The following is a 144,179-nucleotide window of genomic DNA, read 5'->3' as shown; positions in this document are numbered from 1 at the left end:
ACTGAGAAAAGACATTGTCCGTCACGTATAATTTCCACATTCCAGAAGTTCGTCGGAAATGTGTGACTTTTCCAGCTTAAGTTTGTTTTTTTTTAATTTGTCAAAGAGCATTATCAGAGTGCATGGCATTGAACAAGGAGTTACTCAAGCGTGAGTTTGTATGGAAATGTCGCTTAGATTAAAATGGGTTAAGATGGCACAGCAACGGATGTCCCTATTGGCAAAACAAACAGAGCCCACACAAATGAAAACTGCCATAGAATCTGATTAGAAGTGATCTAATTGATCTTTCAATCGAATCTCAATAATCGTAACGGCATCTATTGTATACAAATATACTGTACCTTCGCTAATCAGTCTGTCTCTGATTTCCCAAGCAAATATAGTGGGGTTTTCTTGTTTGTAAAGTTCAATTTTGGAAACCACCTCCGGGGTTGCTACCTTTGGTTTACTGCCTCCAATTGTACCAGGTCGAATCGCTCCCATCTCGTAGTAGCGCCCTGCTGAATAGATGGGAATATTATCAATTTTACATATTTCAAAAACACACAAGATATAAACAACTTCCATGAACTGAGAAAAGATACAATTCGTTACAACCTTCGCCAAATAATGTTATTAAATTTGTACAATGATTTACTCGTTCCAAAATTGCGATGGTTTTTCATTCAATAACATTGGGAAGTTTTCGTGAATTAAAGTAAGACATCGATCAGTAACTGCGCAATCATGTATATCCCACTAAATAAACGCCGATGATATACCTGTGGTAAGTTTTGTAGCCAAGAAAGCAAATATATACCCAGAATTGATTAGTAACAAATTGTAAAAAAAACAAAAAAAAACGTGTTGTTTGCACTAGGAAATCCCAATAGGGACATTCAAGCTGGTGCACACCTTGTTTGTGATGTTAAGCTGTTCCCAGAGCGCCAGTTCAAGTTATTCACACCGGGTAGTTATGAAAGTCTTCTTTATAAACAGTCCAAAATAATTACAAAGAACGGACTCTACTTGTAATTAGTTTCACACTATCCGACAATAGATTTCTCACTTTTAACTCTAAGGTGTGTGTTGTAAAGCCAAGGGCAATACTTGGCCATTCACGTTGACTATTTTGTCAAACATGTCAAATACGGCAAGGGTATTCTCAATAAGGTGTGTAGTTCTCGTGTAATCGTATTGGTTTTTCGCGTCACCTTGGCAAGTGCATTGAGGCGATACAAATCCTGACCACGTGCCTAGCTGGTACAGCAATGGTATCATTGAAAGCGCATTTTCATCCCTCTCATCAGTTCACATGCTCAAATGGAATGGTCATTTTCGATATGGGTAAAAAGGACACAGATTATTAACCTGATTCTGACTAAGTTAACCCTCTCCATTTTATGATTCTTTAATTTACTAGAGATTACACCAAACATTCCAATATACGTCGCGTAACAGTAAAATGAAGGCATGTCACTGTGAAAATGCCCCGGTAGCGAAAAATTAATAATTTATTCAGAATAGTGGAATTAAAATCGTATTGCTTGCATTGTCTCTATAGTTATTTTTTATTGGCTTCCTCTGTACATATTGTGCAACATAAATTTGGCTAATTGCTAGTAAAACATGTTTAGTTTATCTTTATAAATATCGAAGAAACGGGAAATTTGAACTACTGTTTTGAAATTGAACGAACTCGGACTGTGGGCGCGTAGGCCTTTGTCAAGTGGTACTGTACGACTGTATGATAGGTGAATAAACCTGGATATGTTATGTTAGTCGCCATACGGCAACATCGCTAGCGAGAGAAAGAGGAAGGTATACCTATTGTTGATAACTATTAACGCGACTACTTACCTAGCATTTTACTGACACTTCCATGTGATATTAATAACTGCCTGGAAATGTCACAGGGTCTGATACCGCAGTGAGCTAGCTCCACTATTCGATGTCGGAGGGGATCGGGTAATGGGCGCCCGTTAAGGAACATGCCACCGAGTTGGGGGAGTCCGTTCAATCCTGAAATATTAAAATAACATAAGAAAAATATTACAGACTGAAACGCAGGCTTGAAAATTAGGAGGAATACAGAACAACATTGTGAGAATCAGACAACACCAGGCGTATCTTATTTGATAAATAACATCAATATTGGGTAACCGATATTTTCGTTATTCACCCGAGGCTAACTTTATGTCAACTGCTTATGGTGGGTTTGCTTACAACGTGCGATGCCCCGAACACCGAGCTGCGTTCAACATGTGCCCTGGCTTTCAACGGCTATTAAAGGACGCTCCGCAAAAACTAACAAACGCTCATCATATGTGCGTTTGAAAAAGCCTTTGATTGAAACCTAACGAATTAGAAAAGTACTTTCAAGATGCCCAGACAAAGAGAATGAATAAGGTCACCAAACAACTGAGTTGTTTTCATCGGCATACCGTGGGAAGTACGGGGACATCGTATAGTTCTAATGACTCTGTGTTTTCTTAAATGATATTTCCTCATATGAAAAAAACATGGTTATGATTCCAATTATTAAAACTAATGCGTAGATTATCGTTATGACATGCTCGATAAAAACATTTAAATAAGTTGTCCACCATTGTAATCACGGTAGATCGATGTTTGTTTTTGGTCTTATATTAAATGACTTGCCTGGATGAACCGTTGTTGTGTCCATGTTGATTACACAGTTCGGGTCTAACTTCGTTTCACTGAAATGAAAACGAGAAAAAAAAGTTTTAGACATGAAGTTATTATGTGGAATCGATGATACGGTCCATGTGAAGATTGCAAACAATACGCAAGGACTTTAGTTTGTATACCGTGACTTCTAAATACGGGGGTAGATTAACGGTTCGTTGAATCCCAATAATGTGGTGGAAAGGGGAAAACAAACATTGCCGTATGTATCTCAATTGGAAGAGTAGATTACCCCGTCGTCGCACCGGTAGCTTTGCTTCGAGTACCTTGCGACGTGGTGTCGCTCTGGTAGTTTTGCGGCAAGAAACGTGGTCGCACACTGGCACTGGAATTAAAGTTGCAGCGAAAAACGTGTAACGTTCATGACGGTTAGCGCATTCACACTAAAAACGGTCTAGCCATATAATAAGTTAGAACTCGATCGCCAGGTGCTGCAAAGACAAGTTCGCCGACAATACCGACATCACTGACAAGAACGATTTTATCCGAAGATTCAAGTTTAAATATTAAACTACGTACTCACATTGTAAATATTAATGGAAGAAATGTACAAGAGAGTGAGTCGTATTACGGCGTTGAGGTTTTTCATGATAAACAGGTTAACAAATTAGCGTTAACAACAAACAATATAAATAAATTTTAGTACATTTAAGAAAAAATGCCAAAACCACATGCTTGATTAATAGGAACACGTTCCGAGATTAACACATTTTAAAACCGTCTTTGCTCAGTCTCTACCTGAAGTTCTTTAAATGTTTTGTAATTCTCGGTTATACGGAAATAAAGTTATTATGTGCCGAACCAATTGTGTCCTTAGCCCAACACATACGTGTGTAAGTTAAACTGTAAAAGTCAATCTACATTACTGATGTGACGCATTATTTTTAAAAACCTGCAGTATGTGTAAGCCGAGTTGTGCTAAACAACGTATAAATACTCACATGAACACCGGCCAGTCGGGTTGATGAAAGTCGTCGTTAGTCTGTCAATACTTTGGACGAACGGGATGCATATATAGATGGATAATTTATTCAATACCACCTAGAAATTAATTAATCCGTACCCCCTGCCAACCAATTTGAACAGCCCCTTTATGTACTTTTATAATAATACCTAGCAAAACGCTCGGAATATTTGTCTGTCACCGTGTGCTCTGGATCGCTATGCACGCGACACTGTTAAAATGCACGGACCAATCACAAACGCGTCAGTAGAATTGGCTGATGGGCGCAGTCTCCGCTCCAATCGTTTTCCATCAATGAGAGAGGGACCTTTTAACACGAATTCATTGAAGGTCCATTGTGGGTAAAAACTTACTCGCTTACATACTCTTTAATTTTAATGAGTTTTACTTAATTGGTGGTATAATAGATTTGAATACGATAGAAAGGATAGCTGACATCGGTGCTGTGTGTTATGAATATCAACGTCCCAAACCTCGTGCGCTGTTTTTATTGCAAGTGAAGGGATCGACTGGGAAACATTTACAAAAACAATTCCCGTATTAAAACGACCGAATCGCGACGTGGTTAAAGTGGTAAAAACAACAAACATATAGATGAAACTTACAGTTGTTTAGATTGGAACGTATTTTCTTTTCGAATTACACCTATAATCATTGTTCGCATTCTTGATAGTTCACCAAGATCATTCAATTTTTTTAAATCTTCCGATCAGTGTTGATGATATAAATATAAACCATACTTTGTGATGTGGGTCATGACTGGCACGGTGGGATCGTAACTCAGATATTCTGGAGAACGTGCTCTTTACTGCCACTATTATTTTATATTTAACTTTTCCAAAGCATTAATCGTGTTTGTTTCTGACGTGTCAAATATGCATATACATATCATACGTTCCCTCATATGCTAATTCAGGTAAATGTTATAATATCGATAAATTATTTCAACGAACTTAACTATTTTTTTTTATAAAATAAAGCTTCTCTGTGGTGTCGACCACCATCGCTCTTACGGTTGTGCATTACTGGGAAGCTCCCATCTTCCTGGTGTGTGAGAATTCTATTGGATGGAGATCTGGTTCACACGTCTATCACAATTAATTAATTATTTAATTAATTACATCACATTAATTAGTTGATAATGATTGTAGCATTGATTCCCTGTCAACTTTTTCGTTTTCCCATATTCTGAATAAAAACGAAACTTTACCGGCTTACCATGTCACTATGAAGCAAAACTAAGGTGGTATTCAATGAAACGGAAACCAGTCTACCACCGGCAAAGTCCCAATAAGGGCATTATATCACCCAGAAGTGGAAGTTAATTAATTTCACAGACCAGGTCATCCTTTTTCGTTCACCAGTCAAACTGTATGTGTTATTTACGGACCTGTAAGTTTTCTTGATTTTGTTAATCGCCAAAAAACAGACGAGGCGTCAATATTTCTGATCATTACGCGGCTACCATGTAGTAATCTAAAGCCCATCTGCTTTTCTTGAACATGACTTCAATAACTAAGTCATGGTCACTTGACTTCAACGTGTGTGACTGATAAAGAAAGAAAGAACGACTTTACGCTTGAGTTGCGCTGAGCGTCCATGTTTGCGAGCGCTGTGACTGCAGAAGTCAGCGCCGCACAGAAGTGCGATTGACTGGACGGGGGCAATCTCCAAGTAAAGAACACACACCTGTCCCGTGAACGTGCAGTCCACGCGCCTCAGCCAAGATGGCTTTCTAGAAAGGGGTACTAGACCCCCTAAGCGTTACGCTATCAGCGACAGGGGATTGGGTGCGTAGCAACGTGTATTCAAAGTCTATTCACCCAGACTTGCGGAAAGCCTATTTGTTTATACTAACACGGCATATTCGTTAAAGGTCGTCACATTGTGAGTGCACAACTCCCTATTTTTCCGCTCAAATACTGAAAATTGTTTGAAAAGTTTTGAAATTCGTCTGATTTTCTTTCCGGTAGATAAACTACCAATCATACATTAAGATTAAAGTACAACTTTTCTTCCGTTCTTATAAATTCAATATTACAAGCTTGTTAAATTATGGCATTGATGCCATCCTCCCGTTCTATTTAGCGTCTGATTGAAACAGTGACAACCCAAACCACTAGGGTAAGCATGTTTTTAAGGATAGTTAGCCTCGATGTGGCCCACTGCAGTGTCCAAAACCAGAAACCATGACACCATGGTGTCAAAGCACGTTCAAAGTAACAGCACAGTTTTGTGGAAGACTAAATATTCATTTCGAGCCATCAATAATCAAAATGCATGACGTAATCAATCGATCATGGTTCTCATGCACAGTATCATGGATGAGAATATATTGGAGGATATTAACATTAACAAATTAACAGCGGCATTGTCATAATTTCATCACCCTGAGTCAAATTAAACCCAGTTTCTGGTTGAAACAATTATGCGCGTGTAAAATTATGATTCTTATTATTAAACCAGGCCCATAATGATGTGTGTTTCCTCTTTAATTTAGTGAGCAATTCCTTTCCATCAGATAAGTACTCTTGTCCCGGCGTCACGATTGTAGTCTCGCACTGTTCTATTGACTAAACAGTGCTATGGCTAAGATCCTTTTGAACATGGTGGCGACACGCTATAAGATCAATGTTAAGTCTAAATGAACGAAGACTGCCAAGAATACGCCTATCAACGATTAGCCAGTTGGCTTACCAGCTGCCGATATGCCTAGGTGTGGGAACCGGTATTCGTCGTAATGCCGACTCAAACAGTGCCGTGAAACAGATACTCACAAAACCGTCACGTGATCGTTTCAAATCACGAAACAAATCAGTAGGGTGGTTAAAAAAAAATGTCAAATCATAGGAGGTATCACCCTGTCATGGAGGTATCACCATGACAACCAGGTGCCTTCTCAATGTGTAATAACGTAAACTTGAATTGCAATTTAGTCTGTGGATTTTAGGCATACATAGAAATCCACACTGACACCTTAACAGGAGTTATTAGTATGCGTTTAATTTAACGAATGATCATCTCAAAACTGTGTCTCATTACTAATTAGCATAATACGTAATACGTTTGACGCCGATCTGTATTATCGTTAATCTCGTTTCATATTTGCGCTTTAGAAAAGCGACAATTCTTCGTGATTTTGAAATGACGGCAAAGTTGTTGATATTTGGTCAGTTTGATGAATTTATCTAATTGCTATAAAATGGTGTGCATGTCATCTGATACGTCCCTGCTCGACAATGTATAGTGTATAGTAGTTTTTAGTCAAAATATGTTTCCAGAGACAAAAGGAGAATCCTATTCAACAGCAACCGCAAACAAAATATAAAAATCAACTAACAAATAAAAATATATTTCGAAAAGGAGAATTAAAAGAAATTTAACAGAGTCAGAAGTTTCCGAAAATTCGTTATTTTCTTGTATATTTGTTTAAGGTTGGTTGCGGGACAGTAGTCACGTCAGTTGTACGCCGTGAATAGCCGTTCGCACACGCAGTAAAGGGTCTCGATAAAATACACGCCTACAAATGGTCTATTAATGGGTACCGGTTCGTGGAAGTAGGCTTGCTTTCAATTCTAGCACTGCTTACAGTTGAGGTAATCCAATTGCAAACGTCCTATAAACAGCAATCTCTTTATTTGATTTGTTAAGTGGCTATTAAGTAAGCCTTTTCAAATGTGCAGAGATAACAGTAGTGATAGATAGCGATGGCTTCGTTAGTAGTTAACGTCTGAATATCACAGCGTGTCGGCATATACGTGCATCTTATATATATTAACACAATGTATTTCATTTACATATAAGCAATTTGTATTTATTGGAAAAATGCATCACGAAGCAACTATTATTTTTGAATGATGAACTCACTCACTGCAGAGAGTGAGCATAGAAAATCTCACTGCAGAGAGTGAGCATAGAAAATCTCACTGCAGAGAGTGAGCATGGAGGAGTCCCTACAGAGAGTGAGCATAGATGAGTCACTGCAGAGAGTGAGCATAGATGAGTCACTGCAGAGAGTGAGCATGGAGGAGTCACTGCAGAGAGTGAGCATGGAGGAGTCGCTACAGAGAGTGAGCATGGAAGAGTCGCTACAGAGAGTGAGCATGGAAGAGTCACTGCAGAGAGTGAGCAAGGAAGAGTCACTGCAGAGAGTGAGCAAGGAAGAGTCACTACAGAGAGTGAGCATGGAAGAGTCACTGCAGAGAGTGAGAATGGAAGAGTCACTGCAGAGAGTGAGCAAGGAAGAGTCACTGCAGAGAGTGAGCATAGATGAGTCACTGCAGAGAGTGAGCAAGGAAGAGTCACTGCAGAGAGTGAGCATAGAGGAGTCGCTACAGAGAGTGGGCATGGAAGAGTCACTGCAGAGAGTGGGCATGGAAGAGTCACTGCAGAGAGTGAGCATGGAAGAGTCACTACAGAGAGTGAGCATTGAAGAGTCACTGCAGAGAGTGAGCATGGAAGAGTCACTGCAGAGAGTGAGCATGGAAGAGTCACTGCAGAGAGTGAGCATAGATGAGTCACTGCAGAGAGTGAGCATGGAAGAGTCACTGCAGAGAGTGAGCATGGAAGAGTCACTGCAGAGAGTGAGCATGGAAGAGTCTCTGCAGAGAGTGAGCAAGGAAGAGTCTCTGCAGAGAGTGAGCATAGATGAGTCACTGCAGATTGTGAGCATGGAAGAGTCACTGCAGATTGTGAGCATGGAAGAGATACTGCAGATTGTGAGCATGGAAGAGTCACTGCAGATTGTGAGCATGGAAGAGTCACTGCAGAGAGTGAGCATGGAAGAGTCACTGCAGAGAGTGAGCATAGATGAGTCACTGCAGAGAGTGAGCATGGAAGAGTCACTGCAGATTGTGAGCATGGAAGAGTCACTGCAGATTGTGAGCATGGAAGAGTCACTGCAGAGAGTGAGCATAGAAAAGCTCACTGCAGATTGTGAGCATGGGGGACTCATTGCAAAGAGTGAGCATGGAGGACTCACTGCAGAGAGTGAGCATAGAAAAGCTCACTGCAGATTGTGAGCATGAAAGAGTCACTGCAGAGAGTGAGCATAGATGAGTCACTGCAGAGAGTGAGCATAGATGAGTCACTGCAGAGAGTGAGCATGGAAGAGTCACTGCAGAGAGTGAGCATAGATGAGTCACTGCAGAGAGTGAGCATGGAAGAGTCACTGCAGAGAGTGAGCATGGAAGAGTCACTGCAGAGAGTGAGCATAGATGAGTCACTGCAGAGAGTGAGCATGGAAGAGTCACTGCAGATTGTGAGCATGGAAGAGTCACTGCAGATTGTGAGCATAGAAAAGCTCACTGCAGATTGTGAGCATGGAGGACTCATTGCAAAGAGTGAGCATGGAGGACTCACTGCAGAGAGTGAGCATAGAAAAGCTCACTGCTGATTGTGAGCATGGAGGAGTCACTGCAGAGAGTGGACAAAAAGCGCACTGCAGAGAGTGAACATGGAGGACTCATTGCAGAGAGTGAGAATAGAAAAGCTCAGTGCAGAGAGTGAGCATAGAAAAGCGCTCTGCAGAGAGTGAGCATAGAAAAGCTCACTGCAGATTGTGAGCATGGATGACTCATTGCAGAGAGTGAGAATAGACAAGCTCACTGTAGATAGTGAGCATAGAGGAGTCACTGCAGAGAGTGAGCATGGAGGACTCATTGCAGAGAGTGGGCATGAAGGACTCACTGCAGAGAATGAGAATAGAAAAGAACACTGCAGAGAGTGAGCATGAAATAGTTATGACCAACAGTGTATTATTAAGTATCTTGGCACATTAAATTGTAGTTTTGGTTTATTGTGATCATTACATTATTTACAACAAATATTAATACTAATAACGTACTATCAAATTCGCACGTTAGTCATTTTTTGCACGATTGAAACTTCCTAACGCGCAAGCACCACCACTCTCCCTCCGGACTGCCTTGCCACAGAGACCGTAAAACACTCGGAACAATAGTTTTCTGACACTGGCGCTAAAAAGTAGATAATTTATTTTTGGCAATATTTCAAGCATCGTAGTAGCATAATACCACCAGTTACTGAATGCAATTTGTTCACATTTAATCATTTTTTTTCTGCCGAGAGCTCTATATGGAGCAAATGCAGAGGACCAGCACCGATTGTCATCATGTCACTATAGCAAACAATTATGATATATCACTATAAGGATACCTAATAACTTGAATCAATTCTGTTCGTCTCATCGATCAGTAGAACTATAAGTCAATCGGACCTCGTAGCCACATGATTGGTGTTTTCGTCTCGCTCCCAGCAGCATATGTCATTAATGTATAAAAATAGATGGCGTCACGAATTGTTCAACCAACCATAGCTCAGCTCGATATCCGTTGCACGGACGACAAACACGCCATCAGCGCTACATACAAACGCACTGGGCGTGACTCAGCTGCCAGGCTTTGGTAAAAACAATTTGCCTAGAGGCTCCTTTCACACTTCATTTTATTGGAAACATGCTTTATCCTATTAATTCTCCATTACAGTGTAATTAGGAGGAATTTAACGACAGACACTACAAGCTTGAATAACAATGCTGTTCCAATGCATTGAATGACCAGTCCCATAAAACGAATACGCCAAACTTGGAGGGGAATGATTAACCAAACGGGGTTGATAATCTCCATTGTATCACAGCCCCTCTAATAGAAGGACTGAGGTTAAATGCTATATATTAGAGCAGTTATAATTAACTGCGAAAATTGTCATTTGTATAACCGGCAATGTATGGTTCGGGAAATGCTCGTGCGTACTGCGTACCTGTCATACTCAGTTAGGGCAATTTATAGCACAGTGTGATGACAGAAAATCCTAGAGAATGGTATTTCTATTTTCGGTGTTGAGATGATTTGTTTTATCGATAAATTAAATATTGTTTTCTCTGTCTGAAATGTGTCGAATAGTGCTAATTTATTTTCTCTAATCTCTTCTATTTGATTTTTTCTGATTTTTTTTGACGAATAGTATTTCCTCAAATTTGTTTCTGTTTCTGATATGTTCTTCAAAACAGTTAAGACGTTTCGTGAACTGAGTATATAATGGCGGCGTACATAATATAGCACGTGTTAAACAGTGTGTATATACCAGCATAGAATATGCACATGTGTGCGGGTAGAACAGTCGGCATAATAAATGAATCAGTTATGTGAGAACAAATCAAAGCAAAGAAAAGACGCACGGTGTAACTCGGTGTATCGTTAGATTCAACAACCCGACTGCAGTTAATGTGATGTATATATACTGGGATATAGACCCAAATGCAAGTGACGTGATCAGCGACTTCGCGATTGTGAATCAACCACACGTTATTTGGCACAAAAATTCTAGGTTTTGAGTTGTTGTTTTTTTGCGGGGGGGGTCTTGTTTTTTTTTCGTTTTTTTTTGTTGCGTTTTATGAGGTTATGATATTTTGGACTATTAGGTTCTGCCGCTGTCGCTTTTTCTATTGTCTTCCATGAGCGTCCCCACTGTGGTACGATATCCGTAGCTTTTATGTTGTCGCTTATAGAAGGTGTCAATGTCAATCAATCTGACAAGAACAAGATTTAGAGATTGAATGAATTTTTAACAGCATTTTAAAACATCAGGAAATTATGGTCGGGCGTCAGCATAACGAGTCCTAGAACAAGCCGCCGTCACACAATCAGTATGGCGCGGAGTGAAAAGATGAGTGTTCCTGTTCGTCATTGTTGAATTTGAAGTTGATTGTCACTCCTAAAAGAGTGGTGTTCATGAGCGTAATTATATGTAATCATGTTGTCACGTACGGACTGTATGTTATATCACTACATATGACATCCAAGGTCCAACCTTCTACTTGCTGTTGACTTCAATGATCACGTGCGGTTGCCCTAGGGTCGTCAGGGTCCACTGATCACAACACTTGGGTAGGATGTTCAACCCGAGGATTGTCAGGGTATGATTATCATTGTGTGGTTACGGAGTTTAATTCCCAAGATCATCGGATTATATTGATCACAGCGTGGACACGTTGTTCAACCTAGAGTTGTTGGGGGTCTATTGATCGTGGTGTGGGTTTTCGGGGTACATCGAACACAGCGTGGACACGGTGTTCAACCTAGAATTGTTGGGGTCTGTTAGTCGTGGTCGAATCCATGGGGTTATCTGGCCTAGTTCAATTTGAGGATTTTCAGGGCTATTGATCGCGACCGTGACGTTTGTGCGGAGTTCAATCCCGAGAGTTGCTTGGTCTACTGAAAACAGCGCAGGTATTGAGTTCTACTCAACCTCAGGGTTATCAGGGCTATTGATCATGGTGTTTATATGGATCTCAACTTCAGGGTTGCCAGGGTTCATTGAACACGGCGAAGAGTACGGAGTTCTATTCAACCTCAGGGTTATCAGGGCTATTGATCATGGCGTTTATATGGATCTCAACTTCAGGGTTGCCAGGGTTCATTGAACACGGCGAAGAGTACGGAGTTCTATTCAACCTCAGGGTTATCAGGGCTATTGATCATGGTGTTTATATGGATCTCAACTTCAGGGTTGCCAGGGTTCATTGAACACGGCGAAGAGTACGGAGTTCTATTCAACCTCAGGGTTATCAGGGCTATTGATCATGGCGTTTATATGGATCTCAACTTCAGGGTTGCCAGGGTTCATTGAACACGGCGAAGAGTACGGAGTTCTATTCAACCTCAGGGTTATCAGGGCTATTGATCATGGTGTTTATATGGATCTCAACTTCAGGGTTGCCAGGGTTCATTGAACACGGCGAAGAGTACGGAGTTCTATTCAACCTCAGGGTTATCAGGGCTATTGATCATGGTGTTTATATGGATCTCAACTTCAGGGTTGCCAGGGTTCACTGAGCACAGCGCAGGTACGGAATTCAATTCAACCTCAGGGTTATCAGGGCTATTGATCATGGTGTTTATATGGATCTCAACTTCAGGGTTGCCAGGGTTCATTGAACACGGCGAAGAGTACGGAGTTCTATTCAACCTCAGGGTTATCAGGGCTATTGATCATGGTGTTTATATGGATCTCAACTTCAGGGTTGCCAGGGTTCATTGAACACGGCGAAGAGTACGGAGTTCTATTCAACCTCAGGGTTATCAGGGCTATTGATCATGGTGTTTATATGGATCTCAACTTCAGGGTTGCCAGGGTTCACTGAGCACAGCGCAGGTACGGAATTCAATTCAACCTCAGGGTTATCAGGGCTATTGATCATGGTGTTTATATGGATCTCAACTTCAGGGTTGCCAGGGTTCATTGAACACGGCGAAGAGTACGGAGTTCTATTCAACCTCAGGGTTATCAGGGCTATTGATCATGGTGTTTATATGGATCTCAACTTCAGGGTTGCCAGGGTTCATTGAACACGGCGAAGAGTACGGAGTTCTATTCAACCTCAGGGTTATCAGGGCTATTGATCATGGTGTTTATATGGATCTCAACTTCAGGGTTGCCAGGGTTCATTGAACACGGCGAAGAGTACGGAGTTCTATTCAACCTCAGGGTTATCAGGGCTATTGATCATGGTGTTTATATGGATCTCAACTTCAGGGTTGCCAGGGTTCACTGAGCACAGCGCAGGTACGGAATTCAATTCAACCTCAGGGTTATCAGGGCTATTGATCATGGTGTTTATATGGATCTCAACTTCAGGGTTGCCAGGGTTCATTGAACACGGCGAAGAGTACGGAGTTCTATTCAACCTCAGGGTTATCAGGGCTATTGATCATGGTGTTTATATGGATCTCAACTTCAGGGTTGCCAGGGTTCATTGAACACGGCGAAGAGTACGGAGTTCTATTCAACCTCAGGGTTATCAGGGCTATTGATCATGGTGTTTATATGGATCTCAACTTCAGGGTTGCCAGGGTTCACTGAGCACAGCGCAGGTACGGAATTCAATTCAACCTCAGGGTTATCAGGGCTATTGATCATGGTGTTTATATGGATCTCAACTTCAGGGTTGCCAGGGTTCATTGAACACGGCGAAGAGTACGGAGTTCTATTCAACCTCAGGGTTATCAGGGCTATTGATCATGGTGTTTATATGGATCTCAACTTCAGGGTTGCCAGGGTTCATTGAACACGGCGAAGAGTACGGAGTTCTATTCAACCTCAGGGTTATCAGGGCTATTGATCATGGTGTTTATATGGATCTCAACTTCAGGGTTGCCAGGGTTCACTGAGCACAGCGCAGGTACGGAATTCAATTCAACCTCAGGGTTATCAGGGCTATTGATCATGGTGTTTATATGGATCTCAACTTCAGGGTTGCCAGGGTTCATTGAACACAGCGCAGGTACGGAGTTCAATTCAACCTCAGGGTTATCAGGGCTATTGATCATGGTGTTTATATGGATCTCAACTTCAGGGTTGCCAGGGTTCATTGAACACAGCGCAGGTACGGAGTTCTATTCAACCTCAGGGTTATCAGGGCTATTGATCATGGTGTTTGTACGGATCTCAACTTCAGGGTTGCCAGGGTCCACTGAGCACAGCGCAAGTACGGAGTTCAATTCAACCTCAGGGTTATCAGGGCTATTGATCATGGTGTTTGTACGGATCTCAACTTCAGGGTTGCCAGGGTCCACTGAGCACAGCGCAAGTACGGAGTTCAATTCAACCTCAGGGTTATCAGGGCTATTGATCATGGTGTTTATATGGATCTCAACTTCAGGGTTGCCAGAGTTCACTGAGCACAGCGCAGGTACGGAGTTCTATTCACCCTTAGGGTTATCAGGGCTATTGATCATGATGTTTATATGGATCTCAACTCCAGGGTTGCCAGGGTCCACTGAGCACAGCGCAAGTACGGAGTTCAATTCAACCTCAGGGTTATCAGGGCTATTGATCATGGTGTTTGTACGTAGCTCAACTCCAGGGTTGCCAGGGTCCACTGAGCACAGCGCAAGTACGGAGTTCAATTCAACCTCAGGGTTATCAGGACTATTGATCATAGTGTTTGTACGGATCTCAACTTCAGGGTTGCCAGGGTTCACTGAGCACAGCGAAGAGTACGGAGTTAAATTCAACCTCAGGGTTATCAGGGCTATTGATCATGGTGTTTATATGGATCTCAACTTCAGGGTTGCCAGGGTTCACTGAACACAGCGCAAGTACGGAGTTCAATTCAACCTCAGGGTTATCAGGGCTATTGATCATGGTGTTTGTACGGATCTCAACTTCAGGGTTGCCAGGGTTCACTGAGCACAGCGAAGAGTACGGAGTTAAATTCAACCTCAGGGTTATCAGGGCTATTGATCATGGTGTTTATATGGATCTCAACTTCAGGGTTGCCAGGGTTCACTGAACACAGCGCAAGTACGGAGTTCAATTCAACCTCAGGGTTATCAGGGCTATTGATCATGGTGTTTGTATAGAGTTCAACCTAAAGTTTATTAGGGTTCATTGATCACAAGGCAGGTTTCGGCTAGAGACATGTTGCTATTCTGACTGTAGTTTGTAGTAAAAAATGATAAAACAGGGACGATTTGGTAAACATCGTTTTTTCTCATACTGAACTTGTATACGTACTTAATATCGTATACAACTTAAAGATGAGAAAAACGTGTTTTTCTTATATATTTATGATTCAGTGCCTGAACACATGAAAGGAAACACACCCTTCCTGCCTCTGTATTTTTCTCTTAAATCACTTCGTAACTTGCAAACTTACTTTTCATTATGAAGTACTGATACTGACAAACTGAAATGATTCTAGTATAGTAGATAATGATCAAATGACAAATAAATGTGCGACTCTAACGTTGATGGTGCCGTTTAGGCCGGGGGTGTCAGAGACTGGTGCCAACGGTGTCAGTTATCGGGGAGTAAGTAACCGTGTGAATCGACATCCTCTTCCTGGACAGCACACGCAGGGAGGCCGTGCCGGTGATAGCCCTCATGAATAGGAGAAATATAAATAATTCATTGAAAATTATATGTAACGATGAATACGGAACAAGTGCATGAACAGACATTGACGACGTGTTTTTCACATATTTCACCCCTTCTGGGACTTGACGGTAACTCATTCTCGGTCATTGATTCGTGATTTATGGTCAACTTTTAAAATATTTGACAGTTATTTTCCGAGAGATTCATGCGTTTCGTTTCGGGAAAGCATGGTGTCATGTAATTTGACTATTAGCTTTGAATGCTCCGTTGTTTCTGTCGAGTGGAGCTGAAAGTACACCCCGAGGCGACAACCTGCCCGCCGATGTCGTGTTGCCGTTGACGTATTGTCATGATTAAATTGCCTGCTACCGTGAGGAAATTAATTACCGACAAACACGTTTTAAACTGCTTGAAAATATAATTAATACGTTTGCCTCAATGGGCAGGACATTTAAGCCTCAAGCGAATATACTTTAGCAGTAAGAGCAGTGCCTATCTCAGGGTTAAAGTTCATGTTCCTTGATCTCCGCAAGTGTCTAGTTGTGTTTCAGAGTAATTATCTGTCTAGATATGCATCAAACCGCGGTCTATAGAGAAATTGTAAAAAAAAACAACACTATTTTGAACACTGGATTTGAACACTGGCCACGTATATACTGTATATTTATATATTATTTCAATGTGTATATTACGATGTATAGTAAACTGCTCCTCGGTATACCGAACTGCTTCTCTGTATACTGAACTGCTTTTCTGTATACCGAACTTCCCCTAAGTACACCGAACTGCCCACTGTAAACCGAACTGAACCCTCTATATACCGAACTGCCCTGTATACCAAACTGCTTCTTTACATGTCGAACTCTGTCTTTGTACACTGAACTGCCCAGGTATACTCGAACTCCCGCAATCTATATCGAATTGCCCGTGTGTACACGGAACTGTCCCATTAGATACAGAGCTCCAATCTGTGTATAGCGTATAGCGCCCTGAAAATGATGTAGTTATGGCAACCGGTGAATATGAACGCGTTCGAGCACTGTACGTGGTTCAAATTCACGCGGGTTTCAGTGTGTGGCATTTCGGTTTTTGACGAGACATAGTAACTTGGAGCAGTGTTCAAAGTTAAAATACGAAAGTGATTCTAAATATATATCTTACGCACCCACACGTTGTACTCGATTTTAAAGACGTCTTCAACACGGTGTTTAGGACGTCTTCAGGGTAGTCTAGTGCAAACTTGAATAAAGTAGTACACCCGGTTGAGACAGTAATATATTGTTAGGTGGTGTTTTTCCGTAGATGGAGTTTCTTTCATTTTACTATGTATTCTCTTTATCGGAGGGTCGTGATAGCAGTTATGTTTGCGTAAGGCGTCTCAAAAACTCACGCATGATTCATATGTAAGAGAGCAAACACATCATAAATCATTGTCCAATCCTATATTGAAGATAATATTAGGTAATCGTAGTCCTAAATAACTATTAAAAATAGCTAGACGTTTCGAGCAATGGCTCTTTATCGATAGCATAGAAGCAAGTGTGATAACGTACAGGTAGAACATAGGAACGTAAGAACGCGCATGAACTATAAGTTAGAATCACAAAAAATTCCACAATAGAACAAATAACGCGCCTTAGGTAGTGAGCTCAACAAATGAGTTGAACTGTTTGTTAATACCATGGGGTTCTTTAGTTCCAAGGCGGAATATAGTTTCCTCCTCGACACGCCTGAGCTGATTTTCGTCGCCATTGACAACACATACACCAGAAATAGACATATCTGTAATATTATGTCCACTAGAATTAAAATGAAGTGAAACCGGATAATAACGATTTTTCTGTCTAGTTTGCCGTAGATGCTCAGCAAACCGATCACCCAGTCGACGAACTGTAGAACCAATATAAAGTTTCCCGCATCTAATACATGAAATGCAATATACAACATTCATAGTGATACAACTGAACGGATATTTGACCTCAACATCTCCCTTGGGACCAAATATACGATTAGTGTCTGTAATAAAAGGACAAGTATTACACCTAGGACGATTACACGGGACAGAACCATATTTCTCAGGGTCTCCCCTTTCACCCGTATGCACCAATAACCTCCTTAAATTAGTGTCACGGCGCCAGGCAGTAGTAGGCATTAGTGGAAACGTAGAACTTGTCTCCTCACTGGTCTGTAAAATGTGAAAATGTTTGTACATAATGTTTTTAATCCTGACATTTAAAGGATGGTACGTAAGTGCCAAAATTACACGATCCTGATTGTCACGGGAAACCGTAGAACCAATACAATCAGTTCTTGACATTGACACAACCTTGGCCAATGCTTTCCCAGTGACATTACGAGGATAACCCCGTTTTCTGAAATAATCACATAAAATCCTCGCCTGGTTACGGAAATCAGTATCATCGCTGCAAATACGACGTACCCGGAGTAACTGCGAGTAAGGTATGGAGTCCTTCATTCTAGTAGGATGTGATGATTCATACTGTAAATAACAATGTGAATCAGTAGGTTTTGTGTAGATAGATGTAGAAATGCGATCACCATCTACCTTAGTAGAAATATCGAGAAATGGTAGTGTTATTTCTGATATCTCATGTGTGTATTGTATGGCGGGATTAAAGTTCTTCACAAAGTCAATGAACTGTAATAACTCATCCCGACTGCCAGACATGGCACCAAATCCATCATCAATGTACCTGACATAAAATTCAGGTTTAGTGCCTTGAAAGGACGAAAAAATTAACTCCTCTTGATATGACATGAATAAACATGCATAGCTCGGACCAAAACAACTGCCCATAGCCACACCTCGTTTCTGTATATAATGTTTACCATTAAAAGAAAAGCAATTCCCGTTCAAAACTAATTCCGCTAAGCGCACCAACACAAACGTAGGAGGATCCTTAACTGTCCTTTTAACTGTCCTTTTCAGGATTGTCCAATCCTGACATTTAAGTGGTATACGCCGGGCAACTTTCATAATTTCCCCAACAGGCACTGACTTTGAACACATAAAGTGTAATAAATTCAGATATAAAATAAAATAATTACGAACGTGGCGTACATCCACTGGTTACACATGTTGTACGCTATCACCAACTTATTGTCCGTTTTATCTCAGACCACTAACAATATTAATGGTATGAGTTTTGATGTATAAATCGAGATATTGCAGTGACCAGGCAAGCCATATACGGTTAATGATATACCTCGATTAATTCTACGAAAGCAAATTGGATTGTTCCGTGGCGCACCTATCTGACCTTGAAACAACTTCATGGATGAATTAAGAATGATGCACATCACTCACGAAATACACAAAATACACTGTGATAGTGACGTCATTGTAAATATGCGCGCCCAAAATATCGCGTATTTCCTTGTACTTAATCTTCAACAGATACAATGAATTCACGGGTATCCCACAATGCAATGGTACAGTGTTAAACATTACGGATTTTCCATAAAGTGTTGCATGTTTACATAACACAAAATAGCAGTATTAGTACCCTGTTAGAATATATCATTATGGTATCGTATTGGTGAAAATGTAACAATTGAATGGAAACAGAAAATATCATAGTAAATAATATTCACCATGACGTTTATAGATTGCCTGTTTTTATCGTCCATGAATGAAGACAGAATCAAGAAGTCGATTTGTACTCCGTGATGCAGTCCACTAAATATTTTACCTTATAATGAAACAGAACTGGTAAAGTGGAAATAAAAACTCACTGTGGTTCACACCAGCTGTCAAGTTAGACCTGGCGCACAACGCTCCCCACGGCACTGCCATTCAAATAAATATTGCCTGACAATGAGCAACCCGTGTCTCGTGAGCACCTGGTACAAAGCCCAGACGACTAAATTCAACATATACTGGTATATAATTATATAACAATTTGCAAATTACCAAATAATTGGAACGAATGCTATAATAGTAGAACTGTCCGGGGTAATAACACGAGTGTGCGTCGTCGCTCTATACATCTATGCAATATAATGGCAGATCTAATTTGTACTTATTAAATAAATTATTGCTCTTAGAAAGCGAGTCCTCTGTGAGTGCGAACCCTAAGTTTTCATTGTGTATGATATTTTCATTTAAATCTCGATACAGTGACCCAGTTACTATTATTACACCATTCCCACTGACATAATTACGAGCACACACTAGATCATCACTAGATACAATCACCAAGTTTGAATTCAACTCAAACTCCACATTTTCCCGCCAAACAATTTTTCTATGTATTAAACTAAAATTCGTCGATAATTTTGGACAAAACAGATTTGTTATTGCCTGCAGGTCTTGAAGAAAATAGCTTCATGTTTTGTTTAGTCGGAGAATTGTCTAACTAAGCGTACGAGTAACTCAAGTAATTTTGACACCAAGACTTTGTCATACTAGTAGATTGCCAGGCAAACAAGTGACGAATCCAGTGCCTATGTGAAGTCACTTGGTTGTTTTATGCAAATTAGATGGCACTACATAAAATATTGCTGCAGTTTTCGGATATTTTTTTTTACATACTTTTATTATTTGCGTTCTCGACATTCTAGTGCACTAATGACACGTAATGACACGTAATGACACGTAATGACACGCAATGACACGTAATGACATGTAACAGGACAATCCTTTAACATATGTGCCGGGATCAGCTGAAACAGCTAAGTTGGACGAAATTGGCTTTTTGAAACTGTCTGCGGGTTTACTTATAAAATCACTATTTTTTTTCTGGGTTCAAATTTTGCTGATTTACCATTTCAGGCATATTCATTGGGTTTTAAATTCACGGTTTTATCATTTAGATAAATGTGTTCTATGGTAAATTTTACATATTCACTGGGTTTCAATTTAGCGCATTTTCCAGTCAGCAAAATAAGCAAAATTAAAACCCAGTGAATAATTAACCCTTTTACAGTATTTGTTTTTTTTAAGACACATGGCATCAAAAAACAGTCTATTTTCTTATTGAGCCCATATTGAAGACGTTATTGTAATGATATTTTAAATATCTGAACATTACACAAAAAACGTCAAATACTTCGACAAAATCATGACGTTGGTAACAACCAGTGGTGTCTGGTAGCGTGTGGCTAAAGTGATGACCAGTAGATTTGACAGCAATATGAAATAAGAAAATCGCAATAGCAACAGGTGGTTGCAGTTCCCCTGTATGACACTTAAAATGGTCGCCATCTTGGATGACAAGTGGATAAATGAAGATAAATAAAGATGTAGTGTAAATGTACATATAGCTTGTCTACTGAGTGCGACACACTGGAAGCGTGTGAAGCTCACAGTAATGACGTTACGAGGCGGTCTGGCATCAGTTGGTTTTTCCTGTCAGCTTAATTGTATTGAATTTAGCGATAAAGTATAAAAAAAATCGCTGCGTCATAGTTTAGTCCATATCGGTAGCTACTAAAATAAAATATGCAGTTTTTAAAAAAAATAATGCACTTTTTACGACAAAACAGTATATTATTATTTTTAGGTTTACCGCGTCTAACACTCTTTGATTTGGAATTCTCGACATTATGTCATCTTCCGAAACTAATAACGAGTATTTTTGCAATAAAATTGTCAATTTGATACATTTGGGACACAGAGTGATTAATGTGGCGTGGTAATAATAGTTACTTCTGCATGCATTCACCCCAGCAATGTTACTAGTGGATTTTCACGCTTCTATTAAATATGGTCAGAAACGCGTGGTTGGCGTAGATCACACAAAAGACATATCAGTCAGCCTCGTACAATTAATAAATAAATCAATACCGAAAATACTGGATGACAAAACGACAATAAATTGTACAAGCTGTATGGACAGCGATCCTGTATTGTGTATTTGTTTGATTTAAACTCGCTCTGACAAACGAAATGTTCAAGTTATTAAATTTGGCGGGATTTCAAATAACGTGGTGTCAACATGCCGCTAAGATCGGTGTGATTGGCATGTACCATTTCAATTTGATGTAATAAGTTGGGAAAATATATCAGTCAGGACTTCACAATATTTATTAATCGTGGTAGCATTATGTACGTTGTTGTTATTCTGGTTATTTCGTTGGAATCAGACAGTAAATCTGATACATAGAATTTAAAGCATTTGGAGCAGAACTTCCCATGTTGCACTTCGATGCTTACTAGTATTACATTACATATGTGCAATTCATCATGGGGGAGAACGTCTCATTGTATATAATGTGAACAATTCACTAATTTAATGTTATTTTTTTTTAATGTAATAAAAATATATTCAATATATGATTTTTTCAGCCATTTATTTTTTGATTAAACTTTTACAAAAGCTAGAGATAGGCCAGCACCACCTATGCAATAGTAGCTCAAGTCACAGAGCAAAATTTCGAGATACGAAGAAATGATTTCGCTATAGAAACTTGAAAACTGCAAAATTATAATTTTTTATACCATTTTCCATGACATTTCAGACTCTTTTTTTCTTGAAACTTGTCCGGTGACTATATTTTTTATCTCATTTTCAGTAACCTATCAGTCTTCAATTGGGTTCGAACCCCCTTAATCTAATTCACAGCAGAGGTATATAAAGATGATTGCATTCGGAATATGACAATATATATATATATATCAATCTCAACATGCATGGGCGCTTCACTGAAGATCAGATAGTCGTTTAACGAACTAACACACCTCTATATTGTCAGTTGCGTTATATGACATTTATTGACAACTTCGCATTTGATTCCTTGTGTTTTGACTCCCTAACAAACATACAACCTTCACTGTTGAATAATGCTTAATTTCTACTTGGACTTGAACTCCCTTAGAATACACACAGCGCTCGTCTCATGAAACTCTTTCACATGCGCCCAATTTTGTATATCTGAAATCTGTATTATTAAACGTGCACGCGCTATTTAAACTTCTTAGCATGCACACTGTTTGTGCTCCCTATCATACGCACAATACTCACTGTTTGGACTCCTTAGCATACGCACAATATTCACTGCTTGAGCTCCCTAACAAGCAAAACACTGTCTGCTTGAACTTCATGGGATTCACACAAAAATCATTATAACGCACAAGATATTTTTCTGTGTTAAGTCAATCAGTGGTCACGTGGAGTTACGAAAAGTTACACTCCAAAATGAAGAAAAAAAACAGTCAGTTTTCGACATGTTCCCGAAATGGCTTCTAAAACTGTCAACAAAATCGCGTCATGGGTACCACGCTAGATACTATAGGTAAATACTATGCCCGTGGTGGTGTGTTAACAAATAATTCTTAAAACGTGTTCAATATGGGTCCCATGCAACGTACACAACGCCTTGTGTTCAATATGGGTCAAATATAGTGAATGCAAAATACTTTTGTTTGTTATGTTTTATATTGTTTCTTTCAAAAAGAGTTTTTTTTTAATTTTGATAACACTGCCACATTACTGCCCAGTACATTACTAGAATGTGGGAATCTGGGATTCAGTTGTACCGGGTATCTTATCAATTTGTGAAATGTTGCTCACCTCCTAACCGGGAGTTTCGCCCAGGGCTTTGCCTATCGAAGATCATTAAACTTTTTCAAAAGAAAAATTTGTAGCACTAAAAATAATTATTTAAGACGATGGCAGCTCTGATGCTGTCGTATAAAGCGGACTGTTGGTATAAACAGACGGATGCTGTATGAGCAGCCGTTATTTGACCATCGCTAGAAACGAGGACACCAGTTTTCCGCTGATTACGACATTTACAATTGTCCTCAGCGTGCTTTACCGTCGCATGCTGCATTGTTGTGGAAACAGTGACATTATCGCAATAGACACGAACTCGACAACAGTATGTAGCATGTTTGTGGATCGGCAAATGGAACATACAGCACATCGAGTAAAATGAACAGATGTGAGATTACTTCCTTTGTAATCCAACACCTATGAATACACAAACAAGACGAGGAGTCTAAAATGTGACTCGGTCATGAAACAATTTAAACTTCGCTAATATGCCTTCGGACAAAAGATCCAACTGTTGACTATGCATTCGAGAACGACGTCATATTGTCCTGCCTGTTTACGGTACGAACGCCGTGTAGTTAAAAACAGGACAGATCGCCACACTGGAAGAAACAACGCCATCTTCTCAGGGGTACCAACTCTCACGTTCTATGACTGTTGCTATCCTTACGCTCTACGCTCAGTTGTCGTTATTGCCCCCAGCTAATAAAATAATCGATTTTAAACACTAGTAAAACTATTGTTTTTTTTCAATTACTAAACCACAAGCAGCAATGTCTACGATTTTGTCGTAAAACTATTATATAGCAATAGGTAATAACACGCTATAACGATAACTTATAATGTGTTGATTCTGAACAGATTACCCAAAGCGACATAGAGACCGACGTGTCGTATTGTGCTGTTTTATTTATCGACTAAAGTGGTAGGAAATTCGGTTGAAGGAGCACTTCATGTTGAAACAGGAGCCATGTTTCTTTCATTGGATTGTAGTAAGTCAATTTGATATGATAATTGAGAGACTGAATCTTTTTCTCGTTAAAAGACCATTCTGAACACTCGACCCAACGTTTCCCAGGCACGTTTAGCTATCTAAATCAATACCCTATGAAGCCCACGTTATAACGTGTGAAGACTCCCCAAACACGTTTTAATAAGCATAACAATGGCTTTTGAGGAGTGTATCTGATACGCTTTCAACTTGACTTCTTGTCAAAATATTAGGACAACCAAGGGTTTGTGTTATTAATGTACATGGCAGGCTGGCGTGGCTTGGGAACACACGAATAGGGTACCCGCTTAACGAGGCCGACAGACGTCAAATACTGTTCGATGAAATCTCGTATTTCGCCTCATGTTTTTCCACAGACCACGTCTACAAAAATATTAAATATAACATAAATTGTTTCGTTATGATATTTAAAGGTAGTCTGCTTTGGTCGTAATTTTATTTTATCTTTGGTTTCTATTTTGAATGTTATTGGCTTGACAGTTCGTGTTCATTTCAAGTTCCAAATGTACTGAAATTTTAAGGAGATTCATATTAAACTAAGTGCGGCTTAAACAATTTTAAATAACAGTCATGTGCATTCATAATAATAATAGCATTTTCACCAGTGTTTTTTTTGTTTTGTTACAAGCATTCGAGAGAAATAATCACGGTAAGCGCCAACATTGTATTAAACACTGCACGTGGCTATGATGAGAGTTTACAAAGAGAATCCCATCATGCGCTGCTAGTTAGGTGCGGTGGCACTACAAAAACGCTAAGAATAACAATGGCGACCAACGTTAAGTTCAACCAACAAACAGAACTGTAACAAGCATTTTTTTGAAAAGAAAAACAAATTCATTTTGTTACTTTGAAAACTTTCCCAGCTACGATACCGGAGTCCGTTGTGATTGGTAACAATTGTTTATTTTACACAAAGTGACGTAGATCTCAGGGTACTGATTTTGTTACTTTGAAAACATACAATACCACCAGGAAGTGCTGTCCGCGTGTAACAGTTGTTATAATCACGTTATTGCAGGAAGTGACGTCAGTGAATACATTCGGCTTGATGTTGTCTAATGGCCCAAGTTCACATAGACAGAAGCAAATAAACGCGTTGCATGTAGAACACAATGTTATAACAATACCACACTTAATTGTAGTTAATCCTCACGTCCAATATCGTATAAATCGTAATCTCATATAAAGTTGGAATTAGTGGATCACAAACCGTCACTTGCTTTCCGTTATATGTTTCCATAACAACATATTTTTTCACTCACAAAAATGCGATATACCCAGCCCTGTCCGTCACGTCGACGCGATGGCTCCGGGCATGTCATAGGTTCCCATCGTCGTGGGGAGGTAATTAGAATTCAAATTTAATAACAATAGTTTTAAACTTATCTTATTTCATCCTCGTGTAGATCCAACAATTTAACCTAGCTTGATTTACCATGCACTTGATTTTCGCGCACTGTCAATAATGTATTGATTGACATCTATTCAATATATTCCCGTCAACGTCTTGTGTTAATTACGGTGTGTGTGTCGCCCATGCCTGAATTTGACAATAATTTTGCAATATCTGTACCGATATTGAACACTAATGACAGTGACAATAGTCCTGATGATGAGTGGGTCTGAAGTTTAGGTGTGAAAACCGAAATAGAACAATCAAAGCGAAATAGAACTTTGATCTAACAACTACCTTAAGTTTAACGAAAATCGAATATTGGTCAAACTTCTCAGCGCGAGATATTTGGAAACTTTTCAAGTATAATTTATTACTAGAATTAAAACTCGCAACATATGAGAACAAATGGTAACCATGGAGAGGTGTTCGTGTCGTATTAACTTTATTGGGATATTCCTCCAATAGTGACTAGACAAAAAAACTTCAGAATAAATCGTTTATTAAGTAAAACAAATTCAAGTCTCTCTTCAAAGTTTTGTGATGATACGGTGATATTGCAAGTTGACATTTCAACAAAAAAAGAACAAAGCATTTGCTTTCATGTCTAAGTATTCTGCCCATTCCTGTGGAATACTTTATTTTCGCTTAGAATTAATGAAGAAATGATTCAGTGAAAATAAAATCCGGTGAATATACACGACTATTCCCATATTTTTACAATCAACTCATCAAAAATCAGTGAAAAAAAATTCCACACAAAACATCCAATAGGTTTAAAATTAATTCCAGCTAAAATAAAGTATTTCGTTTGCGAAAAAAAAAGAAGCCCGACGTGTTACTAATGTGACGTGAAACAAGTAGAGACATTTTAATCAATCCAATTAAAAAACAATAGGTTAAATTGTTTTGTTAATTGGTGCGAGGTGCCATGATTGTCGTGGGAACACTTCCAATTTTGCCCACTGACTGAGCGTACGTCCGAGCGTAACAATAGTCCTACGTTAATAATAACCGTTAATAAAACAATACTATAATTAGAAGACATTAAATTGTGAGAAATGTTATCATATCTATTACATGGTATTTCTGAAAAGCTAAATGACGTGACAAAGATTTATGTCATGCAATGATCTTAAAATACATGGGAAAGATCGACAAAATAATTTTCAAATTAGTAGTCTAACATTAGTCTGAAACGCGACTTTTCATCCGGGCACTTCTCTTTCGCTTGGTCGTATCATATAATGCCTGGCTATGGCAATGTTGTTTCCTAGCACCGAATTGTCTTTTTAAAAGAAAAACATAATTCCTCAAAATATATTAAATATGTTATATACCCATGCCGCGGTATCGTCAGAAGATCGTCAACTGAGCCTGGCGTGTTTTACGGGGCACCTACAAGCGGTAAAACAATAAATATTATTTAATTTACCGGTACTTATAATTACTATTTTTGAACGGCCATCTTAAGCTCGACCAGAACCTAAAAAAATCAATGTGGTTCTTATCGTTGGCTGATGCCGCTATATTACCCGTCGGGGGTTCGACTGTGGAAGTTTGATATTTTTTCAATCGCGGAAATCTGAAATTTATACTTTTTTAGGTTCGAGTCTGATTCAAGTCTGCCTCCCACATATAGTAAATTAGTCACACTTATTTTATTATCACTCTTGTGCCAGCTGATTGTCATCTGACCTCATCGTCGAAGAATTGTAAACTAGATTCCTAAAATGGAAGATTACGCGCGTAAGCGTCCTCTAATAATAATAAAAAAAAACCTGGCTGCCCCCAGGGTTTGACCGGACACCACACAAAATTCGCTAAATCTGTTCTAAACTTTTTGGATTTCGGCATTTCCATTTATCTTGGAGGAAAAGATGTATAATTAGAAGGTTATTACGAGGATATTGCAAAGTATGCACTCAGATAGTACGCGGTCACATCGACTGACGCGCATACTACTGCTTTACTGTCTTCGTGCAGTATCCTCGTAATAATCTCATATTATTAAAAGATCATTTCTGATTGGCTACTTTACCCTAACATCTAACAGTTTGGCCAATCAAAGAACAGCTTATTTGTTTGTTGACAGTTTTTGTTTTCGATGTATCAAATTCCGTCTCGTATATATGCTTCTAATCAACTGCGGGATTTTGACTCTCTGCTTTCACGCTGGTATTGTACCACGACCATGACGTCACACTATTGTATTGAGCAGTAATACGTATATAATAAGGTACAAGTGGAGTGCATTCGTTCGGATATTGAAATTACGAGTGCAAGATCTGGGCTACAATACGTCAATCACGCCTGGAGCTTGTACTGACCAATCCTGTTCAACTATTATTATAAATGTGTTCACGTGTTTCGGGTTTTGTTTCTATTGTTCACGTAATATTTACATATTAAAACATCACAGGTGGACGTCATACTGCATTTCAATTTGAATATTTATGATAGTAACATTTTGATCGCGAAATGTTCGAATACCAACCATTGACATAGAAGGTATCATTTGGGTACCATATTCATATAACAGATATCATTTGGGGTACCGTGTTAATATAAGAGATCTTATTTAGGGTATCATCTTCAAATGAGCGGTATCAATCTGGTTACCGTGTTCAAAGCGGTATAATTTATAGCATATAAAAAGGAGGTGTGATTTCGGATACCGTGTTGAAACGGGTACCATTTAGGAAACTGTGATCAAAACGGGTATCATTTAGGAAGCAGTGGCAAAAACGGGTATCATTTAGGAAAAAATGATTAAAACGAGTATCATTTAGGAAACATGGTTGAAACTGGTATCATTTAGGAAACAGTGATCAAAACGGGTATCATCGAGGAAACAGTGGTCAAAAGGGTAACATTTAGAAAACAGTTATCAAAACGGGTATCATCTAGGAAACAGTGGTCAAAACGGGTATCATTTAGAAAACAGTTATCAAAACGGGTATCATTTAGGAAACAGTGGTCAAAACGGGTATCATTTAGGAAACAGTGGTCAAAACGGGTATCATTTAGGAAACAGTAATCAAAACGGGTATCATCGAGGAAACAGTGGTCAAAACGGGTATTATCGAGAAAACAGTGATCAAAACGGGTTTCATCTTGGAAACAGTGGTCAAAACGGGTATCATTTAGGAAACAGTGGTCAAAACGGGTATCATTTAGGAAACAGTAATCAAAACGGATTATACCATTTAGGAAACATTGATTAAAACGGGTACCATTTAGAAAACAGGGATAAAAACGGGTACCATTTAGGAAACAGTGATTAAAACGGGTATCATTTAGAAAACAGGGATAAAACTGGTACCATTTAGGAAACAGTGATCAAAACGGGTACCATTTAAAAAACAGGGATAAAAACGGGTACCATTTAGGAAACAGTGATTAAAACGGGTATCATTTAGAAAACAGGGATAAAACTGGTACCATTTAGGAAACAGTGATCAAAACGGGTACCATTTAAAAAACAGGGATAAAAACGGGTACCATTTAGGAAACAGGGATAAAAACGGGTACCATTTAGAAAACAGTGATCAAAACAGATATTCTTTATGGTATGTTTAAAGCGGATATATAAAAAGATATTAGTTGAGTATCGTAATAGAAGAGGGTATCAATGACATCGCAGCAGTTCACATAAATGTGACCCCTGTATATAAATTCGTATGATGGTTTGTTACATATGTTAATACAACGGTTTCCGTCTACATTCCCAATACTTCCGCTTTCATCTATATAGTTCAGTTGTCACATGATCCTTGTCGACCCAAGGAAGCTTGGTGACAAAACATAACAATGAATTTCATTATTCGATTATCCAGAGAACGGTTTGTTGATTTCGATTATATATAGATGGCCGATAAACTTAAAGGAAATTCGAATTTTATTAAATCTCACGACCCGTTGAATCGGCCACGTGCCACTCTCTGAAAGTTGGCGATATGCGTAATCGGGTCACTGGGACAGGTGGTAAAACAGCTTGGCATGAAATCAGAATGATCGTGTTTTAGTTACCAAATATCAGTCAAAGTATTAATACGCCAGTGGCGGCGACTTCTTGCTTCATTCGCAGATGTGTTTTATATATAACGTCCAACTATCTTATTCATGGTACTGTCACATGACAGCAGCGCCAGCCTCCCGCCGAATTAGAAATACTTTGATTAGTATATTTGTATATGTATTTCTCGAAAAGGTGTCCACTGGGTTGCTACGACAATATTTTGTTCCAAAGATTCCTTTTTCATTGCGTTTTATTTAAGTGTCAACAAATTCATAATTTAATGGTACAATCGGTAAATAATATCACTGTGATAAGATTATCGTTTGTGTGTGAGAGAGAGAGAGACTCGTTCGTCAGCAGTACCCTGGAACTGGCGGTGATTTGTTCGTCTGGAGGACCCTGAAACTGGCGGTGATTTGTTCGTCTGGAGGACCCTGGAACTGGCGGTGATTTGTTCGTCTGGAGGACCCTGGAACTGGCGGTGATTCGTTTGCCAGTGTCAGATCGACCCTGGAGTTCGCGGTGATTCGTTCGTCAGCAAGACCCTGGAACTGGCGGTGATTTGTTCGTCATCAGGACCCTGGAGTTGGCGGTGATTTGTTCGTCTGGAGGACCCTGGAGTTGGCGGTGATTTGTTCGTCTGGAGGACCCTGGAGTTGGCGGTGATTCGTTCGTCGGCAAGACCCTGGAACTGGCGGTGATTTGTTCGTCTGGAGGACCCTGGAACTGGCGGTGATTCGTTCGTCAGCAGGACCCTGGAACTGGCGGTGATTTGTTCGTCTGGAGGACCCTGGAGTTGGCGGTGATTCGTTCGTCAGCAGGACCCTGCAGCTACCGGTGATTCGTTTGCCAGTGTCAGATCGACCCTGGAGTTGGTGGTGATTCGTTCGTCAGCAGGACCCTGCAGCTATCGGTGATTCGTTTGCCAGTGTCAGATCGACCCTGGAGTTGGTGGTGATTCGTTTGTCACCAGGACCCTGAAGCTGGCGGCGATTTGTTCGTCATCAGGACCCTGGAGCTACCGGTGCTTCGTTTGTTAGATCGACCCTGGAGTTCGCGGTGATTCGTTCGTCAGCAACTTGAAGACCCTGGAGTTCGCGGTGACTTGTTCATCAGCAAGACCCTGGAGCTGGCGGCCCGGGGGTCCGACTTGCGGAAATACCTGGAACCCATGTCTGTGAAAGGGGTTTTCAAAATGACCCTGAACACGTTTTAAAAGGTCAAAATTTCGTACCCTTTTCACTGTTAGAAAGCTAAAAGATCACGCACCTTGAGAGTGCGCCTGATCTCGCGATATTTGAGCTTTCTAACCCTTCAGTGTAAGCACGGGTTGGTTATATGCCGTGATCGCCCATGATCCTTAAAGTAATAAAAAAGCGATAATCTCATTTAAAAAATAATCACCCTTATCACGTTGGCAGTACCGGAAAAGACACCCTTTTTGTCTATTTTGACTGAAATGGTAACCCTAAACGCGCAACGCGCGTTAACGTGCTTTTCTTTAATAAAAAACACCTTTTTAACGCGTTTTCTTTCACAGACATGCGTACCAGATCATTCTTTAAGTCGGACCCCGGGGCTGGCGGTTGCTCGTCCCACAGTTGGATCCCGGGCGGTCGGTAACTTGTTCAAGTTGAACCCAGGGAAAACTCGTTGGTCAGGGCTATCCATATACTACAGTTCTTTTATTTTATTTTATTCGAAGAGTGTCACTCGTTTGACAGTAGAACAGTCCATTTTTTTCTGGCAGGTGGCAGGTTTATTTGAAACTAAATTTAGGATCCGATTGATTCTGAATCAGTCCGACTCCATGAGGCTTGGTGATTGGCATATTAAAATATACATTTACACCGCGCATGCCAACTAACGAATTTGCACTCAGCGCTTCAAATATGAAAAACAGGTAATTGTTAACCTGGACGGGAAATATCGACGAATAATGTGCCACACTTGTTGGGTGTTATTTGGTTTCACTGGTGTTCTTTTGTGCAATCCTCCACAGCAATTATAAAATACCATTTCAGTGACAGCTCATGTTGCTAAGTACATGGGCGCACACGTTTCCATCACAAAAACAGGCATTTTTATAGACGCCATGACACGTTCCGATTCAAGCTAAATGGGAACTTAATTGTATAATAATTTAGCATATATTTGCTTTAATATTCTGCCTTATTAAAAGCAATTAAACTATTCAACAAATAATGTGCGTCTTTATTGGAAAACACTTTGTAATACCATTCCCCCTTTTCTGATACCGTGGTTTCCACCGCTTGGCGTTTACCAGTTGCTTGTTACGTGTGTACGGCACTGTTTTACGGAGTGTGGTGGGTCATAGACACGACACACGGAATAATTCTGTAACGCGATATTTTGCATGCATCCCCGTCTCGGTGTAGATAAAAATAAACCAATGTATTTTCTGTCGTTAACTTATGGCTATAGTTGTTCAAGTTTACACAGATCTACCCGCATAATTTTGTTCGCATTTTTCAACTTTTAGCAGATATTTCCTTAAATATTTGATCCTAATTAACAATGAATTTATGGCATGACAAATAGGGAAATTCAGATACGAGTTAACACCGTGTTGAACATTATACACAATATATGTTACTGGTATATATAATTTGAACTATAGAGATAACAAAAGATAACAAGACATCTTTGTTTCTCGAATCACATCAGTTTCTAATTTATTTTTATATATAAATCAGCCTTGCCTATGGTGAATACTGTAAAATACATTTAGGTAGATACGTTATATTTGTAAGATCGTTCAAACCTGAGAACGACATTGGATATTCTTGCCATGCAAACTTTCAGCCTGTTTCCCGCTTGTTTTCAAAATATCTGATTTAATTGATATTTTTCATTGATTTTATTTTGGAAGAAGAAACCGCTTTGATGTTTACAATTATTATTATTATGAATTATGGTTTATACAAAATATTTAGCTCCCGTTTTTGTTTCAAGTTCACGTCCATTACGAGTTTCAAAAATTTAAGCGGTATCAAACGTTACGGTCACATATAAGGTGTTTTTTTCTCGTTCCATGAAATTGTAGTAAATCATTGTTTGCATTGAACAATATTGCCGTTGTCGCTTTACATTAACATTCTACTTAACCTTTTTTTTATTCTGATTGTTGTGAATCTCCTCCCTTGGATCTGCAAAGATTTCCGATTGAAACAAAGTATTCGAATATGGCGTTCGTCCCAGAATGGTAAAACGAGACACACGTGACCGGATATCAATACTTCGATATGTCACGTGATCGGATATCAACCCTTCGCTATGTAAAACCCTATGAACTCGTATTTACAACTACGTCTCCGCCAAAATTGTAGAAAAATTCCCAAAGTAGAAGAATATAATTACGTTTTTAACGCATGGGTAATAACAAAACAGCTATGTGAAGATCGAGGTTTATGTAAGTGAGGTCGTTACTGTCTTTCAGAAAGGCTTAATATCTGTAAAAGAAAAGACAAACATAACTGTTGTTCGGAAAGGCGTGTCGTCAAAGTGTCGAGGATTACTTCATTGTTACTGTAAGTACGGCACTGCAAAGTAGGCCGGTGCCGTCCAAACAATACTATAAAAGTTATTATGAAACAGATTTGGGATTGTTTTGATATATTATTACGAAACACAGAACGATGGCATATGTTTAGACACAAAGGATTACTGTTGCTTCGAGTGTTAAGTTATCCCATGGGTAGGATGTCAAATTAAGTGTAAATACAGTTAGACTGTTATTGCATGGGAAAACGTAATTTTAGCGCTGTGTACATGTGCCAACGTCTGGTAATGCTAAGACACACATGCAGTAACGCCATTCACCAGCTGAGCTGACGGTAAGGCTAATTTGTTTAATTTTTTTTTTATTTCGGTTTCAATAATTCGAACAATTTTATCGGAGGATATGCTGTTGCATAATTTACTATTCCATAGTAGACGGAATGGGTTTAATAAATTTGATTATATATTTGTATAACGTGATGTCACGGCTCAGCACAGATCATTACATATCGTCAAACTTGTGTCAACACGGACAGTTCAATCATTAGAAAATCCGGGGCGCCGGCAGAATTGGAAAAAAACACCAAACAAATATATATTAAGGAAAATAATATATTACACACAGAGGAAATAACAAATTACAGCAGTTTCATCAATGAAAAAAATAGCACGAAACCAAGTGAAGAAAAATATTTTGCTTGCATAGTTTCCGCCATCGCCTTTCAGAGTTTCTAATGGCCCATCCCTAAACAAGATTTCCAGTTAAAAAGCACAACAAACCAGCATTTCAACCAATTCAAGATGTCGTTAACCTTTCAAAATACCATTATAGAATGAAAAATGTTATCTGTCATTAAGCTGAGGCTGGCAAGTGGTCTCGGATATTTCATATCGAATAGAGAAGTGTATCATGTATATGTGACCATTAAGACATGTGCTATATGCGGCATATGGGGTAAGAATGCACATGTGCACGTATCTTCAATGCTGCAAGCGATTTAGGCCGATGTGTACTATGATATACATAGATGATGTGGACTTTGCACTCGGTTTACAAAAATTATAACATCTATACACGTGCCAACTCCCGTAACACACACTGTACTCATCTGTCGAAATATAGATAGGGCGTGGGAATTCCGAGACTAATTACATTTCTATTGTAATAATAACGTATATGTATTGTTTTTTTTTTACAATTATTTAACATCATTCACTAATTAAATGTTTGTATCACATAGTAGCAAATAATTGCAACACAATGGCGCTGTATTTCTCACATTTGAAAAGACGGGCGGGGTGGTCAAGGTTACGCCGTGTCCCTCTATGACGTCATTCTACTTCCCCTGTTATCTTAGCTAACATTCTCTGCAATTTCACTTTAAATTAAGTTGAGAATCATGTACAGTACATAGAGTGTTAATTAATCAACGTATACTTGTGAAATTTCGAAATACGTACGGCAAACGATGACATTGATAAATGGTGGCGAAGGTGAACTTACTAGTATCGTCCCAGTGAGACCTATTCAGCAACATGTGCAATGGTTATCACCGTGTAATAGTGGAGAAGCAAACGATCAATGAGATTTTCTATTCGTGCTTGATACATCGAATTAATTGTTTCAGTGTATTTTTATTTTTTTCTCTAATTTTAGTTGTACAACTTCTATTATATTATACGAGCAATTGTCTGAATACGTTGCGTGTTTTCAATTATGCAAGCCGCCGTGAAATACACTGTATATCATGGGTTTCCATGTGTTTTATGTAAGCCCCTGAACGTGAAATAAGCCTAGGGTAAATGCTGATGTCAACTGAAATTTGCGATACAGACACAAGGCGCAATGAGGAATATTAGAAAACTTGAGTATTTTTGGTTCAAAAGATTAGGATCAGAAGAATAATTTCAAGAACTACGCAAACGAAAAAATTATTGTCGCCTGTAGTCGTTCGCCCGTGAACCCAATCGAATTGTGCAAAATCTTGTATTATACACGCCTTCGGCGGTGGATTATTGCTTCCGAGTCAATTTATCGTATGATATTATATCATCACAATTTTATTCTTCCGTTTTGGTATATTATTTGTTCTTATTTGATTGTAAAATATGAGTTGATACCAGTTTATAAAACTAAACGAATCGTAGTAAATTGCTGATCTACGAGTGGTGGGAAACTGCGTAACGTTATCCGTTGCAAGTTCCCCGGCAGGGCTAGCAAGGCTTAGCCAAACCTATCTATTTAGTGTAAAGACCCCGGCGTGCTTGCAACAATAGTACAGGATATTAGGATTGTGATGCTCTCACCAGTCGTATTTTTAGGCAATTATAATTTGGGTTGGCCTTTTCGAATAGTTTAGCGGGTTTTGGAAGAGCATTGGTTGAGCCAGATATATAAGCACTGCCGTTGAACATGCGACTTGATGACGGGGAAACGAAAAGTTTTTAATTATTTACAATGTTAATCTGCAAATGTCATTTATATACGGTATCAGGAAATCACACTTTTTGTAAAATGTTATTTTGATATATTATTTATCACATAGATCCGACTGGTAAATGTCTTCGAATCACATAACATATGATTTAGTTATATTGTCGCTGTTGTTATTTGTGGATGTCTCGGTGAAAGTTTTGCATAACGCTCCTCCTTGACGCCATCGTACATTTAAGTCTGACTGGTACAGACTCGACACTGGGTATCCAGGGTTTAGATTTCTAGGCGATGATATCTAATGTGAAAACTCACTGTGATGTATATGTGACATGCTGTGATGTATATGTGACTCACTGAGGTGTATATGTGACTCACTGAGGTGTATATGTGACTCACTGAGGTGTATATGCGACTCACTGTGGTGTATATGCGACTCACTGAGGTATATATGTGACTCACTGAGGTGTATATGTGACTCAGTTTGATGTATCTGTAACTTATATGTCCGACGATATTTCGAGATTCCAGATTGAAATTCACAGAGGTCACATGATATACACTGATTTATAGATGGTTTGATGCCTTTCAACATTTCTAACATAATTTCAGTTTAGTCTAAGGCATAGAAGTTGTTGCATTTGATGACTTCGGAACAATACAGGAATCGACTTCATTGTTCCTTGATCAGCTGCTCTATCCTCCATTGTCCATTTGATGTACATACTATTACGTACTCGACTCGAAGGGTCAGGTATTCAAGTTGACGAACTTCAAGATTTTTACGAACCATATATTTAAGCAATTTTTGATGAATTTTCACCAAAGATATATTTTCTCTGAAAAGTCCTTTATTGTGTAGAAAGAAAAGAAATCCTCAAAATGGATTACTTTACACGTGCGCGTTTGAGTGATCGATAATATACCAAACATGCAATTTGACAGAGTTTCAGTTTATCCACGAAACACTCTCTATTATTTTCTAATGAATTAACTCGGTGACTGTGAAAGAAACCATACATATTTTATTTTATTTATTTTATTATATTTTATTTTATTTTATTTTATTTTATTTTATTTTATTTTATTTTATTTTATTTTATTTTATTTTATTTTATTTTATTTTATTTTATTTTATTTTATTTTATTTTATTTTATTTTATTTTACGTTGTCTCCATATGATTTCCATTACAAGAGTAAACGACCGTTCATTCATACATTCATCATCATTTCGTGACCACCTTCTTTGGTTAAATGATTTTTAATCAATATTCTTAATCAATAATTTTTTAAATATGTTTTCTGGTGTAATTAGTTAAAGTGGACGTATAATGGTTGCATATTCCCGCCGATAACGTCATTAAGATTCCACCGTTCCATATTTGTGTCAATTATTTTGTCATTTCATTATAACATGTATGTGAATATACATCTCTGAATTATATCATGTGACTTTGAAAATTTTAATATTTCCAACAAAATAATCATCCATATTTGATTCACAGTACATTCTCAAATTCGTTCAACTACACAGTTGTTTCATATATGCCATTTTTTTTGACAGAGGAGTGTCTGACTAATTGCTTTCAAAACATCAAGCAAAGTTCAGTTCAGAATTGTTTTTCCCCAAAAGTTATGTATTTATAAATACTTACACTACTAAGCCCGAGAATATCACAATGTTACAAACCAACCCATTAGCTACAAAACGTTTATTATAACCATACGTAAAAATCGATATCTTATGCCTATTTCGTCAAATATCCATTTAATTTAATTTAATTGCAATTATTAACACAAGTATACATGTAGATCTATTTGTGTGGCTGTTAGATGCTCATGCATACATACTACTCGCCACTGGAGGCACGTCCACCGTGTCTGCTTTATTAAAGTATTCCGTACAATTAATAACCTTTACAATTCATCTTAATTTGAATACGACTAATATATCCTTTCAATTTGTAAAAAAGTCCTCTGTTTACAATACTGTGCAAGTCTGCGTGTTATTGTAATCAAAGCCTGATAAAACGTTTTTTTTTATTAATTTACCTCTGAAATTACAATAGCAATCACTCTCTACCTGTTGGTGCCGATTGGAATATCGCCCCAGGTATCAATCCCAGAATGCATTGCAACAAAGTGCGCAATTGCCTCAGCGTGATACCCAAGTAGATGTTGTCATTGCAATCGGTTATTTCCTCCAACCTTCAGCCACAACACAATATTTATTAATTTTCCAATTAAATCCCGCTGTGTGGCTGCTATTGTATCTTCTCAGTTCACGGTTTTACCAGTAAAATACGTTTGTGTCTTGTAAAGCAAAAATTGCATTCATGTGTGTAAAACCTGCCCGGGTAAAGAAGACGGTGCGCATATTCGTGTTGTGTCCATCGAGAATAGATTACTAAACGCGATTTAATGTATATTCATGACTATTGGGACTCTAGCTACGGAGAATTCCAGTATGTGTAGCAAAACGAGAAAATTAAATTAAAGTAACTTAATATACTGATAAATATCTATGGTGTTTTCTATGTCCGAATGGGTCTAGATAGCATAACATATAATAGTTTCGTTTTGATAAATAATCGTGAACATAATTACGTATTTCAGCAGATGTTGAAAATCAATTAAACTTCAATTAATTTCGTCTGGTTCACCAATATGCAGTTATGTTTTAAATCGTGATTGACTTGTGCATCTTGTGTTATCTCGTGGTCATTACGTGGTTATACGAAGTCATCTCGTGGTCACTGTTTGGCCCAGCCAATGTTACGTCGACGACAACAATTAAAACGCTCGGAAGTTGAAATCGATTGGATGAACGACTTGAGCTCCGCACACGGGTGGGAACGTTCCCAACTATGTATGTTGCATCTGTTCTCTCAACTACTGGATATTTCTAAAGCGGTGTTTTAAGTTGATGCTAGTTTGTTATAACAAATTGAATACGTAGAACACGTTGTCTCTATTCATATCATAGCTGTGGCACCCATTAAGGTAGTTTGCTACCATTAACAAAAATATACAGAAATTGGCGAAATCCTGCAAGAGGGTTGTAGTGTTTCAGATTCTGAAATAAAAATATATGTTCAATGAACTAAGTCTTCTACAAAACGATCTCGAATAGTTTACAATAGGTTTCTATGAAACATTTCATCATATTTCAAAATTGTGTACGGTGACCTGTAAATATGACTCCCATGATAAAATGAGAGAATTATAAATATTAGTGTAAGTTATCCATGGAATAATGTGTTTACATGGAATTCTATGGAAAATGTTCTAAAATGGCCGCTTTTTAGATTATTTTGCATATGTTTTCTTGTAAAAACGTCCTTCTTTCTTCGTGAAAAAGTTAAATATGAATGACGTGCACGTACGTGAATCATAACACAACAATTTATGAATAATTTACTTATTAATTGTTTTCATGTTTTAATGGCAGCTAACTCTCTTAAATAAATGTTGATGTGGTTTAAATGGTTATTAAATATGATCTACACAGAAGCATATTAACTTAGAAAACTGTGACTGTCACGTGGTGGTTCATTTGATGGCAGTGAGATGGTTCATTGGTGGTGACTTTGTATTTAATAGTTTTCTATGAAGTACCCACAGGGTCATGCAATGACTTGAATTTTACAGTTTTTGACATTTTACAAGTCATTTGCGTTCTATTGTCAAAAGTCGCGTTTTCTCGTATAAGTTGAAGACCTATAGTCCCCGGATATCGTAAACACCATGATGTCATTTATTATGCATTGGGTGTTTCTATTACTAAGTCGGTTTATATCCCATTTACAATACAACTTGGACTGTGTCAAATATTTCGCAATTATTAATCCTGGATAACATTAACTTCGTCCACCCTGTGGAGGGAATTTAACCTCGAAATTTGTAAAATTTATGATAACAGAACAAATGATTAGGACATTTTTTGCCAGGAAATTGACCAATTTGTACTGAATTGGTAGTATAAAAACCCTTATACGACGCTGTCTTCATCTCAAATACACCATGTGATCTGTGACTCGGTATTTTGCGTTGGCGACCACCAGCATTATTTTCTACATATATTTACACATTTCGGATATTCGTAATCACAGAGTTGATGCCGGCGTACACTATACATAGTCTGAGGGCGCACTTTTAGTAGCCGAGGCATATTTTTGACGCGAACGATATATTTCAATTTGTAGTTGAGGCGCAAAAACACATATAAGATACCTGAAATTGGATATCTGCGAAATAATGAAGTAAAATGTGATAACAGCGTGAAATTGTGAAAGATAACCCCAACAAGGCCGTGAAACACAAGCTTCTGTCGCTACGTGGTATACACCGATAGAGGGCATGATTTCACATTGGCGACGTTGTCTATGACAACACTTGTCGTGACTCTTGAAATTTTCTCGAAAATTTTATGAACGAAAACGATTTCTTTACAGGAAAGGAAATAGTAAATTGTTTTGCAAAAGTTTAAGACTTTATTTATCTAAATTTAGATGTGAAGCCATTAAAAGGCAATTATTTCATATTTTGAAAATGGAAGTCGCCGTAACATTTTTCGTGTTTGGAAAGAATCGTAAATGTAAGCATGACAAGAATCTTCGAATGGTTACTATTTTTTAGCGTTGCTAATGTATTTATTTAATATAAATAAAGTGTTACAGTAGGACTTTCGTAAGTTCCAAATTCGACATTTATAATAAGTTTCAATCAACATTTTTGAATATTTGTTTATTAAATATTTCGATTGAAGACTTCCGTATCTAACCGTAGACGGTGCACTTACATGTAATCTTGGCCGATATACTCAAACTCATGGAGCACCGCGGAGGGCGCAACTCACTCGACCTCGTCAGGCTAACGAACTTACAGTTAAACGAATGCGAATGTAAACAAGGTTACGTAATCATATTCTCTGTAATGGCATTATTACACTAGTTTCGCCATCAGTAAACGTTTGTATTCCAGCTTGTTACCATGGTTATTCATATAGAAAAGTGCACATGGATTACTCTTACCGAAGAGCGATTTAGGCCAAAAAACAAGCCTTCCAATTTTCAACTATTGCCAGCATTTTCCTACGGCCCGCAATAAAATGTAACGTTGTGAAACACAAGAATATAATGAAATGTTGTTGAGAATTTACACAGCGCCCTCAATACCTCTCCACTACGAATCTGTTGCGATTGGGAGCGAAGAAGTTGGTAGAATTTTGACAAGTAAGTTTTACACAGTAATGATACTAGGTTCAAGGAAAATGAACCCACAATTGACGCAATCAAACACATATATCTTTATTGCTAAACACCATGATGCCTGGCTTCTAACTGCCTTCTCCCAACTCTAGCTAATTGCAGTTACTTAAGGCTCCTTCGGTTTATATCTGATCGTATGTTATATGTTATGCAAGCTATTGTTAGATTACGTGGTTTCTAGGTATCGACTCTCTTGGGTCAATATTCTTTTAAACGCAAGTATACATTATGAACATAATATGTGTTTACTATTTGGTAGGATATGTATAATAATATAATATGAGGTTATTACGAGAATACCTCAGCGTACTGTCTGAGTGCATACTTTGCGTTATCCTCGTAATAACCTTATTATTATACATCTTTTCCTTCCAAGAATACATCATGAGAATGCCGAAATCCCAAAACTTTAGAACATAATCAGCGAACTTCTTTGTGTGGAGTTCTGTCATGAATTTGTTTTCGCGTATCTGTTGACCGACTTAATTAGCTGATTATTAGCGAATTGCTGTGTTATGTCTGTCATCGTTTAGGCCTATTTGAAGTTTTGGACGGAATTTGGCTCAGTGATTTGGAACTAATTACGAGATAACCGTCGCTATTCTGACTACGATTTCTGACAGTTGGTATTCGTAGTTATTAATGTAGTGAACGATTAATCAAAATATATGACGTATTCAGTACTTAGTGTGATTGGCTTTATGATTGAAGGTTACGCCCTAGAGTCTTTTTACTGCTTTGTAATTGGTTAGAGTTTTGAAAATGAATAAAGAGAGTTTGAGTTGGTTTTGGGAAGCACAGCACGATAGAGGCAGTCGAGTCCAGTCCTGGAGAGACTTGGGGCGAGTCTTGACATAGTCTTGGGCTAGTCTTGGGTCAGCCTTGCGATAGTCTTGGGAATCTTTTCCCCAGGGCGCTGTGTCTTATAGAGTGCTCGACTGATCGACTAAGACGAGAGCTGAAACGTATTTCGTTGTGTGTGTCTTATTTGACTGTAAAGTTAAAGTGACTTTCCCGATCCCATACCTCAAGGGGACGCGATATAGAGACGAGACGAGATTCCCCCCCCCCCTGACACGTGTGGAGAACCCTAGAGAAGAAAAATTTACCCCTGATAGTTCGGCCAAACCCTCAGGCTGGTGAAAGCCATGTTTGTTTTTATTATTAGAGGACGCTTACGCGCGTAATCATTCCATATATGAAATTCGCATTTCCTTATATGGTACGGCACGCTATAACTTAGGGTGTTACGGTGACAGATATATAATAATATAATATACGTCGAGTAGGCATTGCAACGTATGTACATGTACGCGATTCTCTATCAATATGGCGAAAAAATCAACGAATTTGTCCGTAGCGGGCGCCCTTTGAGATTGGAATCAAGTGAATAAACTTGTCACTTGGTTTGGTATACAACGGACATCAACGAACACCCACAAACATCAACGAATAGTGTATATTAGGGGTGTTTCTTCAGAAATATTAATTAGCGGGCCGGGTTTTATTGTTTTTAACATAGCTGGTCGCTAGCCTGAGTGCTCAGTTATTTTTATAATCCAACTTTGTTTACTCTAATATCTGTACTTTTATCATATTAGATAATATAAAGTAATCGACAATGTAATTTTTAAACAAAAACAACGCAAATATTAGCATCGCTGACCAAATTAAACTTTAGAGCATATGGGATATTACAAAGCCAGGGAAAAATCAGGTTTCTGTACATCTAATCCAGACGGAATTGTTGACCACAAGAGGGCGCTATACTGAAAGAGTTAAACATTTTTTTTTTCATTTTTGAAATCCTACATGACGAGAATGTACGTGACCGATGACATTTTTTAATGAAATAACTAGTCTACACAACAATAATGGGGCAACACTCAGAATACCGTAGACCATCAGAAAGCGTTCAAAATAACATCTTTCTATTAACTTCAATCCAATATAGCTGCCGAATCTGTCGACCAATCAAAATTTAGATTGTTAGATTAAATCAGAGTTTGTCAGCACACATAATATTCTGCAATATGGCGTTCAGCGATGTTCACACACGGCCTAAAGGAAACATGGCAATGAGAAACGTTCATTCACGCAAACTCGAAGATGACGGCTTTGACCATATAATACATGCCTAATCTCATGAAGAACAGACGCTCAAAATTTTTGTCAATTTGCAGGAAATCCAAGATGACAGCCAAATTAGATATTTTTCTCGTAAGAAGCTTTGGCCATAGGTGCAATAGGTGCCATGGGAGCCATAAGTGCCATGGGTGTCGTGGGAGCCATGTTGCCATTGGTGTAGTGTGTCATAGATGCTACAGGTGCCACACGCTTAATTCCAAGTTGATTGGCAAAGCAATCATGAAAACCAAGGGCGCGAAATTGTTTGTCATTTTCAACGGAAATGCAAAAAGGTTGTCAAATCTTCTGACTGGTCCGATTATTTTTTTTCTGCTGTCTGAAGTATTTCAAGAAAGGAGTGCAGTATAGCAAATTTCAAACGGATCAGCTGACTGTGGCATTAGTATAAAACTACTTGTTTAGCGCAGCACGGTATGAGACGCCATCAACGATGGATTAAGAAAGAACATCATGTAAATCAAGACCAAACAGTGACAACATTTTCTGTACAATAGACCATTTTCCGTTCACTGCGAGAATCACGCGTTATGCGTGAAATCGAACGTAAAAACAGGACAAACAAAGGTCATAGCGTCGTAGTCGCGTCAAACATCGCGTGGGATTCGACAAACGCGAAAGTATTTCGGGGACATTTCCATGCTTAATAATGTGCTGTCCACATTTGATGATAGGCAATTTCGATTAAGTAAGGGTATTCGGAAGCAATATTCCTCTGTCGAAGATCGGCCGGTCAATGTAAGCTACGAAATAAAGTAATTCTAGTTCAAAATCAAATCGTTCGATTTTTGCGGCAGACGTTCGACGCGCGTCTTTCATGCATCTCGCGAGATCTCGCAATTGTACGGAAAATCATCTCTTGTATGAGAAGACTTTCAAATGTGGGTGACCTCCTATTACAGAGTGAGAAAAAACAAATGTCTGAACAAAACACAAGGCAGCGCTCAACGATTTTGTCGAGCCTTTTGGATGTCTTCCAGGAAATCTGGTCAGCAGAGGTAAAATAATAGTACAGCAACATTCTATGAAAAATGTGACAAGAAAAATACTAATAACAGTAATACAGATATATATGACAGTTTCATAGTTGAAATATTTGCCACAGTAGGATGACAGATCCACAGAATGTTAAAATATCTGTCACAGTTTTATAGTATATTAACACATTTGTCGCAGTAGGCTGAGATTTTCACAGTCATTTTTCATATATGTCGCACAATATGGATATTTTTGACGGGTATTTTAATACACGTGTACCATTAATGGGGGGGGGGGGCAAGGGTTATTTTCGTTCAACGTAATTGCAATATTTTTTGTTCGTACTACGTAAATTGAAAAAATAAATTCCGTAATTCTGTAATCACAGGCTAGACGTACAACGTAATCGATCAAACATTTTTTTCGTACACTATAAAAATGTGTCATTTTTCTCGGTACGTACAAGAATTTACATCCAAATAAAAAAATCGTAAAGAATAATCCAAGGAAATTACATTTTAGAAACTGTAAAACGACTAGATGACAAAATTCACTACAAAATTGAATGTCAAGACGTAAAAGGCTCTCTAACCGAATGAAGAGCATTACAAGGGTATTATGCGCATGCGTCTCTACACACGGCGCAGCAATGGTGGAGAATTTGAGCCGGAGAGCTCTTCGGACCATTCAAATGTTTCTTTTTTTAACACTGTAAACTGTAAAAACGTCTTTTTTTCCTTGTAAATTGTAAAACGCCCTTTTTATTTTCCGTAAAACCGTACCAGCTACCCCCCTTGCCTCCCCTCTATATACCCTCACGTGTACATATACACCCTCACGTGTAGCTATATACCCTCACGTGTAGCTATACACCCTCACGTGTAGCTATATACCCTCACGTGTAGCTATATACCATCACATGTAGCTATATACCCTCACGTGTAGCTATATACCCTCACGTGTACCTATATACCCTCACGTGTAGCTATATACTCTCACATGTAGCTATATACAATAACGTGTAGCTATATATCCTCACGTGTAGCTATATACCATCACGTGTAGCAATATACCATCACGTGTACCTATATACCCTCACGTGTAGCTATATACTCTCACGTGTAGTTATATACCCTCACGCGTAGCTATATACCCTCACGTGTATCTATATACTCTCATGTGTAGCTATATACCCGCACGTGTACCTATATACACTCACGTGTAGCTATATACCCTCACGCGTAGCTATATACCCTCACGCGTAGCTATATACCCTCACGTGTATCTATATACTCTCATGTGTAGCTATATACCCTCACGTTTAGCTATATACCCTCACGTGTGGCTATATACACTCACGTGTAGCTATATACTCTCATGTGTAGCTATATACCCTCACGTTTAGCTATATACCCTCACGTGTAGCTATATACCCTCACGTGTAGCTATATACTCTCACGTGTAGTTATATACACTAACGTGTATCTATATACACTCACGTGTATCTATATACACTCACGTGTAGCTATATACCCTCAGGTGTACCTATATACCCTCACGTGTAGCTATATACTCTCACGTGTAGCTATATACCCTCACGTTTAGCTATATACCCTCACGTGTAGCTATATACCCTCACGTGTAGCTATATACTCTCACGTGTAGTTATATACACTCACGTGTATCTATATACACTAACGTGTAGCTATATATCCTCACGTGTAGCTATATACCATCACGTGTAGCTATATACCCTCACGTGTAGCTATATACCCTCACGTGTAGCTATATACACTCACGTGTAGCTATATATCCTCACGTGTATCTATATACACTCACGTGTACCTATATACACTCACGTGTAGCTATATACCCTCACGTGTAGCTATATACCCTCACGTGTATCTATATACACTCACGTGTAGCTATATACTCTCACGTGTAGCTATATACTCTCACGTGTACCTATATACACTCACGTGTAGCTATATACTCTCACGTGTAGCTATATACACTCACGTGTAGCTATATACCCTCACGTGTATCTATATACACTCACGTGTAGCTATATACTCTCATGTGTAGCTATATACACTCACGTGTAGCTATATACTCTCACGTGTACCTATATACACTCACGTGTAGCTATATACTCTCACGTGTACCTATATACCCTCACGTGTAGCTATATACTCTCACGTGTAGTTATATACACTAATGTGTAGCTATATAACCTCACGTGTAGCTATATACATTCACGTGTAGCTATATACCTTCACGCGTAGCTATATACCTACTGGTGTAGCTATATACCCTCACGTGTACCTATATACACTCACGTGTAGCTATATACACTCACGTGTAGCTATATACCCTCACGTGTAGCTATATAACCTCACGTGTAGCAATATATCCTCACGCGTACCTATATACACTCACGTGTATCTATATACACTCACGTGTAGCTATATACCCTCACGTTTAGCTATATACCCTCACGTGTAGCTATATACCCTCACGTGTATCTATATACACTCACGTGTAGCTATATACCCTCACGTTTAGCTATATACCCTCACGTGTAGCTATATACCCTCACGTGTAGCTATATACACTCACGTGTAGCTATACACCCCCACGTGTAGCTATATACCCTCACGTGTAGCTATATACCCTCATGTGTACCTATATACCCTCACGTGTAGCTATATACCCTCACGTGTAGCTATATACACCCACGTGTAGCTATATACCCTCACGTGTATCTATATACACTCACGTGTAGCTATATACTCTCACGTGTAGCTATATACTCTCACGTGTACCTATATACACTCACGTGTAGCTATATACTCTCACATGTATCTATATACCCTCACGTGTAGCTATATACACTCACGTGTAGCTATATACCCTCATGTGTAGCTATATACCCTCACGTGTAGCTATATACACTCACGTGTAGCTATATACACTCACGTGTACCTATATACCCTCACGTGTAGCTATATACCCTCACGTGTAGTTATATACACTCACGTGTACCTATATACCCTCAGGTGTACCTATATACACTCACGTGTAGCTATATACTCTCACGTGTACCTATATACACTCACGTGTAGCTATATACTCTCACGTGTACCTATATACACTCACGTGTAGCTATATACTCTCACGTGTACCTATATACCCTCACGTGTAGCTATATACTCTCACGTGTAGTTATATACACTAATGTGTAGCTATATAACCTCACGTGTAGCTATATACATTCACGTGTAGCTATATACCTTCACGCGTAGCTATATACCTACTGGTGTAGCTATATACCCTCACGTGTACCTATATACACTCACGTGTAGCTATATACACTCACGTGTAGCTATATACCCTCACGTGTAGCTATATAACCTCACGTGTAGCAATATATCCTCACGCGTACCTATATACACTCACGTGTATCTATATACACTCACGTGTAGCTATATACCCTCACGTTTAGCTATATACCCTCACGTGTAGCTATATACCCTCACGTGTATCTATATACACTCACGTGTAGCTATATACCCTCACGTTTAGCTATATACCCTCACGTGTAGCTATATACCCTCACGTGTAGCTATATACACTCACGTGTAGCTATACACCCCCACGTGTAGCTATATACCCTCACGTGTAGCTATATACCCTCACGTGTACCTATATACCCTCACGTGTAGCTATATACCCTCACGTGTAGCTATATACACCCACGTGTAGCTATATACCCTCACGTGTATCTATATACACTCACGTGTAGCTATATACTCTCACGTGTAGCTATATACTCTCACGTGTACCTATATACACTCACGTGTAGCTATATACTCTCACATGTATCTATATACCTTCACGTGTAGCTATATACACTCACTTGTAGCTATATACCCTCATGTGTAGCTATATACCCTCACGTGTAGCTATATACCCTCACGTGTAGTTATATACACTCACGTGTACCTATATACCCTCACGTGTACCTATATACCCTCACGTGTAGTTATATACACTCACGTGTACCTATATACCCTCACGTGTAGCTATATACCCTCACGTGTAGCTATATACACTCACGTGTAGCTATATACCCTCACGTGTATCTATATACACTCACGTGTAGCTATATACCCTCACGTGTACCTATATACCCTCACGTGTAGCTATATACCCTCACGTGTAGCTATATACACCCACGTGTAGCTATATACCCTCACGTGTATCTATATACACTCACGTGTAGCTATATACTCTCACGTGTAGCTATATACTCTCACGTGTACCTATATACACTCACGTGTAGCTATATACTCTCACATGTATCTATATACCCTCACGTGTAGCTATATACACTCACTTGTAGCTATATACCCTCATGTGTAGCTATATACCCTCACGTGTAGCTATATACCCTCACGTGTAGTTATATACACTCACGTGTACCTATATACCCTCACGTGTACCTATATACCCTCACGTGTAGTTATATACACTCACGTGTACCTATATACCCTCACGTGTAGCTATATACCCTCACGTGTAGCTATATACACTCACGTGTAGCTATATACCCTCACGTGTATCTATATACACTCACGTGCAGCTATATACTCTCACGTGTAGCTATATACTCTCACGTGTACCTATATACACTCACGTGTAGCTATATACTCTCACATGTATCTATATACCCTCACGTGTAGCTATATACACTCACGTGTAGCTATATACCCTCATGTGTAGCTATATACCCTCACGTGTAGCTATATACACTCACGTGTAGCTATATACACTCCCGTGTACCTATATACCCTCACGTGTAGCTATATACCCTCACGTGTAGTTATATACACTCACGTGTACCTATATACCCTCACGTGTACCTATATACCCTCACGTGTAGTTATATACACTCACGTGTACCTATATACCCTCACGTGTAGCTATATACCCTCACGTGTACCTATATACCCTCACGTGTAGCTATATACTCTCACGTGTAGCTATATACACTCACGTGTAGCTATATACACTCACATGCTATGTAGTCTTATACGTAGCAATATACCCTTACTGACAGGTGAAAAAACTATCTATTTTTATTTATGTTTACACATCAACACTATTTTCGTTCGGGTAGAGGTTCGGCGAATTTCAGCAATACTACAGATGTAGGCGACAAGGGCATGGTCACGTGCTCATTTGATTGACTCCTCCCGACATGACATTCAACAACTCACTTAATTCCACTTCCTTTATTCAATTGAAGTCACGTGACGACAGTTTCCATGACAATCAATTACAAATGTCGATGTCATTGTTGCGTTTCATCCATGTCGTGTATATAATAACAACTAGCATCATTATAGTCGTTTATTATTCATCACATATTCATAGTATTTTAAATGTGTCCTTTCACGTCGATTTAGAAAAGTGTCAAACAAATGATTTTAGTTACTAAGAAAATACATTTGAAATAGATGTATCTGCATTATAATGCATTCATTGTGGGTTTTTTCTTTCCCACGTGATCTCACCTCGATAGCCACGGCAAAGCATTTAATTATAATGTAAAAGTAATGTTTATGTTGCCTAGCAACAAGTCATGTATATAATGTAGCAACGGCGATACACACTTGTCCACACCGAATCTTGGTTTCCTATACCACAGAGTTCGATATTGCAGATAGCGCTGTGTATGTGATACAAGCAAACAGCTACAATGATGCTGACAAGGCTTGTTCTCGTGGTTGTTCTTTTCACTCAAAGTGGTAAGTAACATGTAAAGTAATGAAATCACTGAACATCCTGGTCTGCCTTTAGGGTATGGATGTACATCGTCCGTTTTCTGTTCATATTTACTGGTAGTTTACAACCACTGCGTTCTTTGCAATGCACTCTCCTCCTACTAGTGATCACCTATATTTTTCATTTCATCATGCCATGAATTTCGCACAGGATGATCTGAGAGCATGAAATACCCTTGCCAAACTCCCAGTTCGCTTGTGACGTAATTTCACGTCATCAATGTATTACTTAATCGCAAACAGATTTAAGTGTTTTTGAGAGGCTATGAATTCGTAGTGGATGTCGTCAACATCTCTGCGTCTAGTAATACAGTAATCGATCTGTTGTCATGACAACAATGAAAAGCATGAGTAATTGAACATATTCGCATCGTCACACATTACATTCTACTCACGAACTCGTATCGCATTTCGATTGTACAATATACGACCAACTACCGCTTCTTTGTCCGCGGTGCCAGTGTGTCTTTCTAAATCCACATCAATTTGCCGATAAGATTAATGACGTCACATTCAGATCACCGATGTAATTAATCGAATCTGGCACACTTCAAAGTGCTTAAAATTTGTCGATAAAAACAATTTAAAGTGAAATGTGCAATTATGTAATGTTATTATCATAGTTAGTTTTCGAGTCTCAGTTGAAGATACAGGTATATCAGTTTGAAGACGTAAATGTTGGTAATAGGCCATGTGTGGGTATTCACTCAGATGCGCGTGCTGTTTAGTATAGTAACGTAACCGAATGTGTGAGTAATTCATATCGCAAAATTACCAGTGAGAGCTTAGAGTGAATATTGGTTTTATAGAAAATGGATTTTAGGGATAATATCAGTGATCCTTATTTTTCTTTTCTTTGTTTTATTTTTTTAACTGCACACAAAACAGATGAAAACGAATCTTATAATCCATCATACGGGTCACATGGATCACGTGACAATTATTCAAATCATTGACACGTCAATCTGCTTCGCTTTACGCAATAGTACCTCTGTCACAGACACCCTTCAATTTTGTGGCCAATCACCTCACTACGCACAGCCATTTTTCCGCGGTTGTTTCTTTTGAAACCAAACTGTAAAAAGTGGGGGGGGGCATATGTGACATCCGAACTATTCATTAATGTCAAACTTCAGTAAAAACGTAAATACGAACCATTTTATCGCGGACTATGTTTTGCAAAGTAATGAGGTAATGTTATAGTAGTGAAATGGCGCACGTGATACACTAAAACTGGGACAAAAAAAACGTTTGAAGAAAGAAACATTGAAGACTAATTTCACTAAAAGGGGTTTCCTTACGTTTCCGTTCATCTTGTATTCTTGTGAATATTTCAATACTATTTCTGGCTTGATCAGGTTCGATTTTCCGCGTCTAGCAGCCATGGAACACACAAGTTCTAGTAAGTTTATAAAGTTAGTCATTTATTGTACAATCTAATGCATTGACATCTAGATAAGGATTGTACTTTTCTGACGCAAGTCATTTAGCTTGTACGACTAACCTACCTGTCTCCAACATCCAATGTTCATACATAATCAATGACTACGGTTTCCTTGACTGACCTAGATAAAGCAATTGTAATAGCTATGAATTTCGCTGAGAGCTCAAATTGACTAATTCGGGCGAGTTATTATGTTTAAAGCGGGAGGGTCGTCACCTGTGCACGCGCGGGAATTGAATCCAAAGCGACGAGAACAACAATGACACGCTACGGCCATCTGACGCATGCGCAGGTGACGACTCTCTCGCTTTAATATTGACAGTGTTACCGTGGTGACATCACGATCAAGACCTCAAACGATTGAACATGTCAACGCTAAGTATATTGAACATGTCATGTTGTGTTGTGTTTCATCATTTCAAATTCCATGACATGCCAAAAAAGTAATAACTATATTATATAACAGCACTTGAAATGATAACCTGTTTACATTTGGATAAAGTCATTTGATGCATTTTTTTTTATAAAAGCAATGTAATATACATCATGGGAATACATTTGGCACAAAAAATTGCATATTTCGCAAAATTAATGAATAACATCGGTCAATATCAATAATAAGATATGATGAATAACGTTTGAATGGGCGTTGTTAAAACACATCATATCTGTGTTATTTTATGTTGTGATGTGACAGAGTTTTGTCTGAGTGCATAAAATCTGAGTGCAATATATTCGTAATAACCCTATTATTATACATATCTCGAACCAACCACTTGGTATAGAAATCTCAGAGTTGGGTAAAACTGTGTTAACTTTCTTGCTGTGAACTTGGTTTTTAAAAGCGTCCTTTCCATATTTGTAGGTTTCATTAAAAGTCAAATTTATTCTTTGATATGATATGATATATTATCACATCTCACTGCTGTTACGCATGCTATGATTGGTTGAGACTCGGTCACATGACATGGAATAAAAATGGATATTACATGGTATATTGCCCGCCAAGTGGATTTTACATGGGTATATCACATGGATGACGTCACTGAAACTACTGCGCAACGATACTGCGCATAACAAATTGTCGTTCGCTGCACTGGTGCTGCTCTGGCCGCTGTTGCTTTCGGGGTTGCTTTCAGGGTTTTGAAGGAACTTTAGCCATCCTAAATAGACAGTGAACGTGCCAGAATGGATATTAAGTAAGATACTCTGTTTTGATGTATAGGGTATTTTTTATATGGAGCGAAAATGTACGGCAAAGCCGCCACTGAAACTTTGCGGCCGGGGTCGCTGTGGCGCGTTCTACGCTGTAAGCATTTCTACGCGTTCCACGCCGATGCTAACCAAAAACACTTTAAAGCTGTGTGGCTTGTGAATAGGTGTGGTACCTCAGTGAGAAAGTAATTTCAGTCATTTCCACGGCACTCTGACATTTTTATCTGTAGAGTGATCAAATAACTTGCGTTTGAGAATTTCTCAATTCATTTCAAAAATGTTATTCTCGATAATTTGAGTGATTCACACTGCTGAAACACGGTTCAAATAAAAAGACTATACATGGCTGAAAATAACATTTACTGAGTGTATTTCGTTGCTTTTCAGCAAACAATGTATGTATGTTATTGAGTAATGTGAAACTTGTTATAATAGATAAAATAAAATATTGCATACTTCAATATAAGTGTTGTTATTTTGTGGGAGAGCGGGTGTGAGTGATGTATGGTATCTGTGATTGTCGTGGTGGATGTCTGTTCGATGTGATAAAATAAATAACACATGGTTATTCGGGCAATATCACGATTTGTTGTCTGCCCTCGGGCTGCTGGTCATGACCATAATATTGATGATGCCCTCGCCTTCGGCTCTGGCATCATCAATATTATGGTCATGACCATCATCCCTTGGGCAGGCAACAAATCGTGATATTATCAGGGGTAAATTCTTCTCCACGGGGTTCTCCACACTTGTCAGGGGGGAAACTCGTCTCGTCTCTATATCTCGTCCCCTTGAGGTGCGGGATCGGGAAAGTCACTTATACTTTACAGTCAAATAAGACACACACAACGAAATACGTTTCAACTCTCGTCTTAGTCGATCTTTTGGAGCACTCTATAAGACACAGCGCCCTGGGGAAAAGTCCCCAAGACTATCGCAAGGCTGACCCAAGACTAGCCCAAGACTGCGTCAAGGGTCGCCCCAAGTCTCTCCAGGACTGCACTCGACTGCGTCTCTCGTGGAGTATTCGCCAAGACCAACTCAAACTCTCTTTATTCATTTTCAAAACTCTAACCAATTACAAAACAGTAAAAAGTACTCTAGGGCGTAACCTTCAATCATAAAGCCAATCACACTAAGTACTGAATACGTCATATCTTTTGATTAATCGTTCACTACATTAATAACTACGAATACCAACTGTCAGAATGAGTAGTCTAAATAGCGGCGGTTATCTCGTAATTAGTTCCAAATCACTGAGCCAAGTTCTGTCCAAAACTTCAAATAGGTCTAAACGATGACAGACATAACACAGCAATTCAGCTAATAATCAGCTAATTAAGTCGGTCAACAGATACGCAAAAACAAATTCATGACAATATTACCCTCACAAGCATGTGTTATTATTTAACTAGTACTTGTGAGGTCGCCCTGTATCTCAAGAATTAAAAATAGTAATATCTGAAGCCACCTGATGGTTTAGTATGAACAATTACAAAAAGTGGCACGAGTAAACAAAAAGTAAACCCACAAATAAAGTATTTTTAAAATATTTTTCTAAGGAAGATTCATAATTTCAATGAAAATGGGTTGTTGACGACTGTCACTATCACTCGTATAAGTGAAGTTGTACTCATTGAACAACCTCAAAAACTACATTTTCTGCATTTTATTACTTCCAAATTAATTTCAGTTTGTTGTCGAGCCCCGGGTTCAATTTCTAAATTCTGGTAACCAAGTATAAATTTACTCGACATTTTACGAAAAATTATCAAAATGATATTCAAGTAATTCTCAAAAAAATAAAAGTGGCCATAAGTCCGAAGTTTATTTTCTTCATTAATTTTGGTGTCACCATTTTATGAAATAAAACTGTACGACGAAACATGCCAAGGCTTTATTTTTGCTATCAGTTGATTGATCTTGAATTTTCCACGATAAGTGAAACAATTCCAAGATAGCAGGAGATTCTAATATGATGTGAAATACTATAATTGGTATTCTTAAAAAAAAAAACATGATTAGGTTTTCTTTAATATTAAAACCCAGTAAGTGTTACTAGTAATTTATTTAAGCAGTTTTGTAGACATGTAGTCATTTAATTTTATATTCCTGTTTTTGTTTTTGTGCCAGGCGACAGTTGTGGACATTGAATGTCACCGTTGTCTCTCCTGACTTTTTTTGTAATGTAAATTGCAAATGCTGACACAGTGCATTTTGCACAGAATGCATATTCATGTTTGGGACTACATGACAGGGCTGTGTGGTCACCACTCCATCAAATGGCAATTTTAATGCGCTATCCTGGCGTCAACCAGGCTCGGTCGAACACAAGCACCTGCGGACCTAACCAAGGTTCCCCCAAAACAAGCAAAGTATTCATTAGAAACATTGTTAGTATTTGGCGTTTTATACAGATATTTACAAACCATTATATTCAAATGAAAAGCTACGCCTGTAATTCTTCAATATTTTTCAATATTTTTTTTTAATAAATCATTATTTTCTGAATAAGGGACGTTATTTACAATGTTGGAGAATAGTTAATGCGGGGGAGTCGACACCTACGCATGCGTTAGGTGGTCATAGCGAGCCTTTGTTTACAAACAAGCGTCTACCCATGAGCCTTTGCGTTCTTAGCGTGTGTTGTTATCATCGCTTGGGGCTCAATTTAAGATAAGCTATTACATACTATAGCACTATATTTGTTATGGTCCAATTTATCAGCAGACTTATAAAGGATCTAAAATACTACTAGAAAGAATACAGTTGAAAAGATGGCTTTGAACAGGTGAATTATTACTAATTTTAACATTTTAATCGTGATTTCATCATCACCAGAAGAGTTTGTTTGTTTGCTTTAATCTACATAAGTACACATTATTAGTTGAATGATTTGATTTATGGACTCAATTATTAGGGCAGTGAAAACAAATTTGGTATACGGCACCTGTCACAGTGTAAGGCCTGCTTATCGCTAATAAGAGGGCACCCACAGAACTCGCACTGGACAGGGGGTTCTTTCACTGCTAGAATGGGGTGGACTAGACAATGGTACTGGAAATGAAATACACATACACCAAAAATATCAAGTTAGAGCTCCTGGCTTTAATACTTCTCAAAATAATTACAAGAAACAAAGCACAGAAAAATACAATGAATAAATTTACTAAAATAGGGGATTGCTCAGGGAATACTAGTAACTCACAGTTCCAGGATACAGAAATGTATGACAGTCAATGGCTTCTGCAACGCAAAAACAAAGAAATACAGGACTCGTGCTTGCAGAGGAACGCTGTTATTCTTGAGGGCACCGCTGAAAGCTGAAGATCGCAGAGCAGTTCACACAAGTCTCACAGAATGATGCTTGTAGCAGCAACACACTGGAAACTAAGTTGAAATGATGGTCAACAACTGTCTGCAGTCTGTCCAATTTATAAGATTCAGTGACACCACCTGGGTTTCCACATGAGCCAATCAGGATGTGATCTTGCTAGCAGCTGTGTCACGTAGGCAACCCAGTAGATCATAAACATCTTTTGTTATTCAAATAACAGCACACCTGGTAGATTCCAATTGTCCTTCCAAAGTTGTAAATATCCTTTGTTTTGTAAATCACAAGCACACCTGGTAGATTCCAACTGTCCTACCAGATTTGAAAACAAGTATGACCTGTCAATCGCCTTTTTGACAGTTATCCCGCGGCAATGCACACCGTTTCTTCCCATGATTCCATCCACACTTCTATTTGCCATACTAAAGGATGCTGACAGGCACAAATAAATTGCATATAAATAATAAAACACGTATGTGGCTTCGACGTTGTTATTTATTTATAATTGTTGTAGTTTTCCCATTGCTATGGTTTCCGGTTAATTTATAATTTATAACAGTTAGAAACTCAAAATAGTGGCTGAAATAAAAACAATGTTCACAACAACACTGAATTTTTGACGTCGCTAGGAAGGATGAATACAATTTCGAAATTGTTCTAGCTTCGTCTAATCAGTTCCGTACACAAACGGCTAATAGATGGCGATACACCAACACTTTAATAGCGAATTACAAAAAACGCATGCGTCAGGTGGCCATAGCGCGTAGCGTGTCATTGTTTATAAACAAGCGCCTACCCATGAGCCTTTGCGCTCTTAGCGTGTGTTGATTTCACTTGGGACTCACTTCCCGCGCGTGTGCAGGTGACAATTCTCCCGCTTTAATATTGTTGTTTAAAACTGCATATTGTCACACTAAATTATGATTAATCGTGAACCGGAAACGTTCTTTGCAGTGTATAGGCAATAGTAATCGCTCAATGAAAAAATACGTATGCTGTGCAGTCATTGTTATGGTGTGAACCGACATTTAACTCATCAAGTGTCAAGAGGTTCCAATAAACATAACGCCGCCAAAACGTACATTCACCTTCTTGTGTTGGCTCTAGTTACCACGTGACCATGCACCCAGCATATCTTCACTACATTCATTGGGTTACCAATGTACAAAGTAGCATTACAGGAGAGTATTATGTCGTCCACTTTAGGACACTATGAAATAAATTACATAAACATTTATTATGCATGAAATCGACAAAACATTAAACAAATATCATTGAAAATATGCTTTCTGACTCTTTCTCGCTTCCTTGGGGCGTCCCTCAAGGATCTTCCAAGGGGTCGTTAGATTTCTTCTTATACACCGAGTCTCTGAGTGATTTACGTATTGTCTCTCAACTTTATATCACACTGAAACCATCCGAGTGTCATATCCATACATAACTATCTTATGCTTAAAGGGCGGCAGTCGTCGCGCCGCGTCCTGTTCGATATGGGACTCATAGCGACGTATACAACGCGTGTAAAATACATTGTTTATTTACATGAAATTCGAACACGCGCTGCCGACGACTACCGCGCTTTAATAAAATGCCAAAACAGAAGTAGTTCATGTGAGCTCTAAATTCCGCAGACATTCAGATCTTCCTTCTAATATTGGCGACACGACATTTCTACGTTCCAGTTGCCAACAATCTGGTCATTATTAACATCAGTATGCAAAACAGCACGTCAAAAACATTTTCAGGTCAGCTAACTTTGGCATTTACAAAATTGAGAACAATCACAAATGTATGTACCAACAATCAACTGAGTACCTAATCCATTCGTTTGTTACATCAAGTTTAGACTATAGCAACTCATAGCTCCACAGATCACTATCATCCCAGCTTGAACCACTACCACGTATCTAAAATTCTGCTACCAGACTTGTTACATGTCACAGTAGTAAACTGGTCAACATATACTTGCGTCAACTTCATCGGTTGCAAATCCATAAACAAATTATATAAAAAATACTCCTGTTAACATCTAAAGCTACAACAACCTTGCCTCTACTTATATTACTGATCTCATTGTCCCATGTACATCGTTTTTCAGTGTGTGTTGTTATCGTGAACGGTCGCTTGGGACTCAATTCCCGCGCGTGCGCAGATGACGACCTTCCCGCTTTAAATACAACTTTCTAAACTGAGGTTCCTGTTCAAGAACTAGATACTATAGAGAGAGGGGGCGCTATCTTCTGCAGTCCAAAACATCCGGTCTATTACTGCTCTACCCATCTTCTGAAAACTCTGAAAACTGAATACACTTTTCTTTCGCTCCTGGTTCGATCTGTAAAACGCTTAGAACCCTTTGGTATATGCACTATATAAGAATAAGGCAAGGAGCTTTAGATGGTCGACCATTTGAATTCGAGGGAGTGGCTGGAAGATTTATTGAAAAATAAATTGCAAGCTAGACACCAAATATAAAAAATGCATGCAATGTGTTACAGGAACAGAATGTTGGCACATTCAAGAAAAAAAACGTAGACTGCCAAAAAAAAAAAAAAAAAAAGCACACATGGCTGTTCATACGGTTGATCCCTTACATTGCACGTTCACTATCCTCGGGGCGGAGCTACTTCACAAGACGTTCCACGTTGCTAAGACGCGCACCACTGTACATGCATTTATATGGGCTCTGTGCGCGCTGCTGTGGAACGCCGGTCGAGCCGGTGAAAATTCGAGAAAACAACACAAACTCAACTTTGAAGTAATCCTGAACAACCAAATTTATATATGTTATACACGTAGGGCTAATCTTGTTACACTGTTCAGGAGAGTCTCAACAACCATCCCAAAGTATCGTTTTCTTCGAGTTGTTGGCCTTTGTTTTCTTGGCGATGGTTGCCAGGCGGTGAAAATGCCCGGATGTCCGCCTCCAATTATAGGAATGGAAAACACAACAACGTATGCTTAGCTAAATGCATTGCCGACTAGCATACGGTATCACGACTACATATTCAACACTTACGTTTTTATTCCGCTATGATAGTGTTGGTTTACGAGATGAAACATAACATGTTTTTCCCCACAAATCCCGTAACACCTCATCAAGTGGCAGAACTTCGTGCAACCTAGGGAGTCCTTTGATGCTTACATTACCAAAAATCTATAAAAGACAACTCACAACACGTTATTTTCAAACAAATAGTTCATCAAAACTACAAATGTTATATTAATAACTATCATAATATTATTTTCAGTTGTATCACTCAGATGTTATCGTTGTCAGGAACAATACACCGATGACGACAACCTGATTGCTGAGGATAATTCTGAATGTTTTGAAGATTATACGTGCGATGATGACGAGTTATATGGCGATGAGGAATATGAGGCATGCGTTACTTACACAGAGTACAGCGGTGAGTACTATATTGTTTTATGCCAGTGTCGTTTGGATCTTCTTCCATATTTAAAGGGCGGTAGTCGTAGCGCCACGCATGCGCGAGATATATGGGTCTCATAACAAATATGGCGATTTTGACTGTTTGACGCAAATCAACGAGTACTAACTGAGACGTCACCAAGCTTTAGTAAGGTATTGTAGGTGATTGGAAGGTATCAATGAGTACTAACTGAGACGTCACCAAGCTTTAGTAAGGTATTTTAGGTGATTGGAAGGTATCAAGGAGTCACTGGCGGTAATTGGTGCGCCTACAAGGTCAAACCTCATACTTGTAATTCCCATTAGAAGAGCGCATTGGATTGTGGGAAAATCAACTTATATGTTTATCAACACAAATGTCGCACACGCGCAGCACGACGACCACTGCTCTTTAAAAAATAGTAGTGTGTTTAATACCAAACTATAAAAAAAACATCATATAATTGGGGGTTTCAGTGTCACGTGGTATTGTATCCGATTACGTCATCAATTACGTCTATTTTTGTTTATCCTTGCTCGTAGCTAGCTGTGTTGTTATTATTACTAAAATAGTGCACGTGATATAGATAACTAAATAGCTAAATGTATTGTTTGAAACAACGTGTTGCAGTCGCGTGTTGCTTTTTGGCAGTCGTGAATTTACTGCGAACGAGGCTACAAGATTCTGACGCAATCTTACAAAATATCACATGCACACCGATTTCTACATATATACAGTAGCGATGCAGAGGTAGGACGAGTGCCACCAACAATCTAGGCAGCCCCTGTCAACCCCACTAGGCCGTCCATGTCACCCGCACAGATTAACATTTACCTGTGCAATTTTCCACATTGTAACCCCATTTACGTTATACTATCAATCACAAAACCCGTCATAGTATAGTAATGTGTGTTATCTGTTATTTCACAGCTTTCACTGGCAGATTGGCGATAAGGAAGGGTTGCTATAGCTATCATTTGAGTGATGCCACCTACGATAGCTGCCAAATGCAAAAAGAACAACTAGCCGTCGAATACCAGTGCGACACCGAGTATGATATTTGGAAGTGTATGACGTGCTGCACCGGTGATTTATGTAATGAAAGTGGCGTTACTATGGTAACACATAGCCTGTCGGGAACTGTCGCTGGTATAATTGTGTCCTTACTGTTATTTGCATAATTATTGTCACGTGATGTTGTTTCCGTGTCATTTTGCAACAGAAGTAATAGCATTTTTTGGAACGAGCACATGATTGGCTGAAAAATAAACATCATTATTTTGCGTTCCATTGTGAATCAAATTTAACAAGATCTGTGCTTGTCACGTAATTGAGAATTGTAGACACACAGTACTATGATTTGGGCTGGATTTTGAGTAGTAAGATTATAATCCCTCCCAAGTTGCCTAGTAGTGTTCATTCACACAGTCAGTTGACATATTTGTCGCAGTAGGCTGACAGTTTTACAGTCAATTGTCATATTTGTCACAATAGTCTGACAGCTTCACATTCTGTTGTCATATTTGTCACAGTAGGCTGACAGTTCCAGTCAGTTGACATATTTGTCACAGTAGGCTGACAATTTCATAGTTAGTTGACATATTTGTTACAGTAGGCTGACAGTTCCAGTCAGTTGACATATTTGTCACAGTAGGCTGACAGTTCCAGTCAGTTGACATATTTGTCACAGTGGGACAACAGTTCCAGTCAGTTGACATATTTGTCACAATAGTCTGACAGTTTCAGTCAGTTGACATATTTGTTACAGTAGGCTGACAGTTCCAGTCAGTGACATGTTTGTCACAGTTGGACAACTGTTTCAGTCAGTTGACATATTTGTCACAATAGTCTGACAGTTCCAGTCAGTTGACATATTTGTCACAGTAGGCTCACAATTTCATAGTTAGTTGACATATTTGTTACAGTAGGCTGACAGTTCCAGTCAGTTGACATATTTGTCACAGTGGGACAACAGTTCCAGTCAGTTGACATATTTGTCACAATAGTCTGACAGTTCCAGTCAGTTGACATATTTGTTACAGTAGGCTGACAGTTCCAGTCAGTGACATGTTTGTCACAGTTGGACAACTGTTTCAGTCAGTTGACATATTTGTCACAATAGTCTGACAGTTCCAGTCAGTTGACATATTTGTTACAGTAGGCTGACAGTTCCAGTCAGTTGACATATTTGTTACAGTAGGCTGACAGTTCCAGTCAGTGACATGTTTGTCACAGTAGGCTGACAGTTCCAGTCAGTGACATGTTTGTCACAATTGGACAACTGTTTCAGTCAGTTGACATATTTGTCACAATAGTCTGACAGTTCCAGTCAGTTGACATATTTGTCACAGTAGGCTCACAATTTCATAGTTAGTTTACATATTTGTTACAGTAGGCTGACAGTTCCAGTCAGTGACATATTTGTCACAGTGGGACAACAGTTCCAGTCAGTTGACATATTTGTCACAATAGTCTGACAGTTCCAGTCAGTTGACATATTTGTTACAGTAGGCTGACAGTTCCAGTCAGTGACATGTTTGTCACAGTTGGACAACTGTTTCAGTCAGTTGACATATTTGTCACAATAGTCTGACAGTTCCAGTCAGTTGACATATTTGTTACAGGAGGCTGACAGTTCCAGTCAGTTGACATATTTGTCACAATAGTCTGACAGCTTCACATTCTGTTGTCATATTTGTCACAGTAGGCTGACAGTTCCAGTCAGTTGACATATTTGTCACAGTAGGCTGACAATTTCATAGTTAGTTGACATATTTGTTACAGTAGGCTGACAGTTCCAGTCAGTTGACATATTTGTCACAGTAGGCTGACAGTTCCAGTCAGTTGACATATTTGTCACAGTGGTACAACAGTTCCAGTCAGTTGACATATTTGTCACAATAGTCTGACAGTTCCAGTCAGTTGACATATTTGTTACAGTAGGCTGACAGTTCCAGTCAGTGACATGTTTGTCACAGTTGGACAACTGTTTCAGTCAGTTGACATATTTGTCACAATAGTCTGACAGTTCCAGTCAGTTGACATATTTGTCACAGTAGGCTCACAATTTCATAGTTAGTTGACATATTTGTTACAGTAGGCTGACAGTTCCAGTCAGTTGACATATTTGTCACAGTGGGACAACAGTTCCAGTCAGTTGACATATTTGTCACAATAGTCTGACAGTTCCAGTCAGTTGACATATTTGTTACAGTAGGCTGACAGTTCCAGTCAGTGACATGTTTGTCACAGTTGGACAACTGTTTCAGTCAGTTGACATATTTGTCACAATAGTCTGACAGTTCCAGTCAGTTGACATATTTGTTACAGTAGGCTGACAGTTCCAGTCAGTTGACATATTTGTTACAGTAGGCTGACAGTTCCAGTCAGTGACATGTTTGTCACAGTAGGCTGACAGTTCCAGTCAGTGACATGTTTGTCACAGTTGGACAACTGTTTCAGTCAGTTGACATATTTGTCACAATAGTCTGACAGTTCCAGTCAGTTGACATATTTGTCACAGTAGGCTCACAATTTCATAGTTAGTTGACATATTTGTTACAGTAGGCTGACAGTTCCAGTCAGTGACATATTTGTCACAGTGGGACAACAGTTCCAGTCAGTTGACATATTTGTCACAATAGTCTGACAGTTCCAGTCAGTTGACATATTTGTTACAGTAGGCTGACAGTTCCAGTCAGTGACATGTTTGTCACAGTTGGACAACTGTTTCAGTCAGTTGACATATTTGTCACAATAGTCTGACAGTTCCAGTCAGTTGACATATTTGTCACAGTAGGCTCACAATTTCATAGTTAGTTGACATATTTGTTACAGTAGGCTGACAGTTCCAGTCAGTGACATATTTGTCACAGTGGGACAACAGTTCCAGTCAGTTGACATATTTGTCACAATAGTCTGACAGTTCCAGTCAGTTGACATATTTGTTACAGTAGGCTGACAGTTCCAGTCAGTGACATGTTTGTCACAGTTGGACAACTGTTTCAGTCAGTTGACATATTTGTCACAATAGTCTGACAGTTCCAGTCAGTTGACATATTTGTTACAGGAGGCTGACAATTCCAGTCAGTTGACATATTTGTCACAATAGTCTGGCAGTTTCACATTCAGTTGACATGTTTATCACAGTAGGCTGACAATTTCATAGTTGACATATGTGTCAATGTAGGCTGACATTTTCACCGGACTTAATTAGCACCGCGTGCCATGAATACAAATGGTGTATTTCAATTCTGAGACTAGGTCCTAGAGAATTAAATTTTTTTCTACGTCACGTGAGCTCAAGAAAGGAACACGTGCAGGCTCCTCTGAACAATTCCGCGCGGAATCTTAACAAATCGTGGCTGAATCAGTGCGGTTTTCAATATTTCGAGAAACAATGGCTAATCCTCCTCTGCACTTGCAACGTAGTTAAGAATGTACTAGACAATAACTGGTGGTTTGAACTTGAATGTTTTGACATGTTTGTCACAGCTTACCGACAATATCATCAAGGAGCCATTGCCGTTAAACTTCAAACGAGAGGCATACATTGATTACCTCAACGCAGTGCCTCCCATGAGCTCAACTAAGAAACACGTACAATCAAGGCCACACGGGTCTCAACGAATGCAAAACTATACACCAAACTGTTCTATCATGGGCGAAATAATTAAATAAAGACACCACTTGTTTTCATTTGTTTGTATGCGTCTCTGTTGTGCTGTGAGCAAACATATTGAATATTGACAAATCGAGAGTTAATATAAGTCCCCAAAAAATTGTTTTGTTGCCCTCAGCGACCGACCGAAAAATATGAAATATCGGGTCGCGTTTTTTTTCCATATACCTCGGCTATTTACGATAACCTTAGTTTTCACGAGTTTAAAAAAATCCGACCGACCGACCCAAATTTTTAATTTTCCGAGTTGTTGTTTTTTTGGCTTAAGTTGATTTATGATTTTATGAAAGATTCCTGATATTTTCTTCCGTTCCACCGATAACTTAACGACCACTCAAAAGATTTCAATGAAACTTAGTCTAAATATGGTGTACACACTATCATGTAGGTAACCCTAAATTCTATACTTGGTCCCCTCTTACTCTTGTCAACCATGCATGTTAATTTAACAGAGACTGCGCCAGGTTACGAAGTTACGAAAACATCGAGTTACAAAAGTGACCACTGTTTAAATATTATCAGTTTAACTTTAACACTCTCAACACTTCCAAGACGACTTTAACACTTTAATTACCACCAGTTTAACTTTAACGCTCTAAACACTTCCATTACGACTTTAACGCTTTAAATACTATCAGTTTAACTTTAACGATCTAAACACTTCCAATACGACTTTAACACTTTAAATACTATCAGTTTAACTTTAACGCTCTAAACACTTCCAATATGACTTTAACGCTTTAAATACTATCAGTTTAACTTTAACGCTCTGAACACTTCCAATATTACTTTAACGCTTTGAATACTATCAGTTTATCTTTAACACTCTAAATAGTGCCAACGACTTTAACGATTTAAAAACTACCGGTTTAACTTTAACGCACTAAACACTCCCAATATGACTTTAACGCTTTAAATACTACCAGTTTAACTTTAACTCTCTGAACACTTCCAATATTACTTTAACGCTTTGAATACTATCAGTTTATCTTTAACACTCTAAATAGTGCCAACGACTTTAACGATTTAAAAACTACCGGTTTAACTTTAACGCACTAAACACTCCCAATATGACTTTAACGCTTTAAATACTATCAGTTTAACTTTAACACTCTAAACACTTCCAATATTACTTTCACGCTTAAAATACTACCAGTTTAACTTTAACGCTCTGAACATTTCCAATGCGACTTTAACGCTCTAAACACTTCCAATATGACTTTAACGCTTTAAATACTATCAGTTTAACTTTAACACTCTAAACACTTCCAATATGACTTTAACGCTTTAAATACTACCAGTTTAACTTTAACGCTCTGAACATTTCCAATATATCTTTAACGTTTTAAATACTACCAGTTTAACTTTAACGCTCTAAACACTTCCAATACGACTTTAACACTTTAATTACCACCAGTTTAACTTTAAAGCTCTAAACACTTCCAATACGACTTTAACACTTTAAATACTACCAGTTTAACTTTAACGCTCTGAACACTTCCAATATTACTATAACGCTTTGAATACTATCAGTTTATCTTTAACACTCTAAACAGTGCCAACGACTTTAACGATTTAAAAACTACCGGTTTAACTTTAACGCACTAAACACTCCCAATATGACTTTCACGCTTAAAATACTACCAGTTTAACTTTAACGCTCTGGACACTTCCAATGCGACTTTAACGCTCTAAACACTTCCAATATGACTTTAACGCTTTAAATACTATCAGTTTAACTTTAACGCTCTGAACATTTCCAATATATCTTTAACGTTTTAAATACTACCAGTTTAACTTTAACGCGCTGAACACTTCCAATGCGACTTTAACGCTTTAAATACTACCAGTTTAACTTTAACGATCTAAACACTTCCAATACGACTTTAACACTTTAAATACTATCAGTTTAACTTTAACGCTCTGAACATTTCCAATGTATCTTTAACGTTTTAAATACTACCAGTTTAACTTTAACGCTCTGAACACTTCCAATGCGACTTTAACGCTTTAAATACTACCAGTTTAACTTTAACGCTCTGAACACTTCCAATGCGACTTTAACGCTTTAAATACTACCAGTTTTTTTAATGCTCTAAACACTTCTAATATTACTTTAACGCTTTGAATATTATCAGTTTATCTTTAACACTCTAAACAGTGCCAACGACTTTAACGATTTAAATATTACCGGTTTAACTTTAACGCACTAAACACTTCCAATATTACTTTAACGATTTAAATACTACCAGTTTAACTTTAACGCTCTGAACACTTCCAATGCGACTTTAACGCTCTAAACACTTCCAATAAGACTTTAACGCTTCTAATACTATAAGTTTAACTTTAACGCTCTAAACACTTCCAATATTACTTTAACGCTTTGAATACTATCAGTTTATCTTTAACACTCTAAACATTGCCAACGACTTTAGCGATTTAAAAACTACCGGTTTAACTTTAACGCTCTAAACACTTCCAATACGACTTTAACACTTTAAGTACTGCCAGTTTAACTTTAACGCTCTAAACACTTCCAATATTACTTTAACACTTTGAATACTATCAGTTTATCTTTAACACTCTAAACATTGGCAACGACTTTAACGATTTAAAAACTACCGGTTTAACTTTAACGCTCTAAACACTTCCAATACGACTTTAACACTTTAATTACCACCAGTTTAACTTTAACGCTCTAAACACTTCTAATACGACTTTAACACTTTAAATACTACCAGTTTAACTTTAACGCTCTAAACACTTCCAATACGACTTTAACACTTTAAATACTGCCAGTTTAACTTTAACGCTCTAAACACTTCTAATACGACTTTAACACTTTAATTACCACCAGTTTAACTTTAACGCTCTAAACACTTCCAATACGACTTTAACACTTTAATTACCACCAGTTTAACTTTAAAGCTCTAAACACTTCCAATACGACTTTAACACTTTAAATACTACCAGTTTAACTTTAACGCTCTGAACACTTCCAATATTACTTTAACGCTTTGAATACTATCAGTTTATCTTTAACACTCTAAACAGTGCCAACGACTTTAACGATTTAAAAACTACCGGTTTAACTTTAACGCACTAAACACTCCCAATATGACTTTCACGCTTAAAATACTACCAGTTTAACTTTAACGCTCTGAACACTTCCAATGCGACTTTAACGCTCTAAACACTTCCAATATGATTTTAACGCTTTAAATACTATCAGTTTAACTTTAACGCTCTGAACATTTCCAATATATCTTTAACGTTTTAAATACTACCAGTTTAACTTTAACGCGCTGAACACTTCCAATGCGACTTTAACGCTTTAAATACTACCAGTTTAACTTTAATGATCTAAACACTTCCAATACGACTTTAACACTTTAAATACTATCAGTTTAACTTTAACGCTCTAAACACTTCCAATATGACTTTAACGCTTTAAATACTATCAGTTTAACTTTAACGCTCTGAACATTTCCAATGTATCTTTAACGTTTTAAATACTACCAGTTTAACTTTAACGCTCTGAACACTTCCAATGCGACTTTAACGCTTTAAATACTACCAGTTTAACTTTAACGCTCTGAACACTTCCAATGCGTCTTTAACGCTTTAAATACTACCAATTTTTTAACGCTCTAAACACTTCTAATATTACTTTAACGCTTTGAGTACTATCAGTTTATCTTTAACACTCTAAACAGTGCCAACGACTTTAACGATTTAAATATTACCGGTTTAACTTTAACGCACTAAACACTTCCAATATTACTTTAACGATTTAAATACTACCAGTTTAACTTTAACGCTCTGAACACTTCCAATGCGACTTTAACGCTTTAAATACTACCAGTTTAACTTTAACGCTCTGAACACTTCCAATATGACTTTAACGCTTTAAATACTACCAGTTTAACTTTAACGATCTAAACACTTCCAATACGACTTTAACGCTTTAAATACTTCCAGTTTAACTTTAACACTCTAAACACTTTCAATACGACTTTAACGCTTTAAACACTACCAGTTTAACTTTAACGCTCTAAACACTTTCCGAACTATATAAGTTCAACTTTTATGAAATCTCCAATACATATATAACATTTGAACACTTTAATAACACTGTCGGTGTTCTATGTGCAATATTTTATACATCAAAGTAAATATTAATAACAATGAGTAGATGTTTTGTTATCAGCATCGATTAATTGATTTATCGTGATTGAATGTCCCATACACATTGTTATCATTAACGTAACAAAGTGAGCCCTCAACGACAGAAAATAGCAATTATTCTTACAATGAACAAATAGTTTAATTACGTCGCTTTGGTATTTGACTCTCTGATTGGGTAATACTTTAACCATGTTTAAATAAACTACCAATAGCATTACGACTTGACAGTCAATCATAGTCACCGTGTGGTACTTAGGCAGGGCTCCACAAAATATCATGATCATTTACAAACGTACGCCATCAATTGAGGGCGCTCGTTCCTTCGACATATGCTTGAAAATCTGAAGGTGCACATGAATAAGCCGTCAATGTGGGTGTCTAGAATGGATCAATCTTTATTCAAATTATCTGAAAAGAGGTCTACAAATCTGAAGATATGAATAAGCCATTTAGAATGGGATCAATCTTTCCTTCAAATTATCTGAAAAGAGGTCTACAAATCTGAAGATATGAATAAGCCGCCAATGGGTGTCTAGAATGGGATCAATCTTTCATTCAAATTATCTGAAAAGAGGTCTACAAATCTGAAGATATGAATAAGCCGCCAATGGGTGTCTAGAATGGGATCAATCTTTCATTCAAATTATCTGAAAAGAGGTCTACAAATCTGAAGATATGAATAAGCCGCCAATGGGTGTCTAGAATGGATCAATCTTTTATTCAAATTATCTGAAAAGAGGTCTACAAATCTGAAGATATGAATAAGCCGCCGATGGGTGTCAAGAATGGGATCAATCTTTCATTCAAATTATCTGAAAAGAGGTCTACAAATCTGAAGATATGAATAAGCCGCCAATGGGTGTCTAGAATGGATCAATCTTTTATTCAAATTATCTGAAAAGAGGTCTACAAATCTGAAGATATGAATAAGCCGCCAATGGGTGTCAAGATTGGGATCAATCTTTCATTCAAATTATCTGAAAAGAGGTCTACAAATCTGAAGATATGAATAAGCCGCCAATGGGTGTCTAGAATGGATCAATCTTTTATTCAAATTATCTGAAAAGAGGTCTACAAATCTGAAGATATGAATAAGCCGCCAATGGGTGTCTAGAATGGATCAATCTTTCATTCAAATTATCTGAAAATAGGTCTACAAATCTGAAGATATGAATAAGCCGCCAATGGGTGTCTCGAATGGGATCAATCTTTCATTCAAATTATCTGAAAAGAGGTCTACAAATCTGAAGATATGAATAAGCCGCCAATGGGTGTCTAGAATAGAATCAATCTTTCATTCAAATTATCTGAAAAAAGGTCTACAAATCTGAAGATATGAATAAGCCGCCAATGGGTGTCTAGAATGGGATCAATCTTTCATTCAAATTATCTGAAAAGAGGTCTACAAATCTGAAGATATGAATAAGCCGCCAATGGGTGTCGAGAATGGGATCAATCTTTCATTCAAATTATCTGAAAAGAGGTCTACAAATCTGAAGATATGAATAAGCCGCCAATGGGTGTCTAGAATGGGATCAATCTTTCCTTCAAATTATCTGAAAAGAGGTCTACAAGTCTGAAGATATGAATAAGCCGCCAATGGGTGTCTAGAATGGGATCAATCTTTCCTTCAAATTATCTGAAAAGAGGTCTACAAATCTGAAGATATGAATAAGCCGCCAATGGGTGTCTAGAATGGGGTCAATCTTTCATTCAAATTATCTGAAAAGAGGTCTACAAATCTGAAGATATGAATAAGCCGCCAATGGGTGTCTAGAATGGGATCAATCTTTCCTTCAAATTATCTGAAAAAAGGTCTACAAATCTGAAGGTGCATATGAATAAGCCGCCAATTGGTGTCTAGAATGGGATCAATCTTTCCTTCAAATTATCTGAAAAGAGGTCTACAAATCTGAAGATATGAATAAGCCGCCAATGGGTGTCTAGAATGGGATCAATCTTTCCTTCAAATTATCTGAAAAGAGGTCTACAAATCTGAAGATATGAATAAGCCGCCAATGGGTGTCTAGAATGGGATCAATCTTTCCTTCAAATTATCTGAAAAGAGGTCTACAAATCTGAAGGTGCATATGAATAAGCCGCCAATGGGTGTCTAGAATGGGATCAATCTTTCCTTCAAATTATCTGAAAAGAGGTCTACAAATCTGAAGATATGAATAAGCCGCCAATGGGTGTCAAGAATGGGATCAATCGTTCCTTCAAATTATCTGAAAAGAGGTCTACAAATCTGAAGATATGAATAAGCCGCCAATGGGTGTCAAGAATGGGATCAATCTTTCCTTCAAATTATCTGAAAAGAGGTCTACAAATCTGAAGGTGCATATGAATAAGCCGCCAATGGGTGTCTAGAATGGGATCAATCTTTCCTTCAAATTATCTGAAAAGAGGTCTACAAATCTGAAGATATGAATAAGCCGCCAATGGGTGTCAAGAATGGGATCAATCTTTCCTTCAAATTATCTGAAAAGAGGTCTACAAATCTGAAGATATGAATAAGCCGCCAATGGGTGTTAAGATTGGGATCAATCTTTCATTCAAATTATCTGAAAAGAGGTCTACAAATCTGAAGATATGAATAAGCCGCCAATGGGTGTCTAGAATGGATCAATCTTTTATTCAAATTATCTGAAAAAAGGTCTACAAATCTGAAGATATGAATAAGCCGCCAATGGGTGTCTAGAATGGATCAATCTTTCATTCAAATTATCTGAAAATAGGTCTACAAATCTGAAGATATGAATAAGCCGCCAATGGGTGTCGAGAATGGGATCAATATTTCATTCAAATTATCTGAAAAGAGGTCTACAAATCTGAAGATATGAATAAGCCGCCAATGGGTGTCTAGAATGGATCAATCTTTTATTCAAATTATCTGAAAAGAGGTCTACAAATCTGAAGATATGAATAAGCCGCCAATGGGTGTCAAGATTGGGATCAATCTTTCATTCAAATTATCTGAAAAGAGGTCTACAAATCTGAAGATATGAATAAGCCGCCAATGGGTGTCTAGAATGGATCAATCTTTTATTCAAATTATCTGAAAAGAGGTCTACAAATCTGAAGATATGAATAAGCCGCCAATGGGTGTCTAGAATGGATCAATCTTTCATTCAAATTATCTGAAAAGAGGTCTACAAATCTGAAGGTGCATATGAATAAGCCGCCAATGGGTGTCAAGAATGGGATCAATCTTTCATTCAAATTATCTGAAAAGAGGTCTACAAATCTGAAGATATGAATAAGCCGCCAATGGGTGTCTCGAATGGGATCAATCTTTCATTCAAATTATCTGAAAAGAGGTCTACAAATCTGAAGATATGAATAAGCCGCCAATGGGTGTCTAGAATAGAATCAATCTTTCATTCAAATTATCTGAAAAAAGGTCTACAAATCTGAAGATATGAATAAGCCGCCAATGGGTGTCTAGAATGGGATCAATCTTTCATTCAAATTATCTGAAAAGAGGTCTACAAATCTGAAGATATGAATAAGCCGCCAATGGGTGTCGAGAATGGGATCAATCTTTCATTCAAATTATCTGAAAAGAGGTCTACAAATCTGAAGATATGAATAAACCGCCAATTGGTGTCTAGAATGGGATCAATCTTTATTCAAATTATCTGAAAAGAGGTCTACAAATCTGAAGATATGAATAAGCCGCCAATGGGTGTCTAGAATGGACCAATCTTTCATTCAAATTATCTGAAAAGAGGTCTACAAATCTGAAGATAAGAATAAGCCGCCAATGGGTGTCTAGAATGGGATCAATCTTTCCTTCAAATTATCTGAAAAGAGGTCTACAAGTCTGAAGATATGAATAAGCCGCCAATGGGTGTCTAGAATGGGATCAATCTTTCCTTCAAATTATCTGAAAAGAGGTCTACAAATCTGAAGATATGAATAAGCCGCCAATGGGTGTCTAGAATGGGGTCAATCTTTCATTCAAATTATCTGAAAAGAGGTCTACAAATCTGAAGATATGAATAAGCCGCCAATGGGTGTCTAGAATGGGATCAATCTTTCTTTCAAATTATCTGAAAAAAGGTCTACAAATCTGAAGGTGCATATGAATAAGCCGCCAATGGGTGTCTAGAATGGGATCAATCTTTCCTTCAAATTATCTGAAAAGAGGTCTACAAATCTGAAGATATGAATAAGCCGCCAATGGGTGTCTAGAATGGGATCAATCTTTCCTTCAAATTATCTGAAAAGAGGTCTACAAATCTGAAGATATGAATAAGCCGCCAATGGGTGTCTAGAATGGGATCAATCTTTCCACCAAATTATCTGAAAAGAGGTCTACAAATCTGAAGGTGCATATGAATAAGCCGCCAATGGGTGTCTAGAATGGGATCAATCTTTCTTTCAAATTATCTGAAAAGAGGTCTACAAATCTGAAGATATGAATAAGCCGCCAATGGGTGTCAAGAATGGGATCAATCGTTCCTTCAAATTATCTGAAAAGAGGTCTACAAATCTGAAGATATGAATAAGCCGCCAATGGGTGTCAAGAATGGGATCAATCTTTCCTTCAAATTATCTGAAAAGAGGTCTACAAATCTGAAGGTGCATATGAATAAGCCGCCAATGGGTGTCTAGAATGGGATCAATCTTTCCTTCAAATTATCTGAAAAGAGGTCTACAAATCTGAAGATATGAATAAGCCGCCAATGGGTGTCTAGAATGGGATCAATCTTTCCTTCAAATTATCTGAAAAGAGGTCTACAAATCTGAAGATATTAATAAGCCGCCAATGGGTGTCAAGATTGGGATCAATCTTTCATTCAAATTATCTGAAAAGAGGTCTACAAATCTGAAGATATGAATAAGCCGCCAATGGGTGTCTAGAATGGATCAATCTTTTATTCAAATTATCTGAAAAGAGGTCTACAAATCTGAAGATATGAATAAGCCGCCAATGGGTGTCTAGAATGGATCAATCTTTCATTCAAATTATCTGAAAATAGGTCTACAAATCTGAAGATATGAATAAGCCGCCAATGGGTGTCTCGAATGGGATCAATCTTTCATTCAAATTATCTGAAAAGAGGTCTACAAATCTGAAGATATGAATAAGCCGCCAATGGGTGTCTAGAATAGAATCAATCTTTCATTCAAATTATCTGAAAAGAGGTCTACAAATCTGAAGATATGAATAAGCCGCCAATGGGTGTCGAGAATGGGATCAATATTTCATTCAAATTATCTGAAAAGAGGTCTACAAATCTGAAGATATGAATAAGCCGCCAATGGGTGTCTAGAATGGGATCAATCTTTATTCAAATTATCTGAAAAGAGGTCTACAAATATGAAGATATGAATAAGCCGCCAATGGGTGTCTAGAATGGACCAATCTTTCATTCAAATTATCTGAAAAGAGGTCTACAAATCTGAAGATAAGAATAAGCCGCCAATGGGTGTCTAGAATGGGATCAATCTTTCCTTCAAATTATCTGAAAAGAGGTCTACAAGTCTGAAGATATGAATAAGCCGCCAATGGGTGTCTAGAATGGGATCAATCTTTCCTTCAAATTATCTGAAAAGAGGTCTACAAATCTGAAGATATGAATAAGCCGCCAATGGGTGTCTAGAATGGGATCAATCTTTCATTCATATTATCTGAAAAGAGGTCTACAAATCTGAAGATATGAATAAGCCGCCAATGGGTGTCTAGAATGGGATCAATCTTTCCTTCAAATTATCTGAAAAGAGGTCTACAAATCTGAAGATATGAATAAGCCGCCAATGGGTGTCAAGAATGGGATCAATCTTTCATTCAAATTATCTGAAAAGAGGTCTACAAATCTGAATATATGAATAAGCCGCCAATGGGTGTCTAGAATGGGATCAATCTTTCATTCAAATTATCTGAAAAGAGGTCTACAAATCTGAAGATATGAATAAGCCGCCAATGGGTGTCTAGAATGGGATCAATCTTTCATTCAAATTATCTGAAAAGAGGTCTACAAATCTGAAGATATGAATAAGCCGCCAATGGGTGTCTAGAATGGGATCAATCTTTCAGTCAAATTATCTGAAAAGGGATCTACAATTTCAACGTTCATTAATCTCGACTGCGGACTCGGGTCACAATTTCATACTTTATGGATCATTCCAATTTTATTTGAAAACATGAACACATACTTTAGTTTGCATTAATTAGGGCTATTGCTATTTGAAATCTACGTAATGTTGGCAATAATATCATCCTTTCGTTGTTTAGTTGTTCGTTATACGATACCCTGATACCCCGCAATTAGGAGTAACTACTAGCACTAATATGATTAGAAATCGCCCAGAAGGATTATCGTTAAAAAGCTTGTGAACGTCAAATATCATCACCTCTTGGGGGGAAACGGCTCACAATACACAAAACCAATGTCAAGGGTTTAAACGTTTTTCGAAATATTTTTATTTGTAGAAAGTTAATTTATTTTCACTTTCATTTTGGCACAGTGTCTTGGAAGCTTTGGGTTTCTATGGATACTGGCAGTACGCTGAGACGTTGACCGTATCATTAGTTAAGAGTGATGAAATATCGATGTATACAGAGTTAAATCAAAGAGCACGTGATTTATATATGCTTTAAATATTCCATGATTCCACATACCTTAGATCTCTCATGGTATCATATACCTTAAATATCCCATGATTCCACATACCTTAGATCTTTCATGATATCACATACCTTAAATATCCCATGATTCCACATACCTTAGATCTCTCATGGTATCACATACCTTAAATATCCCATGATTCCACATACCTTAGATCTCTCATGATATCACATACATTAGATATCCCATGATTCCACATACCTTAGATCTCTCATGATATCACATACATTAGATATCCCATGATTCCACATACCTTAGATCTCTCATGATATCACATACCTTAAATATCCCATGATTCCACATACCTTAGATCTCTCATGATATCACATACCTTAAATATCCCATGATTCCACATACCTTAGATCTCTCATGATATCACATACATTAGATATCCCATGATTCCACATACCTTAGATCTCTCATGATATCACATACCTTAAATATCCCATGATTCCACATACCTTAGATCTCTCATGATATCACATACCTTAAATATCCCATGATTCCACATACCTTAGATCTCTCATGATATCACATACCTTAAATATCCCATGATTCCACATACCTTAGATCTCTCATGATATCAGATACCTAAAATATCCCATGATTCCACATACCTTAGATCTCTCATGATATCACATACATTAGATATCCCATGATGCCATCGTATTAGCCTAATATTTTGAGCCATCGTATTAGCCTAATATTTTGAATTGGACCAAACAAAAATTGAGACATTTGAAATTGAGGGCGCTAATCACTTGTTACTCGAGCAAATCACAGTTTCTCTTTAGAGAGACTGTCACAAAACTTATTCCTTCAGTAAAAATAGCAGTAAAATGTTCATTTGGGAATTTGATCACAAACATTTCTTCTTGCCTGTACCAAATATCCCATTTTGAGGATATAAGAACAGAAAGACAATTAACAACGACTTTTAGTTACGTTTATTTTACGTTTATTTGTTTATTTCACTAGAATGAGCATTTTTACAGAACTATTAAACAAAATGCAATGGTAGTTATTTTGATGTGGACCAAATAGTCCTTATGGACTAGTCCGGTCCATGGCACAGACTGCCAAGTAGAAAATGACAAAGTACTAGTAAAGGAAAGGAAAATTACTATTTACATAACGAAAAGTAATCTATAGGATTTAAATGTAAACATGACGAAAATATTATGTGTAATAATAATATAAATGAACTACTGGTACAACGAATTTATATGCAGAAGAAAAGAAAAAAATGCAGAGAAGTGGGAAGTAATCGAGGAATTTAACAAATATGTAAAAGACAACTTTGTTTGCAAAAATAAAAGATGGAAATTTGGGATTATATTACGTCATTGAGTCGGTCATTTTATTGCCAATATTCAACGTTTATAGCATGTTCGACTTAGCGTGAACTCTGTATGTACAAAATCGATTCCCATGCTAGTATTTTCCCACGCCTGTATTTTTTTTTTTAATTCATACGCAACCAAAGCTCCGTGAAAAAATACAATACGAAATACCTTAAACACTATATGATGCAGTATGTTTGAGTACTAACTGCGCATGCGTGGAACTGTAAATCAATTAAATCTCTAATGATGCGAGTAACGAGGGTGGGAGAATCAGAATTTGATAATTCAATTTTAATATCATCATTAGTGAGGCGTGTGCAAATATTGTGTTAGAGGATACATCGCAGTGGCCACAAGACAAAAGAACAGTCCGTGAGCGCTCAGTATGTCGTTTGAATCATGTTAAATATGGCTGCTTGTTTCGAGATATCTGACGTATTTTAAATCAGATTAGAATACTCTAGACAATGGTTATATGAGAGATACTTATTAGGAATGTATGTCACTGCATGAATAAAACTGACCCTCACTTTGCCACAATTCACAGCGTCAATATGCGTTCATAGCGTTTTTTTCCATATTTTTCAACGCTTTTGGTCGGACCAAATAAAGGAAGCACATGGTGATATGTCATGTGACATATATGACGTATATTTATGTCATGTGACGTATATTTATGATAATAGCGCGCACAATCCCATCTTCGCTAGCCAAGCTCTAAGTTTATTCGGCAAAGCCGCTAAACCGACCTCGACAGAACGACCATCAAATATGCGTATTCTAACAGCGCCCCCAGTAGTAAGTTGCGGCTAATCATTGTCCAATCAGTTTGCGTGTTACAAATCCCTCTTTGGTATTTCATTTTAAACAAAATGGCGGCGCCCATGAATCGTGTTATTTGTGATGATAAAATTGCGAAAGTTTTCGGTGTTGGTGCCTTCAAGCCTCATCAGGTACAGGCAATCGACGCAGTTTTGTGTGGGAACTTGAAGGATGTCTTCATAGCGACAAAAACAGGAAGTGGAATTTTGTTTTATAATTTGGTACGTCCAAGATTATTTATCTATCTATTTATTTACTTACTTATTGACTCTTACACAATATTACTAAATAATACAAAATCTCAAAAATACTAACTAATATAAAATTACTAAATTGACAGCAGGCATTAAGATGTCAAGTAAGATCCTGATTGGGCTGATTGGGCGCCTTGTTTCGAGGCGAGCCCAATCAGATCTCACTGCTTAAGATGCGCAATTAGCCTATGCGATCCCGCACGGTATCGTGTAGAGGCCTATAGGTCGAAGACACGGAACTGTGCGATTCGGACGATGGCACAATCCTTGGAAATTTATTTGTTTACATGGCACAGTTTAAAATTATAGCATTCTACGCTACAAGTGTAATAATGTGGTATCACAGAGATCTTGTGCGCTCATTTGGATTAAAAAAAAACGCTCATGACACTTTTCAGAAGTAATATATTGTATATGATCAATTTCGGTGAAAATGTGTTCCTTAATCGTGGCGGTCATGGCTATAGCCACCTTTCTTACGATAACAATTCAGTCCGAGTCATAAATTAACGATATTTAAGTAGCCTCGGTGTATTAGTTTCTATGTGTGAACAAGGAGAGTAACCTGCCCTCCTTCTGTGAGCAGCGAATAAGCTGAAGCAGTCTGATGTAGATCGAATCGGTGGCTACAAATTCACAGTTGCCCAATACCCGTGAGAATTATTACAGAAAAAGGGAGAAGTTTGGATTGTTTAATCATACCTAATTCAAAACAAATTGTATATATTGCATCGAACTCTTTAATTATCATCCCAACAATGTGTGAACATGTTTATTATTATTAGCTGACTTTTAAGACACAATTCTCGACAAGTATGTGCCAAGTGCCCTTCGTGTTTTGCTACGAGCCACAATACAACACAATAGTATGTATGTTTCTTGTTAAGTCTCATTGTGTCCAACAAAAGAATTGAGCGAGCAATCCGCGGCGTGCCACTGTCCCTTTTATGTACGCCTTATTCTCAATTCACGTTAATTCGTGCCGTATTTACCCACAAACAGATTTTCTCACAAATTGGGACAAAGGACAGTACACGTTTTTTAGTGAACAAAAGCAAACACGACTTTTGCTAGTATTAAGTTTTTCTTTGAGCATGGCACGAGTATTAGGTGATAGTAGCGTTTTGTCAATGCAAAGTAGGGGGCCTGTTCCCAGGCATCCTTCGATATTATTTAGATATATAGATGTAGCATACTGGATCTGTTTTCGGTTAAGTAACTAAGCCTCTTGAAAGGTTCCTCCGAAGTCTGCTCAGATTATTATGTCCAACTATCACTGATATTATTAATCAGATTGAATGTCTATTCCACTCTTGAACTTGAAGGTCGACGAACAATAAAGAAAAAGACTCGATAAACACTCATAATGTATTTAATAGAAATATGTGACAAAATAATATATAGAGGATATCTGACGTCAGATCTAACATTAGAGTGACGTAGTGTTTGATAACGAATAGTTAAAAATTACGTCACGAGATTAATAAATCTGACATCATAGGTTACGAATATTCCTCGTTATCAGATATAGTCTTTTCACTAATATTTCGTTCAAGACTTCTCTGCACAATCACTTTTGAATATTGGGTACATTACTACTTGAGTACCAATTTTCCCGCGTTTTCAGCCATTTTATCGACTACGATTACAAAAATATTCTTGAGCCGGCAAGTGTATACATTTCCAACATTTTAACTGAATTTTAAGGAGTTTTCTTAGCGATGTGTATGGCGTTACGTCACACTGGAATTACGTGCTAGGACCAGCCATATTGTCAATAAAGGGTACGAGGTGTTAACTATTACATGGCTATATCACATGAAAATTTGCATGATACCCGAGATAAATGTGTATTCTAATTACATATTTTAATCAATGTTGTATATATGAGTGTGTTCTAAACCAGCCTTCTGGTTTGGATTTCCGAGTGACGTCATAATTCTTATCGGATCGCTCCCTGTGAAATGTCGCCACCCAGTGTTAACATATGTAATTTCGACTGGTCTGAGAAGCGGCTACAGTTCCAGTTCCTGTTTAAGTTATGTTCTGTTTAACACGCTTTGGTGCCGAATGACTATTGTATACATAATTTTGTTCATATGTGAACGTGGTCGCATGACTGGACATACTAATCCCATATTATTTTGTATTTATATATTTTTTACGAATGCACTGGTTATTTTTCTTCAAAAAAGGATGTATGTAAGTTTCTCGACGCCATATTTTCAACGGGAAATGCAATCGTACTATAATAGTACACCACTGTGTTCGCGGTGTGGGTTGATGTGACGTAGTGCTCTTGTAACATACATTGTCTGTTTACATAAAATTAGATGGCGCGATGAAAGTAACGCTTTAAAAGCATGTGTGTGTTCGAAAAAATGAAGAAACAAGTCATCCAGCATTTGAAATAAATACACCATGTTATGGAAAAAAATATTCAATACTGTTTAAATATTAACAACTTTATGTGTGTACTATAAATCCGAAGTCAATGGCGATTCTTTCATCAATCCTAGGCTAAATATTTGGCTGCCAAAGTAATCGATTTATCTCGTAATAAATGCGTGCTTACACAGTTTTGAGTAGAGGGGCCCTTTTAATGTATATGTATACTGTCACGTTCGAGAATGTAATTTATTTTAATTTCTTTCACATACTACTGAGATATATTTATAGCCCACTAAACAGAACAAACAACCTGCTCCTCTAGCATTGAAGGTTCATTGTGCTGTTTAACCAGACTTGTATGAAAATGATCATTGCAGACCGAGTAGGTGTGACACATATATGGGACGAACTGACGGTTATACTGTGCGAAAACTAGGCTAGTAAAATACAAGACTGTCGTAAAAACGGATGGGGTGTGTGGGATGATTCGACGCTCATACTCGCTTCCTTTTTGAATTGCCACGGGTATAATAACCGGTAACACTGGGCGGTATAGCCTCGTTGCCACCACCACACGTGAGACACATAGCCGAGCGTGTAGATATCCACCACACGCCGTTCTACCCTCTGTCTAGCTCCCCTGCAGTGAGTGGGAAACACTTCTTATAAAGAATTGTCAGACAAAAGAATCTCTACAATGGATCTTATGAAAACTAACAAACGCTGGGAAGGCATTCCAGATATGTTCGTTGTGATCACAAAATTCGGTTATATCACGGAGAGTAACGCGTGTTGTAAGTCCTGCAGCATACAGTTCCGAGGCATGAGAACTTACGAGATCGGTGGTACCGTGGCAGTAATACGAATACGTCGCATGCCGTGCCAATGCTAAGTTAACCTAAAGACGTGTGAGCAAGGGCCAAACGCTTCCAAATTACTCAATAAATACATTTTTATCACAATTGAAAAAATGATGAACTCTCACGGAAACACAGTTATCAGATACAATCAGTGCGCGATCAATGAAAAAATAATAATAATTTTTTCGTGTTGCTATGATGTTTTATTGTTTCTCTGATATGCGAATTTTGTATTTTTCCATCTAAGAACGAAATACACGCGTTAGAGGGCGACATACACAATATGGAAAGTAGACCGTGTCAACGCGATCATGTTGTCGACATCGATGACTGAGAGGCGTCGGATTTCCGACTAACTCTTGGCATAGTCACAACGTGTCTATTCCTGTCTCGTTTTCACGTCACATCCTGAAAACAACGTTGTTTGTGTATGAAACAGACGGAGTTTGAAAACGGCAAAATATTAGTTGGTGAATTTGATAAAATTTTAACGAGAACAAATATTGAATTAAAAATGATTACAGATATGTTGAGAATAAAGTTCAGAATAAAAAAAATAGATCGCAAAAGCGCATTATTATCATCAGGATTGAACGAGAACCGACTACTTTAAGTCACATGTCATAATACACCAAAATAGTATGTATTAATAACATTTGTTGTTATCACATGAGACGTGTGGTAGTTTGTCGTAAGTGGTTTAATGAATACTGAATTTTGAGTATATTTAGAGGGAAACACAAAGTTAACGTTTCCGTCATCTTTAAATTCGATAATATACCGTAACATTGAGGAAATGGTTAGTTGACTTCAACGTCGGGTATTCCGGTGAAATTGAAAAAAAAATCTTTTTAATTGGCGTTTGTGAAGTATTTCACGGGTTTTTTGTTGTTGTTTTTTCACTCTATAGCTCCTGTCATTGTATGAGAGGTGTGTCGATCTCATTTGCATCGCCTAACCATGGCACGCGCCAACGTGTGCATTTCAGCATAAAATGGGCACTATCAACCATGCCAACTAATCGGCGTCGAGGTCCTCATTAGGGTCGTCATTTAAATTGACATAATTAGACGTTCCGTCTTGTGATTGGTTGCTGGCGTCACCACACAATTGCGTTTACTCAATAAAAGGGTGCAAATGGCGCAGTCATATTATAGTCAAGTAGCCTCCCTGAACACAACAACTGCCTTCTACATGCTCGCATTACCCTGTATCTATTTAGTTCAATAGAAACTTCGAACGCGGGTCGACATTTTTGTTGTTGAAAAAACAGTCGTCGTTAACGAAAATATTTGCGGAAAATATCGAAGTCGGTGTACATCGACTGTATTTGGAGCTGATATCGCCTCTGGTGGTGATTTCGGAAAAATTGTCTGATTTGGGTGTCGTCCTCCTGCCGAGTTTCAACTTTACCGCCATAATTGAGGAGTTGATGCAAGAAACTAAGCCATACGTGCCGCATTTGGAGTGTCCCTGTGTTAACAGCCCCCCGTCGTACGACAGAAGCATGTTTCTCACAGCTACAGGTAGGTGAAATTTTGTTATCGTCTGCGTCTGATTTGGCGGCATGATTTCATCCGTTGCTTCATAAACTACGGTTTCTATTTATCTCATATATATCAACGCATCGAGTTAAAATCTGTTCTCAGTATGTTTAAAACATTCATAGTTTTTCGTTATCGTCTGCGATGTTGTGCCGCCACAATTTACTGTATTCATTTTGCCTCATAATTATCAAGTTCCAATCTAAAAATGACATCGAATTAATTTTAAATTTTCATAGCTACGATGAATTATGATTTCCCTTTCTTCTAAACCATATTTTAGTTGTGTGTTTCTCGAGGGGAGAACCACAGGGAGCCCGAGTAAGGATACCTTTCAGTAAAAAATTGGCCAGAATGAAAGCACACGGTTTGTTGGCACACAGCGGCTTCCGCGGAACCATTATTATTAAGAAAAATCGCTTTGAAATGTGACTTCCGCCAACATTGCGAGCGACACAAGTCACTGATCACCCTCAGCAGAGACGAATACGCCCGAAGGCCAGTACCGCTGATAAGAACACGTGGGACAGATGAGGGGTTCGTAGTTACCATGACAATTTAAAAATGTCAAAAAAAATTAGAACTTGAAGAAGACGGCGTTTAAAAAACACCACCAGCATCAATGTTCAGCATCAATGTTACCCCAGTGCCGATAACAGTCAAAACATCGGAAATTAGAAATACATACGATCAGTGTTTACTAGTATTTGCCATTTTTCCCAAAATGTTAGAATATACTCATAGAAAACACACTTTCAAATATAATTTTTTTCACGCAAATGAGTTTTTGTTTGAGTTGTGAGAAGCTAAGCGTTTATTTGTATAGGTAAAAATTGATTTTAAGTAATCTGCGCTTGTCAATGTGTGCCTAGCACCCAAGCTCAGAATACAACAGTCGGTATCCAGATTTCGGCTTTTGAAACTTGTCGCCGAAAACACAATATTGAATATTTTGAATCAGATACCGTGATGGGCAATTGAAACATTGGAAACAGAGACCCAAACTATGTTTTAATTACGAGTTATTGTTTTCACATTATCAGTCTTTTGTTTGTATTTGTTTATCACTGAACTTAACCGCACTTAAAATATGTAGACATGGGCGTGACAAATAAATTATCACTTTCGTAAAGAGTCGAAAAACAAAGACAAAGCTAAATAAATAAAGGCTAACGACACGACAATCAGATCCCTTTCTCCTTCAAGACAGAAACGAAACTTTCTGCACACTGAAATCAATTGACTGATGTAATGTGGTTGTAGTAGTTTTGAAAGCCTGTGGCCCAAAATTACGATGTGATTCAGAAGAAGAAAAAACAGCGAATCGCTCAGCATTGCTGACAATTGCCATAATTGATCTGCCGGAACTCTGTTTTTGTCGAAATAGACACCAGGATACTATTCTTTATTTTGTTTGTTTGTTTGTTTTATACTAAACACAGACAATGTTCAAACCGTGATCATGTCGTGATTTGCTTTTTCATACAATGTGAAAAAAGACAAAGAGCAAAAAGAACTGAAGACAGAATAGACGAGTTATTGCCTCAAAATTGTATACTGTTAGATTTAGTTTGTTTCATGTGGTCTTCAGTTTGTTGCCACCATAAATACCTAATATATAAAAACATTTTATTGCAAACTAAAAACGCTTGGCGTCTGTCGAACGGAAATATCGCTACCTGATAAACTTATATAACCATAAATAATGTTCGAATTCTGCTTTTAAACAAAAACTCGGACTCTATATTCGAGAAAACATCGGCACCATTGTTAACTAGAGTATGCGCAATGTCAGTCAGCAATCTTTTTTTAAATATTGAAAAGAACTACAGTAGAAACTGTTGGGAGGATGCTTTACAATATACTATAATATTATATTATATTTATGGGTTTCCGTTAAATGAAGTCAAATGTCAGGACTGAGCAGACGCTGATGCAGTAATTACGTGAATAATAATACATGTAATAATACATCGTTCTACGATCGTATCGCGTACTAGTATCACCTGGCGCAGATCGCTACTTCTCCATCACGATATCGCCCAGGTTCCTTTCCACAGTTTACTGAATACTAAATTTAAATACTCTTAATAATAATAATATTTTGTTTAATAATTTTAATCAATATACAGTAGTTCGTTTGCCACAACTGCCCGCTGAAATATACAAACCATTGCATCAACTTTTTGTTTTTTGCATTGCAGAGTCTTCGTATAGCGGGTTCATGCGAGAAAGGAGCTGCGCGTGGAATAACCCCCCAACACCTCCCCACAAAGGTACGTTCTTTCATCATATATTTCAGTTCTATTTTGAAAGCTGAGCAAATCACGTTGTATTCCCTGTTTTGCAATGGAGAGCGAAGAATTATGGTACACTTGCTAGTCTGTCTGTAAAACGTATTTTTACTCTGGGTAACAACACGGTTGTTCACTCTGAATCGAGACTGTCGTCATAGTACACGAATATAAAGAGTTTTCACGAAAGATTTCAAATGTATGCTTATTTGGGGAGGCAGGTAAACAGGAATTTTCTCTTCGAAACATGATTCACCGCATTAATTCAAAGTGCACAGCACAATAGAGCTGAGACCGGGGAACGGAACCGACGAATTCAATGGACTTTTATTGTAACATAAATGTATTTAGAATATTCATTTTCAAACAAATGAGGAGAAAGGGTGTTAAAATTGACACGTTGAATTGGGTCGAGAATATATATAGACAGGCAAATGGGGAATCAAATCACCGCACGTCCGTCCGCGTCTCTGTGAATTTGTTGAGCATAGGTTCCATTTACGCTCAGTCCGATTGGCCAAGTATTATAAAAACTATGCAAAACATAGCTTGAAATATAGAAATGTCTGAGTGCAAATAATCACAAAGCAGTTACACCATTAATTTATTAGTATAAATTTATATTTGTAATCGTTTGGAATATTATTTCAGCATAGTTTATATATGTGTATTCACGTGAATTATCTTTTTATCAGCATTAATACTCGGACTTCAGGCTCCGCTTGCAATCGTGTTTGTGCGTGTGTGTGTGTGAGTGAGTAAGTGTGTGTGTGTGTGTGTGTCCTGCGAGATACCCGGTCTGTGGGCAGTCCGATCTCCTTAGAGTAGCGAGTAAGTATATACAGTAAGCATTTATAAAGACTAAAAACCTCCACAATAGCTACGAAACACAAGAGTCGATTTTCAAACCTTTTGCTTCAGTGGAAATCTGTGTGGTTCACAATGATTTCCCTTCGGAAGGGTTCTATTTATAATGTATCACACAATGTACTCGATGTCGCCCTGCATTGAGCTCATGAATCCACCACTCCCAGGCGTGCATCAAGATTCAATCTACGCAGCTCAGCACAAAATATATTTTATTGCTTTTTAATTTCATTTGCTCTTGTGCCCGACGTTTCATATTGAGTCTGTGTAAATGTTTTATAACGTTAATACTGCGTCGGATACGTCCAGGGAATTGATATACGTAGCTTACACAGTGTTCTATTGTCAAAAATAAAGTAGCCTCTGTCTGTGAACAGTATTTTGTGTTTCCCCTCGATGCTTATCACACTTTTAGTGATGTATAATTGAATTTTAAGAAGTTTTTATAGTGATAACCCTAGTTATAACAGCATTAGTCGGGCTACATTATTGAGATTTTAGACTTAGATATCACATTTGGCTGAATCTCTCGCGATTTACGGTGCTACCATGCGAATGGAAGTAATTTTGAAACGAAAACTAAACATCTGCGGTCCACTTTATCATTGCGTTTATACACCCAAATAAAAGAATACAGACTGGTTCACTGTGTGGCGAGCTATTAAATGCATAAAGTGCGTTTGTGGCATTCGCTGTGTCGTTGGTTTTTAATTTCATTTAGGATAATATAATTTTACAGAAAAGTTAAAAATCGTTGCCAAATTTTATAAACAAAATACATTTACATAAAATGAAGCCTTCGAGGAACATGTGTTGAACGTAAAATATTATCTTTTTGTTTTTATTTTTATTTTAGGTTACTCTCCCCCGCTTCCCGCCATGCCGAAACCCGCCGTGGACACGCATGCGCACATGCGACCAGGTAAGCCGAAAACAATAATATTGATTTTTATTTAAAAATAACCTTGCTTGACGTTTTTTGTTGCAAATTGAAGGATGAATTACACTGGAAATTTCTTCCAGTGTTGAAAATAATTTAGTAGAATAATCGTGTCTGGTTTAATCACTCGCCTCACTGCATACACTGGATTTGGTGGATTTTGGAAACCTATATGCTACCCATAATGGACGCGTTTCAATGGGAAAGAAAACTTATTGTATGCGTGGATGGCTTGATGGTACACGATTAGTCACGGCGGCCGGCGAGCTATATTGTTTTGGCCCTACCACGTGATAGGTCACGTGAACGCCCAGTTTTACTGTTCTTGGAAATTACTCCCAAAGCGTGAATTTTCAAATGTAAAATATCTTACGTCGAATTTGATTTAATAAAAAGATTATTTAACATCTTCTCGCATAAATTATCCTGACTGTATTGATATCATGTTTGCTGTCATGTACGATTTTAAGGTAATTTATCGATTTGTTTGTTTGTAGTTGTAGATCCTTACCAACTCTTCGGAGCAGCCAGTAGCCGCCTTGCAAACACAGGTAAGATCACGTGCAAATATATCCGTTGCTATTAGTGATACTCCAACATAATAAATACTCCTCACAAAGTTATGTCAGTTTCAAAAAACGCTCAGTAGGCCATGGTGTGTATTTGAACGCGATCTGTAACTTTTCGATAAATAGAACTAATTTAAAATAAAAAATATACACAAACTTAAAGATAAAGATATTAAAGTGGGATTTGGAGGAAATGTATTTGAAGTGAAAAATTCGATTATCTGTGGAAAATCTAAGCTAAAAGTGTGTTTGTATGGAAGGAAAGTTTTCTTATAATACAATTATATTGTGTACTGTCGTCGCCGGATCAATAACACGACTGTGATTCTGTCCTTGTTGTATCCATTCCATTACACTGCAAACACACTTCCACCTCAGTGAACAATCATCCCAAATTCATTGAAAATCTTATCGAGAGCCCAGATCACAAAGCAATGTATAAAGATTGGCAAGCGTTAGCGTTGAACGCAGTCAGTTGGAAGCCTATCTCTTCAGCCTCGTCCCAGAGTGTCTCAAGAGAGAACGGGTACATTCGTATGATGGCTGCCGATAGGTGGATACAGTAAAAGCATAGGAAGTCCCTGATTCCACGTCTATCCGCTCACTGCAGCCTGCTTCATTACAAATATCAATCACTGGGCAAAACTACAGTGGCGCATGCGCTGTAATATCGACATATTAGTTATTTTAAATTTTAATAGAAATTCTGCAGATTTATAATTTTGTGTCAGCATTGCAGAAATACCAAGCTTTCGGGCAACGTGGTCTTGAATTCACCTCCTAACAGAATCATTCCGTTAGAGCAATTTTAGTCTGATCTGGATTTTAATTTACCCCTTTACCATTCAATGTGCCGATTGTTGACCAGTAAGAACACATGCGTGGAGTTTAATGCGCAGTGGAACATTTAATGCTTTATCCATTTGAAGCGAAAACAAAATCTTATCCCACATTTTGCCCCTCGTACAGAAAGGTAGGCCGACGCCGCGGAAAAGATATTTAAGCATTCTCCAGGCGGGCCTTCTATTTGGAAAACGACCTCCGGTTGATCGAACGGATTGAGATTTAGATAAATCAGTTGTCGCGCTCGTAAATTGCCCTATGTGTGTCGGATGTTTCCACTCCGGTAGCTAGTTAAATTGAAAAGTAAAATTAGCATTAAATGTACGGCGTGCTATGGGTGTTTGAAATGAACGCACAAGAAAAACAGTTTCTGTCAATGTACGGATTTATTCATGCAGAATCCACGCAAAATTGACTTTGAGGTAAATGGGACTACTTTATAATGGCAATGCGTTCAAACTTGCCTCGAGCTTTTATAAGACGCCAAATTTGATAAAATAATTTCAATCATTTGTAACCATGGAGATTCCCATCCCAGTGCGTAGTTCATAAGATGCTAGTTATGTGCATACAACTGAGAGTACTACGTCACTGGTGACGTAATTGGGACATATGGCGCTAATGATGGAAGGGTGCAAGTCCCCCCCCCCATTCCACTTAATCATTCATGTAAAAGACTTCCGTATATCAACCAGGTTTTTCCGTTCAACTAAAATATTAACGGCAGGTGATGGTTTTTTGAAGGATGTCCACATATTTACTGCCTTCCTGTCTATGTCTTCAAAACCGGAATGCTACAGCTTCTTTTTTCCTATCGTCTTCCTGGACATACCTATAAAAGCTTATGTCTCACGGCGTCAGTCTTGATTAAATCAAAATTGCTGCGTGTCTCGACGTCCATGATGATATTTCCAATATAATGCATTACTAGAACTACTGTATTTTGTTAAGTTCTTGTTTTATTTGATTGTTCAATTGTGACCAGTTTAGTTTATTTTTTAATTAAACAATTCTGGGAACTCAACGTCATATGCATTCGTTTTTATGGGAGGATTTCCTTTACATCTCTGTCAATTTTATGAAGCTGAAAATGGGACGTGACTGGCGTACAATTGGAAGTTCATCTTATATCCAGCCTTTTAAAGTACCTTGTACTGTGATAGATAGATTAGTTAAATATACAAATAAAAGATTTCTGCAATATCGTTCCTCTTTTCGGAATCTTCAGCTCATACAAGGATATAATTGGTCATAATTAGAATAAAAATGAGTTTTAAATGTACCAAAACAACAGCTATTATAACTATTTAAATGTCCACTGATTTTTTCTAACTAGAACATTTCTCAAAATTTGCATCAAAATTGAACACTAAATATGCTATATCATTCTGGTACGCCTCAAAATTTGTCAATATTTTATACGGAGTTAATTTTCTTTTAAAATGCCTTCACATTTTGATAAATTAGTGCGTGTTAGCTGCTTACGCGTAAAGATACTGTCGGCAAATCACTTCTATTCGGGATTGTTATAAGCCAAGTGTCTGAAATTCGTGAATCTAATACGGAGACGATGACAATCACGTAAAATATTAGATTCAGATATCTTTATGTTGCCTTTCATTCTGATAGCGGCAAAGTGACACTTGAAAATACTCCAAAATGGCGGTCACAATAGAACTGGGTAATTAATGGAATAGTGTTTTCAAATTTTGCCAGTAAAAAGCAGTGCTTACAGCAAACGTCACTTACACATCCGATGCCTTGCATGAATGTCGACTAATAACTTCCAACTGCCTTTTATTGTGAGCGACATCGGAACAAAAATTGCACTTCGCTTTAGAAAATAGCTGACGGAAGAAAATAGGCTGGACTATTTCCCGCCAAAATTGCTTGTCAGAAAATCAGACACAGGGAGTCAGGTCATTTCTAAATTGCCCCCTTACAAAGCAATATACTCTTTGTTGTCAACGTAGAGACGCGGGAAAAATAGCAAATACGAAATTGCGAAGTAATTTTGTGACCCTAATTACCGATATTATCCCTCCAAAATGAGTTATCTGAATATTATTGTGCAAACGTACCGGAAGTCATAAGATCTTTTGCCGTAGGCTTGTCTCATGTACTACACCGGAGTCAAAATTGGCTTCAATCAGTTGAATTTCTGAAATTGCACTTTTTAATAATTTGAAAAACACTGAGAGTGTATGGGAAGATGCATCCGCATTCTATTTCAATTTGTAATTTGTGTGTCACATGAACAAGTAAAATGGCACTGTAGCCACACTTTCACGCACCAATTTTGTTTTCCATTATTCAAAGTTATTATTTCTGGAACTTAACATTATTCAGCATATCAATTTACCGAGAATGATGTTAAAGTTTTGAAATTGTTTTCTCAACATCGAGAAAGTCTTCCCAAAATGCAATGGAACCTCTCGTAAATTTAAGACAACAGCTCAGACCCAAAGTATCACCACCGTATTCCGACAATACTCGGGAAATTCAATCCAAAAACGTATTGCTCACATTTTCCTTATTGAATTACTTAATTTAAACGCTGGTCTACCAATTTAAATAGATTATTTTTCTGTTATAATGTTTCTAATTAGATATTAATTACAAAATAAGAATTGTGTTATCATCATGTCAATATTACTCTGGAGTTAATTAAATCATGAATTTACCACATATGAGCGCGCTATTGTACCACAGTGTCAGTCTATGTCGGTGATATCTCGACTTGAAGCCTCGTATATAGTGCTGTGATATAGCTGGTATGGTGAACACCCTGGCTCATGCATTGTGTAAATTTGTCAGTTTTATATACATCAAATTCTAACTTGTTTTACACCGTGACCATTTTATATTCAAAATGGTGAGATATCTGCTGGAATATCATTGCGTGCTGGATAATAGCAGTCTGAGAGTACTACATTTGCTATCCGACTGAGTTTGTTCCGTTTTGTTCGGTTAATATTTAGTTTTCGTTTGACGTTCAAATAATTACACTTTTAATAAAAGTCAGTTGCAATTAAAAATGTGTGCGTTTTCGCCAATTTGTCAACGTTTTTTGTTCGCTGTCTGCATATATGATTCTTAGGTAAATTTGTTACATTTTACGGTAAATTTGAACAATCAGGTGTCAACAATCCAATATTTTAGCGTCATTTTAATTCAATCAAACAGTCTTTTGAAATCTAACCATCTACGTGCACATGGTTTTGACCGAAACGATCAGCTTCGTTCTCAACTACTATGGGTTAAATTAAAAAGGTATCGTTCTTCCAGTGACATACCCTGACATACCCTGACATATACTATGCAAATTACGTAGACTTGAGGATGTTTTACGTCAAAAAAAAAAAAAAAAAAAAAAAAAAAAAAAAAAAAAAACGGCGGCAGAGTGATTTTAACTTGCGACTATCTAACATGATGGTTAATACTATCACGCCGTGATTTTAAAGGCACTTCCGGTTGTTTTTCTCTGTGTAGGAATACGACATGTTTTGTTTATTTTGCGAGGCTTTATCCTGTGTCCCACGTTTATTTTGAAACCAAGGGAGAAAACTTGTGAATGACGATAATAATGACGCTTCATATTTGTCAAGTGATTTCACGAAATCATCGCTAATTATCGGACTCGGAACCATTTCTGAATATCATTTAATTAGGGTGCCAATTATGTTCAATTTACGTTTAGCATATTTATTATGAAAATGTTTGGAAATTCGCAAAAAGGCGATAAGTGCTTGTCGTGCACTGTGGGGCATCTCGTGGTGGTATGAGTAGCGGCCCTATTGCACGTCTAGTACGCCCCGGAGGCCATCGTCAACAACCCAGTTTTTTTCGACTCGTTGTCTTTGAAAATCCCTGCAAACAGCCTGAAATTTCGGAGAACTCTTTCACGGGTTCGTTTTAATAGCACTGGGCGCTGAATTCAGTTTCTACGCCACTTCAGCACCCGTGAAAGATACGGAAGTCAACACAGTGCTGCTTTAAAAGAAGGTCTCTCCGGCTTTCCTATCGCTTTTAATTAACGCAAAGGACTCAATCGCAAATTCAATAAACGCAGGCAACGCTATTCCAGTGAGCTGGATTCATTCGCAGCCTTTTCACTACTCTAATTTTTCGTTTCCTTCCGCCCGGGAAGCGATGATGGATGGAGTTTCAAATGACTCGAGTTTCATTTTTCAAACTCGTTATAAACGGGGACAATGATTGCATTTAATCAAAGTCACCCGCTGTTCATTAAGCTTCCGATAATGTTTGTACATTTCAAGCTAACGATCTTGGTATTGTGCCGGGAATCACATGTCGCTTTCAAACAAAATTAACATGGGATGATTTAACAGGTTGTTTTCCTAATAATAATCACCACCTTTCCTCGAAAATGTCGTTCTCTCGACAACTTCTTAGTTAATTTCAACGTCTTTTTAAAAAAAATGCTTCTTAGGAGTAAACACATTCTCAATTACATATCGAGTTCTCATTTACTTGATAAGCGTCTATTTCGCGCCCTAACCGGGCTAATCCTGGAATATAGAGCGTGACTTCTGACACTCTGTGGACAAAGACTGTACTAATGTAATTATGCCGTATTGTTACAGTGTGGTTGAGAAAGCGCAACAGTCAGCGCGACTCTGCTCTCATCAATTACACGATAGTAGTTATAGAAAAACGACGGGAGTCCCGGCAACTTATATTAAAACTTCATTTGGTGGTACGCGTTAGCATTTTCTCTATAATAAAGTTCAATTATCGTGGCTTCCCGTAGATCGCTTTGATTATTTCTATCTCGCAGTATTCCTACAACTCATGGAACGACGCGTGTTCATGTATCCCCATTGCCGCTACTGGTCGATCGTTACATAGTATTTACGACTGTTAATATTTTTTTTTTATTTTAAAAATTTAATCATTCTTATTTAACAAAACAGAAATGTGTTACACAAATTCATTGTTCATGGTTCGCGTAATTTCTGTTATCCACAGATATATCATATTTTCACCGCTAGATGCGCCATCCGTCCATGTACTTGGCACATCAGTACTCAAAAACGTGGTGGAGGGAGGGGGTTGACAACACATTTGAAACGCGATATGGATACTGCTAGCTAAATACAATAATCGACGCGGTATCATCTTTCTCACAGCGAGGAAAACTGTAGGGATGGGGAACACATTAAGCCGAATACATACATAACCGGAGAATACATGCGGAGTTCGGATGTAAAACCGGCAACTACGATAAAAAACAGCTACTATGGAACGGGTCGATGTTACAATCGCCCTATGGTGGCTTTGCTCAGCTTGCAGAGACAGTGAAAAACTCCGTCATTGAAAGACGGCAGGGAGTACACCAGAAATATCCGGGCTTTTTCCGTTTACTTAATGAAAGTTAATTCGCTTTTCACATCACCGATGTCTCGCTATAGAAAAGAGCTGAATTCCGTCGGCCATGTCGAATCAGCTTTTAGTTTCACTTGTTTACTGAACCAAATATCGGGTAACAACTAACACTCCTTCAAACCATGTTCAAACTGAATCCATACCGCATTACAGAACCCTGGATACAGGTATAGGTGACATTGACTCGTGTTTTTAGTTATTTCGGTTTTTATTTTGTTTCTCACTTTTACGTCATTGGCTGCTACAGCATCAGCAACAATTGCAACCGGATTTATGTGACTAATCATAAAAAAACATTCAGCTTGCAAATATATGGTTCATCTAACATACTCAGTAATCGTAATATTATTTTAACATAAATTTCAAAACTGTAAAACAATTTTTTAGACGGTGTGTCGTTTTTTGATAACAGCTATGATTGTGTCAAGCTTCTAGTATGAACAGTCATAACAGTTATATTATTCTTCCTATCCAATTTTAATAGTCATTTTTCTCTATTATATTTCTCACTAGGGGGTCGCATCTAATACCCCCTAAGCCGAGTGTCCAATTCCACTCTCATTACCATTATGATAATCATCACATGAATTCGTTGTAGTGCTTACAGATATTTCGCAACAGTATTTTTTTTTAAATATAGGTGTTGTGTTTCTGATACGCCTTATCCCATCATTGTGTGAACTTATTTTTACTATTTTCTGAGACGTGTATATTGTGTATTATTCCACCTATTTACTAGTATCGTTGTTTTTTTTGGCACTCCAAATTGTCAGATAACTTCTGTAGACAAAAAACAGGCAAATTTAATAATATATAAATAAAAAAACGACAACAAATACAGTGTTGTCAAACTCATTTTAAACTAGATAACATTAAATCATTTCTGACCAATATTTCTTTGTATCGATTCAATCCGCACCTGTATAGTACACACTACACTATTGTCTACGTTTTGATTCAGAATGATTTCCGGTTCCGGTACGTCACACAGAGTAAAATGAACGCTTGATTTGAGTGTTTCTGACATGAATATTGATGTCATTTCCTGTATAAAATACGCCTCGTTATAACATATGATTATGGCGGCACTTTGTTGATACTATAAACTGTCCACATTTTTTATAAAAAATAATGTATTGGTGAACTAAATTAGTTGGACTATATTTAGAATTCCAGTTTTATATTCCCTACAATTTTGTATTGAGTTAATGACATTTGATAATAATTGCTCCTTTTTGTATTGTTTATTTGTAGGTAGCGGACAAATTCAACTTTGGCAATTTCTACTAGAATTATTATCAGACAGCAGTAACGCCAATTGCATCACGTGGGAAGGAACGAATGGAGAATTCAAACTCACAGACCCGGATGAAGTTGCACGACGATGGGGAGAACGTAAAAGTAAACCAAACATGAATTACGACAAACTGAGCCGAGCTTTACGGTATTACTATGACAAGAACATTATGACCAAAGTACACGGAAAGCGATATGCCTATAAATTCGACTTTGCTGGACTGGCTCAACAAGTACAGATGCAGTCAGAAGCTAACACATATAAATACCAACCAGATCTATCATATATTTCGGGGTATGGACATGGACATAAATTCAATTTCATGCCCACTGGCATGCCGTCGTCGTCTACGTCTTTTTTCGCCCCACCAAACTCATATTGGTCATCGCCGACAGCGGGCAACATCTACCAAACCAGTCACGTGACGCATCATCCACCCAATCATGTATCGTCTAGACTCAGTCCGTACTACAGTTAAGGAGACAATTGACAAACAAACAAACCAGGGGAATAACAATTGAAATCACTTTCTCAGGTGAATCGGAGTGACGTCACTTCCCTTCCAGTCTGCAATATATTATTTTACTGTCAAGAACGTTTTGACTGCAAGTACATTTTTAAAACGTGCAATATTTTAATTAGCATATTAGATCGTTTTATTGAGTGAGAAATATTTATTTTGTAGATGGCGTCTTATTCTGGTGTCATATTTGTCACCGAGGTCAAACTGTGAGGTCAACATATTGAGATTAGGTTTCTCGAGAATATGTTCGACGTGTTTCTTCATTGTCTGTACGTAATAATGTGTTAAGCAACACGGTGTATGTTGCATACATTACCCATGATGCATTGCTGTTTATTCACCCGTACATTTCGCCTCACGTGATCTGATAAGACTGCGAGAGTAACAATTAAGTCCGCCGACCAGCAAAACATTGTATTTATTGAAATCTACTTCTTTTTGTAGGCGTATAAGACAGTTCCATAAACTCGTTTATTTAAGAATAATCGCGAGAAAGTATGGATATTTTGGATGCATGATGTGAATATTTAAAACTGTGCCGCTAAACATTCTGAATGCACTGTCTCTTTATGGTAAAACTTTCAGAGCGCGCTGCCCATATATGGTAACAAATTCAGAACGCGTTGTCCTTATATGGTAACAATTTCAGAACGCGTTGTCCAAATATGGTAACAATTTCAGAGCGCGTTGTCCAAATATGGTAACAATTTCAGAACGCGTTGTCCAAATATGGTAATAATTTCAGAATGCGTTGTCCAAATATGGTAACAACTTCAGAACGCGTTGTCCAAATATGGTAACAATTTCAGAACGCGTTGTCCAAATATGGTAAACGCTCACCGTAACATTAAGTTATAATTTTGTAAAACGTACAATATGCGATTTTTTGAAGTTGAAAATAAATATTATAAATACTTAACATTTTCCTGTTGTGTTGTCTGTTATACGGGTCGTCAGCTTATATTTCGAACATGAACGTGCACAGAGTTGAAATTGTGTCCTGGTTTAAAATAGACGCAATTTTAATGAATAACGATATGACAAATATTCTGAACCCTAATTGGCAGAGTGGGTCCACTTCTTTGCAACTTTGCTTTGTCTGACGAGGAATATAAACATTGTCATATGTCTGTACGTCTAATATCCAGATTTTGGTCCGTCGACACCAAAGCTACACTATCGCACAAGAAGCCTTTGATGGGAATATTAAAATTAGTTGTTTGCACAATTTTTCTACAATCTCTTTTAATAGTTACCCCCCCCCCCAAAGTACCTTCGACTTATGGATTAAATGGACATTCTCCATACAGTGTATTCTGCCACCAAAGCAATATTAAATGGAAATTTAATGAAATATCCCGTCGCCAAACAACCTGAAGCTCGGTTCACAGACACACATAGAGCTCAGAATCCTACATTCTCCAAATCGAATGAATCTTGGTACATCCCTATTGAATTTGGCGAATTCACAAACAGGCTACGGGTGGACCAATTTAGAATTGGATGATGGTTGTAGTGATCCAACCGGTACGCTATCAGTGACGCGACGGGGTGCATTGTGTGCGCTGTGTTCTTCTGAATAAAACAATTCTCGTTATAATTTCCTGGATTGGCATACTTTTTCATAATTAATATTAGTTTATTACAAACAATTAGGGTATAAATCGTGAACACTATTGTTCTTTTAAATCAACACGTTTTCTTTCAATCATGTATGGTGTGTGTCACGGTAATGTCCCGTAGTTGTTGACTACATATTGTCCCTATTGTCTCGTTCAATCAGAGCGATCAAATCATTTAATAAAGAATGGCACAAATCAGTAAATTGTATATTGTTATGGGAATGAGAATTGAGTTCTCACGGATGGTTCTACACGCCTTCATCGTGTAATTGTTTGACCAGTCTTAACGTAACCAATCACGCCCACCTGCCATATTCAAACCCGGGCGCATGATAACAGTCAACCTAGCAACCTGACAATCTAGAAATTGCCACCTTAAAAAATCACAAAATCGATTTTATATATTATTTTTCACAACACCTGTAGCTAATCAAAAGTTTTGATCATTTTGGGTAATTATAGAAAAATACATTTTTGTGCGAATGTAATATTTAACATACATGGTAGGAAACATGTTGTAGCACATTTCCACCAAGTGTAAGTCCAAACTCACTTAATTTAACCTGTTGTATGGCTTAATGGTTCTCTGCCCGCCTAACATCAGCGAGATTGTGGTTTTAGCTCCCGTCATGGCTGCATACTTAATAGTAAAAAACAAGTACAGTTGAAAGGACGTAAAACAGGCGTAAAACTGTCGAGTTCGTGTGCTGTTAGTTGTTCAGTTCTCAGTGTATATATACATTACAGCATCCTTGTCACAGCAAGTAGCGGAATACTGTAGAATACTTTATTTCAGCCGGAATTAATTTTCTCTAAAAAGATTTTTTGGTGTTTTGTATGAAATTTATTTTCACTGATGTTAAATGTAAAATCAAAGACATTAGAAAGAGAATGTCTTTGGTAAAATATAGGAAAAAAGGTATAATTGCTGGAGTTTATTTTCACTGAATCATTCCTTCAGCGAAAATTAATTCCAAGCGAAAATAAAGTATTTTGCAGTACCGCGGGATGACTGAAATTTACACTTCCATAAAACCACGCCAATCGGAAACTCGTCATATTTTGAAATGACTAAAAAAAAATGGAATTTCAGAGACTATGTAGAATACCGTGTCTTCCCCCAACAAGGAGGGTTTGAAGCATGAACACAGTGAATTGGCAAGTATGTAATCGACAATTATGATTATTAGATTATGAAATAGAATGGCGATCATACCCATAACTGACAATACAAATCAGAACATCATAGAGTTTATGTATTTATGTTATGTATTTATGTACACACTATTTATGACATGAGGGAGGGCGTGGGAGATGGGAAGGTACTGCGCCAAACCCAACGATATACAAAATGTCCCTCGAAATATTGAAGGGAAATTTGATACCGTTCGAATGATTCATTATAACGTTCTCTGTAACTTATGTTGGTGTAAATTTTAAAACGAATGGGCCGCTAAATTTGTTTTATTTTAAGTTATGCATTAACTTTTTTGAATTAAAAAAAAAAAGCTTGCAAGAGTTCCAACGTTTATGATCGGTGATCTCCTAAGTTTATTTAGTTATTCCAAAATAATCATTTGTGTCAAATTTAATTCAAATGAGATTTCTTTGACATCAAAAACCACAGAGTCGTTGATACAGGTAATGAGTAAGAGACAATTTAAAATGATATTACATCGCGACGTCGACGACAACTGCGCGTACATACAAACTAGCCTGGACATGCTCGGATGATAGGGGATATGATCCTCGTCGATATAAAAATACAGTGAACAATATGGGTAGCCTAGCATGGTCAACATGTGGTCTGAACGGAGTGACATGCCATCGCGCCTGACAGACCACTTTATCGCCATCTTCAGCACCGGCATAAACTACTCTAGTGTTTGCATTTTAAGAATGAGTCACGAATACAGTTTGGACTGAATACATAAGCGGCAATCCTCCAGTTATACTGAACATAATTCTTTGTGTCGAGTTTTGTACGGTACCTATCATAGTTTCGTTTATTTCGTTATATATGTAAATGATTCTCGTGAAATTTTTTTCTGTCAAACGAGAACACGATTGCAGTCCAATTTGAATTCGTACGTGTACACCTTTTAAAGATGATTATGCCGTTATTTTTGTATTTATAATACTACTAAGTCATTATGATTTTTCATGGAGTAAGAAGTAAACAGTACATAGACAGCTGGATGTACACATGGGAAACTCTAGACTACATGAAAAGAGGAGTGAAGGGAAACTCGATTGACTGCGTATTACGTTCATACACAGGTTGAGAGTAAGCGAAGGACACCGGACGCTGGGACCGTACCGTTGTTCGGCGTGCTTATAAATTTTAACTAGAATTATAAGATTATCTGATAATAGTTTAACCGAAATACGCGCGTGTCGGAGATCACAACACCACTCGCGTTGCTTAATTGTTTATTTGATTATCATTACGATTCAAAAGAACAATGTCATGTAATTGACACAGCCCGGATATTGCGAAAAAAGGTTGTCCGAATAACAAAGAAAAACAGATTTAAAGATTAAATATTAATTGTTTTTAAACAACCGAGGCTAATTAAATAACATTAAAGTGGGATTTTGACCAAGGATGGTTTACTAAGTGGTGTGTGTTTCCCACGTCATAGATCCGTGCACTGTGTCCACACTTCTTGCTGACCATGGAATTAATAGTTGTAAAGGACGCATGCGCACACGCATGACTTGGCTTTATGTGCTAGTGATATTACACATTTCTTGGTTGGGGAAAGATTTATTTACGGTTGATACCTAAGACATTAACAGAAACTGTCAATTGTACAGCTATATGAAAATAATGTATTAATATTTTATTAGGGCGCGCTCGTCCCGCTTTGATCGAGCCTGTACGCCGTTTTCGTCATAACGCTGCGGCTATTATAGCCGACTGCTGTTCCGCGTTATAAAGTACAGCCAACGGAACGACAGTCACCTAACCTAATATGAACACGGATGTGAAGGAAACTCTGATACCATCTTCTAACAGATACTAAGTAACCGTTTTATAAAATACGTTATCACACGTAAGATGTTCTGTGTGGGTTATGCTATATACCGGTTTTTTTTCGCCACACAACACTTTTTTTTCATTGTGTATGATTTTCTGGGGTAGTTTTCACAATATTATAGCTCCAATAAACCCAGGAATAAAAAGGTTACATAATTCAAGTTATATGTCGTGTTTCGAGTACGCTGTGCATTTTGGTCACTCTCGAAATGATATTTCTCAACAACTTATGTAACTTTCATATCTGTTTATTCTGTGATGAAAATATTTACATTAACAGAAATATAAATAACAAATTCTAATAAATAAATAAATAAATAAATAAATAAATAAATAAATAAATAAATAAATAAATAAATAAATAAATAAATAAATAAATAAATAAATATTATTATTGTCTTATTGTTATTCTGGCTTCAACTTATTTAAAAAGGTAAATTCGAGTACTTATCTACTACTTCCTCCAAAGCTACTACGGTGTTAAAGGTTTCTCACCAAATGGTGACTCAGTGTAGCCAATGTATGAATAAAAACATGTATAGCAAACTGACATGCAAAGATTGGCAAAACACATCGAGAAAATACAAGATATGTACAATACTGTTATATAACTATGCATTAACAAATGGATTTGTTTAAATTCCCATTACTTATAAATATAATCAATATGAATTCAAATTGCGTTGACGGTTGTACTTTTTTGAGATATTATAAAAATAACTGATTGCAACTGACGAACGGCGGTGGTTACCATATCAATAAAATAATCACATTACGAGTTATAAGGACAGGAACAAATTTAAAGCGCGGTGGTCGTCGCGCAGCGCGTGTTCGAATTTCATGTAAATAAACAATGTATTTTACACGCGAACAGGAAGCGGCACGACGACTGCCGCCCTTTAAAATGTCACAAATGTCCGGAAGAATAAAGCTGTTCTATGGCCTGCAAGCATCGGCGTAATGCTGATACACGTCATTTCAGCCAATCTACGTAATTTCAAATACAACACGATAATAAACACAATTTATAACGGAAAACAGACATTTCATGTTATAAATACAAATGTAGCACGTTTCCTATGTACACACCTACGTCGACTATCCATATAAGGTATGCACACTATCCATATAAGGTATGCGCTACTAGAGAATATGCCTAAATATGGAGTTTAGTATGCCTTAATTGGAGAAGTCAGTGGTGAATGCACAGACTGGTGTACCCGCGTGTTGGGGGTAAGTCATTCTTGTCCCATGGCAAACAGGGAATTGCTATTGCATGATGGGTGAAACGACAAAGCTGTTCTCAGGCTGTTTCCATCATCCGTAATATGACCCAAGGTGTGGTGACATGTGACTCGGGTGATGTGTCATGTGACTGCTGGGGTAGATATTTGCTGCTGCGGACGAGGACCAATACGATGTAGGGTTAGCAAATAAACCCGCGGACGAGGTCGCTATGGGCGTGCTCATAAAATTCAGTTTGGGTGCATGGCTGTAACTCGAGAGATAGGAATAGTCCGATTGGTACTTGTACGCCGTGGGGTCAGAGTGCATTTGCATTTGTTGAGCCAGTCCAGCAAAGTCATATTTATAGGCATATCGTTTTCCGTGTACTTTGGTCATAATGTTCTTATCGTAGTAATACCGTAAAGCTCGGCTCAGTTTGTCGTAATTCATGTTTGGTTTACTTTTACGTTCTCCCCATCGTCGTGCAACTTCATCCGGGTCTGTGAGTTTGAATTCTCCATTCGTTCCTTCCCACGTGATGCAATTGGCGTTACTGCTGTCTGATAATAATTCTAGTAGAAATTGCCAAAGTTGAATTTGTCCACTTCCTAAAAAATCAAACAAATGGGAGAATTATCATAACGTGTCGTGTTATACCGATAATGTTATTTTTTTATTGATAACATTTTGTATTTACCACACAATATTAACATAATAATTTACAGAAACAAAAGCGTACACAAAAAAAAAATGTTTTGTTTGTGCTATTTCAATAATAAAAAAAATTAAAACAATGTTACATTGTTGCCATTGTTATATAAATATTATCACATCGTTGCCAGGCAGATTAGTTAAGCAGAACAATATGGAAAAGGGCGCGGCAGTTTAAGAATTGTCATGTCATAGTTCAACTTAACCATGCCCGGCCTGCGTGCAATGCTTGGTTGTGGAAATGCAAATATATTATTTAAAAAAAAAACATATTCGTCAAGTTTACTTCACTGTTATTATTGTATTACCACGCCTGGCAATCGTACCGGATGCACGTGCATGACTTGGATTTTCTTACTTTAATTTTGTCACGAAATGGGACTATTCAGTTGGTCTGTTGTCACTTATCCATTGTAATATCACGTGACTTGTTCGATATTCACCATTCCGGCCGCGGCGATCTTAAAATTAATATTCTTCATCGAACAAAGTTCGGTTGAGCTTTGCTACTTGTTCGCAGATATATATTTAAAACTATAATCTTTTAGAAAATACAGTAATACAAGAATTCGAATATGCATTATTTCTTTCGTTAATAAAGTGTTAAAGCTGTATTCTATGAAACCATTTTTGTTTTACTTATTTTCTGTACGGTAGTCAAGGGGAAACAAATAACGAGAATAAGTTTAATTCAAATAATAATAAATTATTACAAAGTCGGAAATAAAGTCGTTGTAATTTATTGGTCAAACGCATTACGGCCGGTAAGCATAAACCGTAGAACACGATATAGATGACGGATGGATGAAGATAAACATAAAACGCTTAAACTCTTGAAAATTTATCACCGAGTATCAACTGGCTACCTAGACAGGTGCGAATGACAAATGAACATCGTGGTGTTCGAGGTATCCTCGGCAAAATGTCTTGATACGGGGTACCCACTGAACTGTAATAACACACCGTTTTATTATTCCAACCGATTATGAGGCGAACACGTATCAAATGCGACTGATGAAGACTGATTTAGGTTACCATGGTGACAAGCCATAACTTAATGATCGCCATCTTTCATCGTGTCAACAAATGCGAGGTATGAGATGGATGTCGGAAATGGTGACGGAAATTGAAGAAAGGGTCGACTTGAAATCACCAAGTGTCATTATTGCTTAAATTTGATTGCTGAATTGCAGACGTTCGTTTTACTGACCCCACTCCTGAACATTGTATAAATAACATTTTGACAGGGTTCTAATTACACGAGGCGTCGTCATATTTCCCGGGACGTGGGTTCTGATATATTTCAGAGTGAAAATTTAAATTTTTAAAAAAACTTGTAAATGCACAAGCACAATTCCACGTGGCAGGTGACACTTCATCCAACTGATATTCTTAATTTTAAGTTACTAACAAAATCTTTACTAATGATAAGTTTAATTGCTTCGATTTCTTTACTGAATGTGTTGGTTGATGTGAATTCTATTGAATTCGAAACGATTAACTACCCTACTACAACTTACGAAACTTGTCCTGTTTCATTTTGCCACAGATGAAACTTTCATAGTCGATTGCGATCGTGACAACCAATAGTCGTGACGTCCGTCAGCGGATCAATGGTCGCCTCGCCATTAACAGCGAAGATGGCGACTTATTATTTGTAGTCATGTAGGGGTGGGCTCTAAGTCGTTGCCGGGTGATGTAATGAACACGTGTCAATAGTCCATAAGATATCAGCCCATCGTTAATTTTTATTTGTATTTAAATTATAAAAATAAAGGTTAAATTCATTAAATGCATTTATTCTGTGAATTAGTCGTCGCACTGAAATACAAGGCTTTCAATTACAACATACTATGTAATTAAAATAATGTCAGATTATTCGTGGGTATACAAATATTTGGTTCGTAATTCAGGTTTTTAAATTAAGCATCAACACCAACGCAAACCGACATCTGCATGTATGTGCAATTTTTGACATTACTTCTCTAAGCGAACTCGACTGTCTCGCCATACTAAACGGGTGTAACTCAGAGTGAGAGAGGGGGCAGCACTGAATGAACAACTCGACAATCAGGTGTATTCATTTGATTCCTTTCCGTCGCATGTAAACGGAAAATGTTCTGGAAATTCTTGAGGAAATTTCAAATTTCTTTTTGTCAAACAACAGTTATCGGTAACGATCGTGGTGCGTGTAAGAATATATTAGACGAGAAGCTCAGCGATCAAATTGGAGGGGACTCCGAGACGCAAAATTACTAACACATCTCAATAAAAAGATGACACAGGTTTAGAACGACATATATATAAAAACTAATATTGTCACTCGGTGTGCTGTGTTGCCAATGGAAAGGGTAATTGGACAAAACGTCGGGTAACACAAAGGGCGAGATGTCAAAAAGACGTTTTATTGATAAACGTGAACTGCGAAAATTAGCTCCAAATAACGGTAAATTACGCCTGATTAAGGACCGCTTAGAAAAGCAGTACGGAGAGCAGGAAAAGTTAATAAAATCTCATCAAAAACGCATTCACATGAGAAAAAGGTCAAATGGCGAGTATTTAGTGAAAGTGTCCTGTATACAAAGGTCGTCTAAAATGGCGTAATTATCGACAACGCTTGTAAAAAAACGTGCATGGCATTTTGTATGTTTTCGTCACTCAGTCTATTGGCGTAGATCTGCTTAAACTACGCCGGGATTATGTCGTACGTCATTTATCGCTATTTAAGTTTTAAGGATTTTATCGGACACAATAGTGAATAAATATATGCGTAAAGTGGATAGGATTTAGGCAGCGTGCAGATGTTTCCCTCATGTACAACATAATAACAAACGACCTCGTCACTGTTAGTGAAGGCACATGGTTTTAACAAGACGGGAAATTGAGGAATACCTGTGTTTTGGTTCTGCACGGCAGTGTCAGTGTGTATATGCTGTTCCATCATGCATACGTGATACAAATATTTCGATGTCAAAAGAATGTTTTTGAACGAGGGGATTGCACTTTTCCAAACGGAGTGTTTACATATCTCTATTTATAGAGATGTTCAAGAAAGACCAACAAAATGAATATTTCTTTAAAAAAAACATAAATAAAAAAAAAATTTAGACTCGTCGTTACCTATATTTTTATCTGGTATACTGTGTTGGACAAGCTAAAAATAATTAACGTAACAAAACTGTATCATAGCGCCGGGTCGGTCCCTCGGACCTAACACCCCTCTTTTGCATAATGGCCGATCTTACGTGACTGAAGAGGAGACAAAAATGAAGGGCACGTCGATTTGACGACAAAATTGGGTGAAAAGAGAGCATCCTTATGTATGGATCGTATTTCTAAAAACGGAAATAATGTCAGTAACTAGACTAAAAAGTCGTGAAATGCTCATCACGACTTTGCAGTGCCAAACGGGAAATCTTATTTCAACCCGAGTCCAGTAAATGAAATCATGGGAAATAACTCAGTGGAATTCAATTTGGTAAGCCGGCAGCAAGTGGTGTTAAATTACGCTGAACACAAATTGTTTTAGTGGAATGTTGTACTTTTAAAAGATGCATCCTTTCAGAGGCTGCCTTGGCAACGTGACCGTGGGGCGTCCTCCTGGTCAATGTTGAGGATTTTGGAACGTTGTTGTGTAAAATATAGCAGTAAGGGTAAGGGTGAACACGCGATCGTCATTACTAAACACATTTAAGTGTTGACGGTGCGTGAACACAGTCTACTATACAGAATCAGATGACAACGAGTAGGAATTTCTAACAGTCGGAAATTGACGCGCGCTGAGGATCCAACTTGCAGTCACAGACTTCTAATTCTACGCACACTGTACACTTTTCTGTTTATTTATGCAATATGTGTAAAGACAAATTACTCACGAAATTGTTAAACATAAAAAAATACTAACATAAAGTAGCTTTCTTCCCAGACTCAACCGTCACGCCAAATTCAAATCCAAAGTTTATCTAAAATTTCAAAATTGGAAATGGGCAGGTGGAACATACTGAAGCGGTCGTTAACCGCTTTTATGTAATATTTGCAGCCAAATATGTTCAAACTTACTGATTGTATTAGGCTGAATTTATGTAAATATCAATCTCTTTAAATACGTTTTGTCTTTGTTCGACGTAAGGTGTGATGAGTTCGTTATTTTCTAATTCTACGCAAATAATCTTTTCCAAATGTGTTATTGATTCGACCCTGACCGGACTTCGCGCCTGAATTGCATCAACGTCACGGTACCCCCACACACTCCACAACCCCTCTCACACACTCCACAACCCTTCTCACACACTCCACAACCCCTCTCACACACTCCACAACCCCTCTCACACACTCCACAACCCCTCTCACACACCCCACAACTCCCCTCTCACACACTCCACAACCCCTCTCACACATTCCACAACCCCTCTCACACACTCCACAACTTCCCTCTCACACACTCCACAACCCCTCTCACACACCCCACAACCCCTCTCACACAACCCACAACCCCTCTCACACACTCCACAACCCCTCTCACACACCCCACAACCCCTCTCACACACTCCACAACCCCTCTCACACACTCCACAACCCCTCTCACACACCCCACAACCCCTCTCACACACCCCAAAACCCCTCTCACACACTCCACAACCCCTCTCACACACTCCACAACCCCTCTCACATACCCTCACAACCCCCTCGCATACCCCACCACCCCTACACATAAAAGGTTTCACCCTGGAGTTAAAGAATACTCAGTACAGGTGCAGAGGGACAACACCATTTTTAGATGCTCGTTTTCATGCTAATTTTTGTACTTTTAGCTTCGAGGTATGACTATTTGAGACAAAGATCAGTTGCGTGTTTAATCCAATAAACGTGGAGGAAAGACAATCCATAAAACTTTCCTCATCTCCATCAATACATAATTCGATTATGTTGACGTGAAAGGGGATCCAAGCGTACCACCTAGCTTACTGTCAACTGATATACATGAGAACTGGTTCTTGTCACGGTTAAGGCATACACTTAATATGTATGTACACCATTAATAATTGTATATTTTAAGAAATATACCTAGGCGTATACCATGTGATATTGGTATATCTTGTTTCGTGTAAGTCTGTACCAGGAGACCGCAAAGCGAGATTTTTTAGCTATAAGTTATAGTGGGTGTATGTTTTCATCGATTTCCGGCGTGAAGCAGTCCGATTTGCATAATAAAAACACAACTTCATCTCATATTTTTACCAATAATATGAAAATAAATTTCTATTGCAATATAGGCCGCAAAATATTGAAAAAGGCTTGAAAATGTCAGTGATGACGTATTGAATATTACTGACACATTACTAACTAATCACGGCATAGTCAGAAAACCTTTCGAACAATGATGTGCCGTCGTCTGGTTGGTTAGCGTGTAAAACTCACCGAAAATATTGCAAATCGGCGAAAATTAAATTATTTGGCGATTTCATTCAAGACTGGCATTCATCCGTGAAAATGGTAGAAAAAAACATAATAATAACACACTTTTTAAAATATACAAAATGTACAAAAATTAAAAGATTATTTGACGTACATCTCACAGTAGTGTGTAGATTTGAATTGGAATAACAATACTAAATTAAACACATCCCAGAAATTACAGTAGCATTACAGATATTATTGAAGTTTTATATCTGAACGGCGGACAGAGGTGTTCTGAGTCACCATACAGCGCACCGAAAGGCTGCCCTAAATAGGATTAAGTGTAAAATTAAAATTGCAGATGATGATTCGTTTTTAACATGCACATACATATGAGTGGGACGTACAGCAGAGTTAAGGGACCATTCGCTTCTATAAATTGGTCTGAAATATGATATACATTGTAGAACAGCGTAACATCAGACCCTCTTAGACGCTAATTCAATCAAGGCAATAAAAGCTACATTCGGATCTGGTTCCTTTGATCAAAACACTGGGGTTAACTGCTATACGGAAGCTAACCAACTAAAGCCAGCCGCCATTGCCATCGGACAGACACATTCACAGAGGCGGAAAGAGCTAATATTCATGGAGTTCCATCGGTTATTATAAATAGGGAAGTTCTCATATCGTTTACAATTTCATGGGAAATTAGCGGATATTGTCTTAGTTTTGCTCATTTTCCTCTTAATATTCGTTTTGTATTTAATGTCAGCTGCTAGTAACCTGGTAGCGGTAGTTGCTACAGTAAGCTCATCTCCTTCACGTTCTGCTCCCCTCTAAACGTGAAAATTCGAAATCAATCCAGAAACATGAATAGTCTGATTTGTAATGATGCAATAAACACAAACAATCGTTCACGACAGATTACTGTTTTGTTGAACGCCATACACGTCAGATGGTGCAACATTTTGTGCGTTCGTTTGTCTATAGTTGAATTTTAGACCAAATACACTTTTCATAGTCTACATTTATCAATATTTTAAAATAAAATAATAGAATCAATTATATGCATTTGTACTTGAAGGAGTAAAGGCTGTAAACACCTAATTTCGCGTTAAAAGTAAGTCGTTGTCATAGTGTATAGAAAAAAGACATATTTGTGCAGAATTATTGCCATTATATCAATATTTTTTTAGTATAATCATCCCCACATTAATCGTCGATACTTACAACGATATTTTGGCAATTTACAAATTTTCTGAGAAACGCATGTCCTTCTATAGGCAGCCCGAGTACAAACTCCAAGAATCGATGCAATAAATACAATAAAAATGAACAAAAAAACATGCCCGACGTCAGGAACCAATTAATCACGCAACAGTGTGAGAAACGTGGAAGAAAAAGTAAACACGTTCCGCCGGTCACGTGACAATGAACTATTTGCAAAGCGATATGCAAGGTCCGTGCTAAGAATTAAATATTGCAATTGATTATGCATTCCCAACCACTCACGCTCTTTGCTCTCTCACTAAAACAGATTTTAAATCATGCTTATACAAACGACTTCAGTTTGTTTTGTCCACGTCAAATTGATCGACGATTTCACGGGGAGCCTGCCTATTTTATTAGGGGCTCGTTGGATTTCAATAAACGGGACATTTCTAAAGAGGCTAGTGTTTGAATTTTTTTTAAATCGATGATGATGCTTTGATTTTAATTATATTGTCCCTCTACATATGAAAAAAACCCTTCACTTGTTAACCTGTATTCACACACAATTGGGCGATTCGTTTTAATTTACCGTGTCCGCTATATTTTCCTGCCTGTACGGTGGGGTTTAAATCAATTTGGGGTGTGGAAATTACGCACGTTTTTATAACAAAAGCAATCAACGCGACTGATTCGCTAGTAGATTGTAGGTTAATTGATCGATAATCGGGTTTTGAGCTAATCTTTACTGCATTTTGAAAAATAAGAAAACATAAAAAAAAAACGAAAAACTGCGATTCGGTGTGTTTCAGTAGGTTTGGATAGTAAATTAGTATTTCCATAAATGATATAGTGCTCGTGTTCAACCATTTATCGTCTCCTTGATCACCCCCCTCTGTGAGGCGAGCTTCGGTTTCGTGTACAGTCGTTATTCACTTTTATTAAAATAACCGGGGTTTTCATGTCTGCACGATTCGCATGTATTCCAGCGTCAATTTCTATGAATTAGATGAAATGCAGAGTAGTTTAACGTAGTGCTGGCAAAAATTAACATTACATTGTTTCTAGAAATAAGTAAACAACGAGACTAGAATTATTGATCATTAAACAGGATAAAAAAGTAAATTATATAACACTATATGCCAACGTTTGGTTGGGTTTGTTCGTGGAGACTCCAAGTCGCACATGCATTTAGAGAAACCCTTCGATATTTTAATTTCTTGTTACTGTGAAACTATAAAAAAAATAACACGACATGTCTTTAAATTACTGAAATTGCGGGACGGTAAGCTGATATTATTGTCTTTACGAAAAATTGGTTCAGTCCGAGCGGCTCCGCTGGATGTTCTTTCCAGGTGCGAGTTTGAGTGGTTGAAAAATTCACAGAAATACATACTTGTAAATTTCCATTTTTACAAGAACTGTGATTTGGAGTGGAGAAAATAGCATAGCGACAACTATTCTCATTACGTGCAAATAAAATAGCACACGACTTAATGACTGGTAATTGAACATTGCAAATAAAATATCATTATGTCGAAACCAGAGCAGGATGACACGACATTTTTGACCGATTGCGGGTTAAAGTTACAACTATTTAGTGTTAAAATGTATGATGTCATAATGTAAATGCCAACAATTATGTACCAGCCAGCGAACAAGTAATTCATTTCACCCATGGGACCATTGCTATCTAACCCTTATCTCTGTACTAAATTTAATTAATTCCTCAGTCCCGTCTTTACAATGTATTTAAGCACTAAAGCGAAAAATGTTATCCAACTCAGTCGGGACGTGGAACGTTTTCTCGGCGAACTCGTTCAAGTACCAGGGGACGGTTTTTGTTGCATAGACATTGAATCGAATTAGTCGTTTAGCAAGAACAACAGCGTTTTATCGAATCGTTCTCGATTTCACAGTAAAGTGGCAAACTGCGGAGCTATGAAGTGGCACCACTATCTAACCAGGCGAAAAGCCGGACTCGAGCGGCGGCTATGGCAAGCCATTGTACACGAAACGTGACCCAGTAATTGAATAGCGCCATGTTTTCGGAAATATGTTAAAATGCTATCAGTTGAGGAAATGAACTAGGGCAGCAGTTGTTGTAGTAGACCCTTGACTTTTCTATAATTTCATTCAGTGATGAAAGAGCCACCGATTCTGGTTCAGAAATATAAATCGTTTCCATACAATTTTAAATTATAAGCACGCGGAAATTAAAATTAACGCAATTTTGTCTTTAAATTCAACGTAAACCAAGATAAATTTGAGTACAAAATGATTATAAAATGATTATAAAATAATTTTGGCGGGAGTGAGTGTGGTAATAAAAGTCGATGATAAGAGAAATATGAAATACCTCGCGATTGTGAGAGCATCGAACACAGCATATCAGGAACACATCGAGCTAAAACATAATAGAAAAAAAATTTAAAATATTTTTCATTGTTACATTGATATTTCTTCCAATGATACAAGATGAAACTGAAAACAGTCAAGCTCCCCTTTTAAGCATCTTTTTTTTTCAAAATGGGGTAACGGATATTGGTCTGCGGAGAGACTACCAATTCACTAAACAAACCATGCACGCTCACAATTAATAAGTCGGTATAACATTACATTTTTTTATAAAGTTACTCTTTTATCATTGTCTCCAGAGGGCGTGGTTTGTGAAGTCAGGCGTCACCGTATTGTTATTGAGAGTGGCCTTGATCGTGAACGCCATAATGGAATATTGGGATATGATATCATCTACGGCGCTACATGCCAACTCTCATAGGCATGTAACAGAAGTTGGGTTCAGATTTCCAGTCGATCACTGACTCGGGCGGATTTGATGGGTAGTCATAATTAAGGTCATGTGCATGTTTTGACTTTTAGTCTTTAGCACAAACAGTCAAACAAAGGCAATTCTGCGCTGACAGTCTTACTATATACATGGGATGTTACATGATTCGTACCAACGAACCACCCCATTTATTTCACTGAAAATCTTCGAAACTTTGAACATTTCAACAAAACATGTCCGACTTGTATGTCAAACTGAAACCTGAATTTAACCAAGCCTTTTATTGAGTCGAGCGAGACTTCGATGAAAAAACTAGATGATTTTTAAATCGCGGGCTCTAACATACAAATATCAACATCTAGTGAGTACTCGTTTTGGGAAACGTTTCCACGGTTTCCAGAAAAGTAAGAAACCAATTGTGTCAAAGTTGGTTTGTACTTGACTCACTGACTCAGTGTCAAGTAGCCCTACATTTTAAGTCGTTACATTACCGTCAATTTGGGATTTAAGAGCCTGCAATGCTGAACAACGTTTACAATGTCAGTGAACTTTGACCCTGTTCACCTATTATTTTTAAATAACTACTATATGTTAGGATACGTCAAAATTACAAATGTAAATTAAATTTTAAAAACTGTAACATATTACTGTTCAGTACAATAGACCATTTTCCGCACACTGCGAGAATTACGCGCAATGCGTGAAATCGAACGTAAAAACAGGACAAACAAAGGTCATAGCGTCGTAGTCGCGTCAAACATCGCGTGGGATTCGACAAACGCGAAAGTATTTCGGGGACATTTCCATGCTTAATAATGTGCTGTCCACATTTGATAATAGGCAATTTCGATTAAGTAAGGGTATTCGGAAGCAATATTCCTCTGTCGAAGATCGGCCGGTCAATGTAAGCTACGAAATAAAATTTCTAGTTCAAAATCAAATCGTTTGATTTTTGCGGCAGACGTTCGACGCGCGTCTTTCATGCATCTCGCGAGATCTCGCAATTGTACGGAAAATCACCTATTGGTGAACTCACCGTGCGTCACAGATAATGATTTTATAACGCAAATTGTGCACGGGTATTTTTCACAGAAAATACAATTGAATTCATTCAATTTAACTGGTTTGGTTGGATAGCAGACGATGTGGGATATTGCTGACGTGTGAGCAGAAGTAATGGCAAAGACAGAGATCGCTCATGCATAGTTCCGTGATCAGTGCTACAACTACTGAGTAAAGCAGAGAATAATCTTAGCTGAGCGGACAGATAATTACCTGCAAATGTGAATACACATTTCAGAAATAGACGCGGGAACGACACGCAGACGACAGGCGAAGATTGGCCAAGAAATTGGTTCCGGCTACAAGTTCGCTGACATGTTTTAAAGCGGCAAAGCTTTTATACTGTATCCGGTTGTTAGTCAATATAGAAATGTGAATGTAACTAACGTTGTTGGTATTTTCCCCTAAAAGCCTTTAAAATGCGAAATTGGGCGGATTTCACCAAGTTGAAAATGACGTCGACGAAGTTGACCCTATTGTTGCCACCGTTTGAATTCCATAGTGCCCTCTATTTAAAATAGCCGACAAAGATCAGTAAAGCAATTAATTCACCATATTTAGACATTTAATGTCCAACTTATTTCGTATATAAATTATGATTACAATAACGGTCATGGGGGTTGATTTGTGCAAGAATACGAGTATGGCCATCGGACGGACATAATATAAATATTATTCTATACATGGAACGATGATTGTCGTGGACAGATCGTACAATAACTTAGGTTTGCCCAAAAAATAGATAGCAAGCAAAATTTTTCTTCGATATTTTAATAAATATTCCGCCTTGTGATAAATTATTCATCTCATGGTGTTTTGTTTCTGTTCAATAGGAAGAGATAAAACAAAAAATACTTCCGAAGATGCAAAAATATTTGCTGCTACGGTCCCGTAATTTAAATTTGTACAATAATATTTAAATTAAAATTTTGAAATTGTGTAGTTTGTTTACTATGACAGTTGACATGGCAACAATCTATCACAGTATGATTGATACGAAACCGAGCATTTGAAAGTTTGGTGAAAACGTGTAGACGTATTTTTGGCGGGATTCTACAAACTACAATAGAAGTTGTGTATAATAACCAAACGTTTAATAGCTTCACTTTGTTAATGTTCACTAAATTAGTGATAAAGTCCCGTATCCTGCTCGATATCACAGAGAGCCATTTCGTAATTTGCACCACAGGAACTGAGACCAGAAAAAGATCTTGATATGAACAGAATGCTAAACCCCAGCAGCGGATACGTGTTGATGACAAAACACGGCAAACCGTGCTCCAGTCGATTCCCCAATCCCCGTCTCAGTTTTACCAAGTCCGGTTAGTTTAATTTGCCACGGCTCTTAAAAGCTTTCTATTGCAGCGACAATGAACACGCATAAAGCAATTGGCAAAAAGGCAGCCAACTTCCGTCTGATTGAATGCGCGGCAGAGAGCGCAGGAAGGCACTCCAACACAATCGTGGTGCTTTTAATACTTGTTTACTACTCTACTCACGAGCATACTTCGCTTAATGAGTTAAAAGTGTCTTTCTTGCTCGATTAATTAACAACATCGATGAAAGGTTGACGCGAGTACAATAGTATGACAATATGCTGTCCACTTATCATGGAAATCATACACTAGAAAAAGTCGATATCTTCCTTTGTCGGATATGCAAATGAACGAGAAATGAAAAACAGCTCTATGTCAATATTTTTCTACATGAAAAAAAGCCTGGGGTAGTTGCACTACTAAGTGATCACTATATTACGATTCATATCCCATGTATGCAATCAAAATCTACCTGTTGAGTCTGATAGCCTGTGTCCAAACGATCAAGTTTCCCAGTCCGTTAATTACAAAATATCGACGCATTGGAGAAGTCAACTGCGAGGAATCGATAAAACCAGAGTATGATTACTTTTCAATGCAGTATCCCCCATCGGAAACACCCCCCTCCCTTCGGAATGCGATTTTTCCTCAATGACTACTTCTACTCCTAGTCTGGCTTCCTTCCGAGTTCCTTCCGAATTTTTCCGAGTTCCTTCCGAGTTCCTTCCAGTAATCGGGGCTTGACGCTTGAATCTCCACTCTTGTCAGTCGCCGTCACGGCCTCTTCTGTTTTTAAATGCGCCGAAAGCCATAATCACAGCATTCGATAATTGTGTCTTATCGACCAACAACGCATCATTATCACTATCTTCACCAGCGGCTAAAAAGGATAATCTCTGCACACCTATGTGTTAGTTAAATCAAGCACACTGCATGACAACTTTACGCCATGAAAATAAAATTTTATTTTCAGTTTTTTTTTAATCTAGTAAATGCACGCACTTCTTCTTGTTTTTGTTTTTTTCCAATTGCTTTCTGTGAGTTATCGTATACCCTCGTGAAATCTTATTATTTTATTTGTATACTATCTACTCATATAGAGGTTTCAAGAAAACAATCATTGATGCCAAATTGCTGTGATCAACGGAGCGGAATATTTTGATTTGTGCAAGGTAACGCCTGTGTGAGCGACTAGGGCGTCTAGGTTTGTAATTGTACTCATATCCCGCTATAACGAATATATCGAGAAATAACACAAACGAAAACTGTCTCTGATTTCATCTCATACTTGTAATTTTCACGACTAGTTTGGTTAGGCCACAACCATCATAGGTGCTACAAGTGTCTAAATAAATGCCACTGACTTGGGGAGCCCTAAGAGAAACTTATTTTTATTTAAGAGTAGTGGATATAGGAGGTAATGTGCACAAAGCGATCCCTAATCAATGTGGACATCGGGAGCGTTCATAACTGCTTTACTATGCAAGGCAAGAATCGGCCAAGCTAATACGGTCATAATGGGCTTCCGGTGTAGCTGGTGACAGCTCTGACTTGCACTTTAGCTTTACAATCGAGTCAATCTCGCCCTGTGCCTTGATATGATAGGTTGCCCGCGTGTCATGACATTCGCACATATTACTTAGTTTATTTCACTGGAGATCTTGATTGATTTCTCGAACACAATCTCTGTTGTCTTCGTTTTATCAAGAATTGATTTGGTTTATACTTTAACGAATGATTGACTAGCGTACTCCTTCACAAAGTGTGTAGGTTACGATACCAAGCGATGCAAAATAATCGTTAGCTTTTGATCAAAAAATAACAAAATAGGCCATTCATCTTAAAAATACTGATTCAATATTGTTTAAAGTCTAACCATAATTTGATAATAGATAAACTGCTGTGACAACTATGAAAACGGTGTTCTTTCGTTCAATGTAATATCTGTTTATTACATCCTATGCTTCAAACGAAATAAAAGAACATCATTCGATGAAAATATCCTGAATCTGTCTAAATGACATATCACACTGGGCTTCATCTCACGAAACACTACAACACAAGTGACTGTGACAATATACAACCAGTTGATTTTAGGATAAGTGGAAGCCACTACACACTTTCCCTAAGGAAAATAATAATGTCCGAGTCTGAGCCGAGCGGATTTGACTAGTAAAGCTGCCACTTATTTTTCAGGCTGTGGGTTTTACAACTCGCGTAGGCAATCCAACCTCTCACGGAAAGTGACGTTTAACATAAGATACTGAATCGCCATAGTGCAGCCTCAGTTCGAATTTCGTGTAAACAATGCATTTCACATGCGTTGCGTAGGACCCATGTCCAACACGACGCATCTCAACGACTACAGTGCTTAGGTTTGGTCGATCATTATAATTTTTCAGGATTCAACGCGTTTGACAGAGGTGTATCTACTTGAACTGAGCAGGGATGAGTGACAGCTGCTGTGTTCGTATAGCTACTGTATGCTATGCACGTTGAACAGGGAAATAGCTTGAAAGACCGAGGGCTTGCTAGGAATATTGAAAATGGTTTAGTGATAATACGACTCTTTGTAATTACAGCAAATAACGACTGTTGGCTGATATATATAGTGAAATGAAAGTCACGCTAAATGATGCAGAAACGATTGAGAACATATCAATTGTGTCCAGGCAACGGAAGGATGTCGTTTGGACTCTGATGTCGCCATTTTGGATTTCCAAATAAAGTGTTCGACGTTAGCGGGAATTGTTTTGATAGCAAATATTAGCGGGAAGTTTAAGCACTCAATACTGTTTTCTAGTCATTTTGTTAGCGAATATTGTGTAATCATTGATGAAATAAATTTGAAAATGTACATATTATTTTACTTGACTTAGTGTCACTCGAGCACGAAGTACAAAAGCAAAATGGAGAAAACATTTAAAACAATTGTTTCTGTCTACCGGAACGTAACAAATACATTCTTATTCAGAATTTAAAACGGCAGCGAAAGGAAAATTACTAAAAATGTCCGATTTCTACATTTTGGCACTTTAGCGGGAATTACGCTTCATGGTCGCGTGGGCATGGCGGGAAATAGCTTGATGCATTATGGCGCGTACATTCCTTTTATTAAAATGAATGCAGCTATTACTGCCAACCGTTGCAATAATGGCCTAGAAAAGAGAACGGAAACTGCTCTAAAGTAGAAATAAGGTTCTCTGATTGAAGACATGGCAACACAGGAACTATTTTCGCGTTCTACTTTGATGACTTTTCCTCAGCGACATCCAGCCTGAATGCATGAAAGTGATTTTCCACGGAAATGCGCGGCATGATACAGGCTAAGTGCGTTACTAATATAAACAGTGCGCAGTTGGGCGAGAATTCGAGTTCACGCGAGATCTGTTGGCAGGTTTCCGTATAAACTAATAAATCGGCGCACCGTCATTCACCGGTCAGTAGCACATGAACGGTACGCGACCATTCCATGTGAACACAGGTCTGGCTGTTGCCTCTATGGACGGTACCATTCCATGTGAATCATAGGTCTGACTGTTGCCACTATGAGCGGTATCATTTCATGTGAATAACAGGTTTGACTGTTGCTTCTGGACAGTAGCATTTCATGTGAATCATAGGTCTGGCTGTTGCCTCTGGGCAGTAGCATTTCATGTGAATCATAGGTCTGACTGTTGCCTCTATGGGCGGTACCATTCCATGTGAACACAGGTCTGACTGTTGCCTCTATGGGCGGTACCATTCCATGTGAACACAGGTCTGACTGTTGCCTCTATGGGCGGTATCATTCCATGTGAATAACAGGTCTGACTGTTGCCTCTATGAGCGGTATCATTTCATGTGCATCATTGGTCTGACTGTTGCCTCTATGGGCGGTACCATTCCATGTGAACACAGGTCTGACTGTTGCCTCTATGGGCGGTACCATTCCATGTGAACACAGGTCTAACTGTTGCCTCTATGGGCGGTACCATTTCATGTGAATCATAGGTCTGACTGTTGCCTCTATGGGCGGTACCATTCCATGTGAACACAGGTCTGACTGTTGCCTCTATGGGCGGTACCATTCCATGTGAATCATAGGTCTGACTGTTGCCTCTATGGGCGGTACCATTCCATGTGAATCATAGGTCTGGCTGTTGCCATTATGGGCAGTAGCATTTCATGTGAACACAGGTCTGACTTTTGCCTCTATGAGCGGTATCATTCCATGTGAACACAGGTCTGGCTGTTGCCTCTATGGGCGGTATCATTCCATGTGAATCATAGGTCTGACTGTTGCCTCTATGGGCGGTACCATTCCATGTGAATAACAGGTATGGCTGTTGCCTCTATGGGCGGTACCATTCCATGTGAATCACAGGTCTGGCTGTTGCCATTATGGGCAGTAGCATTTCATGTGAATCACAGGTATGGCTGTTGCCTCTATGGGCGGTACCATTCCATGTGAATCACAGGTATGGCTGTTGCCTCTATGGGCGGTACCATTCCATGTGAATCACAGGTCTGGCTGTTGTCATTATGGGCAGTAGCATTTCATGTGAATCACAGGTATGGCTGTTGCCTCTATGAGCAGTATCATTCCATGTGAATAACAGGTCTGACTGTTGCCTCTATGAGCGGTATCATTTCATGTGAATCATAGGTCTGACTGTTGCCTCTATGGGCGGTACCATTCCATGTGAACACAGGTCTGACTGTTGCCTCTATGGGCGGTACCATTCCATGTGAACACAGGTCTGACTGTTGCCTCTATGGGCGGTACCATTTCATGTGAATCATAGGTCTGACTGTTGCCTCTATGGGCGGTGCCATTCCATGTGAACACAGGTCTGACTGTTGCCTCTATGGGCGGTACCATTCCATGTGAATCATAGGTCTGACTGTTGCCTCTATGGGCGGTACCATATTTCATGTGAACACAGGTCTGGCTGTTGCCTCTATGGGCGGTACCATTCCATGTGAATCATAGGTCTGGCTGTTGCCATTATGGGCAGTAGCATTTCATGTGAACACAGGTCTGACTTTTGCCTCTATGAGCGGTATCATTCCATGTGAACACAGGTCTGGCTGTTGCCTCTATGGGCGGTATCATTCCATGTGAATCATAGGTCTGACTGTTGCCTCTATGGGCGGTACCATTCCATGTGAATCACAGGTATGGCTGTTGCCTCTATGGGCGGTACCATTCCATGTGAATCACAGGTCTGGCTGTTGCCATTATGGGCAGTAGCATTTCATGTGAATCACAGGTATGGCTGTTGCCTCTATGGGCGGTACCATTCCATGTGAATCACAGGTATGGCTGTTGCCTCTATGGGCGGTACCATTCCATGTGAATCACAGGTCTGGCTGTTGTCATTATGGGCAGTAGCATTTCATGTGAATCACAGGTATGGCTGTTGCCTCTATGAGCAGTATCATTCCATGTGAATAACAGGTCTGACTGTTGCCTCTATGAGCGGTATCATTTCATGTGAATCATAGGTCTGACTGTTGCCTCTATGGGCGGTACCATTCCATGTGAACTCAGGTCTGACTGTTGCCTCTATGGGCGGTACCATTCCATGTGAACACAGGTCTGACTGTTGCCTCTATGGGCGGTACCATTTCATGTGAATCATAGGTCTGACTGTTGCCTCTATGGTCGGTGCCATTCCATGTGAACACAGGTCTGACTGTTGCCTCTATGGGCGGTACCATTCCATGTGAATCATAGGTCTGACTGTTGCCTCTATGGGCGGTACCATATTTCATGTGAACACATGTCTGGCTGTTGCCTCTATGGGCGGTACCATTCCATGTGAATCACAGGTCTGGCTGTTGCCATTATGGGCAGTAGCATTTCATGTGAACACAGGTCTGACTTTTGCCTCTATGGGCGGTATCATTTCATGTGAACACAGGTCTGACTATTGCCTCTACCACCCCGCACATTCAATCGAAACAACAACACCAGCAAAAGTGTCATAGTAAACTATAAACAGGGAGACTTGATAGTGGGGTGGCCCAACTTACAACGCTTCATACAAGAAAATCGGAATTCGGTTTTAGGAGCGCGCAACAATATGAGTCGATATGAACACTGCTGTTAGACAGGATGTTTATTTTTGTATCTACACAAACTCACACTCTTTCATGTTTTTAAATTATGAGTACTTAACTCATTGGCTCTGAATAAAAAAATATCCCGGCTGTTCGTGTTTTAACATTGTTGTCTATGTGGATTTTATTTATAGTATAAGCGCGGTGGTCGTCGTGCAGCACGTATTCGAATTTCATGTAAATAAACAATATATTTTACACGCGTTGTATACGTCGCTATGAGTCCCATATCAAACAGGACGCGGCACGACGACTGCCGCCCTTATAGTGCTCTACGTAGATACATTTATAACGAGTTGCGTCAAACAGCAACACGGCCACATCAATAAGTTATATTAGTTCTCCAGAAGCCACACAATGCGTCATGGAGAACACATCTCAGATGAGTGTGTTTCTTCCTTCCCGTGGAAACCACTTGTAATATCATTGCCGCTGTACCGTGTGAGGTTTCCTTGAAGACTATCTTATCACAGCTTTGAGTGTTTATTCCAATCAAGGTAAAAGACCGTGTAGTGTCACGTGACAATGGTGCCAATATGCTACGAGATTTCTCCGTCTGGTTTATTAAGCGATGGTTTTGAAACGCAATCATCGTCGCATATTGCAATACGTCACTGGGATAGTTCTTGTATGGTTGCATCATTGCGATATTCTCAGTTATACGTTTGTAATTATTGTTATGCTATAAAGCTTTCAAATATTTAACAAGGATGGTAGATAAAAATAATTTGAATAGTTGATATAGTTTTGTTTTACGTCGGGAAAATTTGTACGTTATGTGTACCTCCAAACAGCAGCAAATATAACTCCCGGTGGAGGGACGATGCTGGATCACGTAATTGGTCTTGAATGTTGTTACTGTAGATTTTGCTATTCACGATTCATTCGATTCAATTACGTAGACCTTGGCGTTGTTTCATGAAATTCAACACTGTGATAACCATTTTATTTAAATTAATCACATTGTGATTAGAAACTAACGAGGAATGTGTTAACGACGTAAGTATCTTGTTCACCATGCAATCATATTAAAATCAAATCAAAGTACGCATGCGCAAATGAATGCGCACACGTCGCTGGAAACCAATGATATTGTTAATTTCCTGTGTGGTCATTACAGGTGCCAAGTTCTTCATTACTCTGCCAACACGGATAAATCAGCGAATACCGCCTTCTAATTGTTGCTCTCCCAAGAGGTCATGTGATATCCATATAACGCAAATTCCCAGTCACGTGAGATGTGAAGTGAATTGCTCCTTTTCCGGTTATTGGGCCCAGTATGACGTCATTAATGATGTTTATTCGCATGGTAGTCAAGACTACCGTTTCCAACTTTCAAACCTGGTAGATTTCTGTTAAAGTTGTATTTCTTCTCACTATCTCTATCTCCTATTGTGTATATCCATATGATACCTGTTGTGTATATCCATGCGATATCTATTGTGTATATTCATGCGATACCTATTGTGTATATCCATGCGATACCTATTGTGTATATCAAAGCGATACCTATTGTGTATATCCATGCGATACCTATTGTGTATATCAAAGCGATACCTATTGTGTATACCAAAGCGATACCTATTGTGTATATCCATGTGATACCCATTGTGTATATCCATATGATACCTATTGTGTATATCCATGCGATACCTATTGTGTATATCCATGCGATACCTATTGTGTATATCCATGCGATACCTATTGTGTATATCCATGCGATACCTATTGTGTATATCAAAGCGATACCTATTGTGTATATCCATGCGATACCTATTGTGTATATCAAAGCGATACCTATTGTGTATACCAAAGCAATACCTATTGTGTATATCCATGCGATACATATTGTGTATATCAATGTGATACCTTGTGTATATCCATGCGATACCTGTTGTGTATATCCATGTGATACCTTGTGTATATCCACGCGATACCTATTGTGTATATCCATGCGATACCTATTGTGTATATCCAAGCGATACCTATTGTGTATATCCATGCGATACCTATTGTGTATATCCATGCGATACCTATTGTGTATATCAAAGCGATACCTATTGTATATACCAAAGCAATACCTATTGTGTATATCCATGCGATACCTATTGTGTATATCAATGTGATATCTTGTGTATATCCATGCGATACCTATTGTGTATATCCATGTGATACCTTGTGTATATCCATGCGATACCTATTGTGTATATTAATGTGATACCTTGTGTATATCCATGCGATATCTATTGTGTATATCAAAGCGATACCTATTGTGTATACCAAAGCGATACCTATTGTGTATATCCATGCGATACCTATTGTGTATATCAATGTGATACCTATTGTGTATATCAAAGCGATAACTATTGTGTATACCAAAGCGATACCTATTGTGTATATCCATGTGATACCTATTGTGTATATCCATGCGATACTTATTGTGTATATCCATGCGATACCTATTGTGTATATCAAAGCGATACCTATTGCGTATATCCATGCGATACCTATTGTGTATACCAAAGCGATACATATTGTGTATATCCATGCGATACCCATTGTGTATATCCATGTGATACCTATTGTGTATATCCATGTGATACCTTGTGTATATCCATGCGATACCTATTGCGTATATCCATGCGATACCCATTGTGTATATCCATGCGATACCTATTGTGTATATCAAAGCGATACCTATTGTGTATATCCATGCGATACCTATTGTATATATCCGCGCGATACATGCAATATATGCCGTCGCACTGTGACATCATATGTTTACATTGTTGCCAAACAGCATGCACATGTGTGATAACAAAAGTCGCTTGCTGATCAACACAGGCTCGCGATCTGCTGCTACAACATTACCCAAAAGTTGTGTTATATATAATAACAGAAACAGACAACAATCCGTTATTTTATCTTCAAGTGCAAGCGACCGGTTCTGGACAACAGTTACTGCGCACGCGCACAGAAAATAAACAAGCGTGACGGCCTATACTACCCGCGGTTTTCAGCATCACATGATACCGCTGACCGAGTACGTCACACATTCTGCTGTCTCGTTCGTAGCCAGTCGTTTCAATGCACACTGAAACGACCCTCTAAATATCTATAAATTACACCACTCCAGACAGAAGGTAAATATTTGATTTGAAATAGTGACAAATCCCGCAGAAGTTCATTTAATTGTATGCACGAGACGTTGGTCGTCCGCGCCATCAACGTCACCAACCAATTAGAACAAGCCTACAATTTGTTGATACAACAACACGCGCCAGAAAATCGAGAACAAATTTTATTCTTGTGATAAGAACTTGAGATTTTTCGGAGACAAAGAAGTTGACTATAATTAAATAACTCCTTCAAAGTTGTAATATTACAATAACAACCCAAAATTGATCCTAGAATCGAATATTTCTGGTTCTATTGAACGTGCTCATAAATGTTGAAAATATATAGTCTGCCACTGTGTAATGCCACGTGATTAATGACGTAATCCTTGAAAACGGTTTCAGACGGTGTTTCTTTCACACTTTTTAAAAATCCCAATTTCCTTTTTTCGTGTTTAATATTTCTACCATAGTTGAGTCCTAATAGACGCGATCAACTTACTCGAGGCGAGGGTTTGACCTCTGACCTCATCATGTTTGTCACGCCACAACCCCAATGACAGGTGAGATAGCTTTACATCCCCGGTATTAACTGTGATAACTGCTCGGTAGCTGTCAGCCAATCAGCAGCCGCCTGGGGACATGACGAAACTGAGGCCCAGTCCCGATAACAGTATCATGGCTTTTACTGTCAAATTAAATCTATCACACTGACTGTGTTCTAAGATATCAAGATAAATCAGTCTGTACTGCCATTTTAATGATATTCATCATAGTCATTGATTTAAAACATAACTTTTCCATCTCTGTTTAATATAGTTGATAATATGTTAAATTGAAACTACTAAAGTGCTATAGTACAGGACATATACGTATATAATCATTTTTGCCGCCAACATTCACATGCAACATTGTGCACAATTTTATGGAATTTTTAAATAAATTCGTTGTTAAATTTAGACCAAAAATGTCGTCCATAAAGGTTTAGTTTTATCACGTGACACAATATGTTGAGTTCGACCCCAATCCCATTTTATTTTCACTGCAGAATATTTAGTTAAAAGCTGTGCCGCGTACGTAACTCGCAACGACCATATCTGGTTAAAACAGGGTGTGTTTAACAAGCTTTTTCTAGCATCTTCAAATTTCACGTGAAAAGAGAGAAAAATATACTCAAAAGCCAAAAACATAGATTATATTTTAATCAGTTTGCCTGACGACACACTTCCCATCTATCGCAACAACGAGAATAGTCACATTATATCAGCTTGGTAGCGTTCTGTATCGTGGTGGCCTCGTTTTTGTGTTACTTAGTATCCGATCTCCAGTTCAAGTATTGGATCGGGGCGTTTAAATCTCAATTCTTTTGGTATCCATAATGCATCACGATTACATCACATGAGTGGGTAAACTCCGCTTCCGAAAAAAAATGACTCGGTAAGGGAACCGCACATACATTAGGTTGATTCTGGTGTTTTCTCGAAACCAGAAAAGGCGGCGTATATGGACACAAGATGATCAGATATCGATGGATTCAGCATTGTAATTTCGTAGATGGAACTTAACTACAGAGTTGAATCGGAGTATGTGAATATTGGGATCCCGGATGTAGATTAGATAGCTGAGTGGCGGAAGGTTTGAGAAGACCTCCAGGGAATTGAATCTAGAATACAAATAAGTTTATCGGACTTCGTATCAGGATTAGCGGTGTATATATTATTACAGTCAACTCTCGTGAGAGTGATTTATATTCAATATTGGTTAGACAACAAAAAGATGCCCATCAAACCGGAAAATTTCGGATGGCTTTACAGTTTCATTGCCCTGTGATTCGTTGTTGATGTTATTCCGTCATTTGGTCTTTTCTCGACCGATGACAAGATCGAACGCTCAAATGTACTTGATTCATGACGTTATATAGGTCGCAAAGTCTAAAATAACGGCGATGGTTTTTGAAGTCACGGTGGCAATAACGACGATGGGCAATTTTGTCAACAGCTTGCGTTCTAATCTTTCAACGAGAAGGGGCATTATCTTTCATTAGGAGGATATCCTAATTAGTTTAACTTACTGCACATATTTAGTTGTGCTTTTAACATAAAATAAAAAGTATTTGATTTGGAACAGAAATATCCCGCCGCTGGGGTAGACTCCTAGTTGACTCCACCCCTTCTCCCGTGGAGAATATGTCATCATATCTGTACACATCTTCATTGAACTATGTGCATGTTTCAAGAGAGTCTCTGGCAAACAGGAAACGACCAGACTCGATTGATGTCAGATCTGCCTCACAGTGGTACTTGCTATCGTCCGGTAATCAAGATATGCATCTCTTCCCGTGCCCTGCTCTTTTTTCCTACTTTAAATCACGTTTGTATCCCCGGGTTACGCGCACATTTACTGTTTCAGATACCGTAATTACACAACCAGACGCTGTCACTTTGGGAATTAATCAGAAAGGTTGTTGTTTTTTGTTTTTTTATTTCATAGTTTATTTATCACACTGTTCAAGTCCTGTGGATTTTTGTAGTGGGCTAAACCGCAAATGTTCTTGTATTTGCAACATTTATTAAGATAAACCAGAGTTTCACCAAATACATCTATTGTCGTTTGAATTAAGGATAGAAATAGTCCTTTTTTCACGAGAATTGGTTGACATGTTTGACAATAAACTCACCTGACGAAGCTAGTCTGCTACTTGCCGCGCCGAACATTTGATATGGATCTGAAAAATACAATAATAGAAGGACATGAGAAACATATTACCCAGGTTTTACGGAAACAATATTTTTATCACAGCTGTTTCATAATCCGGGTAAAATGCTATGAGTTGCTTTGCCGCGCCGTGTTCGACACTGGTCCATGCATGTGACGCATTATGCAGTCCGTGTAAAAAAATGGTTTTTATATTCACAGATTTTAGAAATAAGCATCACGACGTAAAATACCGTTACCTTTCGGCACCTTGAAAGCGAGAAAAACGAAACGCGATGACAACAACTTACTAAATGCAATGAAACCAAACTACGAAACGCACTGAAACCAAACTACGAAACGCATTGCAATCAAACAACGAAACGTACTGAAACCAAACTACGAAACGCACTGAAATCAAACTACGAAACACACTAAAATCAAACTACGAAACGCACTGAAATCAAACTACGAAACGCAATGAAATCAAACTACGAAACGCACTGAAATCAAACTACGAAACGGACTGAAATCAAACTACAAAACGCACTGAAATCAAACTACGAAACGCACTGAAATCAAACTACGAAGCGCACTGAAATCAAACTACGAAACGCACTGAAACCAAACTACCAAACGCACTGAAATCAAACTACAAAACGCACTGAAACCAAACTACGAAACGCACTGAAATCAAACTACGAAACGCATTGCAATCAAACTACCAAACGCACTGAAATCAAACTACAAAACGCACTGAAATCAAACTACAAAACGCACTGAAATCAAACTACTAAACGCACTGAAATCAAACTACAAAACGCAATGAAACCAAACTACGAAACGCACTGAAATCAAACTACGAAACGCATTGCAATCAAACTACCAAACGCACTGAAATCAAACTACAAAACGCACTGAAATCAAACTACAAAACGCACTGAAATCAAACTACGAAACGCACTGAAACCAAACTACCAAATGCACTGAAATCAAACTACAAAACGCACTGAAATCAAACTACGAAACGCACTGAAACAAAAACGTCATGATATCAAACTTCGAAGCGCGCTCACGTGAAACACCCCGTCGCAAAACTGTTAACAAAACTTGAAAGCACTACAAATTCTTGATATTTTAGGGAGTAAAAGGCTTTGCGAATTGCGAGACGAAGCGTTAATCCCTACTTTGTCGGTTATTTTAGATTGGAACATGGGAAAACCAGTGCATACAATTAAGGTTCATAACTAAAAGTAGTAGTTCGGGCATCCCAAAGTCTTTTCTTTGGGATTTAAAACGCAAAATCACAAAGAATGTTAGCTACGATCATCCTTACATTCACACCGTCTCGTGTTCGATATGAGTGCCGTTCGATGTATACAACTTGAATGCATGTAAAACAGCGTGTTTTGAACTTCCAGTATTCGAAACGCGTGCTCCACGACGACTGTGGGGTTTTAATGTTCTTACTTTTGATAACGAAATTGGACTATCAACTTGACCCCCAATTTGTTCAATACAATTAACAATATAATAATCCGACCTGAGATAAATGTAAGGAGTTGAATTATTGACATGTGTGTATACTAGTATACACTGCGTCATTTGTCATGCAACTTATTGCAGGTAGCATTGCGTTCAAAGCGTTGACTACCGACTCAGTTTCCCGGCATGCTTCCTTCCGTAGCTGCTCGAGTTACCGCCACCAATGCAATTGTCATCTCTTTTCCTGATAAACACTCACGGAAAAGTCGATACGGAAACTAGTTTTCCAGTTAGCAAGGAAACCGGTGACGACTGGGAAAGACGATTTGGGGGCTCCAGTCGTGATTATTGCCGACTACTACACTGCAAAGTCAAGCTCACTTCCATACTAATGTGTCCTTTCCTCTGATAGAGACGACAAATTGAATATTCAATATTCCTAATCGGCTAGATTCAGTTTGGACCCTTTTTTCATGGGAGATAGTTAAAAAAAAAAAGCGGCATCGCCACACTGTGATCGGTGCTTTAAACGGAGCAGGTAAACGAAGCATACAGCAACTGTTATCATTAACGCTCCGTGAAGTAAGCGGTCATTAAAAGGTTTTCTGGAACAATTAATGTTATATTTAATTAGACAATGATTTTGCTAAAACGGCTGAATGTTACAGTCTGGGATGCCGCCGTGCCTTGAGGGTTGAGTAACTAAATTAAGTTGAAATACGACATAACGATTTCCCATACTGCGCGGCAACTGACTGGTCAAAGCACAGACCCTGCGGGTGGTTTTAATCGCTTACATGGACTGGTCACCCAGTCCGCTATATTTATTAGTCGTTTAGTCGCCTTTTAACGAACACCGATTACAATGGTATTTACGTTAATTTTGTTTGCAAACCGTCGTTTATCCATCTCCCTTGTGTGTTTGCGTCGGGTTTCCAATTACCTCAATTCTCTGCACCGTCTTCGCCGTTTTAGCAACTAGATTCGGTTGTGCTATATTGCCGACGGCTTTTTCGCTTTAAGCTAGTTGATGTGCACCAAAATAATCTAATGACGTAGATTCAAGGCACTCACATAGCTCTGTAACACTTCCTCAAAGTTCTGTCTTGACTTTGAATTTGGCAGATTAATAATACTAATACAATTTTAAACAATTTTACTTTTTTTATGTTCAACAAATATATTTTTTATGGGTGGGATGCGATCTCTGTTATTAATCTATGATTTCACCAATCTATGAATCAGGAGTTCGTCGTCCATATTTTTTACGTCACAAAGGTATGATGACACAGTTTGTACAAAGTTGGTCATCTGAGGTAGACAAAGTGGTGAGATATTGGCAAGTGGTGAATATTTTCTTTAACTTTAATTGTGGTCTATGCTGCTTCGTTTTCCGGGCCCTTTGCCATGTTTGGTGTACGCTTGGTGTCCGACGACACTTCCGACATGGCGACACCACGTACGTATTAAATGCGGCTGCCTTTAATCGTTTTTGTGCTCAATTAACGAAAAAAAGACGAAATAAATGAAATCAACATGACCCAAAACAGCATTGTGAGTCAATTAGTTACGGCAATACGGCTTAATTTCAAGGCTACGCTTCATAATCAGAAGTAGCTCTCCCCGAGCAAACTAAAATATAATACCAACTATCCGATATCCGATCAGACACCATAATATATTTTGTGCGTTTTACGTCCATGTAGACAAATTAATTGACAATATTACCATAATAGTATATATTTCAATTACACGTGATCATATTCAAAGTACCTTTAACGGTCGGGATTGACTTATTGACTGACAACGACTTTAAACAGTAACCTGACACGTGACTTATAGCAGCCTGTGTTGGGAATGCCCAAATCCAATCAGCATCCCCTGGGGGAGTGGGAATTATCTATTGCCGAGAAATAAAGACCGATTGTGCTTTTTTGAAGTCTCAAGCGGGCTACTGAGTATCTGGTTGTCCCATCTCATAGAACTATTGAATTAAGTATAAAATCACATTATATCGAAAAGTGATTGTAGGATTTATCTCCGCTACGCTCGATCAACCAGAATAACTGTGTTCGTTTCTCGTACATGTTTGCAGCTATCGCAAATACCCCCTCCCTCCGCCGATCGTTCGATGACATTACTCTTCCCGTCAACAGTAGACACGCGGGCGGATAAAATGAGCTATTAACCTCCAAAAATCCCCATATTTAGTGTCCATGCTCCTCTTTAATAACACTCATTTGGGATCGCGGCGGGCAGCTGTGAAGGGTACCGTGTTGACCTCATATCCCTCTATACGGGAGACAACTCCACCGTTAGACGGTGATGACATGATTACGTTTCCGCATCTCCGTCAGAAGGACGACAATTACAGTGATTGTCGCCTTCGGGTGATTTTTCAAGATATTGTGATGAATGTAATTCACACATAGAGGTGACATCCATCTAGCAAATGATGGAGATTACATCGAACATCATACCCCGTCGTCCACCGTGACTTCGGGACTCCGGAAAACGGCCATATTGTTAGTTTAAAGATTACCAAACTTTATAATATGCAACAAACGAGTGGTAATTAAAGGTGGATATCATTATATATTGCATATAATGTTTTATATAGCTAAAATTATAATGAAAGAATAATAAAATTAATAATAAAGAATAAAATAAATTATTAGTACATACACTGAATTTAATTTAGGCTTGGACGGCTTTATATAAAACATATGATCACATGACGGTTTAAAATAACTCGACCAATTACAACGTTTTGGCAGAAAAACACGTATGTTTATACTAGTAATTGCATAACGGTTAGTTTTACCTTTGACCCTGCTGCCTAAAAATGAAAATGTATATCTGCAAAAAATTAATTGCAAGCGTTTTGAATATATTTAATGGAATCTCTGTTCCACGCAAATCCGTCATCAATGGGGGAAAGACGCAGGGAATTATGGGAAAGTGCGTTACCAGGGATCTTCTCTAGCCAGTAAAAACTTTTTCTGCTGATTTTAATGTAACACGGAGTAAGTTGTTCAAATTTCTGAAACAACTAAGTAAAATTCAAACATAACAAATAATTATGTATAATAGTTGTCTTAAATGAGATACATTGATCAGTTCCAGATAATTTTAGTTTCGCACTTTTTGTCGTGACATCATAGTTTTGGATGTTCTTTACTTGGTTTGCGGTCATTCAAAATCAAAATGTACTCAGAGTTGAACCGTACTATTTTTGTTTGAAAGTTGTTCTGCCACAAGAACTTATGCTGTGATCGACATCCAGGTATCTTCCTAATCTAAGCTAGTTTACTATTATGTAGAATTGAATCGTTTCCATGGTGATTGACTTGTCGGTCTACAAACGCGTATTTAACATAGTCACATTATTTGTGCCGGAAAACGGAATATTTCATTTCTATTGATATGCCATTGTTTGGAAGTAATAGTCGTAAAATTAACCCATGGCGGGGGACTCTTCGAAAATCATACTGCGAAACTGAAATAGACAACTATTATGAAATGTTACCATGTCGCGTGCTGAGCTACACGCGCCTTGTGATTTCAAGCAGATAGCATTGTTCTGTTGTAGATTTAAATCGAAATTATGTAACAAAAAATGTATACTATTAACAGCTACATTATTGGACTCAAACAAAATATTAAAACATAGCAATTGTATGTAAGATGATTCCTGGCTCTTGATCGCCGACGAAGCAGCAGTTTCCTCGCTCATGTATAATACTAGTACAATAGAACAGAGATCGTCACGTGATGATCGTAGATAGGAACAAGCTGTCTTCTCAAACTGACGCTTGTTCACATCCGGGTTTCACACCTATTCCGATCGATTACCGTATGCGATATCAAAACACGGAAGTCTTTACAAATTGTTCATCTGATGTTATTCTTGTTGGGGAATAGGCGTATTTCCTACAGGAAGAATAATTCTCTGGAACGAGGTTGGAGATAGTTGTCTAACTATAAACATCCACCTTCAAAAGTGGTAATAATCTACTTGGATGTCGTCGAGTTTGGCGTGCTATACTGATAATCCAAATAAGGAAAAATATCCCACATATAGACATTGATGCTTCCCGAGTAAATTAACCGTAGAGTGATACGGCAAAACTAGATGTTTCTCTCGTCAACGCGCGTATCGGTTTCTGAAAAGTGTATCACACTATTTAGGGCGTAATATGCCAAAAAAGAGGGAAAGAAAATAATTTGGCCACCGTACCATGATTTTACCATATCAGGACTAGACGCAAATCGTTATTCTGGGTATACACCGATAGTTCACCGTTCATTGTAAGAAACATATGAAAAACATTATGAACTATTTTTAATATTCAATACAATTATACTATGTGGCTTGTAATCCAATATGGCGGTCATTTGAATTTATTACAAAATAGTGGAAAAAAAACACAGGAAACACAAATATGCTGGTACATTTTAAACTAGAACGAGAAAAAAAGAAAACAGCTAATTTGCTGAGATATTTTGGGGAATTTCACAGACATACCAGTCTAATCTGTCCCTAACTGTGTAAATAATTATCATCTAAACACAGCGCCCTCTCTGTCTTGTATAATAACGCGAATTATATAGTTTGATTCTAATATAATAGTATATTGTAATATTTAAAATATTTTTTATGCAGTTATTCATTTGCGCCCTATATATTTTAAATTATTTCGAATGCATGATTCACTTGGTAGAAAAGAGATAATTGGAAAAAAAAATTCTAAGATTTAATGAGGAGAGCAGAATAACTCAAAGTTGAAATGTATGACTATCGCATTGCTAAAGCTGTGCATGAGTACGTCACCCCACCCCAAGCGTATTGGCTGATTTAAATGATATCAACCTTTTCAGATGAATCAAATCGTAAATATTTTTGAAAAAAATAAACGACGCTATCATATTTTTAGAAATAAATATACAGCTGTTGAAAATAAACTTTAGCAAATCAGATAACTTGTCGTGGAACGAGGCTAAGGTGAGATGGTTGTCGTGATTTCTTTCCTGGCTGTTTCCTTTGCTACACTGAGAAGTCGATTTCCTTTCATGTTCGTTTCCCATGTGTCATTTCATACTGCTATCAGTGCTTAGCGATGAAATCAACAAACAATACCCAGTACAACATATGCTATTGAACAACTACCAACTCAATCTACTGATGACGTTATCAACACTATCATCATGCATATCAATGCGCAAACACGTGCGCGTCTCTTACACGTCACTTCCGGCATACTCAGAACCAATTCAATGGTAATTAAAATCTACGGGCTTTAGTTTAGTGAATGAAAAAAAGCTAAAAATCAATGCTCAGTAAAATTGGTGTAAAAAGATTTATATCTTATTGTCAATTTCACTCGTTCCTCATTCTTTATTCCATCTTTGGAACTCCGATGCATATCGGGCTCGTTCCAGGATGAATCAGAGCATTTACCCATTGTACCGAAATTCCTGTTTTGCGATTGGGGACGAAGATAAGGAAATACACGTCCAGTGCACTGCGCCGAGAATATTAAGTATTTCTTTGTTCACATTCCACGTCGTTTTCTTTCCACGACCAAGCGGAGGTTCAGCAAAATTAACAACCCTGTTTATCACACAAATGTATAACTCATGTCATACAAACAAATAACATCATGATTGAACTGTTTATCTTAAATGGAAGTGCCTCTCCATTCTCTCCATAGAAGATACGACACGACGGTTCCCTTGTTATTTCAAAGCGTTGCGAACCCCGAGTATTTCAAATTTATGCCATTTTGAATTTATTGTGAATATGATGCGAAAAACAGAATATCTATTTTGAATTCAGAGATAATTTTAAAACATATTATACAATTATCACATCCTAATTTGAATATCTGGAGGTGTGACGCAATATCCCATAGAATAAGCAACGTATGAAATTTCGTCTTTCACTCTCAGAGTGGGCTAATGTTTGAATGCCACGACTCTTGAATCCATTGTCCTGAGTGTCAAACTGTCGTTCAACTTGGGTAACCATACAGCGTTCTCAAACAAAATCAAGCGACAATATTCATAAGATTATTGTAATTATTGAGTGGCCTCTTAAGGATCAGAAATGTCTCCTTCACGAATCTGAAAAACTCTTTATGTTAACACTCATGTCATGCTGTCCATGTTACAACTATCACGTGTATCCTGAAAATACTGTGTCTAAATCTGTCCAACAAATATAAGTATGATTTTAAATCATATCTATGCACAAATTGCTGTATCAGATGCTAAAACTCCAACACGCCAATAATCACCATCAATTTTTAAACAACGCTTTTATTATTACTACGGATTGTTCGGGGTTTACTGACCGACTAACTCGTTGGCGTACTGAAATGGCATAACTTATTAACGAAAGCAAATGTTTGGAATCATGATTTATAATTGATTTTTCCTACACCGTAGCTTTATTAGTTGACATAGTATTACATGTCGTATTTATGGAAAATTTCCCTTGTGGTTGGATGGTACATCGCCATAAACATTCCCTATGTGGCGACCCCCCACCGATGGTGACCCCGCCCACCCCCACCGATGGTGACCCTCACCGATGCTAATTATATTTCAGTACAGTGATGCAACTATTGTGTTTCTTCCAATTATTTGTGTAGTTTATAACAAATCGAGAAGACACCTCATATAATACCTACGACTAACACAAAATGATGTAGTTTTATACACTACTACGCGTTATGATCATATCATCTGGGTGCCTACAGCAATACAGTATTCACAATGAAACCACTATCTACCCCATCGCTTCTGATATAGTTCCGGTCGCAGACAGAGATATGGTATTGTTATTAAAAGACATTTCTATCAGAAAAATATCAGAATAAGGGGCAACATCCTTCGTATTTTGTACAAATGAACAGACTCTGATTTTAATTATGATAAGAGACTATTCACATCTGTGGCTGGCATACGCACACTCTATCCAGAATAAGAGTTGAATACCCGGTATCTCAGTATAGTCGTTTTCATTTACCGCAATGTATCATGGGTGAAGGCAAACTGACAGACGAAGGGTAATACATGTAAGTTCAAAATGTATTAAATGGCCTCGCGAGTCTGGTGCAGATTTGAGTACTGTTAATAGGTTAATTATTCACTGGGTATTAATTTTGCTTATTTCGCTGAATGGAAATTTAGCATAGAACACATTATCTAAATGATAAAACAGTGAATTTAAAATCCACTGAATATGCCTGAAATCATGGTCACGGTAAATCAGAGAAATTTAAACCCAGTGAAAATTAGTCATTTTACAGTATTTTAATATGTGCAAAATTATTGGTAATTTGCCACCATCTTGACTCGCTGAATTTGTGGGGATCAGTGATGACCCAGTCCCTAGAAACCCCTAGAAACACGTAAAATGACCGCCATCTTGTCGTTACGTTTAAAAACCCACCTGTGTATTATAGTAAGGCTGTATATGTCTCGTGCAAATACAACTATTATAAATTCTTACCTGGTCGAATATGTGAATGCGAGGATTCCATAGTCGGTTTGGGTACTTGTGGAATGGAGGCCTGATAACCTGGAAACAATCAAATGTTTATGATTATAGTCATAATTTATTACTGTATCTAGGATTTATTTATTTATTTATTTATTTATTTATTTATTTATTTATTTATTTATTTATTTATTTATTTATTTGTTTATTTATTTATTTTTATTTTTATTTTTGATTGATTCATTTGCTCAAGTAACTCGTTTGATTATCTCTAATATTATCATACATCTTATAATTGACCAATTCACGGAATTGTCGTATCGACCAAATTTTTGCTGCGCGACAACTATACGATGAAAAAATCCATAACTTGCTTTCGAACAATGTTCCATACCTCAACTTATCAGTCTAATGCATTTAAAAAAGACAGGAAAGATGCGTGAATTTTCGATAAATTTGACTCGGCGGGAAAATTGTAGCGAACGACATGAAGCTATTATCCCATCAGTATGGCGCCACAGCGAGTTGCATCGGAAACATGAGCGTGGTTTCGGAAGCAAGACAGGATGATAACATAGTGATCCGGAAATACAACGACTAGATCCAGGGTAAAGTAAGAAATGTATGCACACTAATTTGCTTCAAGAAATTACTCTTCACTGGAATTCACAAATCTGACTTTAATTTGACATAAAATCAAAAATGTCAGGCAAAACGTCTATTCGAAACTATTAAGTGTGCGAGTCGTCACCAGTGTAGGGTCGCAATAATCCTGATCCAAATCATCATAAGCTTGTCAGCGCATTAGTAGTGTCTAGATCACGCAATATTGATTACATTTTAGTGAGGACGATACACCAAAAGCGGTTACACTGAATAAATCGGCATTTTTTCTGCCCAAAATAAGTATTGACATTCGTAATTACATATTTCAATAACATTTTTTGCCTGTCGTAGAAGAAGGAGTGTATAAATGAATACATACATATCAATGTTATCAAAACATCATCGAATTGTTCTTGTCGGCAGCCAAAGGTCGTGTAAAACAATTCCATTAAACTAACTATCACGTGACCTTTAGGCGGGAAATCGGATAATGGGATTACGGCATACTCTCAGAAAGTTGAAGATAAAACGATTTTGGCGGATTTTGCAATTAAAGGATGATACACTTACATGGCAGGTACTCTTTTTGACAAAAATCCGACGACAACACTAGTCATTAACCTTATTGATCTCAAAGGTTTTGTGGCGCAGACGACATCACAAATTAAAGTTTCCCACCGAAAGATTATCGGATACTGGTAGTACATTTTAGTAACCGTTTCAGTGAAACAATCATTCATGGCCACCAACAACGTTAACCGAAACGGAACGTGTTGTGGCAGACGACACATGATAAATGCTGAGAAATGACCGTCATCTTACTGAGTAAATGTTCACCGAATTCATAACCTCTGATTCGTGCACCATTGGCATTATTGGTAGATGTAATAAAACATAATGGTTGCACAATTATACTCATTTGATATCTCAACGGACTTTCACACGGTGAGCAGTAAAGTGAATTTGACTTTCTAACGCGTTATCTTTTTTTATAACTGTTAGCTTGTACATGAAATATTTGTGTAGAGTCTAAGATGTGGTCAGTGTTAGATAACCAATAAAGGAGTCTCTCCTTCAGAAAAAAAACGCAACGAAAACAATCACGATACTCGATAAAACGTTGGATTTAATTCCTGTTTTAATCCATTAAAATATCTACCCTCCGAGATCACTATAATGGAGTCGAGTTTGTGAGTAAACCGCGATGTTGGACATTAACGTTCAGGGGGTATCACCACGTGGCGGTTCGCCGTGGTTGGTTACTAACACGATATAGATGACCCTTTCCCAAAATTTGATGACAAGTCTATATTTTCCATTTAGCTAAATAACCCAATTGCAACATACTCCTAAAGGAAATACAATTAGGAGACAATAAAGTACATTGTTACCAAATGTTGGCGTTTATCTGCGGTGTCCTAAGGGAGATGCCGGACAGCGTTTCCATTACCATTCCCATATGGCCCTCGGTATTACCCGTCGCCGCAGTCTAAATGCACCGAACCCCCTAACTTAATGACAATAGTATATGTTGGCACGTTATCGAGTTATCGTTTTCAATTAGGGACCATAAACTGATTGCATTGAGCATGCGCCACAAATAATACATGGTTTTTTTGGGACTGCGAACACACATGCCAGGAAATATTTATTATGTTGCTGTATTTTTCCGTAATAATTTCTCAGCAATGATTTTGTCGCACTTTGAAAACTTAATAATAATCCGAAATAGAATATAGTTGACATAAAATTTGACTTTCTCTGTAAACAGTCAAAACGCATCAGTGAATTTCAGAAAAAAATGTTGCTTTTTATTAATTTGCGTTTAAGTTGCATAAGAAACCTGCACCGAGGTGACTGTGTTGTAGACACCGATTTGCATTATTTATGATGTAAGTTATTTGTCAGGGTTTGAATGACATATTTTCGGGAGGGAACTACCGTTGTAAAATCTGAAAATATGTATTCATCTTTGACTTTATTCCCTGTGATTCCCAAAAATCGCTTAAATTCGATTTCAATGACCCGCAGGTGGAAAGCGGTAGCTTCGCCTGTTTTTGTTGTATTTTTTTTTGTCTTCTTCCCTGTTTACATCGCGAAGCAAATATTCTTTTAATGAATGAGGCGTTATTATACCATTCACATGGTTTGCCCAAAGACAAATTACTAGTTGTGGGTTACTAGTGTGTGCACTGTATTTTTCGATTACGTCACCAACGCTCGACGTTTGTTCACGAAGTGATATAGTCACCAACTTATGCATACGCAGATTACATCCAAGCGATTTTACTCTCGTGGTATTTGAAATCTAACATTTACCTGTTACTTCCTGGTGAGGATTATTGTAGTGATAATAACGAGATTGGCTACGAACGAGGATGAAAAAGTGACAGAGTTGATGGCGTACTCAGACAACATGCAACATGACACTGGAAGCAGTATACAGTATATTCTAACAAAACATTGCTGTTACATTGAAGCAAAGACTATAGAGAAGATAGTCTTTGATTGAAGTTACTGTGGACTCTATTGTAACTTCTATACTACAACTGGCAATAATGTATTTTATTCACATAGTTAGGGGGTCCTCTCTCCAGGCCATTTTTATGTCAGGTTAATTAGCTCGCATTGGTTTTATTTTCTAACATCTATAATGTTTTCAGCTGGATATCACCAGGGGAGTGTACTTTCCATAATCTTCTGTATACCCTTAAACCTTAGTAAATACAACTGATTGATATGGCTTCCATGATCTGCTAGAATTTATAACTGAGAATAATTTTTATATTTAATGGCGAAATATATTAAAATATACTACTGATATTTCACTAATGCGAGGACTAGGTACCAATAAATAAGGCGCTATATTTTGCGTTGCAATACGCATGTTGTGTGTGCTGGGCTACACTGTTTGTGTTGTGTAACTTTTCTATAGTGTGTGTTGTGGGTGTGCCGCTGTGCTGTTGTATTTATTGTATTTTGTTGGGTTTACGAATCGTGCTGTTACATGACACTGTGCTCAATTGCATTATGTTGCGATGAGTTGCGATGCGTTGCGTTTTGTTGCGTGGCGTTGCGTTTCTTTTATTTGCATATCTAAATAATTTTGTGCTTTCTGTTTGAAAATGACTAATTTCACAACATCATTTACTGGTCAGTAAACAGCTTTCTATCCAATGAAATCATGTCTTTTTTCTGCGATGCAACATACTCATTTAAATGATTTCCTTTTCTATTGAATTTGTTTTTCAATAGAATACATATTTGCCCAGAAACGAAAAAACTGAAACGAAATTACTGAATAATCGGGAACTTTTCAAATATATTTTATATCAACTTGTGGTTTGATGCAACTGATTCATGCTCCGGCGTGTTGTATTTCAGGTTTCCAGAATGTTGTATTTCAGGTTTCCAGAGTGTTGTATTTCAGGTTTCCAGAGTGTTGTATTTCAGGTTTCCGAAGTGTTGTATTTCATGCTTCTAGAGTGTTGTATTTCATGTTTCCGAAGTGTTGTATTTCATATTTCCAGAGTGTTGTATTTCATATTTCAAAAGTGTTGTATTTCAGGTTTCCAGAGTGTTGTATTTCATATTTCAAAAGTGTTGTATTTCAGGTTTCCGGCGTGTTGTATTTCATGTTTCCGAAGTGTTGTATTTCAGGTTTCCAGAGTGTTGTATTTCATATTTCAAAAGTGTTGTATTTCAGGTTTCCGGCGTGTTGTATTTCAGGTTTCCAAAGTGTTGTATTTCATGCTTATACGTTCTAGAGTGTTGTATTTTATGTTTCCGAAGTGTTGTATTTCAGGTTACTAGAGTGTTGTATTTCAGGTTTCCGAAGTGTTGTATTTCAGGTTTCCAGAGTGTTGTAGTTCATATTTCCAGAATGTTGTATTTCATGTTTCAAAAGTGTTGTATTTCAGGTTTCCAGAGTGATGTATTTCATGTTTCCAAAGTGTTGTATTTCTTGCTTCCATTGCGACATATTTCATGTTTTCAGATATTTTTTCTTTTTTTGTAATTATTATACATATTAAATGTTTCAGTTTTCTGAAATGTATTTTAACGGACTGCCGAACATAAACATATATACGTTACGTGGAGGGGTGCGGGCAGCAAGATAGGGATGCACCAATGGACATATTGTGGCGGAGAACAAACGTTATCCCTGAATCATTAAATAAAAGCTTGAGAAAGCACGTCAAAAATGCGATAATAAATCCACCCTTTCTCTCCAATATTCAACCCTTATACACATAGAAGAACTTGTTTTATTTAATTCTGTTTGTGTTCAGAGAGAAAAAGAAGGTAGATGTATAAACAAAGTTTTGCTGTAATGAAATTTGAAGGAACGCAATCTTCCATCACTGCTTGCTGTGAATATATCACCCCCCCCCCCCACCCATGACGTATACATGTTTACCAACCTTTTAATATAAAGCTCGGAATAATTTCTCACAATCGGATTTTCTGCATTTCCCATATCAACTCGCCAAAAGTCATGGTGGCTTACTACTCACAATGCGCCGCGATATCGACTAACAGAAAGTCATTTCTGTCGTGTCGACTGCAGGGTTACGGTGTCTGACCGACAATATGCGTTGATATCATCCGGAGAAATTCTACACAGCGGGTAATGATAGTGTGTGGGGGGAGACGTGAAAGGAGGAACACTCGGAGCTAGTTGAACATATTTCGAAGGACGAAAATTGTCACAAAAGTGGAAATCTTTTTAACAGTTTCATGGTACGACACACAGGCTCGATGGGGTCGCCATTGACAACAACGAAGTACAATAATGACCGTTATTATGGATATAATATTGTTACCATCGAACGAACGTTAAAAATCATATCCCCCGTCGTGGCTTTGACGAAGCGCTTCTGACTTAGCACGATTTATTTCCGACCGGCTTTACACGATTCGTCTGTTTCACCCACGATTATACCCGTATAGTGATTAGAGTAGTTGACTTCGCTGAGTGAAGTGGCGCTGTACTGACTGCACGGTTACTAATAAATGCCACGATGCATGTCGATGTCGATGCTACATAATTTGACTGAAGCGCGTTTTAGCTTGATAACCCTTGGCGCCAGTTGCGACTATTTCTTTAATTTACCATTCACGTTCGATATCCCAACCCAACGAAGATTATCTTTGGTGTTAAATGCAATTGTAATAACGTAAAAGAAGAATGAAGTGCGTCGTTACTACCAATAACAATAACATGTAGCGATAAAAGCTGCAGCCGTTCGCTTTCAGTGAGAGACAAGACTACAATCTACGAAAACACTCACTAGCATTAACCTTTTTTTTTACAAAGACCACAATAAAATATATTACGACACAGATTTGTGTTGACCGAGTTTTAGCGGAGCATGTATCATTACAGCAGCTCGCGAAGTGGTTGGCGCGGCAGTGCACCGCGAACCAAACACACCCCGACTTTCTCCACTGCATCTTTGGCCAGCCACAGGCACAAGCCGTTTCGCATACGCCAATCTTTCTCAGCTACCCATCCTCCCCCTTTACTTTGACAATTATCAAATATGTATTTACTAAAACAGGACATCAGCAGTGAAGTAACGTGTTCCTCTTCAAGTTGGTCGTCTAAGCACTGTACCACATACTTCTTGGCTGGCGGACTGCATTTACTGAACGGCAGCGCGAATTACACTCAAACTAAGAAATACAATTTTAGCGAAAGACACTGACCTAATCAATCGGGTATTATTGAGTTCCATATTTGCCCTTGAATTGAGATTTGTGTGTCATATTTTGAGAATATTCTGATATCAAGCCGTATAAATATCAAATATATGTTTGGATGTGAGACGAGTCTCTTTAAAAACAAGAAAGTAGAATATTGCGTTTTCCATTTCCCCCGAATTTGTATATTTTCTGACAAATTGAAGGCATTTAAAAAAAAAATAATCCAATCTTCCAACACTTAGAAGAAAGCGGTTATCTTCCAATAGTCATTCAATAACATAAGATACAAATACTAAAAACAAATATGAATACCGGTAAACTAATGACGCAAAAAATGTTTGTGTATTCTCGACATTTTTTACTTATTTGTTCAGATAGGTTCACAAATTCTTAAAACACTATGGACCTGTTGGCGACATGTCTTATGTTTTAAAATTGATGTTTAGATATATATGGCTGATATAGTGATGGACTTACTTTTTTGTTGTGATGACGTAGATCCACCCCATGCGACTTGACGTTCTCGCATCAAACACTCATATGACGATTCGGCTTCAAAAAAAAATGAAAACAAGAAAAATCAATAAAACATGAAATAAAACAAAACATTCTATACTTTCTCAGGCCAATCTAAAATATTGGAATGTTGGCGAACGCTGAGTGGAATATAAACATAATACCAACATTCTAAGAAATAACACAAATCCAGCCTGAGTATTTAAATTGAAACTACTAGGCAAACGATTATTAAAAATGTATTTTTGTTACAAGAGCAACGGAACAAAATGATACTTTTAAATCTGCAGTTTTCATTTCTACACTAACTGCGATTCATTCAATGTTTCGTTGTGTATGTGTTATCCCCTCAGTCGTGCATCTCGTGGTTTTCATATACGATATACCGCCACCACACCGTAGTAATGTGCCATCGTCTGTTAAGCACACTGACCGAAGTGCGCGTTAAAGTGATACGGTATACACCGAAGGGACGATATTCAGAACGATTTATTCCAAAATATTTGCCACAAATGCCCCAAGCTGGTAAGATTGTAAATATTGTAAAATATTCATATATAATAGTGTACCACATTCCAAATCGGGAATTTTGAATATATACTAAATAAGAAAATGATATTGCCAATTCTTTTTTCATTTTTACAAAAATCTTCTGTTGTTCAAAGTTGACAAAAACAATTCTATAGATTTTAAGTGAATAGAGCAAAACATAACATGAAAAAATGACGGAGATGGTAGTTATGTGTGCCTTGCACTAAATTTGATACCCAACAACGTCTTTTCAGACTGGCAGGAAGTATTTGTCGAACATTCTGACAAAAAACTTATATAAACGAAAGTTTGAAAAATATAATTGTATTTGATCGTTTACTTTCTTTCGTAAATCTCACGGTTGTCATAACAACAAAAATGTAAATACCTGTAGGGGTAAGAAACATCGGACAGGCGAATTTGCAACTGCTATTGGCGCAGTCGGTCTGGGACGACATCTGCTTACAGGACCTCGCGAAGTCGGGGACAAACGGCGGCGCCGGTGATCTTCCGTGGGACTCCGTCTTGGCTGACTGGAAAATTGACTGCTACGTGAATTGTTTCCGAGCCGAGGTGTTTCCTTTTTTTCAGATAAGAGGTTATTTGTGGCTTCACCGAAGGAACAGACGATAGATAGAGACAAAATACTGAACTAACGCAGATAAATCGAAATCTGTCGGAAGTTGGCGTCAATTGTCACTACACGATGTTGTCGGTTGGAGCGTGGTTGGGGATATGTCGTTCCGTTCACGATATTGGGCACTTTACATCAATGAACCCAACCACTCAATTATGACAGAATGCAAGATTTGACATCAACGCTAGGGATGCAGATTTACTGACCCCCTAGCATGATGATGTTTATTTATCCAATACAAAGCCAGTTCGATAACACTTCCTCCCTCATCTGTACCAGATCTTCATACTTCTATGTGATTTATTATTATTATGATTTTGTAATCGATTGAACAAACGCAAGCTTAATTTGGAAGAAATCGGTGTTATTAATTGAGTATTAATCTAATTTATAAATAGAGCAAATTATAACAGATTTTCATAAAATCACGATGATATGCTCGGAGTTGGGAAAACAACTACAACTACAATGTTGTTGACAGCGATAAAAAACATGCAGTATTCCGACGTCCGTCTTTACATACCAGTGATACGGGTAGAAGTGAATTCCTTCACAATCTGTTCATCGATTAATGACGTCAGTGAATAGTCAAGAAATAGTTATTGGGGATTGGGTTAACGAATTAGATACTTGTACAAACTCGACAAATATAACCATTTTATATTTTTATTTTTTTATTTCGCAGAGAAAAAATACTCCTTCTTCCATCTGAGTTGTACAAATGTTCAATTTGCTGAATTATTCTGCTACAGGATAAAATTAACTTAACCGCATGAATCTGGATGTGACATGGAAATAATTCTTGTAACTTAAGGGGTTTTATAACAACCAATCATAACTAGTCTTTTCGAAAATCTTGGTTGTTTACAGCGATGCGTGTCGTCACGTTTTGATCCCATTTACATTGACTGCAACGCGTTTCTAGCGGAGATTCCAACATCCGCAGCGTTTCCCGTTGACGCACATTGACATTTAGTTCCGTACAAGAAATGTAACACCCAACCCAGTGAACCAAATACTGTCGGCTTATGCAGTAATTTGAGTTTAATTAACTCATTGTAACGCAAATAAAATGTCACGTTTCTCTACGTGAACATGGTCAGTTCAACTGTTAGACCATGAACATACGTTATTTTTTGTCTTTAACTATTTTTCGCATATTTCATTCATAGGATATCAGATGGTTTCACGGATTCAAAGCCCCTAGACATTCGTGCACTGGTATATCATATACCCGTCATGATGTCGTGGTATTGATAACTTGGTATCGAATTATATTTCACATTATTCGATGTACCAGTAACCTAATGCTTGCGTGCACTTGTCGAGGTAAAATAAGCCATAGATGCCGCGCAACAAACACAACGCTGTATTTTCCTGGTATTTTAATTTATTTCAGGGATAGCGAACCCAAATAATCAGCATATTCAATTTAAATTGCGCACTGTTTCGGAGTCTCTGTTTTACCCCTAAAACTGAAATATATGGGTAGAGCAAAGGTCTCATCCAAATGGCGTAGTTGCGTAACAATTGTTATAACTCAGCGTGTGGTGTCCGGTATAGACGTTGGGATACCCCACGCAATGCCTCGTTCATTGTAGTCAGGGTCGTTCAGATAGCACAATACACAACAATACTAGTACTTACTGTGTTCAGTGTAACTGCTGTCGACCAAGGGAAAGTTACGAACACGTCGTTATTGTGTACAATGAATGGAAAAATACAATATAACGAGGAGTAGAGCACCACTGAAGATCAACTTCATGTAATTCGATAGGCGTGCTGCCTACAACGCATATAGGTCGGGTCTGAGAACAAATTGCGGTATGTCATTACCAAACTGGCTACAATCGACGTTACAGTGGAAGTCTTGTCACAGGGGAGACGATGTTGTCAGCGGCGTGTGCATTATCACAACTTTACACTGATTAACGATGAAAACTAGAGCCTTGGCTGACACACACGAATACGTACACATACGTGCACGGAGATGGGTCTTGCGTTGTAATCTAACATCATCATTCACAGTTCAGATGAGCAAGCCGGCTTATAGCTTTCCGAATTTCTTTAGCGAAGTGACATGAGCTTCAGTACAATCAAGTACTACGTAATTACAAGAGGGCGGTTTATCGTTTCATTTATTAACTGTCCGTTAAACTCCTATAAAGGTTCGGGACATTATTGATACATCAAGCTAATCGCAATGCTTTCTACATAGTAAAGCGCAAAATCACGAAAATACGATGTGGTCTGTTTGAGAATAAGTGTGACCAGTGTAAGCATGTGAGCCTTTAATTTCCCATCGGATTGGAAGAT

General features: G+C 38.0%; 4 protein-coding genes across 4 annotated transcripts in view; 2 read left to right on the top strand and 2 right to left on the bottom strand.

Moving 5' to 3' along the window:
* The window catches only part of eyg (eyegone), a 6,716-nt gene extending 3,069 nt beyond the window's left edge, over nucleotides 1-3,647 (bottom strand). Inside the window, 4 exon segments of the mRNA NM_001168156.1 lie at nucleotides 345-503; nucleotides 1,843-2,004; nucleotides 2,644-2,702; nucleotides 3,633-3,647. Coding sequence (NP_001161628.1) covers nucleotides 345-503; nucleotides 1,843-2,004; nucleotides 2,644-2,668 — 346 coding nt within the window. The 5' untranslated portion in view covers nucleotides 2,669-2,702; nucleotides 3,633-3,647.
* A 45,894-nt stretch (nucleotides 3,648-49,541) lies between these two features.
* LOC102805909 (uncharacterized) lies at nucleotides 49,542-60,398 on the top strand. The gene is made up of 3 exons (XM_006822707.3): nucleotides 49,542-49,668; nucleotides 58,946-59,107; nucleotides 60,041-60,398. The coding sequence occupies exons 1-3, from the start codon at nucleotides 49,620-49,622 to the stop codon at nucleotides 60,289-60,291; spliced, it is 462 nt and encodes a 153-aa protein (XP_006822770.2). The 5' UTR covers nucleotides 49,542-49,619; the 3' UTR covers nucleotides 60,292-60,398.
* A 21,076-nt stretch (nucleotides 60,399-81,474) lies between these two features.
* LOC100373440 (transcriptional regulator ERG homolog) lies at nucleotides 81,475-94,657 on the top strand. The gene is made up of 5 exons (XM_085499702.1): nucleotides 81,475-81,816; nucleotides 84,039-84,110; nucleotides 85,852-85,917; nucleotides 86,433-86,486; nucleotides 94,011-94,657. The coding sequence occupies exons 1-5, from the start codon at nucleotides 81,723-81,725 to the stop codon at nucleotides 94,529-94,531; spliced, it is 807 nt and encodes a 268-aa protein (XP_085355828.1). The 5' UTR covers nucleotides 81,475-81,722; the 3' UTR covers nucleotides 94,532-94,657.
* Nucleotides 94,658-99,892: 5,235 nt separating this feature from the next.
* Nucleotides 99,893-142,050, bottom strand: LOC100374192 (transcriptional regulator ERG homolog). Its single transcript, XM_078013436.2, has 6 exons — nucleotides 141,615-142,050; nucleotides 140,657-140,731; nucleotides 133,877-133,945; nucleotides 124,856-124,903; nucleotides 110,148-110,195; nucleotides 99,893-101,076 (listed from the first exon to the last, which is right to left on the bottom strand). The coding sequence occupies exons 1-6, from the start codon at nucleotides 141,682-141,684 to the stop codon at nucleotides 100,559-100,561; spliced, it is 828 nt and encodes a 275-aa protein (XP_077869562.1). The 5' UTR covers nucleotides 141,685-142,050; the 3' UTR covers nucleotides 99,893-100,558.
* Nucleotides 142,051-144,179: the final 2,129 nt, after the last annotated feature.

This window comes from Saccoglossus kowalevskii, chromosome 5 (genome assembly GCF_978046115.1).
Source record: "Saccoglossus kowalevskii chromosome 5, keSacKowa6.1, whole genome shotgun sequence".
Lineage (NCBI taxonomy): Eukaryota > Metazoa > Hemichordata > Enteropneusta > Harrimaniidae > Saccoglossus > Saccoglossus kowalevskii.
Note: the sequence above shows the minus strand (reverse complement) of the source record. Positions and strands in the feature narration are given on the sequence as shown.

What these genes read in the sequence shown, in the direction of transcription:
- LOC102805909 (XM_006822707.3), top strand. Translation starts at nt 49,620, where the DNA reads ATGATGCTGACAAGGCTTGTTCTCGTGGTTGTTCTTTTCACTCAAAGT. An exon ending in TGTTCTTTTCACTCAAAGTG is followed by an intron (nt 49,669 to 58,945) that starts GTAAGTAACATG and finishes TATTATTTTCAG; the next exon opens with TTGTATCACTCAGATGTTAT. An exon ending in TACTTACACAGAGTACAGCG is followed by an intron (nt 59,108 to 60,040) that starts GTGAGTACTATA and finishes GTTATTTCACAG; the next exon opens with CTTTCACTGGCAGATTGGCG.
- LOC100374192 (XM_078013436.2), bottom strand. Translation starts at nt 141,684, where the DNA reads ATGTCGTCCCAGACCGACTGCGCCAATAGCAGTTGCAAATTCGCCTGT. An exon ending in GATGTTTCTTACCCCTACAG is followed by an intron (nt 140,732 to 141,614) that starts GTATTTACATTT and finishes TTTTTTTTGAAG; the next exon opens with CCGAATCGTCATATGAGTGT. An exon ending in TACGTCATCACAACAAAAAA is followed by an intron (nt 133,946 to 140,656) that starts GTAAGTCCATCA and finishes GATTGTTTCCAG; the next exon opens with GTTATCAGGCCTCCATTCCA.
- LOC100373440 (XM_085499702.1), top strand. Translation starts at nt 81,723, where the DNA reads ATGCAAGAAACTAAGCCATACGTGCCGCATTTGGAGTGTCCCTGTGTT. An exon ending in CATGTTTCTCACAGCTACAG is followed by an intron (nt 81,817 to 84,038) that starts GTAGGTGAAATT and finishes TTTGCATTGCAG; the next exon opens with AGTCTTCGTATAGCGGGTTC. An exon ending in TAGCCGCCTTGCAAACACAG is followed by an intron (nt 86,487 to 94,010) that starts GTAAGATCACGT and finishes GTTTATTTGTAG; the next exon opens with GTAGCGGACAAATTCAACTT.